Raw genomic sequence first — 125,437 nt, forward strand, 5'->3', positions numbered from 1 at the left:
AGTTTCCAGAAGTACGGCCCCATTTACAGGTAAGCCTGGCAGAGGGCAGAGGCAGGTATGATGGGAGACACAGGGCTCCAGACAGGCTCAAACGTTCTGCTTGGGGTCTCGGACTTATGTCTACGTTCTTTCATTTCTTCGAGCCTAGGGATGGTGGTAAGAGAAGCATATAGGCCCTCCCAATTTATGGCCCCAAGATATCAGCTTTCTACTTTCACAGTTCCTTGCAGGAAGGGCTGTGAGCAAACGCAACTCCAGTGCCCCCTTCACCTACTGTCCTCCAGACAAAAAGACTAGCTGGCTGTCTCTACCTTCAGGGGAGAGCTAGGTTTAGGTTCCCTGACTACTGGCTAAGCTCTCACCCCACTTCAGGGCCAACCTCAGCTCCAGGCCCTTTGTGACTCCACACAAGTTGGTTTCCTAAGCATCTTCTAGGAGCAATGACCTTGTGGTCCGTGGCTTCTGAAATCTCAGGGTCTGTGGCCTATCCTCGCTCAACAGTACTTGTGGTCAGAAGTCTGTAGGCTACTTGTGGGCTTTTTTCTTCTTCTGTTTTTGGAGCTACTTCAAGAGATGGGAGGTGCCACAGTCGTCAGGGAGCATGGAGGGCGATACATTTCTTCCTAAACGACAAGATCCTTAGCTCTGCTGTCAAGCTGCCCCAGTCAGCGCCTTATTCCATCAGCCGCTCTCACAGTCACTTTCATCTGAGTGTTGTGCTGTGTCCCTCGTAGTTGGCGTTTTCGCCCCCACCGTATCCCCACTTTCTGGAAAGAGAAGGGGCTTACCAAGGTTGTAGAGCACTGGAAATCCCGTTTGTGCAATGCCTTGCTTCACAGTCAGGGTGATGCTAGTTTATAGACTGGAAGGTGGCAAGCGCTCAAAGGGAGGGACTTGAAGCACCGCCCTCATGGTCCCCTCACCCCCCCGCCCCCCGTACCATGCTCCTGCAGTCTTTGGAGAACGGTTGAGAAAATCAGGGACGCATGAGTGAATCATTGAAATCCCATCCGTCCTTAACCTGTATGGTCCTTTAGTACCACGAAGACTGACTACTGTGTGTGTCATGTGGAGTTGCTTCCCCAATGCATTCAATAGTTTTCCTCTTCTCTTTGTTTTCCTTTTGGGGTTTGTTTGTTTGTTTGTTTGTTTGTTTTTCAGACAGGGTTTCTCTGTGTAGCTTTGGAGCCTGTTAGACCAGGTCGGCCTCAAATTCACTGAGATCCACCTGCCTCTTCCTCCTGAGTGCTGAGATTAAAGCCACCACTGCCCGGCTCCTTTTAGCTCTTTAAGACAATTTAAACTAGCAGTAGAGTAGTCCATAGTGTGTGGACAGCTATGTTTTGAGGACAGACTTTAAGTGAGCGTTGAGCCTCAGCACCCTTAGATACAATGTTCTGATGAGTGTCTGTCTTTCAGGTAACCTGTTGATGTCAGATCATTGTCCTGGGCTCAAGTCTCAAGAGTGAGACTGATGATCCTGACAGCATTTCAAGGCCTTTTAGGATGTAGCAAATATGGGATTGGATAGTGGAAGCTGGAAAAACGCTGAAGGGGTGTTTTTTTTTTTTTTTTTTTTTTTTTGGTTTTTCAAGACAGGGTTTCTCTGTAGCTTTGGAGCCTGTCCTGGAACTAGTTCTTGTAGACCAGGCTGGTCTCGAACTCACAGAGATCCGCCTGCCTCTGCCTCCTGAGTGCTGGGATTAAAGGCGTGCGCCACCGCCGCCCGGCTGAAGGGGTGTTTTCTAGAGGCCATGAACAAGCTGAGGAAGGCCATGGCTTGTGAATCTGGGCCTGGGCTTAGAGTCTGTGGTAAAAGCCATGCTTTCCAGGAGGGGGATGAAGGAGAGGGAGGGAGAGATTAGGAGAGAAGGAACACACACACACACACACACACCACACACACACCACACACACACACACACCACACACACACCACACACACACACACACACCACACACACCACACACACACACACACCACACACACACACACACACACACCACACACACACACACCACACACACACACACACACACACACCACACACACACCACACACCACCACACACACACACCACACACACACCACACACACCACACACACACCACACACACACACACACCACACACCACACACACCACACACACACCACACACACACACCACACACAACACCACACACACACACACACACACACCACACACACACACCCACACACACCACACCACACACACACACACACACACACACACACACACACACACCACACACACACACACACACACACCACACACCACACACACACCACACACACCACACACACACACCACACACACACCACACACACACACACACACACACACACACACACACACCACACCCACACACACACCACACACACACACACACACACCACACACCACACACACACCACACACACCACACACACCACACACACACCACACACACACACCACACACACACCACACACACCACACACACACCACACACACACCACACACACACACCACACACACCACACACCACACACACACACACACACACCACACACACACCACACACACACACCACACACACACACACACACCACACACACCACACACACACCACACACACACACACACACACACACACCACACACCACACACACACACACACCACACACACACACACACCACACACGGGAGGAGACTTGAAGTAGGGTGATGAAATGATCAAGAGGGAAGGAGCCAGAGATGGAAGGACAGAGATAGAGAGATAAAGGGGGGAGAGGGAGGAGAGGGAGGACAGGAGAAGAGAGGGGGGATGGTGGGGGGAGGAGTAGGGAGGGAGAGAGACTTACACACACAAGTGTATTGCCTCAGAGCTCTGGGAGTTAGACCCTGTGTAACATCAAGGTGCATCCAGAAGACTGGCTTCTTCTGGGATTACTCTCCTCAGCCGTTAGGCCAGTCTTCTCATCTAGACACCGAGTCTCTCTTTTTCATGTTTCTCTTAGAAGGACACCTGGTCATGCGTACAGCTGTGTGTTCCTGGGCACTGACTGCAAAGCACTCTGTGGGCACTGTCACCTGTCAGCTTCATCCATACTTGGGACTTGATTTTCTTTTTTCTTCTGCAGTTTCGAACAAACTTTAGAGTCAAACACAACACATATACCTATGACCACTCTGACTCCTCCCGAGGGACCACTTCATGGACACTATCCTGCCTAAAACAGCATACCCCAGGACCAGCCCAGCCCGTCCCAAACCTTCCATTTGTAACCATGTCTACAGACTAAACAAAGCTTTAGCTTGGATATTTAATTAGGTGTAAATGTGTGTAGGTGGGAGATGGGTGTGCACAAGTGCAGTTGCTCTCAGAGGCCAGGAGGGGGTGTTGGGTCCCCTGGAATTATCCAACATGGGTGCTGTGGACCCAGCAAGAATGGTATAGGCTTGGAGCTGGAGCAATGGCTCAGAGGTTAAGAGCAATGGCTACTCTTCCAGATCTCCTGAGTTCAATTCCTTGCAACCACATGGTGGCTCACAACCATCTATAATGAGATCTGGTGATCTCTTCTGGCCTGCAGGCAGAACACTGCATATGTAATGAATAAATCTTTTAAAAAAGAGTGGTATAGGCTCCTAATTCCTGAGTCATCGCCTCAGCCCTGAAGTATTACGTGAGGGGCCGTGTCTACACTGAATTACAGTTCTACAGGGGCCCACTGGCCTGGAACATGGGAGATGCAGGGCATTCACTCTAGGGTGACATGGGAGTGTGCCATGGCTCCAAGTCCAGCAGGACAAGAAGACTCAGCATGGGTAGATATGGTTACAAATGGAAGGTTTGGGATGGGCTGGGTTGGTCCTGGGTTATGCTGTGTGAGGCAGGATAGGGTTCATGAAGTGGTCATAGGTATATGTGTAACGTTTGGCTCTTCAGCAGTTCCATGAGACTGAAGAAGGCACATCTGTCTCTGTTTCATAGAGGAAACCGAGACTGTGTGTAGAGGCCTGGCGGACCCAGTTCCAACATCAGTCTCTCTTATTTTTTCCAGGGAGAAGCTTGGCAACGTGGAATCTGTTTATATTCTGGACCCTGAAGATGCAGAGCTGCTGTTTTTACGCGAGGGTCCCTACCCAGAACGATACGTTGTGCGCCCCTGGCTTGCCTATCACCAGTATTACCAGAGGCCCATTGGGATCCTGTTTAAGTGAGTTCTGAGTGAACCCTGTGTGCATGGAGGGTGTTGGAGGGGGAGAGAGTGGGTCTTCTCATCTTCCTGCTCCTTAAGGCGAATGATGGTGATGATGATGGTGATGATGGTGGTGATGATGGTGATGGTGATGGTGGTGATGATGGTGGTGATGATGGTGACGATGATGGTGATGATGGTGACGATGATGGTGATGATGGTGATGGTGATGATGATGGTGATGGTGGTGATGATGGTGATGATGGTGGTGATGATGGTGACGATGATGGTGATGATGGTGGTGACGATGATGGTGACGATGATGGTGATGATGGTGGTGATGATGGTGGTGATGATGGTGATGATGATGGTGATGATGATGGTGATGATGGTGGTGATGATGATGGTGACGATGATGATGGTGACGATGGTGATGGTGGTGATGATGATGGTGATGATGGTGGTGATGATGGTGATGATGGTGGTGATGATGGTGATGATGATGGTGATGATGGTGGTGATGATGATGGTGGTGATGATGGTGATGATGATGGTGATGATGATGATGGTGATGATGGTGGTGATGATGGTGATGATGATGGTGATGATGATGGTGATGATGGTGGTGATGATGGTGGTGATGATGATGGTGATGATGATGGTGATGATGGTGATGATGGTGGTGATGATGATGATGGTGATGATGATGGTGATGATGGTGGTGATGATGATGGTGATGGTGGTGATGATGATGGTGATGATGGTGGTGATGGTGGTGAAGATGATGGTGATGATGATGGTGATGGTGGTGATGGTGGTGATGATGATGGTGATGATGGTGATGGTGATGATGATGGTGATGGTGATGGTGGTGATGATGATGGTGATGATGATGGTGATGGTGGTGATGATAGGGAATTGTGCTGCTGACTTATGGGGAAATGTCAGGCTGAGGTTCTTCATGAATGGCGAAGGACTTTGCCGAGTTCTCACTAATTGCTTTAAACATGAAGTGCCTCTTTATCAAACACCTGCTGAGTATCAGGCCTTGTGCCAGGTGTTAGCAGCACAGTGGCAAATAAAGTGGGGTCCTGACAGCCTGCAGGAGCTGTGAGAAGTAGCAAATCCATCACTGAAATGTAGACACTGTTTTCTACCAAACTGCTTAATGAAAAATGTATTTATATATTGCTGAGGTTGAGCCTCGGCTCTGGTTCAGGTCCTGAGGCAGTGAAGGGGCATTGGCACAAGGAAAACATCTGACCGCCAAGTGGATTGAACTCAAATGGCCCTGAATAGCTCAAGCTATATTTATTTATACTTAACAGAGTTTTTCTTACCAGGCTTACATGAACAGCTTTATTATTGGCTCCTATTTTTGACTTTAAGAAATACATCATACTTTAAGGAATACATTGTAGTCATTATGAAAGCCTCCATTGTTCCCCCTTATGCTTCCCCAAATACACTTTTCCACCCTCTACATAACCATATTCCAGACAGAAAGTTCAGCATTTTTGCAGGCCTAACTAAATATGGAGCCAGACACATCCTGCACTCACAGCGCTTAAGTCAGCTGGCAGCTACTTGTGGTTACAAAGTTAAAAAGTAATAGACACGGGTACAGTGCTTTAAGAACAACAATATTCAAACCCGAACAATTCTTTCATGTCTGCAAGATATGCTTTGATACAGTCCCCCTTTCTACAAGAGGGTTCCATGTCTCAATCTCTGTAAGAGGCAGACTTTGATAAAGCTCCCTTTTCCCATCTCACTATACCATACTTCTTCCACCAATATAAGCTCCTGTGTATGGTAAAGATGAATCCATCCTTCCCAAAGTTTGCATTGTATTTTTTCCTCTTGGAGCATACTAGAGCCTACCAATGACTCTATAGTTGGTGTCCAGGTAACTTACTCTCAACAGTCAGCACTGTGTGTATTCCTGAGACTTTTTCCCTATTCTGTGTGTACATACCTTCCTCTTCTCTCCAGAACTGTGAGACATGGTTAATGTCCCAAGTGTTGTTTTCTCATGTGTACCCAACTATCTCCATTGGGTCAGAAAAGTTCCTAGGATTAGGAATTCCAGATAAGAGACTTGAGAAATGTTAGCCCCCTGCCTAATCTTAGAGGGAAATATTTGAGAAAGAGTAGAATTTCCAGGGAAAATTACAGCTGTTGCATGAGGCTGACAAAGTAAAACTGAAAACCACCCAGAGAATCAGTAATATAATGAGAGAGAAAAGAGTCTGTAAGTTGCATGAATTTTGCAAATTCCTATGCTGTCCTGTGGACTAGTGAGAGGTAATTTCCATGTGTGCCTTGCCCCAAGGAAACCCACTGGACAGTCATGTGTTGATCTGAGACTAGGCTGCACATATCCTAACCATATATATATATGCATATAACACACACACACACACATACACACACACACACACACACACAATTTCCTCTATATAGCCTAGAACTTCCTAAAAGTTGCTATGTATACCAGGTTGGCCTCAACTTACAGACATCAACCTGCCTCTGCCTCCCTTAAAGATGTAAGACAAGTACCACCACACCAATCATCACTGAAAAATTTAAATGTGACTTGATCAAGGGCTGGCAAGGCCTTGGAGAAGCTGGAGCTCTCTGGAGTAGCTGCTTCTCTCGGCAGCTGTGGTGGGAGCAGAAACCAGGCCTCTGTGTGGACAGTGCTTGGATCTTATCTCCTGAGACTGACTATTCCCAGGGACACGATGACTGTGATCCATGCAGTGTTTCTAACTTTAGGAACATATGCCACAGAGTAGACATGGACTAGAATGCTTCTTCTGCGAGAAAACATTAGAAAGCACAGGAAGCCTCCTAGCTGGTTGAGAGGATGGTGGCTGAGAGAATGGCAGCGTGTACCAGTCACCATGTGTGGACTTGGGTCCACAACCGAACCCTCCCGAAACGTAAAACTGAGGACAGGAGGAGGCAAGTGCCCCCAAGTCTGACAGGTGTTTTAAAAATCTGGAAATAATTGTATACTTTTAAAAGTATCTTTTAGGAGTATATTTAGATTCAGTAAAACCATACACAAAAAGGGGGCAGGGACTCAGGCTGGGAGCTCTCTAAATGGTGAAGACATCCATGGGAGGACAAGGTAGGCTGGGGCCATGAGTTTACAACATTCTTTGCCCCAGACTCTAAACTTCTCTTTTAAAAGGTCTTATTTTTATTTTTTTAAATTCATGTATGTGTGTGTTTGTCTGTGTGAGTGCATGCCATGTGTATACAGGTGCCCCTGAAGGCTAGAAGAGGACACTGGGTCCTCTGGAGTTATTGTACATGGTTGTGAGTTGCCCTACAGGAGTGCTGGGAATTGAACAAGATCAAGAGCCGTAAGCCATCTTGGCAGCTCACAATAATATTCTTAGACAAACCAACTCCCAAATTAGAGAAAGAGCTTTGCATAGGTTGATTTTTATGTGTGTCATGAATTGAATTTTTAAATAAAAATTATATTTATGTGTGTACATACATGTGTATGTGTGTGGACACATGCACTCCATTGCACATGTGTGGTAGTCTAAGAATATGTTGTGGGAGTCATGTCTCTTATTACACCATGTGGATCCCAGGACTTGAGCGCAGATCTTCAGGCTTAGTGCTAAATACCTTTACCTGCGCAGATCCTAATATCAAGGTTTTCATAAATGATTCTGAATAGCTGGGGTTCCCAACGTAGTGAATTCTCAGAGACTTTGGGGAGGAAAAGGTCAGTTGGCTTCACCTGTGTGGGAATGAGAAAGACGAACGAGAAGGGTCTTTTTTTTTTTTTTTTTTTTTTTTTTTTTTTTTTTTTTTTTTTTTTTTTGGTTTTTCGAGACAGGGTTTCTCTATGGCTTTAGAGCCTGTCCTGGAACTAGCTCTTGTAGACCAGGCTGGTCTCGAACTCACAGAGATCCGCCTGCCTCTGCCTCCCGAGTGCTGGGATTAAAGGCGTGCGCCACCGCCGCCCGGCTGAGAAGGGTCTTTAATGGCAAAGCTGTTCAAGGATCAGAAGGCAGAGGAATGCATGGAAGTTGGGCTTAGAGGGGGCCAACTCAAAGGAGATAAGTGTTTCCAGTTCTTGGTGGTAGTGGGTGGTGGGTGATGGGTGGTGGCAGCAACTGTCAGTGTGGAAGGCAGTCAGGCTTTTGTTCTCCGTTGACAGCTCTCTTCCATTCTCCTCTTGGCCAGGGAGGGCGGGGAGGGAGCAGGAGACAACAGTGAATGTTGGGGAGGAGGGGAGACAGTGATGGTGCAGGCTCTGAAAACTAGAGAGCCCATCCTGTGCCTCTGCCAGGCTTGGGCTCTGTGACCATGAGGTGGACATGTATTTTCCCAGGAAGTCAGAAGCTTGGAAGAAAGATCGAATTGTCCTAAACCAGGAGGTGATGTCCCGTGACGCCATCAAGAACTTCGTGCCCCTGATAGAAGGTGTAGCTCATGACTTCATCAAGGTCTTGCACAAGCGCATCAAGGAGCAGAACTCTGGAAAATTTTCAGGGGACATCAGTGGTGACATGTTCCGCTTTTCCTTTGAGTGTAAGGGTCTTACACTTGGCTGGAGGGAGTTGGGGCCAGGGAGCCAGCTTGCAGTTGTATGGATTGGCTTCTTGAATAGCTCTACGGTCTGTTACCCAGGAGGTAGCCAGGTTCCTCTCGTCTGACATTCCTGTTGTGGGGGTCCCCCAAACATAGATCTTCCATGCCACCATCCTCCAAAAGCCAGAGCTTGGCCTGGTCCTTCATGCTGCTAGTCTCCTCCTTCTAGAAATAGACCTCTGAAGTTGAGCAGGACGGAGGAGGCCTTCATGGTTGATCTGAGCTGGCTGTGGAAAGACACCTAGAAGTTATTCGGACTGGGTAAGGTAGTCAGGCAGCTTAGACCAGGGAACAGTGCATGCACGTGGCTTAGTGGAGGTCATGTGAGGCCTGTAGGAGATTTGGGGTACCCTGGGCATGGAATGAAGTTGGCATTCAAATTCTTCATGTGGTAGGTGAGAAAATTTGAAGGTGGTTGTGCTCTTTTAGCTCTAACTAGATTGAGTCCTGGGTAACTCAGACTGATACCCCAAGTCTCTCAGCTCATGTGGGACATAGTGAATTAAGTCAATTACAAGGGGAAATCCCTCTTGGACAGTTTAGTCCTGGCTCAGTTCATCCTTTGGGGTTCAGGTCTCAGTTTCTTCGTTGGAGAAGTAAGGATGAGGGAGAGCTCCTGCGTTTAGTGAGCGTGGGTGGAGCTAATTCTGGGAGCTGAGGTTCTCATATAGCCAGGTTGGAAGGGGGTCTTCAGCCTCAGCCTCCCACTGCAGCCATCACCAATGTTGTCTTTGGGGAGCGCCTGGGAATGTTGGAGGAGATCGTGGACCCTGAATCCCAGCGGTTCATCAATGCTGTCTACCAGATGTTCCACACTAGTGTCCCCATGCTCATCCTGCCTCCAGAACTCTTTCGATTCTTCAGAACTAAGATCTGGAAGGACCATGCAGCTGCCTGGGATGTGATTTTTGATAAAGGTGAGGACTCCTCTGGCAATAATCAGGAAGTGGGGTCACCAAACAGAGAGTGCATCTAGCTGAATCCCTGGCCTCAGGTTGCCTCTTTGTTTCAAGATTAGTCAATGGGTGCTAATTTACCATTGAGGAAACCTCTGGTGAGCAGGGATGAGTGTCAGGGCTGAAGGGAGGTGGTTATTTTTTTTTCCTGGAGAAGGGGGAGTAAAGATGTCCATGGTGTTTCTTAACAGGTCTCATGACTAGGGGCTGGAGACATGGCTCAGCAGTTAAGGACACTTACTGGTCTTAGGACTCATATTAGGAGGCTCACAACTTCCTGTAACTCCAGCTCCAGGGGATTTGATGGACTTTTCTGTCCTCCACAGGCGCCTACACTCACACACACACACACACACACACGCGCGCACACACACGATAAATACACATGTACACTTCATTTAAAAATATAAGCCCTTAAAAACTCCCTTTTCAAAAAGTTTCTCGTTATCTATAGAGTTGAGGGCTGGTGTCTGGGCCATAGTTGTCTGAGTGACAGAAGGCTTGCGGGGGAGAGCTAGGGCCTGTTGAGAGGGGAAGGTGATGGATAAAATGGCCTGGGGTGTGGGGAAATCAAATGTCACCTTGGCCATCAGTCCCTACATCAGCTTGGGCAATCAACCAACTCTGCCCAGTCAGTAAAGTGCTTGCTTGCAAGTGTGAAGACCTGAGTTCAATTTCCAGGACTCATAGTAATTCATAGTAATGCTTGCTTGTACCACAGCTCCCAGTGCTGGGAGACTGAGACATGTGGCTTCCTGGGGTTCATTGGTCAGTTACCCTAGACACTTGGTGAGTTCCAGGCCAATGAGAGACCCCACCTCAAAGAAACAAGGTGGATGGTCCTTGAGGGTCCCTCTAAATACATGTGTGAGCCTGCACGCATGGGCTCTCTCCTCTCCTCTCCTCTCTCTCTCTCTCTCTCTCTCTCTCTCTCTCTCTCTCTCTCTCTCTCTCTCTCTCTCTCTCTCTCACACACACACACACACACACACAGTGGGGAAGATCAAGAATTAAATGACAAGGGCTGGAAAACTGGCTTGTTTGTTAAGACAAGCTGCTGCCCTCCCAGAGGACTCTGGTTCAATTCCTAATCTACATGGTAGCCTATAACTGTGTGTGACTCCAGTCCCAGGGATCCAGCACCCTCTTCTGGCCTTCATGGACATGGCACACGCATGGTTCACAGACATCTGTGCAGGCTAAACATTAATACACATGAAGTGAAAAAAATTAAAGGAAGGAATTAAATGACAAAACAGATATGAAGGAAATGGAGGCTTAGTAAAATGGCTGCCCACTGGTAGGGGTTCCGGACTATCAAGCCCCTGGCACCCTCCCACCCTCCCACCTACAGGGAGCTTCACTCTGTTTCTCCTCCGACTCCACAGCTGATGAATACACCCAGAACTTCTACTGGGACTTACGGCACAAGCAAGACTTCAGCCAGTACCCTGGTGTCTTCTATAGCCTCCTGAGTGGTAACAAGATGCCCTTCAAGAACATCCAGGCCAACATTACGGAGATGCTGGCAGGAGGAGTGGACACGGTGAGTGCTGTGGGGCCTGGCATGGGCCTCCTTGGTGCCCACATGCTCCCTTCCCCACCAGCTGCCTTGTCAGAAGCACTGCTGTTAATACGAGGGGCTGGGCACACTTGCATGATATGCTTTTCTCTCTTGGTGCCAGGCCCTAAATGGTAGTCTTTTAGAAGGGCAATATCAAAGTCCTGTCATGAACCTGTTTGGGGAGGCTGCTTGTTTGTTCCCGACTATCCAGACCTGAAATAATCACTCAGAAACCATATTATTTACAATATTGTTTGGCCAATAGATTAAGCATATTTATGGCTAATTCTTATATCTTAAATTTACCCATCTCCATTAATCTGTGAATCACCATGTGGCTGTGGCTTACTGGGTGAAGTTCTGTCCAGTGTCTGTCTCCGGCAGGGCTACAGGGCTTCTCCCTGACTCTGCCTACTTTCTCCCAGCATTCAGTTTAGTTTTCCCACCTAGCTCTATTCTGCTAAGCCACTGGCCAAAACAGATTTATTCATTAACCAATAAATCAACACATAGACAGAAGGACCTCCCACACCAGGAACCAAACACTCTTCACCACCCAGAGGGCAGGATCTGAGACTGACTCATCCGTGAGAAAGAAGGAATAACAAGTTCAGTTCCTGCATAGAACTTTGGTTGTTTTTGAGATGGGTGTTTCTGTAGCCCAGGGTGGCTTTGAACACACTAGGTAGACAAGGTTGACCTTGAACTCTTGATCCTTCTGCCCCCACTCCCTGAATTTGGAGATTACAGGACTGCTATTACCATATTCAATTTGTTAAAAAATTATTTTTTACATGTATGAGTGTTTTGCCTGCATATATATCTGCACCAAGTGAGTGCCTGGTGCCTGGGGAGGATAGAAGGTGGTGTCAGATCCCTTGGAACTGGCATTACAGTTGTAAGCCACTATAGGGTTGCCAAACATTGAATCCTCTTAGCTGCGGAGCCATCTCTCTTGCCCCACGTTTGATTTTATGCAGCGCTGAGACCAAACCCAAGGCTTCTCGCATGGTAGGCAAGCATTCTGCCAGCTGAGCTGCATTTCCAGACCCTTTATGGGTTTTGTTGTTGCTGTTTCAGATAAATTCTCACTGTAGAGTAAGTGGGCCTGGAATTCACTCTATAGGTCAGGCTGACCCTGAACTCACATCGGTTCTTCTGCTTTGGGCTCCCAAGTGCTGGAATTAGTGTTCTCAGCCCTGACTCAGGAGACTGTTAGTCTTGGGAGCTTAAGCCATATTAACAGCACAGTGTAGACAAGTGGCTTTGACAACGGACACATTTATACACATAAAGCTATAAGCCATATCAAGGTGCAGGCAGCACTGGTTCATTCCAAGGCTTGACAGTGACCATCTCCCTCGTGTCTACATGTGGGCATCCCTCGTGACTTCTGTCTTGACTTCTTCCTCTTCTTAGGACATCAGTGCCAGGCTAGAGCCCACACTCACGTCTCCCCTTTACCCCATAGTCTCCTTAGAGGGCATATCCAAATGCAGTCACTTATGAGATATTAATAGTTTACATGAAGACGTGTATTTGTGGCTGGAGGAAGGGTGATAACATGACTGCCATATGTCATAGGGCTAGATGGCAGAGGCATGCACAGCTACTGACCACTAGGAGAGTCAAAGGATAATTGTTTGTGGGGGTGGCATTCAGTGTTGATCATGAGATTCCTTGCAAGGAGGCAGTTTTGATTCCAACTGTAATTGGGGTGGGGGCAGCCCCATCGTGAAGTGATCTGCTTGCAAAGTTCCATTCTTGACATATCCACATCATCTAAATTATTCTTATTTTGGTGTCTTCAGCCTCAAAGAGAAGAGATAGCACAGGCCAACAAAGACCAATCGACCCTGTGTACCAGCTTTACAGATGTTCTTTGAGTGATCAGATGATGTTTTTAGAACAGAGTTGAGCAAGAATCTGACTCAGAGTTGAAGGTTGCAAAAAGACAGTGATGTGGATGGAGACAGCGGGGGCCAGATTCTGGGTGGATTCTCCACCCTGCGCCCTTGAAAGATACCAACCTTTTATCCTGTGTCCTGTTGCCCAACAGACACCAAGGCCCTGTGACACTGTGAGGTCTATCATGGTCATCTTTTTTTTTTAGGTAACCAGTGGTACAGAGAGGTCCAATAACTTGGCTGAGGCACACAGTTAGCAGAGTAGAATGAGCTACCTTGGTTGCCAACTGTCCTGGGTGTCTACCCTGTGGCTGGCCTTGGAGGCTCTGAGATAAACACACGTGTGGTCAGTGTTTTCAAGGAGTCTGTTTGCTTTCCGGGTAGATAAGGAATTCTAGGAACGGCCTTGAGGAAGACTCCTCAGTGTCTACAGTGTCTGTAGCTAGTGCACTGGCCTTGTATTGGAGAGGTCACAGAAGAGATGCTAGGGTGGCACCAGGCACATGTCCATGGAGCCTCCACACTTCATCTGCAGGCTCTGAGGAGCCAGGACTTAAAGCCAAGAAGTAACTTGACATTGTTTCCACTTTTGTCTCTGCTGGGAAGATAGAGGTGTGCATATTTAAACCTCTTGGATAGAAATATGATCCTTGACAATGTGTCTACAATCCATGTCCTCTGCCCCAGGAGGGAGTGTGGTCCAGGCTGCGGCCTCTGTCTGCTTAGTCTGCTGACCTGGGTGAGTCTGAGACTGTGGGGCTTGAGCAGGGTCACTGATGCCTCCAGCGGAAGACCAACAGCTGCAGCCTCTGCTTCTTGTTGAGGTCACATTGTGAATCCCAGTACGTCTTCTGTACCAACTGCAGCAAAGATGGAGAACAGATCTGTGGTCTGGCTTCAGGATGGTTAAGTCTTGTTTTCTGTTGCTGGGGTGAATGCTGAGACTCAGTTGTCTCTCAGTGATACCAAAGGAATGACAGTCATTTCAGTGGATAAATTTCTTTTGTTTTGTTTTATTTCATTTTGCTTTTTGAGACAGGGTTTCTCTGTGTAGCCCCGGCTGTCCTGGAACTCACTCTGTAGACCAGGTTGACCTTGAACTCAGAGATCTGCCTGCTCTGCCTCTCAAGTGTTGGGATTAAAGGCCTGTGCCACTATGCCCTTGACATGGGTAGACAAACCTTGCGGAAATATAAATGTGGTTTCTGGAAGCCTCTGGAGCCCTCTGGAAGAGGACATTGGCTGTGTAGCTGACATTCTGTTGGTTAGGAGATGAAAGAGAGCTGGGTTCACACAGGATCAAGGCAGAGGCAAATCCTGCTCTGAATATCCATCCCTTGGCATTAACTATTTTTTTCCTTTTAATTAATTAATTAATTAATTTACTATGTGTACAATGATCTGTCTGCATGTATGCCTGTCCGCCAGAAGAGGGCACCAGATGTCATAGATGTTTGTGAGCCACCATGTGGTTGCTGGGAATTGAACTAAGGACCTCTGGAAGAGCAGTAGCTAGTGCTCTTAATCTCCGAGCCATTTCTCCAGCCCCGGCATTAACTATTTTTGAGACAGTGTATCAGGTAGCCCAGGCTGGCCTTGAACTTGTGTAACTGAGGATGACATCCTGCCTCCCAAATATACCAACGCACCCAGTTTATATGGTGCTGGGGACTGAACTCCAGACCTTGTGCATGTTAGGCAAGCACTCCATCACAAGCTCCCTACCTGGACACCAAGAAAACCTTAAACGCTGGCCTTTCAAAGATTTTGTAACTGGTCTTGGATATGGGGGGTTGAGAATAGAAGACAGGGAAGTTCTTTAAGGTAGGTTATAGACGCTGTGTCACCTTGAAGTGACAGGCCTTCCTGGCTTTTGCAATCTGTGTATTTCTACCAGACATCCATGACCCTGCTGTGGAACCTTTATGAGATGGCACACAACTTGAAAGTACAGGAGATGCTGCGGGCAGAGGTTCTGGCTGCCCGGCGCCAGGCCCAGGGAGATATGGTCAAGATGGTGCAGTTGGTCCCACTTCTAAAAGCCAGCATCAAGGAGACCCTGAGGCAAGTCTAGCATACCCATGCCTCCCCATCCCCAAGCTCCTGGGGAAGGGTTCCAGGGATGGGCTAGTGGGGGAGAGTAGAAATAGGAAGGGAGAAGTGTGGAAGGGGTGAATAGGACTGGGGAGTGAGAACCAGAACCAGGTCCTGCCTTAACTTCTCCCTGTAGTCGGGGGGCTGAAATGCTAGGTTGGTGTGGGAGTCAGGGTAAGGAATACATCCCTGTTCCAGGATCTGAGGCCATCTATCTCTGAGGGTCCTCTTTCTGCAGGCTCCACCCCATCTCTGTGACCTTGCAGAGGTACCTTGTGAATGACATTGTACTTCGTAATTACAAGATTCCTGCCAAGGTAGGACTCAGGGGCTCTGCTAGTCACATGGAGGAGAGGAGGGAGCAGGTTTCAATTCTAGGTAGATGGTGGTGATGGGGGCTTCTCTCTGGGGCATCTCTCTTCTTCTTCCTGATGCTGGGGCATTGGTGGGGCACTCAGATGCGGCAATCTCAGTTTTTGTGAACAGTAGTGGCAGTGGGAATGGTGGGTAATGAATTCTGGAGTTCAGGGCTACAAGGCTAACCTGGCTGGTATTTCTGGTTTGAGGTATGGCAAGGGTTGAGAACAGCATAGGAAAACCCAATAGATTATTCCTTAGCTTTGTCTTCAGCCTTCATCAAGGTTCATAGAGGGGTAGGAGTCTTGTTTGAAGCTACACAGAGGGCAGAAGGCTCTGCCCTGTCTTGTCTTGGGTAGCTAGGAAGCTAAGCTTGGAAGTAGGGTCCCAGGGAAGCTGGGGTTAGGGTTGTACTCAGAATGATGGGGAGCTGGAACCACTCAGACTTTGTTACCTTGCTCTTAGACATTGGTGCAGGTGGCTCTCTATGCCATGGGCCGAGAACCCAGCTACTTCTCCAACCCAGACAAGTTTGACCCAACTCGCTGGCTGGAAAAAAGCAAAAATAACACCCACTTCCGGTACTTGGGCTTTGGCTGGGGTATTCGACAGTGTCTGGGCCGGCGGATTGCAGAGCTGGAGATGACCATCCTCCTCATCAACGTGAGTGGGGCTCTGGGACATGGCAGCACCCTGGGATTCCCATGGCCCCTGCGAAGTCATCAACATTCCTCCTTCCATCTCAGAATCCAGGGAGTGCAGCCTCAGGGCTCACCAATCTACCCCAACTCCCAGCTGCCTCCTCATTTGGACTAACCTACTTCTTCCCTATCCATTGACGTCCCCTGAGCATCTGTCTGTCCACACCTAGGAGGTGAAGTGGGAGACATTGCTCAACAGATTAGTTAAGGTCAAAGGTAAAGTCATGGAACAGAGCAAGCAGGACCCATTTAGACATGGCAAAAGTGAATAATTTGTGGTGTGTTCTTTAGCTCATACTCAACATAACAACCTTGCGCCTACAGATGCCAAGTGGGTATGACCTAGGGGAGACAAATCCTCCTTTCCATTCCTCAAGCCTAACTCCTTTTCTTCAGGTGCTGGAGAACTTCAGAATTGAAGTTCAAAGTCTCTCTGATGTGGGGACCAAGTTCAGCCTTATCCTGTTGCCTGAGAAGCCCATCCTCTTCAACTTCCAGCCTCTCAAGAAGGACCTGGGCACCACCATGACCAGACAGGGTGGCACTGTCTGAACAGAAGGCTGGAGTCACATGGGGCGATGGCCCCATGGGGGCCTTTGGGCAGGTGTCTCTGTCTGCAGAAACACCTGCTCCTTTTGGACGGTTCTGAGCTCTCAGGGGCCACCTGCCTAGGTTAGCTGGGTCCTCCTCTCCTTTAGCCACTCTCCTCCTTTACTTACCCAGAAAGTTAATAAACAGATGAACTCTGCAGAGTGTTTTGTTCCTAGAAGATCTCTAAGACATTCATTACCCCCGTGGAGATGAACCCTGATCCCTGGTCAACAGTGGGATGAGCGGTGTTTAGGAAGTTGGGAAGCTGTTGTGCAGCCCAACTGTGACACCCTCCCCCCACCATCAGTTCAGGAGTTAGCAGAATCGACTCTAAGATTGGATCTAAATGAGATCTGTCAGGAGAGGCTAGTACCATCAGGCCAGCAGTTATCAGCGGACCCAGGGAGCTCTGCTGTGGGGACTGGGCGGCCAGGGAGATGAGTAACCCCTATCCTCCTGTGTGGAACCGCATATGGTGAAACATCACGTCACTAAGAGGCTCAAGTGAGGTGACGGGGCCCGACGACAGAAGGCCAACAGGCTCCCTACCCTCTGCTGCCCATCCTGAGGGCATGCTCCAGGTCTGTTTTCTTGCTCCAGGAGGGTTATTCTAAGAGCCCAGGATGGAGTCTAGCTCAGAATTTGGTTTATATGACATCTGTCTCTGTCCAGATTTCTCAAGACCTTCTGGTTTTATATCGTGCCATGAGCAGGTGCCAGATTCTTGCTAGCCCTTGGCTACCTGAATCTAAGTCCTGTAGATAGGTGTGGAGGCCAGGCCAGCTCAGAACAGCAGTCAAGCTGGCTTGGTCCTTTCTAGCAAGGCTGAAGGTTCTGGGTCCACTCGAGCTCTTTTCTTCTCCCTAGTCCATGATCCTCCTCCCATGTCTCTCTCTGTCTTTCATGCTGCCTCTCTCTCCTCTCATCAGTGACTCAGAAATTTCAGTGCTGAAAAGGACCTCCTTGCCAAGACAGACACTCTGCGTGGGATAGGTGAAGAATGTGGAGGTCATAGAGATTTCCAGTCGCCTAGAGTCATCCAGAATGCTCATGGCCAGAACCCAAGCTAGCTGGGACCCCAGTCTTCATGACTTCCTGCTTCTGACTATATTTGTACACCATATCATCAACTCTGCCAGGCATGACGGGATATCCGAGTGGTGCTTCAGTCTTTCTGGTCCCAGGACACTCCGAAGTCCGAAGCCTGAGTGAAAGGGTACCAGAAACGAAAAGGTACTGGGGATTGATGGGAAACAGGGCCTGTCTCTTGTCTTGCACAGAGCTTGGCTTCAGGCACCTTATTTCTGGTCTCCATGGTCTCCTCAGCACCCTCCACAGATCATCATAGTGTTGGCTTTTTGGGTCAGGCAATAGGTACAAGGCACCCTCAGAGAGCCCAGGACCCAAGCTGGATGTGAAAAGAGCCACTGATCCACTGCCGGCTGTCACGCTCCAGGAAAGAGACAAACGTTTATTGAGTTCTAGCATTTACTAAACACATCTTTGGGGTGGGGATGACTCCCCAGCACATGGGGAAGGAGGTCAGCTCCAGGCTCAGGTCTTCTGGGAGTAAGAGGTCTCAATCTTGGAGTTTGAGGGTCTGTTGAACTTCATGTCTGAGTTGGGCAGTGAGGGTTCCAGTTTGGAGGACTGTTGGGGATCCTTGGCCACTCCAGCATTCTGGGACATACAATATAGGTCAGATAAGTATATGCCCATTCCCAAGGTACACTGCCTAGGGGCATCTTGCCTGGCAAGTCATGCTTCCTTCTGAGTATCCAAACCCAGCAGGCTGTGGCATTTTATCACTGCGGGTGATGCCTAATTCCTCTGGGTCCCTAGGACTACATGAGGTTGCAGAGGTAATGCTATGCTCTGGACGGCCTCAGGTTCTGTCTAGGGATGGTAGAGCCTTGGCTGCAAAGTACTGATAGATTGAATGTAGGAGAATTAGGACCTTTTGCTGTAGGGTATGAAGTCTCCAGGGCTGGGCTTGGGGTGGGGGTGGGGACACTGATGTGGTTGATCTACTTGTTCCTGGGAAGAAGGGAATGTGAATCTATCCCCAGTATTGATGTCATCTAAGAAGGAAGCTAAACAGAAATATATTGCACTAGAAATTGTGTAGGAAGAGGTACAAGGTATTCTGCCCATGTGTGATGCCAGAGTAGAGCCAGAACACTCTAGAAATGCCTGTGTAGGCCATTTCTCATCTCATTTCACACTGGGGATAGGCCCAGTGTGGATGCCGCTCAGAGTATGGACTCCATGCGGACTGCTGAGCTATCCCCTCCTTGAGGTTTAGGACAACTAATGGGGAAGGGGACATGTTGGCAGGCATTTCTGTCTCTTCAGATGAGTGGGGGAATGGAGGTCACTTGATTATCCAGTTTGTTAATGGTAGGACCTTAGCTCTAGACTTCTGATACTTGCCTTAAGATCTATCCCCCAAGTTTTTCTCAGGGCCTCGTGATTGGGGGTTGGGAACTTCTGTGTCAGGGTGACTCACAGGCTGGTCTATGATGATGGAGTTCGACGGGTGTCCAAAACCATGTTGTTGCTCCTGAAGCCGTATGGCCAAGTTTTGCTTCTCTCGTGCCCAGTGGCGAGCTGAGTCCTCAAGCTGCAGACATGGAGAGGGGAATTTGGAAAGACAGCAGTTAGCACAGCTCCTCCCCAAAAGCTAGGACAGAGTCTGGGCTTGTCCTCTGGGAAAAGGCAAAGCCCTGGCAGTAGCAGAGGTAAGGAGTCAAAGAGGCAACCTAAGACACAGACAGATCTCAGCAGTCCGCATGGAGTCCATACTCTGAGCGGCATCCACACTGGGCCTTCACTCTGGTCACTGAACTAAGGCTGACCTGGTTACATAATGGGCCCTAATATGGAGTCGTACATTGGGTCTTGACCCTACTTGTATACTAAGCATTGCTCCTGACCAGAGGCTGCACTGTGAGCCGCTCCAGGCTGATCAACTCCAGCATCTCACCTACCTGGTTTTCCAGGGACAAGATCCGACTCTGAGCTTGTTCTAGCTTGGCCAGTAGGTTAAACTTGTCTGAAGTACCACCAAGGAGATCCTGTGGGATCAGATGCTCACGTGAGGCCCCAGATGGGAGCTGAGGCCATGACTGAGGAAGCCCCAGGTGCTGCAGGAGAACCCAGCCAGGTGTGGGTTTCAAATTCAGTGGTAGACACAGGGCCTCAGTCCTGGGCCAGGGCCTCTTCCTTAGGATCTGCATAGGGCTTGGTGGGCATTGTTCCCTATGCTGTTTCCCCACTCAGATTAGGGACTCTGACATCACATAGATTCCAGGCTGGTCTTGAACTCACTATGTAATGAGAATAACCTTGACTTCTTGTCCTCCTGCCTCCGTCTCCTGAGTGCTGGGATTACAGGCGTGTGTAGGTTTATGCAGTGCTGGGGATTGAACACAGGGCTTCATATATGCTAGACAAGTACTCTACCCACTGAGCTATACCACCGGCTCACACCTAATATCTTGACACATGAACTCCCTTTAACACCAGGAGGCAGTTGAGCTGGGAGTCTTTGTAGAAGAAGGTTCAGCAAAACAAAGGATGCCTATCTTTCATGTTTTACCTGTCTGCCTGTGCGTTGGGACATTCCAAACAGAATGCACTTCCTGGATGAACACAAACACTCACCTGTGCCCTCTTGCCACCATAGCTTCAAACATTGACTCTGGGTTTGTGTACAAAGGGGTACTTGAAGTAGTCCCCGGAGCACCCACCTGTGTTGGCAGGGTCTCTGTGCACTTGGAGTGGCCTGGGCCATTTGTGTCTTGTAGCCTCTCTGCCAAGTCTCCACCTGCTCCCAACTCCCTGGGATCCACCTGGGATGGGGAAAAGGGCTCTCCAAGGCTGCACCAATCCCAGACGGTTCTGAGAGGCCCATGGTGGGAGGAGGGTGTCCAAGTGGGAGCAAGCCAGGTGGTAGGTGGAGTCAGGGTTCAGGGGTCAAGGGTGAGCTAGGGCCTTGCTCTCTCCCAGGGCGCTAGATGAGGGCAAAGCATTCATCTTAGGAACATGAGCGCAATGAGTGCAAGGCGTGAGTATGAGTTTCCGATGCCACTGGGTGCTGGGAAGCCCAGATTCTGGGCTGGATCTTTAACCTGGCTCATGCTGGGGGTGATTGTGGGGTACATACTGACCAGTGCCCGCAGGCTCCTGCCAGGCTTGTGTTGGCAGCTCTTACCGGCAGGGCCTGCTGCTGCAGGATGATGGGGACTGACTGCTGGCGGTTCCTTTCCAACTCTGCCCGCAGCCTTGTGTTTTCGGCCAGCAGTATGGAGTAAAGATCGACAGCCGCGTTCTCTCCCGTGGGGCCCAGGTGAATGCCAGAGGTGGTGAACACGGGGAAGGCTGTGAACATAGTCACACGTGCTTGTGATATGGGCTTTCTTGCCTCTCTGTTCCCATTTGCCCCAGCATTTTGCTCCATTCTGCTCCCAAGCTAGCAATGGCTCCCACTCGCCGGTGGAGTCAGGTCCATGTCTCTCGGACCGTGTAGAATCTTAGTCCGTTGCTTTCCCTGTGTTCTTCCCTGCTCATTTGTCCTTGTATTTGTCTCTGGTCCTTCGACCTGGTTGTTGGCCTCCATAGACGCTAGCCCACATTCCAGGTGACTCAAGGAGCCCTGAGATGTTCATTGTTTTCTAAAGACTTTCAGACCCCCGGTGCCTAGCCATCAGTGAAGACTGAACCCCAGAGGCAGGCATACAGAGATACTTTGGGGAGTCTCTCCAGGTGGCCAGGGAGATGAATGACCTGATATGGTGTCATTTTATTCTTTCCTGTTTATCAGAGCTATCTTTTATTGACAGTTGTGGATAGCTGTGGTTTCCACCGATGGGGAAAATAAACTGATTCCACAAGAGTGGTTCTGTCTTTTGTTTTGTGGAGGAAGAATAGAGAAGATGCCTGGGGGGAGGGCAGGGAGGAAGCAGAGGACTTGGACACTGTGGCCTAGGAGGCCCTCCATCTGGGGAAGTCTTTCTCTGTTCCTGTGGTTCATGCAGCCTCAACCCTAGAGGTCTGGTTTCTGTCTACTTGGCTCACACCAGTATCATTGTGTCCTAAGGCATCTCCTGACAGAAGAAGGGATCTGATCACCATGGGAGCTCTCTGTACCTGAGAGAGGAGAAGACTAACACTATCCCAGGTGTCTCTCTCCTGCTCACAGACACAGCAGAGCACTGCCCCCTCTCTGAAAGTTCTTGTGAAGCTGGGGGGCTCCAGGGCAGGACAACAAGTTGGAAAGTCATTTACTCCGGGATCTACCTTGGGGAGCAGGCTCACCCACGTTGGGCTTCCCCTGCGGCCTGCTCGGCTGTGCTGGCTCCTTCCTCTCACGGAGCCTTTCTTCCAGTACCTGCTCCATCTTCTCAATCACCTGGTGACAGAGACCAAAGCTTGGCTGGCCAGAGAGCTCCACAACCTCTAGGCTGCAGCACCTCCTGGGCAGCCCCAGCACCTGCCTTCTCCTGGTGCCGCACGGTGTCCTCCAGGGCCTTCATCTTCTGCAGCTTGTCCTGGTACCGCTTCAGTTGTGCTGCCTGAGGCTGCTGGGCCTGGTACAGAAGCAGTAACTCCTTCTCTCGATCATTCTTCTGCAGGATGGAGGCGAATGGGTTCCTGGGAGTTATCCCGGCCACAGGGGTGCACGTGGGATCCTGCTGCACCCTGCGTAGCCGGCCAGGTTCCCTCCCCACCATGTGCTTTCTTTCTGCTCTGGAACATCTCCCAGGACTTTGCTCAGTGGTGGCACTGTTCCCCTGGCCACCAAGCCTTGGCTCACCCGAATCAGCTCGTTCTGCAGGTATTGCACCCTGTCTCGCAGCCTCTTTATGTCCAGTTCGCTCAGCAGTAGCCTCTGCTTCATGGACACCGCTGGGGTGGAAAGAAGCTGGCTTGAGAGCAGATGGAGGCAGGGGTACCCAGCCCTGGCTTGACTCAGGATTGTACTTTCTGTTCCTCCCCGCTAGGATGCTATAGCTGGGCAGACTGTGCAAGTGTGTCTACAGGGAGGGGCAGGGGACTTGTGTGACACACATCTGGAGAAAGCTCCCCATCACCCTGGCAAAGAGCCGCGTGAGCCCCAGACTAAGCTCAGCCCAGCGTCTGGGCCCCAGTAGGTATCCAAAGGCTCACCCAGATTCTCCTCTTCAGCCCTGCTCTGTTCTTCTTCTAAGTTCTGCTGGGTCAGGTGACTCCTCAGCGTGCGGTTCTCCTCCTCCAGGATGTTGGTTTGCTTCCTCAGTGCCAGGATGTCCTCTGCCATCTTCTGCATGGCCCGCCGGTAGTTGTTCATCTCCTACGATCCCAGAATCCTCCGTTGAACCCTTACTCCATGCCCAACCCCCCAGGACTACATCTGCACCCACAGTGAGCCACCCTCAACTCAATGAGCCTTAGCAATTGCCCAGAAGAGGGGTTGGGCATGGTCCCCATATCTCCTGGCAGCATTAGGACAGCCACACTAATGTGCCTCCTCAGGGACCACAATGATTCATATGACCCCAGGGGTTGCTAGGGTTCAGGAATCAGGTGAGGAAGCCTGCAGACAACAGCCTCAAAGCACGGAGCCACGTTTCCGTGTTCTGAGTAAATATACAGCTTCACCTTCTCTTTCCTTCATACCCTCTTCTAACCCAACTCCTTCTTAGACTGCCCACTGAAGCCACTTGGGGGCTGACCTACCATCAGCTTCCCAAACAGCCCAGCATCTAAGAAGAGACACCAAGCAGACCCTAGAGACTCAGGTAAGATCTCAAGGTCAAGGTCAGGATCCTGATACAAAATGAGGGAGATGCAGGAGATGGGGGCAGGAAGCTGACTTATGTCTGGAAGGGCAATAATCATAGAGTTGGTGTTCACTGGGCTCCCCTACACCCCAAGCCTCCTGCTAAGGGCTTTAGGTGCTTTTCTGCATTCAACCCCTAGCAAGCCTATGGGATAGGTATTATTGTCACCCCCACTTTACAGAGGAGGAAACTGAAGCCCCAAAGAAGCGAGCAACCTACCAATGATGAGAGCAATAGATAGTAAAGTCAGGATATGAAATTCAAGCCTACTGGTGCTGATGCTTGAGTCTGGATGTTTATTTTTATTTTTTAGAAAACAAAAGTCTGCTCATATATGTACAGGACAACTGAGATGGATTTTCGTGCACTGTGTGTGTGTGTGTGTGCGTGTGCGAGCGTGTGTGTGCGTGCGTGCATGTGTTGATATATGTGTGTGTTCAGTCTTGGATGTCAACCTCAAGAACGAGATCTATTCCTTGAAATAGGGCAACTTCTCATTGGCCTGGAGCTCACCAATTAGGCTAGACTGGTTTGTCAGTGAGTTCTAAGGGTCCTCCTGTCTCTACTTCCCTCTTGCTGCGATGATAAACACTCAGTCACCATGCCTGACATTTACATGGGTGCTGGGCATCAAACTCAAGATCCTGCACTTGCAAGGCAAGCACTTTACCCACTGAGCCATATCTCGAGATCTGTATTTTGCTTGTCAATTAGATTCTGTACCGTTGTTACAAGCTTCAAGTACACAGTATCTTACGATAAATATTATTTAAAGAGAGGAGAGAGAGAGAATGAGCCAAGACACAAGCCAGAAAGGTCCTGGAAGAGGAGGTCTCAGAGCAGGACGTGGGGGTGAAGAGGGAGGAGGCAAGTGTGCTATCTGAGTTGTCTGTGGACTTCCAGGCTGTGGGAAGCCTTGCTCCTTGCTCCTGTGGGTGGGCCTCACAGACCTAGCCTGACTCCCTGGTCTCCTGCTGCCTGGTGTGTGTGTGTGTGTGTGTGTGTGTGTGTGTGTGTGTGTGTATGATCCAGCTACATTCCCAGTTATACTCTCCCACCTGCTGCCTGGGGTAGGGGTGGGGGATCCAGCTATATCCAAGCTACGGTCTCCCACCTGCTTCATGGTGAGGCACAGCTTCTAGGGGAGGGGTCCCCAGTCAGCAGGATCTCATCAGACACCGCTTGTCGTCTGCCACTGCTGTCTAGCCTTCTTGGCTATAGTCTCTCTGATGGTGCCACTGCTGGCTCTATCTTCCTTGCATCTGTTGTGGCTTCCCCAGATCTGGGCCCATCTGGCGTCCTCAGTCAGGGTGCTTACTGGGACCCTGGACCTGGGACCACGTGCGCGCACGCGCGTGTGTGCGTGCGTGCACACACACACACATATGCACACTCATGCACATACTTACTTTGGAGTCAGGGACATGTGTGGAGTTTGGGACCTCCTGGCGGCCCAGGAGTAGCAAGGATGGGCTTTGCAGGTGTGTGTGTGTGGGGCACTATACTCAGTCTGTCTCTTCTGCTTCAGTGGCTGTTCCACTCCACAAATCCTTCCCCTTTTCTTCTTCCTACCATAGGCCTGCTGGCTCCCCCTCTGCTGAGTGGTTTATGGCACATCCCAAGACTGACTGGGTCTAGGGCCCAGGGCTTGACTGGAGGAAGTCTCTGATATTTCAAAAGAGGGGATCATCTCCTGTCCTAACTAACTACTTCAACCTCTTCTCATGCTGCTCTGATTACAGCAGCCCCAGGGCGGTTACTGGTTTCTAAGGTTATCGCCTCAACACATACACATTCCTAGGTCTATGTTCAAGGATGCTCCATTCAGCAGTTTGTAGTCTTATACTACGGCTTCTCTCGTGTCTCGTTGCATAGAGTGTCCTAGAATTAGTTGTCCTGGTTCAGAGAGAAGGCTATACTCTATTGTGAAATGAAGGGATCGTGTGGGGAATTAACACAAACTTAACTGGGATGGGATGGGAACATGTACACATAAGGAGTTCTGGGGGAAAGGTTGCAGCCCCTCGGCCCATCTTACAGGATCTGGGCAGCCCACTTCTCATTCAGGGGATTATCGTTTTTAAGATCTCACTGTTCCCCAACTCTGCAGTTCTGGGATGTGGGGGAAGTAAGTATTGTTCTTTTATTTTTACCCTCCCCCATCGATGAAGGAAACAGAGATTATAGCAACAAAGGAAAGGACAGAGGGAGAGGTTGGCTTCTGGCGAGGTGGCCCCTGCCTCAGCCATCAGGCCCTTCTAGAGGAGGGTCAGTGGGTCCTGGGGACTCCATCCCTTGAAGCCTCATCTTCCTCCCAGACTCTTAGCCTAGCCCTGCCTGATCCCTGGGAGTGAGGCCTCCATAGGAAGACAGTATGGCCTCCTGGCTCAGCCTCTCTACTCCAACCAGGGCTCTGTTTCTGTGGGGATCTCAGCTGCCCCGATTTGCATGGCCAAGTGGGGACCTTGGCAGCACAGCTGGGCTGGCAGACCACAAGGTTCAAGTTAGCAGCCCTGACCTCCGGCCACAGCCTGCAGCCGGGTTATCCTCAGGGCCATATTCTACATCACATTCCGGTCTTGAAAACACACAGGACACCCTGTTCCAGATTCTCTTTATGATCTGGCTCTCTAGTTACCTCCTGGGGGAGGGACAGGCGTGGCCTCAGGGGCCCTGACTCCAATGCCACTGTGCCTGACCCTGAGGACCCTTTGCACCCTCCTCACCGACTGGCCCCCTTCCACCCGACCCTCAGAGCCTGCCAGAGTGAGGAATGTCAGAGTGCCAGGTTTTAGTTTCCCCGCTGACCAGGAGTATTTGTGGTCTTTACCACATCCATAGCACCCTGTGGGCTCAGAAAGTGGGGTGCCCAACCTTAGGCTTCAGTGCCCTTATCTGTGGATACAAAATCAGCCCCCAAGAACAACTGTGATATGAGAGCTAATAGGAAGGTTAGCCCTGGCCCTGGCACTGGCACTAGGGTGCCTGGAGACGGTAACTCAAGGGAACCACTTTAAGGTGTTTCAAAACACTCCAGAATGGCCTTGGTCACTGGGCCCAGAAATTCTTCTTATATGATGAGACCCAGTTTACTGGACGAAGGTTCATTTCCACTGAGGAGGAGGGTGGGGACTCTCTGAGCCCAAGAGATATACTTAGACTATGGCCAGAGCTTACGCTAAAGTCTGAAGCACATCACCCAATGGGGACCCAGCACATATCTGGCTGCCACCAATTATGTAGTCAGAGGGACCTTGTATCATCACTATAAAGGTGGGGAAACTGAGGCTGGAAGTAGTGTGCTCCAGAGACTGTCACAAAGCCTGCGCCTGAAGCATCACAACAACCCCCTTGGTGGTCAAGCCTTGCTGAGTGCCACTGTACACAGTTCTGGGTCACATAGAGCCTGGAGCAGAGTTAGGCTAGACTGTCCCTTCCCACAGTGGTCCACCTCTACACCGAGGGGGTAGCAGATGCTTCCTTGTCTGTGGAAGAAGGGGCCTCCAGAAGGCCTATTCCCAGCTTAGTAAGCAAACCTGGAGAGCTTCCTGGAGGCAGTGATGACCCAAACCTCTCTTAGGATGAGAGTGGTACCCAGAGGGAGGAGCTTCCAAGCCCAGGAGAAGTTGTGGGGAGAGATGGGGGAAGGGGACAGCTGCAGAGCAAGCTGGAGAAATGGACGCTCCTGGCCTCTGCTGCAGGAAACGGAAGGGCCTACCATGCAGGGGTGTAATAAGGGCTCGCAGCTGCCAACTACTAGGGACAGAAGGGTATAGGGGTCCAGAGTAGTGCTAGGTAAGAGGCAAGATAAAAGCGGAGGAAGGGAGACATGGGAAGGCAGGCCTCTGAGATGTGCACCTGGGAAAGGGAGCGGATGTTCAGAATTGAGGAACGGAACGGAGAGAAAGGATACAAAGGGTCCTCAAGATGGCGGGGGAAGAAAGTAGGGGGTAATCGCCAGAGAGGAAGACAAGCGGGAAAAGCCGGCGGCCAAGCCAAGACCATAGGACTCACTGAAGAACGCTTGGGCTGTGGACAGTAGTATGAGGCTGAGCAGGGATCTGGGCTCACCAGGCCTGCTTAAGCTCTGGCCCCAACCCCCAGGGCTCTTGCTGGTGGGCTCAAAATGCTGGCATGTGGTTTACCTTTGCTGCCACCAGGGGGCAGCCGCCTCCCGCCAATGCTCTGCTTTCAGTCTGTCCCAAAAAGAGAGCAAGGCTTCCGAGAAGCCCCACGGCTTGGGTGGCAGAGTATTAGAGTATTTCACCACCTAGCCCCACCAGCACGCATGCCCCTTCTCCAGATGATCCAGCTGTCCTCCCGAGACATGCCCTGGTTAGGATGGGTGCCCTCTGCTGAGAATCATCCTTGGAAACCAGAGAGGTCAGTGACTTGCCTGAAGTCACACAGCAATTCTTGAACCTCAGCTGGGTCCTTTATTGGCTCTAGGAAAGATTATGGGCCTGAGGCATGGGGGTAGGGCTTGGAACAAGACCTATAGTGAAGCTAGCTCAACTTCTCCCACAGCTGAAGACACCTGACGCTGATGCTCGTGCACACGAAGGAAAGGAAGGGGTGTGGGTGAGGAAGCCTGACCCTTCTCCCACACATACCCAAATCTTTGCAGAGAGAGACAATTCTTCTACCTAATTAACTATTCTATGAACACTCGACACAGGTGGAAACCTAAAGGTCCCAGGTGACTTCATGGATAGAAACTCTCCCTTAACCCTTAACCCTGAACTCAATCTAAGCCTAAATGTAGGGCTTTGGATGCCAGGTTCTTGCCTAGTTTCCCCTGGTTGTAACCAGTCTGAAGGGGAATCCATTCTGCTCTCCTTGCTGAGGAAGAAGCTGGGCCAGAAGAGGATGGCCTGGCTGTCTTTTGCTTCATTCTTTTTTTTTTCCTTTATTTTTTGTTTTTTTTTTTTTGTTGTTGTTTTTTTTTGTTTTGTTTTTCGAGACAGGGTTTCTCTGCAGCTTTTTTTATTTTTTTTTATTTATTTTTATTTTATTTTATTTTATTTTTTTTTTGGTTTTTCAAGACAGGGTTTCTCTGCAGCTTTTTTAGAGCCTGTCCTGGACCTAGCTCTTGTAGACCAGGCTGGCCTCGAACTCACAGAGATCCGCCTGCCTCTGCCTCCCGAGTGCTGGGATTAAAGGCGTGCGCCACCACCGCCCGGCTTTTGCTTCATTCTTAAGGGGCACAGGTGCAACTGGACGTTTATGAAGGGAGTGTTCTGTGGAACTCAAGGAGCAAGGCCTGGCTGGAGAGGACCTGAGTGCTATCCTGCCCCAGCTCCTCTCCAGCTAATCGCTGCGGCTCTGGACTCCCTGTCACTTAATCTGTTCCTCTCCGCATCTGTTCCTCACAGCTAGCTCTTCCTCCCCCAGGCTCCTCCTCCCCCAGGCTCCTCCTCCTCCAGGCTCCTCCTCCCCAGGCTGCTCCTCCTCCAGGCTCCTCCTCCCCCAGGCTCCTCCTCCTCCAGGCTCCTCCTTCTCCAGGCTCCTTCTCCTCCAGGCTCCTCCTCCCCCAGGCTCCTCCTCCTAGATCCAGGCTCTCCCTCCTGTTCTCCATTCTCTATAGCTGGGTCCTCTCAGCCTTCCTCCCTGGTGGAGCAACAAGACAGCTAACATGCTTTGCTCCTCTTCTCTCTCTCCTCCCCTCCCCTCTTTCAAAGCCCATTGTTTTCTCAGAAAGAAGCCCAGCTAACCAGGGGAAGAAGGAGCCATGATAACAGCCTCTAAGTCATTCTCGCTGAGGGCCCATTGAGGCTTTGCCTGTTCTGACCAGCAGCCACTCCTGACCCATAACCAGTGTGGATAGTCAGTGTGGATAACCAATGCGGATAACCAGTGTGGATAACCAGCGCGGATAACCAGCGTGGATAACCAGCATGGATAACCAGCGTGGCACGGCTGGCTACCAGGGACCACTCACCCCACAGCTACCAGAGGCCTGAGAGACTTCCCTGCCTTCCTGCCTCTCTCAGGACGCCATTGCTCTGTCACCCCCTGTCATTTTTGATGCATAGTGCTCCTGTGGGTCCCTAAGGATACCAGAGACCTTTCTTGCTAACTTTGTATTTTCAGTACTTTAAAAAGGAATGAACCCCAGCTTTTTTGTTTTGTTTTTTAATAAAATGGCCCCTTCAGCTTGCACAACTGATGCTGGCCTTGCCCATTTCCTGAGAACACGAACTGGGAGTCCACTCCAAGGAACCCGTATGGAGACAGATGGCCTGAGATTTACTGAAAGAAGCTAGCAATGTCCCAAGTTCAGTGTGGCTAGGCAGCTCCTGTACCCACAGGAACATCTAATACCACTGGAGTCCTGGTGCCTCTGTCCTTGGTCCATTCAGAAAAACAAAACAAAAACTCCTTTCTTACACACTATGGGCAGGACAATTACCATAGAACCAACTGGCACTGCCTAACCTTACCACCACCAGGGGGCAGGCAAGGGACCTTGAACGTCCCATTGCCTGGGTGGGGACACTGAAGCCCAGAACAGTAGGAGGTTGGCAGAATGTAATCCAGGACTCAGAGGGCAGCACAGGGGAGGGCTGGGGCAGGGACCAGCTTTGCAGAGGGACTTTGGCTGGAGGTGACAAAAACCTGGTGGAGGAATAGCCTCACCTGGAGTGTCCCCACCTTCCCAAGCCTGACCTCAGCTCTGTAAGGGTGGGCCCCTTCAGCTTGCACAACTGATGCTGGCCTTGCCCATTTCCTGAGAGAGCTGCCAGTAGCAGCGTGACTCTGAAAGTACAACTAAGAAGCAAGAGGCAAGAGAGGGGTCTCTGGCCAGGACCATGAAGGCGCCAGGGCTAGCGTGGGCTTGGGGCTTGGAGGTGGCAGATTTCCTGGAAGTCACATCCAACCTCCTGTTCTTGCCCAGCCTTTAAGGTTCTACTCTGGCCCCTTCCTCCGGGAAGCTCCTGGGCAACAGCGGGGTCAGAGCCTGGCCTCTGTGGCAGAAGTGGAAGTGGAGTGGATGATATGGGATTGGGGCTGTGAGACTGACCGGAGGCCAGCACAGCTGCAAAGGCTGTGACGTCATAGCACTAAGGTGGCCCTGGCCCAAAAGCTGGAGCAGGCCTGGCTTGCCCAGCCCCACCCCCCACTAGCCAGGGTGGGCTGTGTCCTGGGTAGCAGCCCCAGGAACTCCGTTAAAGCACAGAGAGAAGATGGGAGCAGATGGAAACCACAGCAGGTTCTAGAATAGAGGAACTCCATTCTGCTCATCTGAAATCCTGTGCCCCAAATAATTTCCCCTGACTGACAGCTGGACCCCTGTACCAAACAAGCCCATGCAAAGTGCTATTGCAAACAGCCTCCGCTGCTCTGTAAATGTGCCTTCCCGGGGATGGGGACACAGTGGCTTCTTTATTCAACCCAAGGTTACGGCAAAGAAACAAAAGACGCACATCTTCCCTGTCCTGTTATTTTTCTTCCCAAGCAGCAGAGAAAGCTTTTGTGCTTGCCTCTGAAGCTCTGAGGAGCTACAGGGCCTTGGCCTGCGTCTGACCCCAGCCCCTGTCTAATTAGCCCCCCCCCCCCCCCAGGAGTTGGGCTCCTAATTGGACCAGGTCAGGACCATGGGGCTGGGGTTGGAATGGGCACTGAAGTATGTGGGGCTTTCTGAAATATGCCATCTAACTTCCCGCTCCCTATCCTCTTGTCCCCAGGCCTCCCCAACCTTATCCATCATTCAAGGCTCCACTCTGGGTCCTCTTCTCCAGGAAGACCCTGGCCACCTGAAAGCCAGTGTCAGTGGCTCAGAGTCCTGCCTCTGCTGATAGCAACTTGAATCTGACCTGGCCCTTGTCCCCAGGCCAGGGAAGTCTAGGGCTCAGGGTGCTGCTGGAGGCTGCAGATGGGACAGAGCTCTCCCCAGGGTGACTCTGATCATGCCACAAGGAGTCCTTCCCTGTTGGTCACCCCCTTTTCCTCTGCTTTCAGAGAGAGGCTGCCTCTGACTGTGTTCACAGAGTGGGGCCAGAACCTGGCTTCCTCTCTGTCTTTCCCTGTTGCTGTCCCCCTGACTGCTAGAAACCCCTGTGCCTCTGTGGTCCTTCATCTGCACACTACAGAGTGCTGCCTTCTGGCCTGGAGCTCTGGGGCTTTTATCACAGGCTTTGGTAACTGGTTAGAGTGGGAATGGTCATCAGCCGAACCCTGCCTTCGGCTAGTCAGCATCCTTTAGATGCCTCTTTTCACGTCTTCACCTTTCCCCAAAGCTCACTCCTGAGTCTGGCAGCACAGACTGAGGTCTGGGGCTAGACCTCCAAGATACCCTAGCTAGGGTTCAAACTAACTGGAGACAATGGCCACTAGAAGGGATTTCTCTATCAAAGCCCCGTTTTCCTCCCTCTCTGGGTTCTGAATGTGGGCTCTAGTGGCCTGGGTTGGGACTGGGGATCCCATTTGTAGGTTTCTGAGACTAGGACTATCTAGAAGTGGTGGCCTGGCCCTCCCCCACCTTACCTCCTACTCACACAGGCTCTGGGAATGCCTCTGCTGGTTGCCTGGCAACACACCCCTACACACCTGCACCCTGGAGAAGTGGACCCATCTCCATGAACTAGAGGGGATGGGGCAGACTTACAGAGCGGCTTTCAACTAGGCCCAGGGCAACCTTGGGGGCCAGAGGGGCGGGGTCCCCTGGCTCCCCCATCCGTGTTGATAGCAGTTCTGTTCCCCAGGATAGGTCCTCAGGGACTGTTGCTACAACAAGTGTCTGCTTGGTGACTGGGCCCAGCCCTGAAGCTAGCGGGAGGCAAACCGTGGGGCCTCTTTCTTTTGTTCTTGGGTGGGGGACACTTGGACGGGGTGATAGAATCAGGCTAGGCTCACTCCTTGTTCAGGGAATCATAAGGAAATAACAGGTCTGGGGAGAGCCATGGGGGTCCTTGGGGACCTTAGGCTTCTGATGCCATTACTTAGAGATCTTCCCACACCCTGGCCTCCAGCTGTTTTCCAGTCTGACTGTCCCCGTTCTGTCTCCACTTTGTCCCCTTCTCATGCCTCACCCTTTGTCTCCCTGAATCTCCCTGTGCCAGCCCCCAGTAGCCTAAGCAGGGCTCACCCCCCCCACACCCCACCCATGGCCCCAGCGTCCTCCAGCTCTGCTTTCCCGATGGTTTGCACAAATTCCTTTCCCTTTAGTTCAGCGCAGACATGGGTGGATGTTTTTGAAAGGAACTCTCTGGGAAGCAAAGGAAAACAAACCCAAACACCCCAGCCCATCACCTAGAAACGCACGGTCACAGATACAGGGCTATCCACTGCAGCCGTCTGAGCCTGGTTACAGATCTTTCCCTGGGGCAAGAGCCTGACCACACAGCCCCCTCTCCCAGGGCATGGGATAAGGTGGTGGTGGTGGTGGTGGTGGTGGTGGTGGTGGTGGTACTTGTTAGTCTGTCTATTCCAGATGTGTGTGGTTTAAAGATTTTTATTCTAGGACCCCCATCAGGAACCAACAGGATGTCTTGGTAGGAATGGAGAATGGAGACTTTATAAAGATATAGTACTAGTTTAATGAATGAATAGATGACTGTAGGGTTCTCTAGAACCTCAGGAGTGGCACAGAATAGTCTCCAAGACACCTCTACCTCAATATCTCTATTCTCAGGGGCCTCTGGCCTCTGTCAGTATTGCTGGCATATACTGGGATGGGGAAGACTCACTTCTTCTGGTTTGCTGGCTACTTTTTTTTGCTTATTTTTCTTAGTGCAATGGGGATAGGCAGGGATGTTGGACAATCCACCCCACTCTGTAGTCAAGCCGGCCTGGTGAGGCGGGAAGACTGTGGGCCCTGCCACTAATTCGCTCGGACAGGTCATTCAACTCCTCTGGGCCTCAGGTCTCTTCTGAGATGGAACACGGCATCCCTCAAATGGGGCTGTCAGGAAACTACATGCAGGCATGGAGCTCTGAGTACACTCCATGGCACATAGATGTGGCTCCGGAAATAGTGCTTCTCTTCTGTGTGACTCATGGTGACTCTAGAGGGCCCAATACTTTCCAAAGGGGAAGTGAATATGTGACTTGGTGTGTAGTCACGTGCCTCCCTGACAGTAAAGCACCCAACAGGCACTAAATACAGGTTCAAAACCACCCCAACCTTCCCCTTGGCTTCTCCTCGTGGCTGCTACCTCCTGCTATGCACCTCTCCCTCCCACAGATCCAGGGCCAAAAGCTCAGGAGGAGGGCGGGCACTGTGCCACTGATGGCTGCCCCGTCTCCAGCCAGCCTTCAGCTGCTGTCCCCGAGGGGCCCTGGACCCCCTTGTTTGCTGTACTGCCAATCGATCGAATGCCCTGCCATCCTCAGGCGTGCCATGAATTTTTCATCAAAAGCCTGTAGACTTTGGGAAACACACAATTAGAAGCACCATCAATAATGTACCACGTGGAGGCGTCCACAGGGTGCAGCCAGACCCCAGACGTGACTGTCTTCCAGCCTGCTCTAACAGGAGACGGGGGGGGGGGGGCTGACTGCACCCTCAGGGACCCAACTCTGGATACAGAACAAGTGCAGCTGTTGTGAGAGAGAAGGCAGCCACACCCTTGGCTTGCGTCAGCTTCTTAGGGCCCAGGCCAGCCACTAGTCTGATTTGGGGTGTTTTGTTAGTAAAATGAACATTGATGAGTGCCCGGAGCTCATTCCTTTCCCCATATAGCACAGTAAAATGCCAGGCGGTTAGATGACATCTTTGGGTGGGCTGCTTTTGTTTTTGTTTTTGTGGACCTAGTGAGTGGCTTGCCAGGATCCCAGGAAGAAGGGCAGGTGCTAGGTGAGGTTGAAGAAGCAAAGGCAGAGAGACTAGAGACGCTGATGGTGCTTCTCACAGACAGTCCAGAACTCTAAGAACTCCAAGGTCAGAAGGCTGTGGTGTAGGAAGGACGTAGCAATACACACCTGTAATCCTAGCATTTGGGAGAGGTAGACAAGCAGAGGGAAAGATGGAGGCTATCCGGACTATACATTACAGAGTTCCAGGCTAGCCTGAAATACCAAGTGGGATCCTGTCTTGAAGAAAGAAAAAAATCCATGCTGAGGGCAGAAGCACAGTCTGTTCAGAAAGAACAGTTCAGTGATGCTACCTCGTCTCAGTTCTCTGGGCAACATGCTGGAGTCACCAGCTCATGGCCTGTGCTGTCCCATCCACCCAGAGCTGTCCAACTCTAGGCCCCTGGGTGACCCTTGCTCAGCAGAGTTGGATGTGGCTTCTTTGACCCTTCCTAGTCCTGTGACTCAAGTGTCCCTGTTCTCAGAGCAGGGACCTGTCAAATCCATGCTGTGGGGGGCTTGGGAGGCAGGCAGAGCAGGAAGCAGGCTGGAAATCCTGTCTCTTGGCTCCCGGGACAGCTGTGCTCTGGGGTCACTGGGCGTGAGAAGGGGGCTTCCTCTGCAGGGCTAGGGTCCAGCCTGCTGCGGTCAGGTGTGGGGACAGGGTTACAAGGACCTCAGGCTGAGTTTGACTCACCAGGTTGAGAAGCTGGGTGGGGAGGGAGGAAGTGGGGGCAGGAAACCATGCCTTTGTCTTTGGTGATCCTAGACTGACCTTCCTTGAGAGTCGTGGTTGCAGGAGGAGGGTGGCTTGTCTCCACTTTGCAGCCCATCTGAGGGGGAGGCAGGCCCAGCAGCTCTCAATAAGGCCGCATGAAAAGCACAGATGGTGCCAACAAGTGCAAATTAATTGAGCAAAGCCTGTGCACACAGGCACTGCGAACAGGCGGCTGACAGGAGGGGAGGGGCTGCTGGGGGACAGGGCAGGGAGCAGGGAGAAGCCTTAACGAGCACTTATCGATGTCTCGGTGGATCCACAGCCCAGAGCACAGCTATTGACAAAGCCTGTCTATAAATCTCCTAGCCATGTCTCCAGAAGCCTTAATTACGGGGCCTCATTACCTTTCACACCTCTCGGCTCATGGGGGCCAGCGTGGACAGGGGTGGCTGACAACACACTGGCTGACCCATGACAGCCTTGCTGAGCCTTTCCATGAAAGGTGCCCAGCTGAGCTGCCTGGAACAGTTTGGGGCTATGTATCCAGCGGAGCAGGCAGGATTCAGCCTCCTAGGCTAAAGGCAGAGATTTTGGAGCCCGAGAACTCTTAAACTCCTGATCCAGTCTGTCCAGTTACTGTTGACTCCAGCGAGTCTCTCACCTCTCGGTGCTACAGTTTGCTCCTGTACCAATGAAGAGAGGGTTGTAAGGAGATTAAGGGGCAAGGTCTGTGCCTAGCACACATAGTATGAATGTAAGGCTATCTGGCCGCAGCAGGCCCTGGGGCTCTTCTGTTGCACATAACATTTCAGTACCATGCAAGGCCGTCCAAATCTGAATAGATAAAGCACAGACCTTGTCCTTCCTGGCTAACATGAGTGACTACTGCAGCTTCACAGGCGACAGTTTGAGCCTCACTCATTTACTCCTGCCTTCTAGGTGTGAATTGGCAAGAGGTTAATTATATTCACGGAACCATCTGACCCTTCATCAGCGTCAGCAACTGCAATTAGAGTCCTGATCTTTCCCACCACACTCGGAGAGCCCTGAAGCTGCCCGGGAGCTCCCTACATTAGTCAGCTGACCTGGAGAAAGGCAGCTGTGCTCCTGTGGGGATGGAGAGCCACCCATTTGCTCCTTCGCACTTCTCTTCAGGAGAGCACGCCTCCAGGCTTTAATTGGAGGCTATTTTCTTTTTTTATCCCCCTAGCCACACTTGAACTGTGTGGTTGTTGTTTCCTATTCATTGCCTCCAGAGAGGCATCTGGCCAGAAGAAAAGCCTGGGTCAGGGGCTGTGGAAGGGAGGGATCCTGGTATCTGCGTGCTCTCTGCCTGGGGGAAGAAGCCCTTTGAGCCTGGTGGTATATGTGTGGATTGGTGGTTGAGTTGAGGTGACGGGGTGTGGGGGGATCAGCTGTCATGGTCACCTGGCAGTATAGTGGACGAAAGTGAGACAGGGCTCTTCTGAGCATCTGCTAGCCTGTCTTGGGAGGGTCCATTGAAAGGAGGCACCTTCTGCCTGGAAGCCAGGAAGAGTAGATTCAGACCAGGCGTGTCTGCCCTGTGGCCCCAGGACTATGCTTTCCAGAATAGCCATGCATGTGGCCCAATACCAAATCATAAACTTACTCAAAACTCATATATATGTATATAATATATGTATAGAGCATACATAGATCACATGTGTGATATGCGTGTATAAACTGATTCTACCTGAGTAGGAATTTTGCAGATGATGGTATCTGTCACAGTGCTAGAAGGTTGGATACGCTTGCTCCATCGGGTTTCTCAGAGAGGTGGTCCTTGAGGTACTGCCCAAAATGTCCTGCCTGGGGATGGGACATGTCCCACTCACCTCCCAGGCTGTCCCGTCCTCTGTCTGGACTGTCTTTTGAGGGCTATGCATCTACCACCCATTTGTCTTCCTGTAGCTTCCCTTTCCTGCCTCCCACCCAGGCCCCAGGTGTCTCAGCCCCATTCCACTGAAAGCCTCCATTTCACCCACGCAACCCACAGCCTCACATAGTGTTTTAGTTTTTGGCGTCCTTGGCAATGCTTCTAGGAATCTTGTGTCCACCTTGGCCTGTTGAGGTTCCAGCCCAGGACAAGGGTCCTTTTGGCGTTCCTCCTCACCTGGCCTGTCACCCTGACTCTTCTGACCACTCCTCCCCGCATGTCTCCTGCTCCTTGTCCCTGAGAGTCTTCCTGCAGCACCCTTTCCAGTGTTACCCCTGCTGAGGTGTGAAGGTTAATTTGAGTGTCAACTTGACAGGTTGTAGTCACCCAGGAGACACACCTCTGGCTTGACTGTGACAGGACGTAGTCACCCAGGAGACACACCTCTGGCTTGACTGTGAGGCAATTTCTAGACTGGGTTAACTGAGACAGAGAGAATCGCCCTGCTGACATCACCATCCCGTGAGCTGGGGTCCTAGGTAAGCAAAAAGGATAAGGGGGCTGAGCAGCAGCATGCACCTCTCTGCTTCCTCACTTGGGGTGTCATGTGACTCACTGCTTCCGCCTCCTGCTGCCATAAACGTACCCTCAAACTACGACCCAGGATAAAACCTTCCTTTGTAAAGTTGCTTTTGTTGGGCATTTGATCACAGCAATGAGCAAAGTAACTAAGGCATCAGGTTCTGTCTTCTTTCCAGGCAGTGGAACCCAGGGCCCTTGTGTATGTAGCTGACATGAGGGGAAGGGCTTCCTTATGCGTCTTAGTTAGGTATCCACTGCCGTGATAAAGCATCATGACCAAGAGCAACTTGGGGAGAAAAGGGTTTATTTCAGCTTCTATCATCCAGGGAGAACAGTGCAGGAGATCAAGGCAGAAACAGAGGCAGAAGCCATGAAGGAGTGCTGCTTATGGCTTGCTCAACCTTCTTTCTTATACAATTCAGACGTCCTGCCCAGTGATCACTGCTCTCTCTGGAATGGGTCCTCCCACATCAATCATTAATCAAAGCAATCTCCTAATCTTGCCTACAGCTCAATCTCATGGTGGTAGTTTCTCAATGAAGTGTTCCTCTTTCCAGCTATGTCTCGATTTTTATCAAATTGACACACATGGGGTAGCTTGCTTTGCCTAGGCGTACCCTCCTTGGGGTATCTGACCATCTCAGCTCCAGATCAGTTCTAGAGTGTCAAGCCTTCTAGGTGTCAAGCTTGTCCTGCCTCTGTGCCACCTTCTTCCTTTCCAGCGGCAGGTTCCCCTAAGTCAGACGATCAAAGAGTGGAGAGAGTAGGGATGAATAGATTTCCCAAGGAAGCAGCAGACAACTAAGGGTCCTGGAGAGTGAGGGACGAAGCCTGCTCTTCCAGATCCCTTCCTCAACTGTCCCCCGCACCCAGTACCAGGGACTTTTCATAGTTCATAAAGCCCTTTCCAGGCACCCAAGGCTCACAGAGTCAACCTGTAAAGTATTCTCTGTATCGAACAGTTAAAAAGACAGAGATTGCTCTGAGATCCGGCTGGAGGCCAAGCAGACAGCAGACACCCCGGGTCAGCAATCTTCTGGCAGTGTTTGTGGGATGCAGGGAGCTGTTAGATATGAGTAGCATATTCTGGGTTCTGGTGAGGTCTTAGGCCCAGACTTCAGAGCCGTAGGGACTTCCACTGGGCAGAGCTGAGGGCAGCAGAACGAAGGGAGGTGGCAGGCAGATTAGGACGTCTCTGCTTTGAACAGGCTGTGTCTCAAACAGGAGGAGGCCCGATGAGAAGAGGGCTCATCTGGACTCAGTTCCCAGGTTTCCAGAGTGTCCCCCCACTCACAAGAGGAGAGACAAAGGGGACGTTTTCATCTTCAGCCTCACAGTCCACCACCAGTAGAGATCAAGAGGGGGTCTCCACCAAGCCTGATGCGGAAGTTGAGATGCCTCCAGTCCCCCTAAAACAACCACTTGAGGTCTCTGAGCTACTATTCGGTGCAGTCCCCGAAGCCCACTATGCTGTAATTGATTTGCATATCTGAGAGCAAAAATCATTCTGCGGCTGGCTTCGCACCACGAGGCTGGAGCCCCCTTTTGTCTGTTTGAGTAAGAGCTGGCTAAGGGCGGAAGGATAATTAGTCCCCTGTGGGCAGCGCCCCCCCCCCTCCGAGGATGTAAAGATGCAGCCTGTATAGCCCACGCTCACACTCCCGCAGCCTGCTGACTACGGGATGTCTGCATTGGCAGGAGCTGATAAATGGGCATTTTATCTGATTAAATTGGGAGTGAACTGGCTGTTCTCTATTATCTATCTGTAGGCTTGATTGGATATTTAGCACTGTGTGTGTGTGTGTGTGTGTGTGTGTGTGTGTGTGCGCGCGCGCACGCGCCCATGTACAATTTTCTTGTCTGTATTAAGAGAAAATTGGATTGTACTGAACAGCATTTAATCTGAGTACACAGGAGTATACCCTAATAAAGTCACAGGGCTGGAAAGAGGGACAGTAGACAGTTGGGTCCTTAACCCTGGATGGACAACAGGGCTTCTGCACGGGGCCCTCTGTGCTCCAAGGCAGCCCTCCTTTTCAGTCCTGATCCGGCCGTCCTCATGACACAGCCCTTGATATCCAGTGAGGGGTTAGGAGGACCACCGGATGTGTCTACCTAGAACCTATGTCCCTTTAGCCCCGAGAATTCCCTCCTGCTTCTGATCTGATGCTCCGTAAGGTGGCAGTGCATCCTTATACACACAAAAGAGGTTGTAGGCTGAAGCAAAATGGGGTGAGAAGAGGGGGGAGGTGAGGGAGATGCCAGTCTGGGGGCTGTGTCTGCCCCACCACCATGCTAGCAGCTAGGGTCTGTGCTGGGGAATCCGAGAATCGTTTGAGGGCTTTGCAACTGGTGTGGGGGCCTCTCTGCCTTCACATGATCCGACCTGAGAGGTAAGAGGAGCACGCAGCTGTCTGTCTGTTTTCTAGGAAACTGAGGCAGCTCTCTATCCCAGATGGACTGGAGGAGGGATGTGTGTGTCAGGATCCAGATTTCTGTGTCTGAGTCACTAGGCCTGGTTGGATCTGTCTGCTATAGGATCAGGCTCTGAGGTGAGAGCCCCAGACCTGAGTTTGTCAAGCCCGTTGGTGGGCCTACTAGGTGACAAGATGGGGGTGGGTACCTACTTGTACAACGAGTCGAAATAAAAGTGAAATGAGTTATGACTAGAAGTCTGGGGGCTGAAATTCAGTCTGAATTAACACACATGCTTGGGATCGTACACTTATTATTACAAGTAGGATGAAGGCAGGCATCTTGCAGAAAGGGACTGGTCCCAGGTGCCCAGATCAGCAAATCTCCCCGAGCTGTCCCTGGGTCTGGCGCATGTCCCTCTTTAAGAAATGCTGACTCAGCCTTAGGAACTAATGACCTCATCTTCTCTACCTTGCTTACTGTGGACACCGCACCCTTGCGTGTCCACCACCAGTTAATCAGGGGCAGGATGCACCATGGATTGGAGTTTCAGGCCGTGCTGAGAGCAAAGCTAGAGTCTGATCTGCTTGTTCCAGCTTCATTAAGCATGATGGAGGGGATTATCAAACCCAGGGCCCTAGCCATACATCGGAGCCCAGCCTGATCCAGAGAGGGGAAGGCCAGCAGGTGACTGTTGGGCACAAATCTCCCTATGTCACCCAGAGTTCCCTCTGAGGGTAATCTCTCCTGCCTCTGGAGGCTCTTGCTGTGCGTGGTCTCTCTTCAGCATCTCTCAGACAGATCTTTCAGATACTCGGGCCAGGTCCTGAGTTGGCCAAGGCACACCCCAACAGCCCTTCAGTTCTCTGCCCTAACCTGGAAGACTTCCTCTCTCCTTCCTAGAGAAGTCTGTGTTCTCCCCATTTCACGGATAGATAAACAGAGGTCTAGAAGGGATGGGATGCACTTGGAGGGCCCTATGGGGCCTTTTAGTGAGATCTTGGCCAGGCTCAGGAAAGATGTGAATGTGGTGCCCATGTGTATGCAGGTACACACACACACACACACACACACACACACACACACACACACACACATTTCTGCTCAGGAGGGCGGCAGGTTCCTCTCTCAGGAACAAACTGACCATCTCTCTGCCACCACTGAAGCCAGACTGATCACCATTCACACCTGGCTTCTGCTCTCACTCTCTGTTGTCCCAGTGACATCTGCCCCCACCCTGAGGCATATGAAGTGATCCCTGCCTGACAAAGCTGGTGGGGTTAAGGCCAGATTCAGTCCTGGGAGAAGACTGTGTCCTGGTCCCTGTCATCTCCTCCTCCCATTTCCTGTGTTCACTCTGCTCACCTGGGGCCTCTGAGCACCAACATCCTAGAATGGTCTCACCTTTATGTGACTACTTGAGGACGGGCTTCAGAGAGGCCTGGTGAGCTGTGCTATCTCCCTTTGCTCCCCTCAACCTAAAAGACTCCCTGAACATCCGCACCATCAGCAAGCCTCCTGAGTAAGGGACAGCTCCTCAGCGTTCCCGGCGCCCTGCAGCCAGCTCCCCAGTCCTCTCACAGATATCTGTCAGAAGGTAAGTAGGAATGACGTCAGAGAGGTGGAGTGACGTTTCAAAGTCACACAGCTCTTGACAGCAACCTGCTAGAACTGCCCAAATTGGTGGTGGGTTCCTTGCAGTGAGGTCACAAGACTTGGCACAAAGAAGATGCTAGAAAAGCTGGCTGAATGAATGAATGCACACGCTAGACCTTGGAGAGGTGAGAAAGCAACCAGGGTGCATGAAGGAGAGGCGCTCTTGAGGTTTTCAGTCCCAGGATGCATCAAGCCCCATCGTGGTCCTTGAGACCCCCTCCTCCTGCACTGGGCTCAAGCCATCTTTGCCTCTTGGCCCCTGAGGGTCCTCCTTTCTCCCAGCTTTTCCAGGCTGACTCACTTTTCTGGGCCCCTGCAGGCTCTCCCTGATCAATCACTGCAGAGATGTCTCCAGGCCACCCCCAGTGTCCTTAGGTCCAAGCGAGGGTATACATGGCAGTTCTGTGTATATCCTGAACAGCCATCCCTGGGCTTAGGAGTGAACCATGAAGCTATTTGGTATTTGGCCTTCTGGAAGTGTGTGACTTCACCCACTGCTTGATACAGTTGCTGTAGGGCAGGGGATGCTGGGTCCTTGGGTATCTTGATGTCAGTTTAGTGGTGCGGGTGTGGCTTTCACCTTAAGTCAAGGCCTCCTGTCTCTCTGGTTAGTTGGGTCAAGGCCCTCCAGTGGGCAGTAGCTTTGAAAGCTGGACACCACCGGTTTCCTCTCAGCTCTAGGAATGGAGGTTGGGAGGGAGTGGGAGCGGGGGAGGGGAGCTGGCCAGCAGGGGGCCTTGCTCAGCCTCCTTGCTCCCAGCATACACCCACCAAGAGACAATAAATCGACAAACACTTAATCTCTCTGCAAATTGAAACGCAGCCGTAAATATCTGGTGCATCCCAGTAGCTGAGTTATGAGTCTCGTTTATTAATCTCTTTAGTCTCAGGTGATGGATGGAGAATGGGAATGGCCCGCCTGAGATGCAATGGGGGCGGGGGAGATGAGGAACTGTAAGCAGGGGTCTGGGGACAGGCTTTCTGGAGATAGGGTTATAGCAAAGGCCTGGAGATTCATGTCGGTGCTTTTCATCCTAAATGCTTCTATAGCCTGGACAATGGGGCTGTTTCCGTTGCCCTCCTGTCCACGCTGCTGTTAGTCTTCCCCTCAGCCTCAAGAGGGAGCAAGGAGACAACATTCTTTCCCTTTAACAATGAGGAGGAGGGATCAGAGAGGTGGAAGTCTTTCTCTAACCTCACACAGCTCTGGAGGTAGATTTGAGACAACCTGTTAGAGCTGTGGGTGTCAGGCGGAGCTGAGTCTGCAGGAGAGACAACAGACCCTTGTGCGGGATGACAGTTTCGCTCCTCCCTTACCAGTCTCTCTTTCCTCCCTTTCCCCTCCTCTCTGCCTCTCCCACTTCTCCCCAACCTCCCACTCTCTGTGCCTGCCACTCCGTCCTCCTCCCTCTTTCTTTTTTCCCCTTTCCCTCCATCTCTCCAGTGTGTGTGTGTGTGTGTGTGTGTGTGTGTGTGTGTGTGTGCGCGCCTGCAGTGTGAACTGGGGAGGAAGCAAAGGGAGGCACAGGAAAGAGAAGGAGCTGCTGAGGGCTCAGACAGCTGGGGACTTTTGCATGTTCTCTGCATTTATTTTTAGAACCCCTTCCTCTTGGCGCAGCACACAAGGCTCCCTGGTTAGGAGGAGCAGAAGCACAGGGCCCTGAGATGACCTCCAGCCTGGAGGAGCAGGGCCCTGAGACGACCTCCAGCCTGGAGGAGCGAGGACTGGAGGGGCCTTTGTAAGTGCATGGTGGACAGGCATCTAGAGGTCAGGAGCAGAGAGCTGGGTGCTGTATGGGTTGGCAAGGAGCAGAATGGCCAGATAGAGGCAGAGAAATTGGGGACAGCAGACACTGAGGTATAAGGGGAGGGAGCAGCAGCTACGTGGAGAAGATGGCTGGTAGCTTGGCCACTGTGATCTGAAGAGCACCCAGTCAGGCGTCTATTCTGACGCTGAGGTAAGCCCGGGTGGCTCACGCTCTTGGTTGCCTCGGTTTCTGTACCTCTCCTCTGTTTTTTGCCTCTATGGTTCTACAGGAGCTGGGTCCCCAGGCAGGGGTGGTGGTAGTAACAATGGAAGATGTCGTCTCAGGGCCTGAGGATCTTCCTCTTGACCTCTGTGATACCTCTGTGGTACCTACCCAGCCCACGGTAACCTGGGCTGAGGCTCTCTCTCAATGGAGGTTTTTCTACTTCTTATCTCTGTGAAAAGAGTCTAGAAGAACACTGGGTCTCCCTCCCCCTGGTGACAACTACCGGTGGCCACAGAGGTCTCCTGCTTAGGGTGCATCACCTGCCACCAGGTGGTGCTGAAGGAGCCAAAGTCAGCTTTGAGCATCCTCTCACCTGGGTGGGGTCTGGGGAAGGATGGAGGCTCCAACTACAGTGCCCAGTCTCGAGGAACTAGGGCACATCTTCTCCAATGTCTCCTGCTGACAGAGGCAGGAACTGGGGCCCAGAGAGGAGGGTTGAGTTCAAGGTTACTTCAAGGAGCAATGAGAGTGAGTGCAGAGCCTAGCATGGAGCTAGGCCAGGCAACGTTGTGCCCTGTGGCCATGGGATATTGAAGAAGGCAGAAGATATGAGGGGCTCAGAATGAGGCAGGCTTGGAGAAGGGAAGTTCCCGTGGCGTGGAGATGGCCAGGCTAGATTTGCCCAGACTAAATAGGGAGATTGGTTGCCCTTTGCCCATGCAAAAGAGGAACAAAGGCTTCAGTTCCCAGGGATCTTTGCCACATCACCAACCTCCCTTTTCAAGGCCTTACCGGTCTCCTTTGCCCAAGGAAGCAGCTCTCCCATGTTACAGACAGACAATCAGGACACAGGGACATGAAGTGACAGAACGGGGCAGGCACAGCAGAGACTCCTCCGCACCAGCCTAGGAAGGAGGCCTTGGCCTGGAGAGTCTGACCTCCTGGGCTCAGCTGTGTGCCTCAGGTGAAGCCCCCACAGCCTTTCTCTCCATGTGCACATGGGCCCCTCTCAGGGGGAGTCACCCTGCCACCCCTAAGAGCAGTTTAAACAGGACGAGGACAGCTAGTGACTTAAAGAGACCTTGGGGTCAAGGACGGAGCCTTGCAGGACTCATAGACTCAGGGAAGGAAAAGAAAAGCTTGGGTTTGGGGGTGGGGTAGGGAATAGGGGGTGGGAGGAGGGAAGGGAAAGGCTTTCAAAGAGAGGATGAGAGAAATGAGTTATTCCAGCATGGGGAGCTTAGAAAAGTCCACTGAATCTTTTAACAACCCTGTCAATTATTCATTTTCTAGTATGCGGGGGGGGGGCCCCTGGTTGGCCTCAGAGCTGCTGTGAGCAGGGCAGAGGGAGGGAGGGGAGTGGAAAGAAAGAGAGGGGGAGGGAAAGAGAGGGCTGATATCAGAAAGAAATGGTAATATACAAAGACAATGACATGCGTGTGCATACGGGAATGGATGTGTATGTGTGTGTGTGTGTGTTTGTGTTTGTGTATGTGTGTGTGTACATGTGGGGGCGGGAGAATGTGAGTAAGTGAACAATGGTGGGGTGGAGGGCAACAGAACAAACCCTGCTTGAACCTCTGGGTGGAAAAGACACGGAATACATTGTCTAAAGCCTGGTCCTCCTTCAGGAAGCCTTCCTAGGTCCTCTCTCCTTCTCCCCCCACCCCGCTTTTAGGAAGGTCATTTGTTTGGATCATGTCCCCCTGCTTGTCCATCCTCACATGTTCATTCTTGTCTTCTCTGTGTGGTTGACAGTCTGTGGCTATTTTTATCTGAAGGGGATCTCCATTTCTCAGGCCTCTGTTCCCTCTCTTACTCCCATGACCTCACTGGGTGTAGGACTGGGCACTCATTAGGTTGGGTCATCCTAGGCTTCTGATGAGTTGGAGATATCTCATGGGTCTCTGTGAGTGGAATCGGCCACTCTGAAGACTAAACAGAACTCAGTTTACCCCCTGTGGCGGTGGCATCAGGAGACACCAGCTAGCTTGAGTGAGGTGGTTCAGATGTCAGGGATAAGGACAAGATGCTGGCAAAGTGGGTCTTGGGAAAACTGTCTCTTTCAGAATGGCTCGGGAGCTGAACATTTCCAAAGAAACGTATGTTACGGGCTGCTCATAAGGACGCAATTGCTTCCCTTAGCTCTGCCGTGGGTCCTACCCTTGATCTCCGTGGTCCCATCCAGCACTGAGCTTTTTACTGCCCTGAAAAAAAAAAGTGGTCCCCGGAATGACTGCATTAGAGCTAGGTGTCTGGGGATGGATGGGAAGAAATGGTAGGAGTCCTGGCTGGGGTCTGTGTACTGTGAGGGGCAGGGGGGCATTGTACAAAAGGCCACAGATCAATCCCTTCTACCTGCTCCTCTGTCCCCAAGAAACCCCTTTCCAGAGACTATTCAGTTCTCAGTGCTCACCAGTAGACTCAGGAGGGAGCCAGAGATAAGACGGATTTAAGGCTCTCGGGACTGCACGGCGACACTAGACAGAGAATGAGGCGCCATGGAAGTCAGGTGATGCAGAGAGGCTCAGCCAAGGCCACAGAAGAGAGCAGAGGGGGCCGCTCATTCATCCTTGGGTCCCCTCACAACAACTACAGGGTCACAAGGCACCCTACCTCACCTACAGGCTCTGCTGATGACACTGCCTGATACAAGTCCCGAGTCACATACCTCATGACTGTCACTGCTGCTCAGGTTCCTCGGGGCTCCTCAGGTATCTGCTGCTATGGATCTGTGCCTTGAAGCGCAGGTGCTGTGCCTTTGCTCTGTCCCACAATCATGCCTGCCTGCCCTACAGTGCTGGATGACATCATCTTACATCAGGGTCTATTGCTATGCAGCAACAGTCCTGGGCCCCATGGCTGTCTTCTGTGGCTTGTCACTCTGCCTCTTGGTTACATGAGTTCATCCATTGCTATGTAATTTTCTTTGGTTGCCATGGAACAGTGACCCATGGCTGCACAGCTGCTTGTGATTGGCATGGAACTGTAGCCCGTTGCTACCCCACCACATTCTGTTACTTGCAACTGGGTTCTCTTGGCCGTGGGAAGGTGTATGGCTGGGCCCCGCCCTCATCTTTCTGAGCTCTGGCCTGTAGGTTTGTAGGAGAGCAGCTGGGGTAACATGATGGCAAGGGGGTTGGGGAGAGAGCAGGGGCGGGGAGAGAGTCCTTGTGCTGTGATGGCGTGCTAAATCAGGCTCAGGAAGACAAAAGCTGAAACCAAGAGTCCTGAAGGAGGGTTCAAGGTTAACATGGGTCTGGAGTAGACTGGATGGGCAGGAAAGAGGGCCAGGGCTACGGGCTTTTATAGGGCATAGAAGGTGGGTTAGCAAACCACAGGCTTCTGCAGCCACCCGGAATTCTCTGGATGCTATATAGCATGGGTGATAAGGTCAGGGGGCCTTGGGCAGGTATCACATTACTTCTGGACCAGGTCATAGCCACTACTGGTAAAATGAAAACAGGTCACCAGTGGTGGTTATTCTTGGTCAGAAAGAATTTGTCCTAATGGCTGACCTTAACTTCTCAGGCTGCAGTCTAATTCTTCTCTTTTGGCTGAATCCTTAAGAAAAAGTCAAGAGGACCTGGCCTGCCCATCCATGTTATACCATCCTTCCTGACATTTAAAGTCAGATCCTCAAATGTCCACTCATCAGAACCATCCTACCCTGAAAGGCTCTTCCCAAGTGATTTTTTCCTCCTCCTCTCCCTTCCATTATCTCCCTCCATCAATTTCATAGGTGCAATGAGCCTTGCTTTCCACCCCTTTTTATGTCTCCCACCACAGACAAAGGCACAGCATTAAGTTATGTGTGTTTCCCATTGCGCATGAACCAGGTTCTCAGACTTGCTGCCCACAGCTCAGGCCTTACCAGAGAGTCCCTGCCATTCCCAGCTGTGGGATGGAACTTGGCACTGCTCACTGCTTGCTCACACTACTTCTCGGATGTTCAGGTAGGGTCTACTCTCAGAGGTGGTGTGACTCAGGGTGAACTCTGCCCTCTGGGTAGGGCTGAGGCTTGGTTGGCTCACGGCAAGGCAGTGGGGTGAGGGCAGAATCTCACCAAAGTTCTCTGGTGGTAACCAGGGAGGGCCACCTTCACCTTCTCCTTCTCCCCCCTTCCCATCTGCCCTTTCCTAGAGTGGCCCTTTCACTTTTTCTCACTGCCCTGGCTTTTGAAAACCAACCTTCTTCCCTACACCACTTTGGATGAGGTTGTGCAGGTTGACAAGAACTGGCTTACCCGTGCTGTCTCGAATCTCCCAGGCCAAGACCTGTACCTTTACTTTCAATGCAACTGATGGCTGGACTGGAGGTGGCTCCTGATCCCTGCTTCTCCACAGGGCAAAGGTGGCATGTGTGCACTAGAAATGCCTCTGAGAGCTGTTGCTTGCACAGGAAGGCTCTGCTCTTGGGGAGGGTGCTCTATGTGGGGACCTCCTCTTGGGTCAGCAGGCAGCTGCCTTTCCTACTGTCTGATGGGATGTTTCAGAAAGGTGCCAAGTGCTAAGGGTAGATGAAGAGATTGTCAGTAGAGAAGAGCAAGTCTTCAGGAGGAGACCTGAGGATTAGATTGGTGGCTTTGCCTAAGTCCTTTCCTTGGGTATTCTGGGGTAGCATGTGCTCATGGGATCCACTGTGGAGGGCCATAGAAAGCCACACATGGAATCTCTCATGGTCATTGACTGGGGTGGTGATATCTCCACTGGGGACTTCAGCGGGATTATCCTTTGAGTGTGCGCTCTCTCCCCCCTCTCTCTGTGTGTGTGTGTCTCTGTCTGTTTCTGTCTCTCTCTCCTCTCTCTCTCTCTCTCTCTCTCCCTCTCTCTCTCTCTCTCCCTCTCTCTCCCTCTCTCTCTCTCCCTCTCTCTCCTCTCTCTCTCTCTCTTTCACTCTCTCTCTTTCAAGACAGGGTTTCTCTGTAGCTTTGGAACCTGTCCTGGAACTAGCTCTTGTAGAACAGTCTGGCCTCAAACTCACAGAGATTCACCTGTTTCTGCCTCCCGAGTGCTGGGATTAAAGGCGTGCATCACCACCCAGCTTGAGTGTGTACTCTTTTGTTGTTTGTACAAAGAGGTTGAGACTCAAAAGTGACCCATCCTGAGGCCAGGTCCCAAGATCAGGACACAGACCGTACCTGAACATAGTATAGTGCCTCCTTTATAAGGTACCGTTAGTCTCTTGGGGGCTTCCCACGGCCTGAGGGGCATACCCTGAGTTGAACATGACTGAGCAGGCATTATAAGAATTTCTCATAAATCCCATAAGAGCCCACCTAAAAGGTGAAGAAACCGCAGAAGGGAGTCTCATCTTCCTCCCACTGGCTCGTGTTTGAGGAGGTGTGCAAGGGGGTGGACCACTTGCTGCCTAGGAAGTGATCTCAGGGGTGGATCTTGAGCCTCCTTTCCCATCACACCATCATGGCACATGTCCTCCATGTCCTAGGGATAGGCACTCACCATCTCGTGCAATGTCTGAGGCTCTTCTGCTTCCTGAGAGGAGTCTGCGGAGCTCTTGGACCAGGACTCACGGATGGCACCCAGATTCTCATCTAGGATCTTCAGGTTCAGGGTGGGCAGACCCTTGCTGTTGCTTAGTGTCAAGAAGTTTTCTGGCCTCTAAAAAAAAGATGGAGAGAGACTTTGAGCCGGCCCTTCCATGGTGCCTGCTACACTCCAAGCTTCCTGGCTTGGCTCAGCAGGCCCTGCACACCCATCCTCTGGATACTCCCCGCCACCTGCCCCTTGTTTCCTGGGTCCCAGCTGTAGTGTCCTGCAGTTCCTCCACAGGCCAAGTGATTCCCTGCCTCAAGACCTTTGCATCTGATCTACCCAGGGATCCTGATACAACTGCCCCCTTACCATCATTTGAGTCCTGCCCTTGTGTAATCTTTTTGGAGAAGCCCTGCCCTTTGATACAGAGACCACACCCCCACTCCAAAGTAACCCCATCACTCATAGCATACCATTTCACCGTGTTCACAGCAATTACTCTGTGGAAACACCTTTGAAACAGTGGGTTTGCTTATGGACTCTCTCTGCCTTCTCCCAGTATTTACACCAAGACTGCAGTTCATGTAAGCAAGGGCACTAGTCCCCCCAACGTCTTGTTTACTGCATGGGCTCCACAAGTACACCACCGATGGCCTCCGTGCCACTATGGTGAGAACTTCTAAAATGCCCCTCTCTTTTCACCCCGTTTCCAGCTCACCTCTCTCATCACTCAGCTCGATCACCCCCTTAGAAAGTCTCTCTGTGCACCTTGGTGAACCCTTCTTCATGGCTCTCTCTCATCTCCCTCCTCCTCCCTCGGGAAGAAGCCCTCTGTCTCTGTCCTTTCTTGATCAAAGGTTTTCTGAGTTCTTCCAGCCCAGCTTGGCTACTTGTACTTTCACATGGCTCTGTGGCTCTAGGCTAGTTTGCTATTTTTGTTTTTCCTAACAAAACTTTATGTTCCCTGGACTTAGGGGTATGTGTCGGCGGGGGTTTTTGTGGGGGTCGTCATTTTAAAACTTGTTTGGGGGCTGGTGAAATGGCTGCACAGGTAAAGGTGCTTGCTGCCAAGCCTGACGATGTGTTTGATCCCTGGGGCTCAGGCAGTGGAAGGAGAGATCCATCTCCTGCGTGTTGTCCCTTGACCTCCACAGAGGTGCCGTGGTACATGTTGGCATGTACACGCACAGACACAAAATAGAATTGAAAACTTATTTGAAACCCACTGTTAGTTCTCCCACCTGCCTTTTGTTTAAAGCATCACACAGTCTCAATGCAGACGTATTTATTCACTGGGTGGTGTTTTGCTAGACACAAACGGAGCCCTGGGCACAAACAGGAAGAACGTGCATGGGGCGCCGGATGCCTCAGTGTCTGTATTTAAACAACTGGAGCGAGGAGGGCGTGGGTGTACCTCATTAAGTGGACGCTGCCTGAAAACTGACACACCTGGACCACATAAATTGAGATGAAGATGCTATACTCGAACACTGAGGTGTTTGCGATGATTTCTTTATGTGCCATACAATTATAATACAGAAATACATTATAACATGGGCTTTTACAGGCTTATGCCAGCAGGGTTAGGGGTCGCTCACACATATATGGAATCACCTGGGACATTCTAGGCTCCAATTCCTTCTCTTTTGAATGGGTATAAGATAGGCATTTCCTAAGAGAAACATCTGTAAATGTTCTTGGCATGGAAGAGGGATGCATTTGGTGACCTGAGGCTGACTTCAGCTGGCCATTTTTATCTGCGAACACCAGCCCAGCTTCCTGCCTCATCTTCTCCTGTTTGAAGAGGGGGCAGGATTCACTTAGTTGTTTCCCAAATGACATGGAGTCTTCTATGCCCTGGAAGTGCCCAGTGCAGCATCCGACTCACACAGTTTAGGGTTTTCTAAGTGAGACTTTGGGTAAGGAAAAGTACCACATCTGTCTCCTATTCAGAAATTTTGAACACTTGGGGATGGGAAGCACTGCCTGCTCTTTCAGAGAATCTAGGTTCTATTCCAAATTTCCAGGACCCATGATCTGTTGCCCTTGTCAAGCTTCTGTGGACACTAGGCATGCATGTGGTATATAGGAATATTGCAGGCAAAGTACTCATACACATAACTATATTTTTAAAATGCTGAACATCAGACTGACTACAGAGGGAGAACTATGTATTGCTTACTGGGTAACATGATGGGTGGGTGGTAGAAAAATAGGAACAACCAGCCTAGCCAGGGCAAAAACCACCTCCCTAGTGACCAGGTGGGTCCAAGCTCGGGTGAGATGCTGATTCAGGACCTGTAATGACATTTCTCCTCATTTCCAGGCAGAAAGCCAATCTCAATGCCCTGGATTTCATAGACTGCCATCTAATCCAGTTAGAGGAGGAAGTAGGAGTAATGAAATCAAAAGAGGTCTCCAGAGGTGGCCCAGTCATTACAGAAAGCAGGGACAATTGCCGAGGAAGTCCCCTCCCCCACTGCCTGTCTCCCTGCTGTCCATCCTGTATGGTCCCAGGACCAGCTAGGTCAACTCAATGATGTGGAACTGATGTTTTTGTGTCAGCTACACACCCACCAGATATTTTTAGGTAGATTCTGATACTATGTATAAATTCCTTTAATTTCATAAATTCCTTTAACTTTATAAAAAAAGATAGATAAAAAATGAGACTTTCAGTTTAGAACAGTGAATTCATCCCACCAGTCTCTGCTAGGCAGGGGAGTAACTTGAGGGGGAGGGAAAGCAGGCAGAGTAGGAGGGGGCAGGAGAGAGAAAGCCTTGCGCATGAATTGCCTATTCAGGCCTTGCTTAGCTTTGCTAACCCCATTCTCTTCTGTATGTTCACCCCACAAGCTTGTTTATTTGCTTTTCTATTTGGCAGGCCTGCTGGGGCAGCATGGGGCTGACAAGTGGCCCCTCAGTCTGTAGCTCCATGGTGGTAGCAGATCCTGCTTCATTAGGACTGTAATTGGAGACTGACTTTGAAAGCTCAAAGAGATGCGTGGCCATGCACCAGCTCAGACTCAGCGCCCAGCCCAGCCCCTGTGCTGTGCCAGCTGCCGCACACTGTGTGAGAAACATGGTGGGAGATGTCCAGCAGGCACTCTAACCAGCAGAGTGGGGTCTGTCGAGACAGCCTGGGCCAATGGCATTCCAAGCTGGTAGCATTTTAGGTCACCTGTCTCCCCGCCCTACCCTCAATACTTCTGCTGCCCTCCTCCGTACTCAGTCCCCTTCATCCCTGGTCATGCAAAATGTAACAGCTCCTGCTTGCCCTGGCAATTACAAAGCAACCCGGCTGCAGCTGCTGTCCCTGGTGCTGAAAGTGCCCGCCTTCCGGCCAGCCTGCCTCTCACCCCGCCTTGAGCTTTCTTGGTGGGGAACACAGGCTCTTAATTCAATTAGCCGGCCCTGAACCCTCCCCAGGGAGCCTGGAGCGGAAACTGACAAATTCTGTTTAACAAAGACATTTGTCCCTCGCCCCGCCAGGCTGAGGGCTCTGCTCTCCTGTATCCCGCTCATTAGGTATCTAACAAAGTGCGTCCCAAGAAATCTGCTTCCAATCGCTAGTAATTCAGGAGGCCTGATACAATTTTCTCCCTGATAAGGGTGGCTCGCCCGCTGGCGAGCACCATAATGAGCCCTGTGCAGTGGCTCCCTGATCAGTCACTGCTTTGTCATTTCCTGTGGGCTGCAGTTGTAGGTTCTTATCTTTCCAGCTGTAGGCGAGGCTCAGACGGCAGGCTCAGACGGCAGGCCCTTCAAGAGGGCTTGCCTCCCATGCATATGGCCAGCCTCATTTGCGGCATCCGGAGGGCTGCTGCAGCTGTGACAGGTTTGAGCCTCTGAGTTGCTCTCCCAGCCCAAAAGGGCCCACGTGTTAATAATATTCAATGGATCCATGGTATATCTCTCAGAAAATGGCGTCAACCCCAGGCCCCCCAAAGCAGGGGTTAGGGTGGGGGTGGTAAAGATTTTATTTTTTTAATTCTGTTGGGGTGTTAGGATTAAATACAGCCCCACCTGTGGTTTAGTGGATGGACTATGGGCTCATTCACTCTTCATTCATGGAAAAATGATTCCAGAAATCATTTTTCCCTACCTTCATCAGCCCCTGTTCACATCTGGACAGAACCACACACTGCTGCTGCTCAAGGGTTCTCTGAAGTATACTCAAGCCTTGCCTCTGGGTGACACTTCCCCTGGCCTTGTATTTTCAGTGTAGCACCTCACACTGGATGCACAGGTGGTGATAATCTGTTGGAGTGCTTTATCGTTGGGTGCAGGTCAGGGCCCAAATAAACAGGACCCCAATAAAATTATATATGCATGATCTTGGCTGGGCCAAGGATCCATCTGGCTTGGCTGGAGGACTAGGCTAGAGTGAGTGGCCTGGTCTTGAGTTGGGGAGAATCTGTAGGCCAGCTCTCACTTTCTTAGAAGTTTTTCTAGAAGCATCTACTCTATTTCTTTCTCTCATGTCTTTGACCAACAAATTATGCATCGATCTTGTAAAAAAAAAAAAAACAGCAAGAGGATGTTCCAAACCTCCAGGCTCCTCAGCCTGCCCAGCATCCTGACTTAGGACACTATTTCTTGAGAGGCATCTCAGGCTCATGTTCTCAAGGCAACAATGGTCTAGAGGCTTGTGAGAAATTTGAGATGAGCTGAGTCAGGCCTCCTGAATTACTTGCACCAGACGCAGCCTGAATTACTTGGTCTCAGACCCAGAAGCAGGTCTTTATATATCCATTTCTTCCATAGCCCCAGCTCTAGTCAGGGAAATTCTACAAATTTAACTCTGGAGAGAGAGATAATCACCTTTTTAAAATTTTTCCTTCTCAGAAAATTTTCTGTGAGAGCTGAGAGATGACTCAGGAGGTAAAGGTCTTTGCCATCAAGTCTGACAACCCGCTATAGAACTGACTCCTGCAAGTTGTCCTCTGACCTCCATATGCACGCTATGAAGCACAATTGCACACACACACACACACACACACACACACACACACACCACACACACGCACGGCGGAAATTGCTGTGAAAACAAAGGTGGAGCTGGTGATGTTTATCTTGAGCACTTGACAAGGCTTTCTGACGTCTGTATGAACAGAAAGCTGGTGGAGCCACTGTCATCAGGGGCAGGAGCTGAGTGATGGATTAGTGGGGCTCTGATATTTCCCTAGCCTGATGCCCTGCCCCCATCTCTGAACTCAGTATGCTTGTCAGCAGCTCTGGTACACAGTGCTGAGAGCCCCTTCCTGAGGGCTTGCAGGACCCTGTTCTGGGCCTCAGCACAGGCCCCAGCTCTCTCCTCAGCACCTGTATGTAGCACCTGTATGTTACAATTTTCTTTACAGATGAGGAAATGAAAGCTCCGAGGAGAGCCAGGTCTGAGGATGTGTCCTGTATGTCACAGGTTGAGCATCCTGACTATAATTATGGGTGACCTGGACCCTGAGGTAGCACACAGGGCAGGGGGACTCTCAGTGTGTTATAAAATCAGCATCTAGAGTGACCTTAAGCCTAGAAAATGGGCTGAGATGAAGGTGAGATACTATAAGCATATTGTAGCTTGTCTAACTTTGAAAGAGCGGAAGTACCAGGCAAGGGTGGGCTGTCCTCCGTACTTCAGTGACCCTCGCTGCCTTGGAAGGATTCAAATGAGCAGACTCTGGCTGCACGAAAGGGGAAACATGCATTTAGAAAAGGAGTGATGGTCTTGTGCCACCTAGTCCTGCCAACGGCGTTCCACTGTCTTGGAGGACATTTTAAGAGAAGAATGGTCAAGAGTAGATAAACAGGAGTATGGGAACCGGAAGTGAAACGTGTGACCAGTCCATAAAGAGGGAGGGTTGGCTCAGGCTGGGGAGGTTGTGGTAGAAGCATACTGTAACCCCAGCCCTCAGAAAGCTGAAGCAGTAGGATAAATTTGAGGCCAGCCTGGGATACACACTGAGACACTGTTTCAAAAATAAAAAAGCAACAACCAAATTTGCAGGTGCTGGGAGGCCTGACATGAACATGAGCTCCCTGGAGATGGGCTGGGGATGGAAACGACAGGCCAGTGGGAGGGAACACAGAGGGGAAGGAGTAGGCTTACAAGGAGCTACAGACCCTAGAGAAGGCTCCTGTCAGGAAGTGAGGGAGCTCCTGTCATGAGAAGCAAGCCAGAAGAGTCTATAATGCCGTGTGTGTGTGTGTATGTGTGTGTGTGTGTGTGTGTTGGAAGAAGTACTAGACTCCCTCCTCTCTGAGGCAGGCTGTATGGGAAGAGTGACATGGGAGATGATATTGTCCTCAGAGTATGCAGCACCCATGAAGGCAACTCAAGAGAGAGGAAAAGAAGGTGGGAAGCTTGGAAGAAGGGTGACAATCCCTGCCCCACACCTTGTACCTTGGCCCTTGGAAAACTGAGCCTTTTTTTAACTACCCACACCTGTCCGTTGTCTCTTCACCTTGGATAGAAAGCCCCTCTGGATTGGACCTGAGCCAGTGAGGGAAGGGTAATGTGAGAGAGAGGGATGGGACAGAGCTTTCTGTATCCTGCCACCTGGCCTGAAGGAGTGAGGGACAGAGAGCATAGGGGACCTCAGGGAAGACAGCCAGAGATATTGTGAAATGCTGGAAGGGGAAGTGTCTCTTTTCTGGGCCCATCCTCCTGCTATGATGATGTTTTCAGAGCTGGACTCTTTGAGGGTGGGAATAGGATCTTCCCAAGGACAGGCTAGCAGACAGAGCCATGCCACTCTGGATATCGGCTGTCCAGGCAAATGAGTTTGGTGGGGAAATGGAGGCAGTTTTGGTCAAGATTTCTCTAAGGACCAACTCAAAGCAATCACATGGTGTTTCCGAAGAATTCATTCAAAACCTGTCTGATTGTATTTTCCTCTGCCCTGTCTCTCTAGGCACCTGGCTGACTTTGCCCTTGGCTGGTAGCCAGAGAGGGCTTTGTAATGAAGGCTCCAGGGTGGTCCCTTTTCATGATCTCAAGTGTTGCTCTACCACACTTCCAGGGAGAGAGAAAGGGAGTGGCGGGTCAAAGGGACTGTGTCTGCCACCTGTCTCTAAGAGCAGGGCCTCAAATGCACCTCCTTGTAAGAGATTCCCCGTATCCAAGGAGCTCCAAGTCTTCCTGTGTCCTTAAATGTTGCAGGCTAAGGAGGGGTGGCCACACACAAGTAGCCTGATCTCTGCCTGCCTGGTGTCCCTCAACTCTGGTCAGCCACTGAATCTTGAATCCTAACCCTGAGAGAGGGAAATGTCCCTAAGACCAAAGTGCTCATGTGGCCCCGTCCTGTCTCATTTAAAGGGAGGTGCGTTTCCTGGCAGAGGCAAGAATGGGCCCACTCAACCCCTACTGTGTGCACGCCAGGGTCAGGTGAGGGAGATCTGCTCATCTTGGGCTGCACTTCAAAGAGGCTGCCTGCAAGCTGGAGGGCTCCCAGGATGTGGTGGAATTATTAAAAGAAGGCAGGCTGCCTTGCTTGGAGAAGCAAATTCTCTTGTGGGGGTGAGGAACAACACATCCATCTCTTCAAAGAGAAAAGGTTGAGATCAAAGCGGGAAAGCAGGAGGCCACAGGTTGATTCCTGCCTGTCTGTGGAGTGGCCCTGGGCTCATGAATTCTTAGTATCTACACCCTCCAAAGTCCACTTTACTGAATTCACGGAAGAGAGAACCAGGCGCATGTATTGTACTTCACACACCTGCATGTTTTGTTCAGGCGGTCTCCTACACATGCAACGCCGGCTTCAGACAGATCCCCAGAGGTAGCAAGCAGCCACAGAGTAGCAATACATCAGGGTAACCACAACCCCACACCCCCGCCACTGACAATCCCTTCCGAAGCATAATATTCCAACCCAGAACTAACGCTTGCCAGTCACTGAGCTGGCAGGCTGTGGTAGCTGATCAATCTGCCAGCATGCCTGCTGACTGATGGTGCCATCCATGCGGAAGGTTTGCTGGGGTGTGCTGCAGTCACAGAGGGCGAAGCTGGGAGCATGGTGCAAGGGGAGACCCCAGGAGAGGCAGGGGATCTCAGTCTGAGTCTCTCAGTCAGCTGCTGTGTCATGTAGGGCTGTTGCTAAGGGGAGTGAGCTTGCTTTCATGGCAAAGCAAGGGAAGAGGATAGGATAAACACCTACAGTGGTGGTTGTGGCCGAAGATGTTCCTGTCCAGATTTGTTGAGAGAAACCTCTGCTGCCTCCTTTTGGAGATCCTGCCACACTCCTGTCCCTGATCTCTGAGAGTGGCTGGTACAGAAACCATGGGTATGGCAGACTGAGCTTGGTAAGTGACCAAGGAGCTAGAACAACTTGTGTTGAACCTTTAGCCCTCAGGCTTAGAGCCTTTCCTCTCTATGCCCATCCTGGCCACATGCAAGGAGTTACCCAAGGATAGACTTGTCAGTTGTGCTGGTCAGGTGTCCCAAAACACCTACCACCTCGAGCTCTTCTGTGCAACTGGAATGGACACAGGACTTGGCACTTTGGAGCTTTTAGGCTGTGCTGGGAGGAATTACCGGGTGGTCTTTGTTCTGAGTCTGCCATCTCTGGCCCATAGACTGCACATGGTGGAGCATAGCATGGACCACAAAGCTGAAGTCTGCTCCAAGGTGGAGCATCAAGATGGAAGGATCCTGGTCTCTCACAGTAGCTAAGCTCCAACTTTACTCAGATTGGGATGCCAAATAGCCTTTCCAGGGACTCTGGATTTTATCATCTCAAGGAACATTAGGCTGTATATCGCTAACTCATGAACCTATGTGTCCATTTTATTCTCCATCCTCTGATGTCTATAAAGGGAAAGATTTTTCTCTTGGTCTTGTTTATTGTACTCTCTCTTAACCCCAGTCCATAAGGGTTGATGCATACTGTTAGCAGGTATGTGAGAATAATGACACACTTTATGGTGAAGGGGATGGGGATCTAGGGAGAGGACCCCTTAGATCTCCCTGAAGTATCACCTGACCCGCTCACCAGTTCTCAACACTCTTCATTTGACCCTTGGTGGGAAGATAACAAAAGAATAGTGTGTATACTGGGTGAGGGTCATGTCCAAAATTAGTTGAGAATTAATGTACCTTGAGGTACACGGGTTTTATAACCCCAGGGCATGCCCCCACTGCAATCCACAAGGTCACATGGTGAAATTTTTGAGCTGCCCAGTGTCTGGCATGTAGGAAATTCTCCTTAGATCTGTATAGCATGACAGATGTCATATACTCCTTATATCTGTACAGCACAGAGATGGCTGTCATTGCCGCAAGGACCTCATGACGAGTCCACTCACACCAGCATCACCACAGCCACTTCCCTAACTTGGTCTTCAGCATTGCAGAGTCAAGATGAGTCACTTACTGGCCAGCTCTCAGCTGGCATCACCATGGAACAGCTGAGCTACAGAGAGACTGTGTGTGTCCGTCATTTCACCTCTGTGTGTACATATGCATTAAATGCAGGCACCACTGAAGAGGTGTGTGCACATGCAAATCTGTGCATGTGTGACTGTCGCTGTGTAAACACATGTGTGACTGCATGAACGTGTAGACATGTGTAGTACTTCTGTGAACAAATTCTTGGCTGCTGGGTCTGCATTTCTGCCAGTACTATTTTTTTTTTTCTGGTACACACCTAATCTTGGTCTCTTTTCTTTTCCTTTCTTCTTAGAAATCCATTACTAAAAGGTTTCTCCCCCGCCTCTAGGGGAAGGGGGCTAAGGAAAGGGAAAGCTAAAATCACAAGGCCCAGATCAAAACCCTCAGCAGCTAAATGAATTCGGCAGCGTTTTCCCGCATGACTTGGAGGGATAATTTAGTGAGGCCGCCAGCTGGAAGGAAAGGGATTAATTCTGCACTTAGCACAGCTCCAGTGAATAATTCATCACTGGAGACCTTTGTGCCCAGCCTCTGGGCAACAGGGAACAAGTCCTACCCACCTGCCTGTTGCCTGCCTGTCCCCATCATTCTCCTAGCCAGGGCTACCTAGCTCTTTTTTCTTCTTCTCTGGTTGCAGAGTGCATGTGTCCTGGGGCAAGACAGGAGGCAGAGGGAGATGGCGAGAGACTGGTAGTGGCTATTGACAGATCCTAGACCCTGAGAAGGCCTGGGATACTCTGGGAAAGATGTATTTTTCCTTTCCCCGCTTCTCCTTTCCTAGGATTGAAACATTTTTAATTGAAATTTTTAGTTATTATACATGGCACACGTGTTATTATTAGTGATTACGCTTGAGCATGTGTGTGTGTGTGTGTGTGTGTGTGTGTGTACATACACATAAATGTCAGAGCGCAATTTTGTGTAATCAGCTCTCTCCTTCCACATTTACATGAGTTCCAGGAATCCAGTTCAAGCTGTCAGACTTGAGCCATCTCAGCAGTCCAGAGTCTTTTGCTTTCGGCGACCTCTGTGGGTTTTCTCACTCTTGCATTTGGTTTAGTGGTGAGTACAGGTGTGGGTGCCGTGAGCAGGGATTATTAAAGGGATCTGGAGAGGATGATGGTGACCACCACACTGGGGCTTTTGTGCCATCATCTTCCCAGCCTCCTCATGCCACATAGCATGGAATCCCCACGTTCTTCATGGGTAAGGACAGAAGGCTCCGAACTACCCCACAGCTGTCAGATTTTTTTCTGTCCTGAGAAGCTAGCAAGAGTAGATTTGCCCTTAATCAGATCTTGAACATTTCCTGGGTTCGTGGTAAGGTTGCCCACACCCTAGTACCAGAGGGGAAAGTGGAGAGGTTACAGTGCACCCACTTTCACTAGCAGGTGCACTGGAGCCATGGCCTGTGTCAGAGCGAGAGTCAGCCACTAAGTGGGACTGTCTAGAGGAGGCGTGGCCTCCCCCAGGCAGGGCTTGCCCTAGTAACCTTCTACGTGGATCAACTCTGCTGTGGCCAGCAGTATCCCAAAATGGGTCCCTAAGCCCCCACACCTTAATATTTAGAATTGCCAAATAGAGAGCCATCGCTTTCATGATTGTGTTGGGCTGTCTGACACAGCGGCCCCTAAGACAAGATGATGATCCCATTTTTTTTTTTAAAGCACAAAGTCTTCTCTGGCTGCTGACAGTAGAGAAAGTCAGAATTTCAAAGTGTGCTGGGGACTGGCTGTGCCTGCTGGCATCACAGTACAGGGACCCTGGTAAGAAGGCGTGTGGGCGGTCTCCAGAAGCTGAGAGCTCCCTGGCTAGCAGCCAGCAAGGAATCAGGGCCACCAGTCTTACACTGCAAAGAATTAGATCCTGCCTGCACCCCTAAAAGAACCCCTGTCATCCCCACGGAACGTTGACTCCCAGTTAAGCTGGTGCGGGTTAGGTTAGGTTGGGGCAGAGAGTGTAACCCTTTGTTTGTGCCTTTTCCTAATTGGAGCATTCTGCCTGGTTTCCTGGGGCCTCAAACCCCCTCAGAACTCCCTAGCTAAACCTGCAGGTTCTTTGTTCTTCCTGACCCCAAGCCCTGAGGGTCAGCCCCTGTGAAGGACATTGTCACTCACTTGGTGGTTCTGGGGGCCACGTCTCACCTTTCTTCCTTACCTCAGAGGAAAGAAGCTGGAAGGAGAGATTCACTGTGGGGGCCTCTCCATTGATGGTTTTCAGGTGGGTGTCCTGGGGAGGAAAAGGGGCATTGAGTCTACATGGCCAGCACAGGCAAGGCCTCTGCTCCACCTCTTGTTCTGGCTTCCCCGGGAAGAGTGTGGGAGGGAGGGATGCCTGAACTGGCCTTCTGCCTCTGTTCCAGCACCGCCTCCACACGGCCCTTCTCACTCCATCCGACACCTGACTGGCACCTCCACACTCATCTTCTGGCAGAGCAGAAGTTCCTGCTTGCTGTTATGTCAGAAGTATTTAGGGAAATGTATTTAGGCACAGAAATAGACAATGGTGCTGGGTATGGAGGCTCCTGCCTGTAGTCCCAGCACTTGGTGAGTGGAGGCAAGGGGATTAAGAGCTCAAAGTTACCATTGGCTACATAGCAAGTTTGACCCAGTTTGGGATACCTGAGACCCTGTTTATAAATATACAGTAATGATAAAATTATTTTTTCCAATGGGGATTGAACCTTTTCTCTTGCAAGCTTGCATGCTAGGCAAGTGTTCTTTCACTAAAGCTACATTCCAAGCCTTTAAAATTTTTTTTTTTACCTTTTATTTTGAGATCAGGTCCCCCACACTGGTCTCAAAATCATTCTGTAGCCCAGACAAACCTCAAAGTTTCCATCCTCCTCAGTTTCCTGCCTCAGTTTCTGGAGTAGCCAGAATTTGTAAGCTCTGCCAGCCTAGACATTATTGGAATCTATTCTAAGTGCTTTATGTATTTCCTGGCTAAATCCTGTAAAAACCCTGTGAACAAGCACGGTTCTATGTGTGTGTGCATATGCTATGCATGTGCATATGTGTGTGTGTGCATGAGTATGTACGTGTATGTGTATGTATGTGTGTATGTGTGTGCATGTGTGTGCGTGTGTGTGTGTGTGTGTGTGTGTGTGTGTGTGTGTTATAGGCAAGGAAACTGAGGCACAGATAGTATTTTCCCCACAGAAAGGAATACGGTCACCTGTAAAGCTGGCAAGTGGTGAAGCTGGAATCTGAGCTCCATCGGTCTACCCCCCAGAGCCTGAGTGTAGCCCTCTGTGTATTGTGTTGATGAGTGAATAGAGATGAGAAATGAGGCCTAGAGAGGTTGTCATCTGTTCCAGGTCCTACAGGAAGATGGGGTAAGGAAAGCCTTGGGCCCAGCTCTGGGAAAGCCTGAGCTCTTGCTGTTAGCCCCTGAGGCCCCAGGTTTGCTTTTTAGGGGCTCACCCTGGCTTGTCTCTCAAGCTCCACAGCTAAGACCAGTCTTCCGTGTTCCTCACACCTGCAGGCTTTCCTGGTGGGCACCCTGATAGAGGCTGTTAAGAAGTCATATTCAACTGGGTGCCTTCAATCCCAGCACTCAGGAGGCAGAGGTGGGCAGATCTGAGTTTGAGGCCAGCCTGGCCTACAGAGCAAGTTCCAGGATGGCCAGGGCTACACAGAGAAAGCCTGTCGTGATTCCCTTCCTCTCAAAAGACACCATTATTCCTTCTATAGGTGTGGCCATGGAGCAGGAGTGGGCGGTATCATGTGGACGACGAACCAATGGTAGGGACTTACAGTGATGGGGAGCCGTTCCACACACAGCCCTTTCAAGCTTTTTCCTGTCAACATCTTGTGGTACAGACGAGACTTTAGTGGTAGCACGGAGACACCCAGGGGCTGTTTGAGGGTCCATGGTTCACAGCTTTCCACTGTGGGAGGAAGGACCAACTGAGGCTCCTGTCAACCACTTCCTGTTCCTGCTGCCCAGATTCCTAGATGGGTTTTTAGACAGGCTCCATCCTTGGCATTGGACATGCAACTCTCTAGGTTCCCACTGCCCCTGGTTCCCTGCCTCCCATTTTCCCTTATACACACACTGCCGGATTCAGAGATTTATCAATTCAGAGCGACTCTAAGCAGATAGGTATACTCATCCTGTCTCTGTCCTCTAGTGCATGAGTGCGTGAGTGCGTGTGTGTGTGTGTGTGTGTGTGTGTGTGTGTGTGTGTGTGTGTGCGTGTGTGTGTGTTCCTCTGCCATTCTCCAGTACACCCTCTTCTCACTGATAGATACTATGGTGTCCAGGCAGGGATAGGCCCACAATTCCTGGCCTGTGCTCCATAGCAGCCCTATGGACGTGGATTTAGACTAAACCTTCTTCTAGTCTTTGCCTGTACTGGGGGTTTCTGGTTCCTGCAGGTCCTTAGGCAGTCCTTACAAGAGGCAGAGGCAGGTTATCCAAATGTCCCTTAATAAGATTCTCCTGATGAATTCTGCCCTGATGGGATACTGGGCACTTACTTGAAGCAGAAGGGTAATACTCCAGCACCAGCGCTGTGTCCTCTGAGAAATTGGTGGCTCCATCTCGGCCTTGGAAGAGGAAGGACTGGTTCCATATGGGCTGCTCTGGGGGTCCCCCGGGCCTGGACAGCTGGAAGAATGTGAGAGCAGCCATGGGGTCATACCTTCTTCTAGGTTTGGTTGCACATGTATCCGTTTGTTCCAGTTATAAAAAGGTAAAAAATGATAAATAAAAGGAAGGGGGAACTCCTATATTCTTACATTAAGACAACCACTCAAACTGGGCAGTAGTGGCACGTCTTTAATCCCAGCACTTGGGAGGCAGAGGCAGGCAGATCTCTGAGTTCGAGGCCAGGCTGGTCTACAGGGCAACACAGAGAAACCCTGTTATCAGAAAAAAAAAGATGGTCACTCAATACCATCGTGTTCCCATTTTTTCTGCACATTTTTTTTGTCTAATTACTACTCTGCCCTTTTCCATTCACACTCAAAACAGAAGCATACCCAGAGTCTTAAGAAACTCCCATTACTCATGACTTTAGTAACTTCAAGATATCCTATGTTTGGTGGCACAGACCTATAATCCCAGCACTTGAGAGGTAGAGGTAGGCAGGAAAATTGGGAGTTCAAGGACAACTTGGGCTATATAAAGAGTTAGAGGACACCTTAGCTATGTAGCAAATTTGAGGCCAGCCTAGGTTACATATGACCCTCTTAAAAATCAAAACAGAGTTCACCTTCCCAAGAAGATGCGATATCATGTCCATTTGTAAAGTTTTTAATGTGTGTGTGCATGTGTGTGTGTGCTCACCACAACACATATGCAGAGGTCAAAGAACAACTTGCTTGAACCAACTTTCTTCTTCCACCATGTGGTAGATTTTGGGTAATCAAACTCATATTGTCAGGCATGGAAGCAAATACCTTAACACTCTGAGCCACTTCGTTTTCCCATTTTCTGATACTTTTTTCCTCTGACAACACTGTACTGAGTGTTCCTTGCCACACACCTCTGCATCCCAGATTATTTTCCCAGTCCAAATACCTAAAGTACTGCTCAGTGAAAATATTTTCAAGCTCTAAAGTGCTTGCTAGATGTGTGTAGTGTTTCCCCAGTGCTGTACCAACATCCACATCCCCTGTCTATTCCACACAAGTTTCCCAGACTCGTTCAGAAGACCACACAGGTCCTCAGACTCTAGAACGTGGGGCACACACATGGGCATGGCTTGGAAGATGAAATGTGGCAGCGCTGACTAATACCCAAATGAGGGAGACTCTGGGTGGTCCCAAAACCTCAAAGGAAGCAGGGCCAGAAGAGGCCTTGAAGGGGGATGTGACATGGTGAAAGAAGAGGGGAGGGGCTTCCAGTGGGAGGGTGACACAAAGCCACAAAGTGTGGAGGAAGCATACAGCTTAGGACACGTGAAGGACCCTGGAAGGGGGTGAGGGGACTCATGGAAAATCCCAGAACCCACATAAATGGTGGGAAAATAGCTGCATGGTCTCAGCATGGGCTGCCTTGCTACTGCCCTGCCTGGGGCCACCAGCCACAGTGGCGGGGATCAGCAATCTCAGGAAGAGGTCAGCAGAAACACTCCGGGGGTTACTGACGTTAGAGGAATACCAGTGCAGGTCTACTCCTCCTGACTGGGCAGGGCTCGCACGTCTGCTATGCTTGTAGGCTTGCTCTGGTCCTCAGGAGTCTGGCCCAAGGCTTGTCTGAATCTTTCCCTGTCCCCAAGGAGATGGTTTGTGGTCAGCACAGGGACAGATGAACACTAGAATGGTGGCTGGAGTCATGAGCACATCCCTAAGACGTCGTGGTGGAAGCCCAGGGAGGGTCAGTAGTCTAGGCCCCAGAAGCCAGATCTGAGTTCTGTGAAGCTTGGTATTGGTCTCTTAGGATTGACCCCCACGCTATGACCCTCCCACATCCTGGGTATCGGATGGGAGTGTCCACATTGCCTGGGCCAGCTGCCAGGCCCCAAGGCCCCCTGGGAGGAGGGACTGTGACTTGGTTTCCTGCTGCCTCATTTGTTGCCCCTATCCTGGGAAAGGGCTATTTAATGGATGCTAGCTGTCTGCTGTGGGACTTATTAACAGATCTAAATGGAGTCTACATGACAAGAGGTGGTAAGTGGCTGCCTGCCCAATGAGGGACAGCCCTTTCCTTGAAAGGGTCCCAGGGTAAGTCCCCTAGGAGAAAGCCCTTCATACCTGGAATACTGGAGGGCGGATAATACATATTCTCTCTTTCTCCTCTCTCTCCCTCTCTCTTCCTCTCCCTCTCTCATACACAAGTGAGTGTGTGTAAGACCCACAGTTAAATAAAAATCCATTATCAGCCCTGTGAAGAGGCAAGTGCTAGTGGCTGATCTGAATGCTGTGCAGGGGTGAAGGGGTGGGGTGGGGATAGGGTAGACATGGCCTGAAGATGCTAATGGGAAAGGCTATGGTGGGCTTTGGAATTAAGGAATATCATTAACCCTCAGCTGTGATCTTCAGAAAAGCCATTAACCCTCTGCCACTGAGGCAGACCTGCCTTCCCTGGGGACAGAGCCTTCATTCCAGGGGCCCTTGGCCCTTCTCCTCCTATTTTCCCTGGACTCACCCGGGCTCTCACCCTCATCCACTGCTGTCTGCTCTGCCCAGGAACAGTGGAGATGCTGAGAGGAAGAGCTGGTGCTGCCTGGGGCTCCCAGCAAGCTAGGACCCTCTGGGCCCAGAGACCACTTTAAACTTATTGTTTGGATCACAGCAGGTCCATTTCCCTCTCTGGGACTTAGATGGGTATTTTTTGTTTGTTTGTTTGTTTTTGGTTTTGGTTTTGTTTTGGTCAAATAAAAATGACTTGTGCTTCACACTTCGAAAGCTGTTTGCAAGGCTGAAGGAAACAATGAACGTTTTTCTAGTAGGCGGAAGTTCAGTTTGACTTAACTTAGCAAATATTGCCCAGGACACCTTGACAGACACTTGTAGGGTGTTGCAGGGACTATGGGAGAGCTAGAGGCAGACTCTGTCCCTTCCTAGAGCTTATCTTCTGAGAGTATAGAGTGTATCTATGATGTGAATAAAATACTCACCCATTCCTGCCACTGTGCAGCAGCCCAATCAAGTTCTTGTGGTAGCAGTTAGGATATGTGAGGAGAAAGCCACACTGCTTAAGAATCTGGGGCAAGGAAAGCTGAGAGTTGAGGTCAAGGTTGAAGGTGAGAGAGGACTGAGACAGAGAACGGCGGGTGAGTCTTCCCCGAGGCTGGGTGAGAATTGGAGCGATGAGCTCCTGTATCTGGACAAACAGTACATAGGTAATCGGAGCTTGGTGTGTGTGTGAGAGGGCTGAAGGGGCCCAGGGAAGCCTGTGGTTCAGGGCAGGGCATCCCTTTCCTGCTTCTGGAATGGGAAGGCTGAGACAATGATCCAGTCAAGAAAAGCAGCCAGTACTAGAGTGAACCCAGGGTGATGGGAAAGACTCTAAGCTTGGGAAGACTGGGAGACTGGGGCAGGGTGAGATGACAGGCACAGATGGTTCTTCTCCTCCGTTTGTTTCACTCTTGGGTGTTCTGCCCCGATGCTGCAGGTTGTGAGAGCTACAGGAGCAAGCAGATGGGTCCAGCTCACAAGCCTGTGTCCAACCAGATATGTCTGATCTATCACTCGATTGGCCAGAGCCCATGTTTTGCCATCCTTGCCAGGCTAGGGGAGGAACGGAACAGACTGGGGGTGACCTGGTACGTTCTGTGGCACAGACTGGGGGTGACCTGGTACGTTCTGTGGCACAGACTGGGGGTGACCTGGTACGTTCTGTGGCACAGACTGGGGGTGACCTGGTACATTCTGTGGAACAGACTGGGGGTGATCTGGTACGTTCTGTTTTCCTTGCCTCACAGTCAGAAGCTAGAGCCCTCTTATCCGGGTGGCTCCTTTCTTCACAGCTGCTGACTTAGGTTATCAGCAAGTCAGAACCACACCCTCCTTAAGAAATAGCTCAAGGAAGTGCTTATGACCCAACTCTGACCAACGAGACCAGAAGGAAGGTTGGTTGGGAACTTAGTAGGCGGAGTTAGTTACTAGTTTCTCATAAAAACCTAGCTCTTTACTAGCCTTTGATCATATCTGGGCCAGAAACAGAAGCAGTTAGTCGTCCAAATGATCATTGCTAGGTGTCAGAGATCATGTCCTTAAGGGCTACCACGGTGTGTTATCTGATGCCGAGACTGTGATATATGACAGTAGAGAGTTGGGGGTTCCGGGGGGCTCATCACAGGCGTCAGGTACAATGATAAGGCTGGACTTAGGGGAGTTATATCATAAACTGTGAAACTCTGAAGGATACAGAAGGGATTCCGGGCCTGGGTTAGCTCTTTTAGTCTAACCGCCTAGTCAGGTAGGAGTCAATAGGTCTGGAGGAACCATACCGTTTGTTGAAGGTCACACACTAGCAAGCTACAGAGCTAGACTCCAACCTAGGTCTGCTGGGTCTAGCAACCACTCCCCAGGGGATTGTGGGAAACTCACAACACTCCAAGATGTCAAGGAAGACCAAACTTGGAAATTACCTGGTTCAGTCCCCACTCTGTCAACTGTAAAGACGATGAAGCTCAGAAGGGACAGGTAGGGGACTCTCTAGGCTCAGAATTCCTGACGGGATCCCTTTTACTTCCTAGCCTGTCTCTCTTGTTTTCCCTGTTGGCCCCTGGGCCTCTCTGCACAGGCTCCACGTAGCTTTAAACCTCATCCAGTTGCCACCATACTGGGTAACCTTTAGCAAGTGTCTTGTTGTTGCTGGGCTCTGGCCTTGAGTCCCACACATGGGAAAAGCACTGGAGAACTCTGTCGTGAGGAGTGCCTCACCCTTTTATGTGTAGTAGGCAGTGGAGACAGCCAGTGGTCAGGCCTGGAGAGGCTCACTCATTAAGGCAGGCAGTACCTCCTGCCCCTTGGGACAGCTGCCGATTGGTTCATAATTTTCTGTGCGAATGCAGAGCCATGTGTGAGGTGACTCTGGGGAAATCAGGCCAAGGAATGGTTTGATTTTGAAGCTGTCCCCATGATCCCCCCCCCTTTATCCCACCCTTCCCTGCCTACCATCACTCCTGCCTGTGTCTGAACCTTCTTTAAATGTCTGCCGTTACATGAAAGCTAGGGCTCCAACAGAGCGTCTCGTTCTAATTTTAGTGGACAAATGACAGGAGGCACTTCCAAGATCCCCCTGTCTTCCTCCATCATGTACAGCAAGCTCCGAGTAGCATGCAGTCTATAGGAGGTCAATCTGGCCATTTCCTGGGCCCAGCCATGACCTGTGTACCCCTTCTCTAACACATTTAAGCAAACACCTTCCTGCCCATTCCCAGCACGCACTACATCTTGGGTTATCTATATACTATACAATATAGGTGTTTCACTGCCCTGGACCAGCCCTTTCATAACAAAACAGCAAGACCAATGGGCTGGTGAAATGACTCAGTGCTAAAGAGACTTTCTGTTAAGGCTAGCCACCTGAGTTTGATCTCTGGAACCTATATAAAGCCAGTTCCACAAAGCTGTCCTCTGACCTCTCTACGTGTGTGCTGTGGTATGGTTGCCCCCTCATTATCAATACATCGATAATGAATTGAAAAGGAAAAAAAAAAAAACCTAGAAAGTGATGGCTGAGTTTTGGAGTAGTGACACGTGCCTGCTTGACTAGGGCTGGGAGGGTAAAGCAGGCAGACCGAGAGTATATACGGAGACCCTGTCTCCAAAACAAGGTGAAGGGTCATGACTTGCCTCCCCTAACCGTCCAGACATCAGCATTCCATTTCTCTCCTTAAAAAGGTATTATGGAGGCTGAGAAAATGACCAGTTCTGTGAAGACCTTGCTAAAGATCTGAGTTCTGTCCTCAGCACACATATGAAAAAGCCAGGCAAGGTAGTGAGCTCCTGGAATCCCCGCACGGAGAGGCAGAGGCAGGCGGGTCCCTGGGATTTGCTGGCCAATCAGTCTAGCTGAGTCAGTGAGCTCCAGATTCAGTGAGACAGTCTTAAAAAATGAGGGGAAGAAGGGCTCTCAAGAGAGTTCAGTGGGTAAAGGAGCTGGCTGCCAAGACGGATAACCTGAGTTCCATCCTTGGGACCCATATGGTGGAAGGAGAGAACAGGGTCCTGCATGTTGAACCCTTGACTTCCATACTTGTTCTGTGGCATGTGAACACACAACACACCCCAAATTTAAAAAATACGAAAACAATCAAGTGAAAACACTGCATGTTGACCTCTGTCACACACACACACACACATATGCACACACACATGCACACATGTGCACACACAAACATGCTTGTTCACACATCATCCTAAGTGTTTCTCACCCACAAACCAGTAGCCCCCTGCTCTCTCATCTCCCCAACCCTTGATAACACTGTTGTGCTTTTTGTCCCTATGACTGTTGATTTGAGGTGCCCCATGACAGGTGGAATCCATACTATTTCTTCTTTGTGTCTCTTCTTTTCTGCCTTCCATAGCTCTGGCAGTCCCCGTTGGCTTGTTACTAGATTAGACATGATCTGAGTGAATGTTTAGTATTTCCAGGAGTCCCGAGGGCAGGTTCTGTGCAGCACACAGGAGCGGATCCTGGGCAGCAATGAGATGCAGTGAATGCTTCTCAGCAGTCAGCTGAGCTGCCGCCTGATGTCACGATGAAGGAATGTGTCGGTTACTAGTGTACTCCAGCGAGAGGCCGTGGGTGGGAAGGAGCCATACCTGAGGATACCCGTTCTGGCTGACCCGAGGCACATCAAAGTTCATTGGTGATGAAATAGGGAAGGAAATCTGGGTGAGGGGCAGCCCCATAGAGGCAGGATCCCGTCTGGCCTGGTTGGCCCTGGAGAGGCAAGGAGACAGGAGTTGGTGCTCTCTGACCTGTGGCCAGCCTGGCAGCTGGGACTCACACCTGGACTAGGTTAAGGTGAAGGGGTGAGTGCAGTGGCCACCTTCTTTAAGCCTTGTAACAAACAAACTGGTGATCTCTGGCCCAAGCCTTGGGAAGGCTTATCTTGGTTTGGAGATGACAACGGTAGCTCTCAGGCTCCCTCAGCAGTGACTTGAGATAACCTTGGCTATATCAGAGCCAGTCAGCGTTACCATCTTTAAAGGGGGTCTTACCTTTCCCACCTCATCTTTGAAAGTTTTTATCAGAATTGCTCCTGACTTGTGGGAATCCTGGCTTATGCTTATTGGGTGAAGAGCCTGTGGGGGGAAAGTGCATACGGGCTTGCAGTTTGGGTGCAGTGGGATATTATCACTGCAGCGGGACAATAGTGGTTATTCCTCCAGTAAGAAAGTGGGGCTTTTAGGGTCTAAACACTCAGAGCTGTAGGTAGTCAGGAAGTCAGCTTGGACAGTAGTGACAGGCAAAGGCTGACTCCAGGAGGGGTGATGGCTCAGAGCACATGACGCCTGAAGAACGTTCCTCTCTTTGGGCTTCAGTGGTCAAACTATCTGGATCTGTTCCTGAAAGTGTGACTCTAAAGGAGATCTTGGAACAGTGGAGAGCACAGACTCCTCCAGGAGGCCGAGAGGGGACCCTCCCAGCAGGACAAATGTTCCAAGATGGCTTTATGTCATCTACTGAGGACCATCAGCAACAGGATCCTGAATGAAGCCTTGAGCCTGACAGGGAAAGGGGACCATGGTGTGGTAAGCTTAGGATGGCAGGCTTGTTTGTTGGGGTGGGAGGGGCAGAGGTGCCCTTGGGCAGGAAAAGGGGCCTCTCTTGGGCTCCTTAATACCAGCTCCTTTCCTGTTCTTTAGACCCTATACCCTCAAAAATCTCAGGAGAGATCCCCACTTTCCCCTTCTAGAGCTTGGGTCTTCTGGAAGAGAAAGGCAAAGTCTGCTATGGGAAGCTCACTAGAGCCTCAAGTCAAGGTGTGTGGGGAGCTTAGAGGGAACTTAGGTGAGGGGAAGTTTTCCCCATCCCAGCCCTCTGCCCTCTCCTCCCTCCTAACCTGTACCCACTTACTTAAACTCAGTATAGCTGGGAACCACCCGAGCAATCAGCACCATAGGGCTGGGGTTGTTGACCAGGGGCTCATTGACTCCCTGAACCAAGACCTGGAGAAGAGAGGAGGAAACAGGTGAAGCCTTGTGACTTGTGTCCCCCACCACTAGCCACAGCCAGCTCCCATCCTTAGAGCCTTTTGGCTCTCAGCTGAGCCTCCCAGTGAGCCTCTGATGTCCGCGCAGAGCCGTCATGCCCTGTCGCTCACAAGAACTCTGACAGGTATGCGGGCCGAAGGGGATGGTGCAGGTGTGTCTGGAGGGGATGGATAATTTACACCTGCTGTGTGCTGACTCTGGCCAGGGGTGAATGAGACAGTGGTACCCGGACACCTGCTCCCGGTCGTCTGGTGAGGAGCTGAAGCAATTTCTTTTCCCACCGTGTCTCCTGGTCTACCATCAGTAACAGACGGGTGTTCCTGTGGCTGTAACTGTGACATATTCGGGAAGAAGGTCTGTACTGCAACAGGGGAGTGGGTGGATGGGTTGCTGGGGGGCAGGGTAGCTCAGACTCTACTAGACAAGGCAGAGATTAAGGCAGGAGTGGGGCAGCTCGACAGTCCTGGAGGTGTGGCCCCTTCCTGGATGACACTTGGGGACAGCAAAGCCATCTTGACTTTACTTTTTCTTGTTCCACACGTTGGAGTAATTGGCTGTCCTAGAAAGGGGCCAGACAGAAGAAAGGGGCCAGACAGAAGAAAGGGAAGAGATGCCTGCTGACTCCCCTGGGGCAGCTGTGGGAGAAGCAGAGATGTCCTGCAGGATCTCTGGGCTCTTATATCAGACTTGTTTGGGTCTCAGTGTCCCCAGATGTCACATGGGACTAGAGATCAGTTATTGCCCTACCAGGCTCATGGCGCTCCATGGCAAGGGGTCAGATCAGATCTGCTGGGGTAGGAGAAGGTTAGAGTCAGAGTCCTGTGGGTCGCACATAGACATCTGCGGATGGGAATCTGTGGCTTAGGGAAAGGCTCAGGGCCCAGGAGCCTGGACCATGCCTGCCTCAAGCATCTATCATTCCTCCCGAAGCTGTCGCTGGGCTGATTATGAGAGATTATGGTGTGGCTCGTGCTCAGTCTGCCCAGTGGCTGAGGGTGACTGAGGGTGTATAAATAGCTGTTGGGAGGATGAGTGGGTGTAAGAGGCTGTGAATGCTCAAGCAGTAGACCAGCCAAGTTCAGGAAGGGCCAGGGAGATGGCAGGCTTTGTCTGGCAGTCGTAAGCCCTAGGTCATGGGTCCTTACCCCAACAGGAGAGAACAGACCTGAACACAGCCAGGGATTGGACCAGGGTAAGGAAGATGGGCTTTTCCTTGCTCCTAGGAGTGCAAAATCCAAGGGAGCCTATTGTAGCTCCCTGAAATACACAGGCACACGAGAAACACAGCTGTCACTTGGCCCCTTTTTTCTTCCATCCAAGAGCAGTACAGGAAGGAGAGACCAGGGTACTTTTGTCCCAATCAGGGATCGTCCTCACAAATTCTGGCTACTTTGTTGTTTATGTTTTCACTATTTTTTTTAAAAAAATATTCTTATTGTGGGTGGGAGGTGTGCTTGTGCATGGTGCATGCATGCATATGTGTGTGAGTGTGTGTGTGTGTGTGTGTGTATGTGTGTAGGCCACAGGACAACCTTACAGAATCAGTTCTCTGTGTGTATTTCAGGGACTGAACTTAGGTCATCGGGTTTGCACACGAACACTTTACGCACTAAGCCCTCTCGCTGGCCCCACTGTGGCTAATTTGGAAAGGTCTCATCGCTTTTGTCCTTGTTGATTTCTTCCCTAGACACCTCTGATCCATACTCTAAGGCCAGTCCGAGGCAATCAAGGGCTCCACCTGTCCCCACAGTCCCCCCAGTGCTGGTACCTCCAGAGCAGTATGATCACAGCCAATGTAGCGGGGTAGGAAGCTGCCCTTCCGAACCATGGTGGCATATAGGCGGGTCTTCACAGTGGCTTCGTCAACTTTCTCAGGCTGCGTGGGGTGAAGACAGGATGGAGACAGAAGATACATAGGAAGGAGCATGTCTAAGGGGCAGAACCTGGTCATAAATCCAGCCCTGTGCGGACACTTGCTGATCATTGTACCACTGGGACTCCAGCTGTAATTAAAGCTCATGGTCCCTGGGAGCCCTTCCAAGAAGATCAGCCAATAAATCTCCCCTTTTCCGTTTGAATATTTCATTGCCCTCGCAGACGCTACTGCTGCCTGCTCTCTGGGTGAAAATGTGGTAAGGACGCCTGCCGTGTAGGTGGACAGAGGGCTGGGGGGCTAGGAGCTGGCAGAAGACAGATCCAGGGCTACCTCCAGGATCTCTTGGGGAGGAGGTTTGCTTTCCTGCCTGCCCTGGTTCCCCTTCTGTAGTCCTGGAAGCCAGGGTAGATAAAGATCTCTGGCATCATAGTGGAAGGGTTGCTTGGCAGGAAGTGAGTGCCAAGGCCTGGGGGAAGGAGAAGGGATGGGAACTACCCATGCTGAGTTCTTCCCATGTGCTGGCACTCACCCATTACCACACCAGAGCCTGTCCAGAGGTGCCATGTCTTGCCTTCGCTATGGAGTAATGGAGGTCTGGGGTAAAGTGGCCTCCTACGTGTATACAGCTAGGAAGTGGCAGACCTGGGAAGGAACCCAGACGATCTTATCTCATATTGTCCTCTCCTTTGAAAGGAAACGTTCTGGAGCGTGTTGGAGGAGAGCAAGGTGATGCTTCTACCCCTTTGTGGTCCAGGACCAGGCACTCAGTAGGTGCTTAATAAATGCTTGATCAATGAGAGTGGATCTTTCCCTTCACCAATCAGCACTAAGGAGTCTAGTCCAAGGTTGAGAGGCTGGAATTTATACTCCAGGTTGGTATTCAGTTGTCCCCCTGACGGTTCATTCTAGAGAATGTTTTGCCTACCAAATTTATACTCCACATCTCTGGCTTGGGAGGAGCATGACCTGGGCCCACCCTCAACTCTACTCTCAGAGAACATTTTGGGAACATCAAAGCACTTCCCATCAGATCTCCCCTACCCAGGCAGAGGTTAGGCTGAGCCCGGGGCTTGCTTAGGCTTACCTTTACAAACTCAAAGTGGTACGGGTGGAAGACACGTAGGTATTTAATGGGTATTGTATAGGACACCAGCTCCTCTTTCTTGTTGCTGTCCATCACCTTGAGGATGACATCTGGAGAGAGTGGAGGGTGGGGAAAGAGCTTTCCCAGTGACGGGAGACAGTCAGAGGCAAGGGACATTGTGGAGACACACAGATGTTGGAACGCATGGAGGAATGCAGGCCTTTCCTCGGGTCGCTCTTTTCATAGAATTAAAGGCGCCCTTCTGGAGCTAGGAGAGAGGCTCAGAAAACTCAGGAAAACCATGAAATGGGAATGCTCAGAAAATTACAAAATTCACAATCCCCCCACCCCCAGATGATAACAGCAGTCAACAATTACTGGTAAAAGAGGACTTTCTGGTGGAGCTGCCGGCAAGCTGTGCCAGGAATCTACACACACACACACACACACACACACACACACACACACACTGCCTGTATGCCACCATGTCCCACCATGGTGATAATGGACTAAACCTGTGAACTGTAAGCTGCCACCCCAATTAAATGTTTTCCCCTATAAAAGCTGTTGTGGTCATGTTGTATCTTTACAGCAATAGAAACCCCAACTAAGACAGAATACAGGTACTAGGGTATTACAGTGAGAGACCTGACAATGGTTTTATTTAAAAGAATATAGACCTTGTGACTGGATCAGAAAAGCAGTTGAATGTTTTAAGTGTTGCTTAATGGGCCATCCTAGTAGGACCATGGAAGACAGTGGTGCTGAGTGTGAGTGGATGAACTGTTGGGGCCTGGCTCAAGATGTCTCAGAGGAGAATAATAACAGTAATATGTAGCCAGAGATTGATCTTATGATATTTTGGTGAAGAATGTGATGCTTTTCGCCCTTGTCCAAAGAGTCTGCCTGAAGCTAAAGTGAAGAGTTTTAGATGAATTCCATTGGCAGAGGAAATCTCAAAACAGCCTAGCATAGACTCTGTTGTCTGGTTATTAGTGGTAACTCTAATGAAGATTTATAATGAAAAGGAACAAGCTGAGCAAATGAAAATTCAAAATGTACAGATTGAAAAAAGGGGCACCAGGAAGTAGAATGGAGCTAAATCCTGTGTTCAAGGAGATAAATCACATTAAGAAATGGAATAAAGGGAGTGGTGACCTCAGGGCAAGATCCCAGCCAGTTTAGCTTCCAACTTGTGAAAAGGGATTTAAAAAAAAATGCTTAGAAATGAGTATTGTGGTTCACACCTTTAATCCCAGCACTCAGAAGGCAGGGGCTGGCCCATCTCAGAGTATGAGGCCAGCCTGTCCTGAACTTTGGACATTAAAACATTGTTGAGACTGTGGTAGACTATGGGGACTTTCGAAGTTGGACTAAATGCATTTTGCATCATGATATTGTTACAAGCTAATAGGGATCAGTGAGTAGAACTTGGTAGTTTGAATGTAATTACCCCCAATAAGATCATAGGGAGTGGCCTATTAGAAGGTGTGACTTTGCTGGAGTAGGTATGGCCTTGTTGGAGGAAGTGTGTCACTGTGGAGGCAGGTTGTGAGGTCTCATATATGTTCAAGCCATGCCCAGTGTCTCAGTTCACTTCCTGTTGCCTTTGGATCAAGATGTAGAATTCTCAGTCCCTTCTCCAGCACCATATCTGCCTGCATGCTACCATGTCTCACCATGGTGATAATGGACTAAACTTCTAAAACTACAAGGAAACCACCCCAGTTAAATGTTTTCCTCTTTAAGAGTTTCCATGGTCACAGTATCTCTTCACAGCAATAGAAACTCTAAGTCATGGAGTTACAGACAGATGTGAACTGCCGTGTGCCTGCTGGGAACTGAGTCTAGGTCCTCTGCAATAGCAACAAGTGCTTTTAAACACTAAGCCATTTTTCCCAGTCTCTGCTCCAAAGAAATTAGAATGAAGATCTGCACACCATTTAGTAAACATTTCCCAGAGACAACATTGTCTCCTAAAATCAGGACAAACTTTAAGGAGAAAGCCAGCATCCTGGAAATGATCATGGTACCCACTCATGAGCACCTGCTGTGTTCCAGGCACAATGCTAAAAATTACCCAGCTAGAATTCCTATGAATTCTTATAACAAGTATCATCACCTTTCTCTCTGAAATATGAGCAGTGACATTTAAAGGGGACATGGAACTGGATCAATATCCCACAGCTGGGAAATGGTGGCAAGGAGGCTGGATTCAGAGACTTGATTCATTTCTCCCATTTCTGGAAATCTGTGATTTTTTTTTTTAGATGAAGAAAGCGATGGGGAATGAGGAAAGAGGAGAAGGATAAAGGGATGGGGGAGAGAAGATGGAGCTGGAAGGAGAATCTAAAGAAATACAGAGAAAAACGGGCAAGAAAATTGAAAGAATTTGTTTGAGGGGTGCCCTTCCCCAGAGGACGTTTGAGCATCATGAACAGCTGCTGCCCCAGGCCTGTGCACCCCTCCTACCTGCAGTGGGGTGACCAGAGGGTAGGAAGCTATTCTTTCTCAGTCTTCCTTACAGATACCCTGAATGCACAGAGAGGGGAAGCCACTTGCCAAGAGTGGGCTGCATGGGATCCATACCCAGAAAAAAAAGAGGCACTGGGAGGCTTGCAACTGACTAGAAGAAAGCGTAGTACCTCCAGAAATGGAAGTCAGCAGGTCTGGGTTCTTTTACTAAGGTGCTAATTTGCTTTCTGGCCTCTAGGAAGTCATTTATCCCCTCTGGGCTTCTGTATAACATTAATACTTTAAATAACCAAACAGAAAAGAAAGAAATCTTATCCAATTCCTAAGATTTCTGAGGAAGGACTTATGAATGAGGACCGCCTATCCCTCACCCCGGCTCTCACCAGTTTACCCTTGTTAACCATCTGCAGCTCTCCACACAATCACCCATCCCTGAACAGATTTGAGGAGATTCTGCAGGGGGAGCCCTTCACTCCCAGCCAAGGTCTGACAACACTAGCCAAGGAAGCTGTAAACACATACCCACTCCCCATGGACTCTGAGTCCCCCAAACCAATTGGAATTTATGAGACCCTACATCTACCTATATTGGGACACCCTGTTTTTGTAGGAAACTGGGTCTGAGCTGTAACTGGGGGGATGGACAACCATTTCTTCCATGATCATGTCTTCTTGTTTCAAACAGGCTTCACCAGCTTCCTGTTTGGGCACTGAGCCCTTCTGCTTCCCACCATTCCTTTTGTGTGGCCAACAAGCCATTTTGGTTACCCGCCCACTTTGGCCTTGATCCAGGGTCTAAAACTCTCCTTTGCTTTTCATTAACACGTCCTCGAGCCGCCTCCCCCACCCAATCCTCTTGCCTCTTGGCCTGGCCCCCAATTCCCTACCTCCACTGTAGATATCACCACAGCAACCAGTTCCAACTGGGTTCCAACAAGCGACTTCAGTCTGCAAAGAGGTGCCTGCCAATATTGTCTGATTCGTGTGGCCTCCTCACCCTCCTGCCCCTCCTGTCTTTCCTGCAATTAGTCCTGCTTCTTTCTGGCTACACAAAAGACTCAAGACCACTGACCTTGTCACGTCCTCTCTCATTTCATTCCAGCTGTGCATGGCAGAAGGCAGGGGCCACCTACCATCCCTACTAGCTTCTTTACACACACACACACACACACACACACACACACAGAGAGAGAGAGAGAGAGAGAGAGAGAGACAGAGAGAGAGAGACAGAGAGACAAAGAGACAGAGAGAGACAGAGAGAGACAGAGACAGAGCGAGGAGAGAGAGAAAGGAGAGAGAGGAGAGAGAGCGAGCTCATGGGGTAGGGAGACGACAGCACAGACAGCAGTATTATGTAGTGGCACGAGCCAGCACACAGGCCCTTGCAAAGTGTGAATATACAAGCACACATGTATATCTGTGAAATCCCAGGGTTGTTTTTGCTTCTGTTCCATACCTTCTCAAACCATCCTACCGTTCCACTTCCCCCTTTACAGAAAGGAAACTATTCCCCTGCCTGCCTGCCACTAGCTTCTCCTCGTGGGTGGGAGTCCACTGCATTACCTCTTTCCCTCCCATGGTCTCATGATAGTCAACTCTTGGTTCTGGGAGGTGAACAAGAACAGTAAAGCCTGCTGTCTCTTCTAGAGCCATCTGCAAGAAGTAAGGCTGCTGATCTGACTAGCTGAGTCCAGGGACGTGGCAAGGGACCTCTGCTCTGTGCCGTTAGTGCTCCCAGGCTTCCTAGTGCCAGTGCTCCCAGGCTGCCCATTCCTAGTGCTCCAAGGCTGCCCAGTGCTAATGCTCCCAGGTTGCCCAGAGCCTGTGTGCCCAGGCTGCCCAGTGCCAGTGCTCCCAGGCTACCCAGCACCAGTGCTCCCAGATTGCTCAGTACCAGTGCTCCCAGGCTACCCAGCGTCAGTGCTCCCAGATTGCCCAGTACCAGTGCTCCCAGATTGCCCAGCACCAGTGCTCCCAGATTGCACAGCACCAGTGCTCCCAGGTTGCCAAGCACCATTGTGCCCAGGCTGCCTGGCACCAGTGCTCCCAAGCTGCCCAGTGCCAGTGCTCCCAATCAGTTCTGGCATCAGCAGTCAGTACTTCGCTATGCCCAGCCTAACCTCTCACTTGAGGGTAGACATTAGATGGTCTCACAGTGAGAAACAACAGGGCACACTTGTGAGCGTCTGGTCTAGGACCAAGGGAAGACTAGCCGGGGATAAAGATCCATTCTAGCTAGAGGTGTTAATCAAACAAACCCAAAGTCAGCTAAAGCCTGGTGCTCCAGTGACATAAAAAGCCTGGTCTGTCAGTGCTTACCCAGAACTTGTGTTGTTTAAATCCCCTAAGCCTAGTGTTCTCTTAAGTAACATAGCTCCTCTTAGGAGGTGGGGAGTCTAGTGATGGATGTGTGGGGACATGCTACAAGACTATAAAGTGGCGTTTCCATGGGACATGGCAGTAATAACAACCATGAAAATAATAACAACCGCCATAAAAAACGATAAGCTCACATTGTCTGGAAAATTCATTTATGTGGAACAACTCATTTTTCCAGCAGGCTGGGGGTGATGAGGCGTGATGGGATTATGATTGTCTTTTTCAAATGCTTTTATCGGAGCCCAGGGAGGTGCTCAGGTGATCTCCAGCTGTGTTGGGAGGAGCCCGCTTTTGCCTTCCATGAAGGGTAGAGCTGTGTTCACTGCCCCTCCCACACACCAGACCCCAGCCCCAAGCCCCCAGCCTCACCTTCTTTTCCTGCATCCTCTGCTTGGATCTCCACTTTCACTGTGTCCCCCCAGATGGGTGTTCTGGTGGGTTCTGAGGCCACAGAGGTCACTGCTTTGGGGCTGTGAGTGGTGGCTTCCTCTGATGTGGTGTTTCTGGAGAGGAGGGGTGGTTGAGTTAGCAGCCTTCCTGCCTGCTGTGACCCCTTCCTGGGCTCCACTGGGCAGAGGGTAGACAGAAAGTGGGCAGCTCTCCCTATGTAGACACTCATGCCATCCTGGGCTCAATGCATGCCAGGCTTCTCCCCTCAGCTGTTCTGTTTGGTGACCACCCCATCTTGCTGACCACTATGGAGGCCTTTACTTTAAGGTTCAGGAGCCGAAAGTTCAAAGTGAAAGCAGGGCAGATGTCATACCTATCTGATTTCCTTCCCCTTGCCAAAAAGGGATCCTGGCAGGTGCATCTATGCTGGGACCCCATCTGGACCCTCTTCTCTGGAGGTCTGTTCCATGGGAGGTTGCTTCTGGATAACAGTTGGCCCTGTGCCACCCCCCTAAGCTGCTCGTTCCTGGCTTTCATTTCTCTAAGTGTGTGGCCCAGAGTCCCAGGCTGGCCCAGATGCCTCAGCTCTGAGCCCTCTCAGTGTGGTATACTATTTCCCTTCCCACTGTGTTCAGAACCCTGGGGTGGACCCTGGCTGCTGGGCACAGGGCAGAAGAGGAAGCTTCCTGGCCCTTGAGCTCTCAGGCTCTCAGGGGCAGGCTTGAGGGTGAGGCAGGAGTCAGGGTTCTCTGCAGCTCAGTGTAGCCTATAGGTGCAGGAGATGGGTGTCCTGAGATCCAGGGCCATTAAACGGCTCAAGGAAAGAGTTAATATCCTTGTGTTGTATCAGGCTGTAAATGGTGCTACTGCAGGGACTGCCGCAATCAGGGATGAGCAGTCCCTGACCCAGCCTGTCTGAGGGGAGCTATACCACACACCCAGCAGAGGAGGTCTGGTGCATCCCTCTCTGTCATCCCTTTGCCCTGTCTCTGTGATCATGGCTGACTGAGGGGTGCCACATGAGCTCTTCCTGCCATTCTGCACTTCCGTCCTCTCTCTTGATAGCTGCACCTGCAAAGCCAGAGACTAGAGCACTCCCAGGCTTTGCCACCAGCCCGCCACACTGATGTAAATGCAGAGACACCTCGGCCTCCCGCATTGGGACTCTGTACCCCTGACAGGCAGAGGAAGGCAGCACAGCGGTTGTGGAAATGTGGGTGCACTGAGGACACGCAGGAAGGCAGGCAGGCCCTCCTACAAGCCACATGTCACACACCTGCTCCCACACTGGTTCATCTCTGGGGGCCTCTTAGAGATTTTCAAGTGACTCCACGTGTATAGAAAATACAAAACCAAGGGCGTGAGAATGGCAGCGACAGGTCTGAGATCGGAACCTGTGACCTGTCCCTTGACAGCCCGTCTTCCCCCTCCTGCTCCTGTCCTCTCCTCCTCCATCCAAGCTCAGGGGATTTTGCAGGAACAAGTCAGATGTTAAAACATGGGGGAAGTTAGTCAGAGCTTTCCCTTAGGACCACAAAGAGTTAAGTCTCCTCAGCCTAACTAAGAGGTGGTCAGGGTAGATGAGTGAGATGAAGGGAAGAGGGAAGGGAGGCCCAGGGGAAAAGGGGGGCGGAGGAGGAAGCTTTTAGCAGGTGGGGGAGTCTGTCAGGGTAATGGCTTTTCCTGGCACAACTGACTGACTCCTTTGGGCCTTGAGGAGAATCTAGAACTGGAGCTGGGGGTGGGGAGAGTGCTGTGATTCCTTCCAGAATGGACCAGTTGACTCCCGACTCCCAGTACAACCTCAGGACCCCAGGCCCTCTCTAAGACCCACGTCCCTGTCAGCTGTCTACAAGGCTAGGATTCCTGTCTCGCTATCTCCACTATCTCCGAAGGCCTGTCCTTGCTAAACAGCCCAGCGGTTGCAGTTGGGGGCTAGAGGAACCAGGGCCTCTTTTCTCACTGCTCAGACCTAGTTCAGTCTCAGCAGGAAGAGACTGGGGTCTGGTGTAGAAGAGGGATGCACCCTGTGTTCCAAACTCCTCACCAGGGTACAAGAGGAGCATGTCTGACAAACTCCAGGCCTGAAGTTCCCAACCCAGCATGGTGTGAGGGGCCAAACTCAGGCACAGCTGTGAGTGGGAGGGAATGAGAAGCTTCTTGCTTTTTGGTTTTTCCTTCAAGGTCATGACTAAGGGAAAATGCAGTGCCTGCTTCCCGCGGGCTACTGCTGGGGGATGGAGATGTGGAAAATCAGCAGACATGGATGGAGGCTGAGGGAGCTCTTAGTGGGATGAGTAGGGTCAAAGCCATGTGCCCAGAAACACTGGGAAGGAAGCGTTCAAGCAGGCACTGGGAAGGATGAATGAAGGACAAGGTCTTTAGCTGGCATGGCAGAAAAAAGGTCCTGCTAGCCTTCAGAGTGGTCCACTCTGACTCCATTGGTGGCTTTCCTGGAGAACCTCCAGGGAGGTGAGAAGATGGGTTCACACTAGGTGTCCTTGAGGTCAAAGCCAGGTGTGTGGCTGGGTGGGCCCGACTATCTTGAGAAGATCAGGAAACCACCGCACCCTACCCTGCCACCCACCAGCCTTCTTCAAGTCAGGCCCTGAGCCAAGGATACCTGATTCCTTATCTTCTAGGAGGCAAGTGGCAGCCAGATTCCCAGGCCTCAAGTCTACCTTCCTCCTGGAGGGCACTTGGCAGCCTGAAGCCCTCTCCTGCAGGTCAGTCTTCCACAAGAGAGCTAGCAGCTACTGAGCTAGACTCTACAGTGAGGGTCAATGGTTACATCCCTGTCTCTGAGGTTATCTACCACAGATAGCAAGGGAAGGTGTCTGGAGGAGGCAGGGATCACAGAGATATCTCCAGAAAGAGGACCCTTTCCATGGGGGAAGGCTTGCAGACTTGGAGGAACTGGCTCACAGCAATTCACAGGTGGGGCAGGTTTGGTCAGTCAGGCTTCTGGGCCTCCTGAGTGAGTCCTTTCTGGAGTTTTCTTTATTCCAGGCCCACCACATAAAGGAAGGGAAAGAGTTGATTCCTGTGGACAAGCAGCTGTGCCCCGGAAGTCATTAAAGAGGAGAGGGGCTGACCTGAGGCGGGTAGAATCCCATTCAAAGCCCCTCTCATCCCTCTCTCATTTCAGACCCAGCCCAACAGTCAAACCCCCATCTCAATAATCCCTCCTCTGGCTCCAGTGCTGTTCAAGTTCTTATAGGCTCTAGGCTAAGCAGAGTCCATCACGTGGGTCATAAATGGAACTGTTATTGTATGCAAAGTGAAGGGCTCTCACCCCAAGTTTCATTGATTAATTACAGACTAATGAGCCACCACTAATTGCTGATGGTATTACAAGGCACTTGGTGGGCCTCATGCTGCTTAGTCTTTGTCAACTTGACGTACACTTCGACATACTTGGGAAGAGGGATCTCAATTGAGGAATCTCCTGCATCAGACTGCTCTATGGAACACTTTCTTGATTGCTAACTGAGGTAGGAGGGTCCCGCCCACTGTGGGCGGTGTCATCCTTGGGCGGGAGGGCCTAGACTACAGCAGAAATTGTAGCTGAGCAAGTAAGAGAGGGCAAGCCAGTAAAAAACATTCTTCCTTGGGTTTCTGCCTCAGCACCGGTCTTGCCAAAGCACAGTTCCTGCTTTGGCTTCCCTCCTGATGGACTGCAACCTGTAAGCTGAAATAAACCCTTTCTTTCCCAAGCTACCTTTGCTCATGATGTTTAAGGCAACATGGAAGCAAACTAGGAGAGTCTTCCTCCCCAGGAGAGCTGACTCTGAAGCCAGGAGGTATAAGCTAAGGTCAGGGATTCCCTACTAACCAACAACTCTGCCATCTATAGGAAATGCCTTAGCTTTGGAAACAGAAAGAAAATCTGGTTAAGCCAAAATTCTTTCAAGTTAAGCCTGGGTGTGGTGGTGCATCCCCATGGTTCCTCACTTGGGAGAAGATTACCTTAAGTTTGAGGCCAGCCTGGTCTACATAGCAAGTTCTAGGCCACTCAGGGCTCTACATTAAGACCCCTGTCTTAAAAAGCCAAAAAACCAAGATGAGACTTGGACTCTCCTCCTCATTCCTGTCCACTTCAGCTGTTCTCAGAGGAACTGTTCATGGTGGTGGGGACGCCATCCCTTCTCGGAACTCAGTCCGCTGGGTGGATCTTCCCATATGGTTCAAGAGGGAACTGTGATCCTCAGAACACAATGTCTGGGGAAAACTTAGAGTCAACCTTGTATACTGGGCATTGCCACACTGTGTCCTGGAAAGGAGATTTCCCTGTTTCCCAAAGATAGTCTCTGAGGCTGGGGACAGCACTGGGCCAAAGACCTGCAAGCCTCAGGGGCATCTATCCTGGGTCTTTATTGGTGAGGCTCTCAGAAGTCACCTTCTTAGGTTAGGGAGTCACCAAAATCCTGTGTGGGCAAATGACAGTTCCCGTGACAAGCTGTGGGTCCGAGTGAGACAACTTTAGAAGGTCTCGTGTCTTGAGAGATTCTCAACAGATCAGTCATTGACAATCCTCTCTTCTAGCACCCCTGTAATCCTCAGAACACAATGTCTGGGGAAAACAGAGTCAACCTTGTATACTGGGCATTGCCACACTGTGTCCTGGAAAGGGGATTTCCCTGTTTCCCAAAGATAGTAAGCCTCTGTAAGCAGGGAACCCAGGCCAGACAGTGGGGTGAACTTCCCAGCCTCAGAGTTCTTCCTGAATGTTCAGATTTATTATTCCTAGGTTCTGAGGTCTGGGGTATCTCCTTGCCCGAATGCTGGGGACTGGAAGACTGTGGACAGAGGACAAAGGAGTGGGGCAAGTGTCGCCTTACCAACTCCTTCCTCCCATGTACACTCCTGACTTCAGGAGTAGGGACCTGACTGGCCATGTCAGGTGCTCATATCTAATTTCCCAGTCTTGGCCAGTGGGTCCCAACTTAGCGTGAATGAGGACAAGGGATGGTGGTGGAAAGGCCCATGGAGGCAGCTCCTTTCCTGAAGCTGTGGTGGGCACCCTTGGCTCAGAGGCTGGAACCCCGCCTGTACTGCATCGGCTCCTAGCTCTGCCCTGGAAGCAGAAGGCAAGCTCAGATTCCAAGGGCTGTCCCAGTGGACTAGCCTTAAAGATGGCAGAAGTAAAGCCTGGCTATAGGATCTCTTCAGGGGTCCAGCCCAGATCCTAGCCAGTTACCACAGGGCTTCATAGCTGGGTCTTGGCTCTATTTTTACTGGGCACGCCAACCATCCTCCGAGTTCCCAGCCACAGTTCTGAGCTAGTTTTTGGATCAAAATTCTCCAACACCTTCACAGCACCCAGCTGTCCTCGGGGTCTCAAAATGCTTGGGAAGACGGGGTCACATCTGCCTGCCCCTCACCCTCTTAGCCCCCTTCCTGTGGGAACAGGGGAGGAATTCTACCCTTTATCCTCTCCAGAGATAAACCCACAGCTTTCTGAGGATGCTGCTGGTGCCTCTGAAGTCCAGGGAGGTGGACTGGGGTTCCGGTGCAGAGCTCTACGTCTGAATCCTGGTCCTGCCTCCACTGCCGTGGATCCAGACTTGTTTCTTCAACATTTCCTCCACTAGCAGTGCCCTGTACTTAACGGCACCAGATAGGGTGAAGTGGCTCTGGCCATTCACAGGGCTGAGGAGAGGGCTGGACCCAAGGCTTCTGGGGCTTTCAGAGTGCAGTGTGAGGGTGCCTGGGTCGGAAGAGGCTCTGAGGAGAGAAGGGGTGCATAGAACAGGCCGCAGTGGAACCTGAAGCAGTATTTACAGGTGTGGAGACTAGCAGTAGCTGGAGACAGGGAAGGGAAACTGGCCATCCTGGAAATGAGAAAAAGGGAGGCCTCAAGAAAAGACAATGCCCGCTCACACAAGGGACAGTGCCAGGGGAAGTCACTCTCCTGGGAGGAGACCACCAACCCACAAAGCTGGATGTGGCATTAAGTCTGAGATGAGTGCAGGGGGCAGGGATCTAAAGGGACCGCTGTAGATTGTAGTTGACCAAGTTTGGCCTGCACTGCAAACTCTGAGTTTCACACAGAAATCTAGATTTCAACACAGTGGAGGCAAAGCCCCAGTTTCCTCAAAGCATAAATCAGTAGGCGGTTGTTTGGGTGGGTGGGGGGGTTCTCTGAGGGAGCTAGGGCCCTTGGCTTTGCCAGGCTCTGCTACACCCTATGACATCACACACCAATGCCCTCAGGATTATGTCAACCGTCTGGCCCTGAAGGGGTGGACTTTGGAATTGTTAGTGAAGCCCCTTCTGAGGGAAGCTGTGTGGCTGGGTGGAGAGTCACACACAGGGAGGAGGCAAGGGCAGGTGGAGCTCTTAACAAAGTTAAGAGTGAAGTCCAAACTCCCAGCTGCCCATGGTGTCTGGGGAGGGAGTAGCCCGGTAGGTGCTCTGCACATTCTCAGTAAGAAGCGCTGGGGCCTAGGCATCCCTGCCCAATGGACTCCAGAAAGAGCTCTCCCTGCCCTGCTCCTCGCCCTCTCCCCAAGCATGCTTGCTTCTGTTGGGCAGCATTGCCCTCCAGGCTGATTCTCAGGAGTCTGGTGCCCTGGAGAAAGTCCTACTGTCAGGGGCTGAATGAATGTTCAATTCAGGAGACCTCAGGGGCCTTGTGCTGGGCTGGTGGGGGAACATCTGGAAAGAATGCTCCTAACTACAGTCTGGCTGGAGTGGGGGCGTCCCAGGCCAGCCCTACTTTATCCACTACCACCAGCTGTGTTTACAGCCCTGGGACATAGGGAGGTTCTTACAGAACAAAAATTTGGAGGCTGTGAGCCTCGGAAGTGAAACCATATGGAGCAGGTGTGGGCAGGAAATTGAGTAAGCTACAGGGCTGGGGCCTTACAGAATGATGGAGTCCCAGAGCCCACCCAGGATCTACTTCCCCAGCCTTGTCTCTCTCCCAAGGGGACTCCTTCTGGGAGACAAGGAGCCTTGATCTCTTCTAGAGTCAGAGGTCAGATGGGAACTGGTACCTTTGTCTGCTCTACTCCACGGCCCGACTGTCTCCTCAGCCCAGCCCCTCACTCCAGGGCCCCGTGGTTAGGAATGTATACGGAACTGGATTGTTGGTGTGCTTAAAACAGGACAAAATTACACATGAGGTCTGCTTTCTTCCTGGAACTGTCCCTCAAGTATGGTCCCTATTAGTGTTAATTTTGCTAAGTTCAACTCTAGAGTAGCTGAGGCAGAGGTCACCTATGAGTCATCCTGGACTTCTAACTTCTCTGCTCAGATTCTTGCCCTCTGTGACCTATTGGCCAGTGCAGGGTGATTAGGTCCAGAGCACAGGCTGGGTCTTCAGGTTGGTCTCTGCATCTCTTTGGAAGACTGTTGGGGCCTTGATGCCAACATTCCTCTTTCAAGAGAGGAAACTACTGCATAAAAGATCAGTTCAGCCAGGAAATAGAAAGGATTTTGGATTTTGGAATCCTGGGTCTTCTCTTGGGGACCCATTCACTGTGAGACCACAAAGATCCTAGAAATGCCCTGAGCTATAAGATGAGGTCTGAAACCTACACACACTCTGGGGCACATTCACCTTAAACATGTAGTCCTTATCTCTCCCCTTACTGGGACCTCTACTGCCTACTTCCAATGTCCTTTCCAAGTAGTCACAAGGGACGGGACCATCTGTGACCAAGATCAGGCTCAGTGTGGACCAGGGTCAAGGCTCATGCCTGACTTTGACTGACTAACCCTGACCTGTTTCTCACCCTCAGCTCAGCTCAGTGAAGCCAGGCCTGGACCTCCCAGGCTGACTTTGCCCCACTCATTAGCTCAGGGCAGCAGGCAGCCAAGGCAGCAGCTGCCAGCACTGGCAGTCCTTTCCCAGACCTTGGCTAGGAGTCAGAATTCACAGGCCATCTCCTGGTGCTCCCCATCCGGCCCACTGGGGTACCCCCACCTGTCAGGACCATTGCCTTCCCAGTCCCTGCTGGACTGTGACTGACATGTCTCTCTGTGCCAGGCTGGTAGATAGGTACTGGACACTGGACAAGTTAGGGGAGACCTGGGGACTGGCACTGGTCCAGCAAACCTGGGTGTGGAGCCTGCCTTGTGCAATACAGCGAGGGCTCGAAAGAGCAGACAGTTTCCCAGGCAAGAGAGGAAGCCAGCCTACCAGGCCTGTACCAACATGGAGGCCAGCATTCACATCCTGGTCCACAGAAAGACTGAGACTTTGAAGACCAGGGACTAAAAGGCAGGGGCAGTGGGCCAGACTCTCGGTCTTCCTGACCCCAGTTTGATTTCTTTCTACTACCCTGTACCTTTTGTATGGTGGGTTTCATGTGCCCGGCATGAGTGCTGGCTGAGGAGTGTTTTGCACTGGACCTGCCAGCATCGCCCATTGCCTGGTTCTACCATCCTCAAGACTCTTCAGATGCTCCCACATGAGGCATTCAGGCACGAAGAGGTGAAGTAACTTTCCCAGAGTCACACAGCAAGTGAGAACAGTGTCACATACAGACACATACATACATACATACATGCATGCATGCATGCATGCATACACACATACATACATGCATGCATGCATGCATGCATACACACATACAGCAATTACTAGCTTCCAGCTTCCTTTATCACATGGGTTTTGTAATGGGGAAAGAACAGTGAGCAAGCGAGACCTGGTGGTTGCTCTTAGAATTGGTAAGACCTGATGGACAGAAAGTAACTAATCATAGGAAGGCAAAGCTGTATCACGGTGGAAGTCTATAGTACTGTGGAGGTAGGCAATGGGAGAAGCTAGCCTGGGAGATCAGGGGTCTCTTTTTGGAGGAGGTTAGGTTGGAAGAGGAGTGCAAAGGCTTGGGGTGTGAGGAGACAGGGTAAGGACTGGAGAATGCCTATTATGGCTGGGGCAAAGATAGAAAAGTGGAGTCCTGCTGCTGGGAACCTGAAAGAGCCAACTAGTGAAGACTCAGCCATACTGGGCCTGGAGTTCTCTTCATCCTGGGCACAGTAAGGAGCCATGGGGTCACTGGTACTCTGATGCCACAGCAAAAAAGGGAAACCTCCCTTAGAAGGAACTTGGCAAATGAGCAAGATTAGATATACCTAGAACAGGTGAGAAAGCATAGTGGCCTGTTGGGTGGTGGAGAGACATGACCAAATTCAAGAGATAAAGGGAGGGGGCTTTGGTGCTCTAAGACATAGGTAGATTGGATGGGCCAGGATGGGATTCCTGATGCCAGGACAGGCACGAGATGGCATGGAGAATATCAGCGATGTGCAGCCTTGGAGGAAACAAGGTTGGCTAACACGTAATGCTGTGTAGGAGACAGGTGGAGCAAGGCCACAGAGGAAGTGTGGGCAGGGTATCTTGGAAGCCAAGAGAAGAAAGGGCTCGAAGGACAGTGAGTGGTCACCAGGGACTAGTGTGTAGTGGCATTTCATTTGTATTTCAATAAAGTTTGTCTGAAGATCAGAGAGTAAAACAGCCTCACTGGTCAGCCTTGCAGACCAGGCAGTGGTAACACACACCTTTAATCCCAGTAGCCACACTAGTTGCCATAGAAACCAGGTGGTACATCCCTTTAATCCCAGGGGTGCACACCTTTAATCCCAGAACTAGAGATGATTATAAGACAGGAGGAGACAGCTCTCAGACACAGTCTCATTCTGAGATTCCTGGAGGCAGGATCTCTATTTCTGACTGAGGTCGAGGTAAGAGTCAGTGGCTGTCTGTTTTGCTTTGTAGATATTCAGGTTGAACCCCAATATTAATAATGTATCACTACTGTTACTGGGGGACGCACAGATGAGATATCCCTTGGATGTAGTTTAGGTACTGTGCCCGCAAGGAACTAAAGAGAGAATTGTTGCCATGGGGTAGGATTAGAAGGTGGCTTGAATAGAGACTTGCAGAACCAAAGAATAAGCCACTGAACCTGATTGGCTAGATAGCTGTGGTAACTGGACTGGCTGGGGCGAATGACTACAGAGGGGTGAAGTGGCCTGAACCCTTGGCAGCTCCCACTAGTGAAGCAGATGAGTGAGTAGTTTGGGGCTCCGTGTTCCAACCAGTACCTCAACTATAAATCTGCCTACTAGAAAAGCAATAAAACCAAAGAAGACAGGAGAAGTCTCAAATAAGGACCCCAGAATCTCCACCCTGACCTGAGGTGGGCCAACGTGGACAGGCAGAACTCAGTAAGTCAAGCTGGACTACTAGACTCAGGACATTGGAAAGCAGAGTAAAAATTCTTGGAGTAAGAAGTTATATATAGAGTAAATATATATATATATATATATATATATATATATATATATATATATATATTCTGACCTAATTGGGGTATAATTGGAAAGTAAAAATAACATGTATTAGAAATGTATAGTAGGATTTGACATACTTACCTACTATGAACGATACCATGCAATAAAGCTAACATACCCACCCCTTCACAGTTATCCTTTTGTGTGTATTTGGTGGGAGTGCCAAAAACTCACCACATTAAAAGTCTACAACACTATATTAACTACAGTTGCCGTACTGTAGAGTAGATTCCCAAATGTATTCACCTTGAGGCAGATGTTTGGACTCTCTGACTGACATCTCCCTATTTTCTCCATCCCTAGATCCTGGCACTATCCTTCTACTCTCTGTTTTGTGAATTCAACAAGATTCCACATTAAAAGAAATAGTGTGGTATTTGTCTTTGGTGCCTGGCTTCTTTAACTTAACCTTATGTCTTCTGTGTTAGAGGAAGTTACACATGACATGTGTATGTATGTGCTTATGTGTGTGTGTGTGTGTGTGTGTGTGTGTGTGTGTGTGTGCATATAATTTCCCCATTCATTGATGGGCAGATGTTTAGGTTTATTCCATCTCTTCATGTGATGATGCTGTATTACAGGGATGCAGACATTGCTTCACGATACTGACTTCATTTCCTTTGGATATGTATACGGAGGTGGGATTGATCTATACTAATCCTATTTTTAATGTCTGAGGAGCATCCACGGTGTTTTCCACTGTATGAACCTGCATTTCTAGCCATAGTGTAGAGCGATTTCCTCCCTTCCACATTCTGACCAATATTTGCAATTTTATTGCATTTAATTAATGAAACAATTAATTTTGTTTATTTGAGTGTTCATGGGGTGGAGTGGCACACGGGTCATGGTGTCTGTGTGGTCAGAGAATAACTTGTGGGAATCAGTTCTCTCTTATATGTGGGTTCCAGGGTTGAACTCAAATTGTCACACTTGGTGACAAACACTTTTACCTTCTGAGTCATCTCAAGTGGCTACCTGTCTTTCTGATAAAAACCCACTCAATGGGTGTGGGTGGGATGGCCTTCAGGTCCCGACTTGGACATCTGAGATGGTAAGCGGTGCTGAGCACCTTTTCCTGTCGCCTGTCACCCAGTTAGATGCACGTATTTAAGAGAGACTCATGCAGCATGGGCTAGTTTTGAATTCACTGCAAGCCAAGGATGATTGACGGCCTTAAACTTCTGATCTTCCCCAGTGGCCAAGTGCTGACAAGCTAGGTTTGGCTGGGGATCAAACCCAGGGTGTAGTATATGTTAGGCAAGCACTCTACCTTGGAGCTATACTTCTAGGCTCCTCTGCCTGTTATTGCTTTGGTTTTCATTGTTGTTTTGAGATAGGGCCTTACTTTGTGTCCCTGGCTGTTCTGGAGCTCACTTTGTAGACCAGGCTGTCCTGAACTCCCTGAGATCTACTGGCCTCTGCCTCTTTGTATCTGGGATCAAAGGTGTGTGCTGCCTTAGCAGGTCCTTTTTCAAAATCCAGTTGGTTTTCTGGTACTAGAGGGTGTTGCTCTCCATACGCTCTGGGCTTCGGCTCCTCATTAGATGTGTGGTGTGCACGTGTTTTAGCCCATTCTGCTTCTTCAAGTCAGTGGAGGTTTTCCTTTGCTGCACGGAGCTTTCCAGCTTCTTGTCACCCACTTGTTTATTTTGCTTTCATTGCTTATACTTTTGATGTCAAATTCAAAAAAAAAACATTGCCAAGACCAATGTAAGGATCCTAGGGGGAACTGTTTACTTGTAGATCTTAACAGTTTCAGATTTTACATTCAAATGTTTATAATTAAAAAAACACACACATTGAAATATCCATATGAGAAAAGACTTTAGTGGACTTTCTTATTGCATACTTTGTTGTTCTATATTGTAATCATTTCTGGGAAGACATCAAACTCTTCCTGGGGTCTAGGGCCCAACTCTAGAGCCTTGGGAGTTCTTGTTCCTCCTTCTGGGAGTCCTACCTGGGGCTGGGGGTTAGCACTGAAAGCCAGCTCTAGGTCCTGGCAGCTGGGCCTTCATTCCCAGAAGCCCTCCCTTCTTCTTTTCATTTGCATCTCATTAGCACCACTCGGAGCTGCTGGCAGCTTAGCCTGGAGCTCTGGGACCAGGCTGTAGCCTGGCACAGGCCCTGCTCCCATCATGAAAAAGGAAGCAGGGATGCACGCCTCCCACTTTTTATACTGCATGCTGTGCTGGTGGGTCAGAGGAACCAGGATGTGCTCAGTGCTTCACACTCCTATCCAGGCTCACGTCCCCTAGACTCCCCTCCCTACATGTTCCTATGGCAACAGGGTGATGGGGCAGGGGTCTTTGAGCAATACAGCCATCCAGCTACGCTCCCCTCCACAGCCCAGGCTGGATTGGTGACAAGCAGGGCCTCAATCTCCTGAGATGATCAGTGATAATTGGTTTATGGAAATAGCTGAGAAGCTGAGGGACATTTCCCAATAGAAACCAACCTCCCGCCAAGCAGCTTTCTGCCACCTGTCCCTTCCCGGGTTAAGAAATGGAGTTGGGGGAAGGGAGGGCAGGAAGCTGGGCTGGGGCTAGTGGGGTTTTTCTGGGCCAACCAGGCAGGAGCTTCTTCACCTGTTGTTCTTCAGCACAGCCTCTGTACCTCGTGGGAGAAGGGGTGGGATAAGGGCTGCTTGTCATCTTAGCCAAGTTTTGCATCCTACGTCCATTAGTCTGTGACCCTGTTGGGTGCACAGCTGGAAAAATGGAGAATAAGACCTGAGATCTGCAAGAAGCCTCAGTTCTAGGGACAGACTAGAAACACACGTGTGTTGCCGTTGCTAGGGGATCTACCCTGGTAGATCTGACTGCCTGGAGGAGGAGGCGGGAGGAATGCTTTGAAGGTGAAGATTCAGTGTTGTGTGCAGGAGGGCGGGGACAGGCATTCTCCAAAGGAACTGAGCAGTGGGAGGGAGTGCCTGGTGCAGGCAGGGGTGCAGGCAGGGAGGTGTCAGGTAGAACTATGGGAGATTGCAGAAGCCAGAAAGCCCCCATTCTAGCACAGTACTCATGTCCCTCCAGAGGGAAAGCTGGCTGGCTATGGTGTTGCCTCATATGCGCTTTGAGGAGAAATGAGGCTCCTGAGGTGGGCAGCAGACATGGCATGGCAGGCCCTGGCCACCAGGCTAAACAAGGATGGAGAGGGAGAGAGAAAGAGAGAGAGAGAGAGAGAGAGAGAGAGAGAGAGAGAGAGAGAGAGAGAGAGAGAGAAATGTATTAAAGGACGAGAAGTCCCATGACAGAAGTGAGAAGCAAGGGCCCACAGAGGCGCCTGCAAGCAGCATAACCTCTTGGGACCCCCAAAAGCCAAGAGAGGCAGACCCCAAGTCTTTCTGTGGTAGGAGAATAAGGAAGAACTTCAGAAAGCTGCATAAAGATTGAGGCCACCAAAGAGCCCTTTGGTAAAGAAACACTGGAAGCCATCCCCTACCCAGGACTCCAGGAAAAAGCCTGTTCTATACATGATGGGATACAAATGACCAGTAGAAGGTAACGAGTCCATGCTGAGTTTTTCCAAGATTGCCTTTCCAGCTCACTAGCACATTCCCATTCGTAGGAGTGCTGTTTCTATTGTAAGTACCCCTGTTCTTTTTTCCTTTTCCTTAAGACAAACTTCAGATGTCCTGGAACTCAGATCTGTGCTTATAGCGGTTCCCCTGACCATCCACATCCCACACTGAGCCCAGGATAGGCGCTGCAGACAAGGGCCTTGCCCTGGGGAAGTCAGGCCCTGCTCAGTCCTGGCAGCAATTACCACACAGCAGGGAACAGGACAGGCTTCTTATTTGTACAGCCTTAGTATGATGCCTCTGGGGACCACAGTCCCTTCAGGAGTTCAGCTTCCAAATATCCATCAGACGATTTCTGTTTCCAGACCCAACCCCACCTCTAACCCTGCTTCTCCAGCCACTTACACCATCACATACGGCCTTGGATCAGAGCCGTCATTGCTGGCAGGAAGGTCAGTAGCTCCATGCAGAGTGACCACAACAGTCTCCTTATTACAGGGAGCCAGGTAGCTGGTGTCAGGATCTGGGTCTGGAGAGGTATCCAGGGGCTCCACTGGCTCTCCAGGAACCTGTAGGGAGAGCCAGGACTAAGCAAACTCATCTGACGGAAAGCTCCCTACCATCACCCACAACCTCTACCAAGCATTGGAAGCTTTTGACATTATAATTTTGGCTAAGGAACCATGCATTTAATTACAAAACAAACAAAACATCAGGAAAAAAATTTATAAAAACTGCCGATGGTGGTACGTATGTATAATCCCAGCCCTCAAGAGGTAGAGGCAGGAGGACCAAAAGGATCAGAAGTTCAAGGGCATCTTTAGCTACTCCAGTTTGAGGCTAGCCTGGGCTACACGAGACCTTGTTGCCAAACAACAAGTATGTCAGTTGGTTCACCGTTTGCTGTGTCAGCCCGATGACCCGAGGCAGAGTCCAGAAACCCCTGGTGGGAAGAGAAAACAGACTCGACAATGGTTTCCTTCTGATCTCCACATGCACCTGATGCCACACACACACATGCGCGTGCGCGCGCGCACACACACACACACACTAACAGTAGATAAAATACAAATAATAAGATTGAAAAACACAAGTTTTAGGTTTTAAGTAAGTATGCTATGATTTTGTGTTGAGCTGTGTTCACCAAGAGTCCTGGCTGCAAGAGGCTGGATATAGCCTGTAGTCTGTAGGCAGGATAGGTCTGACTGTCTATTCCTTCCAGTACCTTCTCCCCTCTGTAGCATTACCCTGCTTCCTGAATCACAGAACAGTAGCCCATGAAGCCATTTTTCTTCCTACCTCTGTCTCATACACTATCCTTTGGGGTCTCTCTTGCTTTTTCCCTAGCCCTTGGTATGCCCCTGTTGCAGGCACAGTCTCCCCTTAAGCTTCTGTGGGTACCTCTGTCTGTAACTCCTCAACGCTACCTGCTCCTCAGGTCCTAGCATCTCATATACATCCTATGGGACAATGAGGGCTGATGTCAGACAGGAACCACCACTCTGCTCCACCCTCCTGCCTCCTAGCACCGGAAAAGGAAACAGCATGGCTTAGCCCTGGGTACATTTGTGAAGGCTGATTAACTCGATTCTCGGGGCCATGGTACTGCATGGGTGAACCCAGCAGGAGCCACAACTCCCTTATTCATCCCCAGTCGGCCCCCGCCCCACCCCCAGCCTTTGTCCTGGTATTCCCTTTGCCTGGGCGGCTCTTTCCAGAAGACTCCAACCCCGCATCCCCTGCCACGTCCCTCTCTTGCTGCAGGCTGCAGTCCCTGCCTAACAAGTTGTCTCATTAGGAGGTGAGAACAGGGCTTCCCAGCCTTAGACACGCCAGTTCTGCAGACTCCTCCTCTGCCTATGACTAAGGACTGAACTCCCTCCCTCCCCCACAACAGGACCCAGCAGGGCCTGTCACCATCTGCAGAGGTGTTGATGAGAGTTGCCCATCCCACTGCATGGTAAGGGAGGGTGGAAGGGGAGGTATCCGCCCCCCTTGCGTTGTAAGGTTAAGTTTAAGGGAGGGGAGCCCTGCTAGGTGGAGCATTCACAGACCACGGCCTCCCCTAAGTCAGAGGACTTCCTTCTAGCACACTGTTCTCACTGTGTGCCTTGCCACAACCTGTAGTCACCCATATGCTTTCCTGTATTCTGTGACAGCAGCTGGCAAGCCAAGAGACCTGGGTCATAGCACCTTTGTCCCTTCTGAGATGCTCCCTCTTGGAGCCAGTTTCCCTGCGCACCAGTGGGAATGTCTAGAATGATTTGGGATTTGACTTTTCTAGGGCTTGGTATGTCTAAGGGTTCCATGAAGTTAGGCTAGGAGAGCTTTGTACTGCCAAATGAACATCCTTGCTGCTATGAGGACACAAGCCTACCATGGGCACCCTGGGGCCACAGAAGTGATGGCCCCTCCACATGACAATTATCTAAGGGTTTCCATGAATCCTTGGCAGCCCGGGAGGCCAGTAGGCCTCTGCCAGGTCCAGGGATCTGAGTATCTTCTTTCCCCATCTCCTCCATGGGGCCCTCTCAGGGGAGCCTTCCCCAAAACAGTGGTTGCAGAAGCACTACTTGTGTTTCACGTGTGTGCTTCACATGTGTGCTTCATGTATGTGCTTGAGGCCATCTGCTAGGCAGGCACCTCCTGGTGAGGCCTGAAGGCATGTAGCCCATGAACATGCTGGGCCTCAGGCCTGAGAGGCTGGGCCCAAGGTATGGCCTGTAGGGGGCAGACATGTGATGAGCCTGGGCTGCCAATCTTCCCTTTGCTTCTTTCCTACCCATGGTGTCCTGTCCTTGCGTCAGGACCAATGTGCTCTGTCTGTCTCTGCCCTGGTTACACTGAAGAACTGGTGGAGAAATATAGTCTCATATATATATATATATATATATATATATATATATATATATATAATATAGGTTATATACATGGTTATATGGTAAGGAGGAATTGTGGGTTAAGATACTGACCCTGGGCAGAGAAACTTTCTCCATGAGAGCAGAACTCTATGCTCATCACAGCCTCTCGGGCCCCATTCTCGCTCACCCATGCAATGCTGTTAAGATACAGAAATCAGCAGACTATTGTCTCACAGACAACGGGCTGGTGATAGGCACAAAGTCTGCCAGTTTTCAGACAGAGTTCCCTTGGCCACCCCTTAGGGCTCGCTCGGGCCCTGGGCAGGTTTGCGAACCCCGACGTCTTGTCCATCCTTGCAAATGAACTTGTCCTCCACAAACCAACAATAGCCAGCATATGCCCCTGAGAATCCCAGAAGGCTCATTGCTTGGGACACTATTGGAGGTCTGAGGAGGGAGTGGGTTTTGAGGGGGCGGTGGGACCAGCAGCTGACAAATCAGGCTTCAGGCGGCCCTGCCAGGGAGAGGGATGAGACAAGACTCACTCCATCCTGTCTGCTCTTCCAGAAATCTGGGAAGACATGGAATACTAAGAAGCCCCTATCTCTCTCCCAGAAGGGTCCATATCTGAAAGCACCCCAGCTGAAGAGGCTGTCCCTCAAGAGCGATGCTGAATTGAGAGGGTCTTGAGACTCTGGTACGCCATTTGGGCAAATTATTAAGCTCTGTTGGATGTTGGGCTTAAAAAATGGTCTCTCAGGCCAGTGGGATGGCTCAGCAGGCAGAAACTCTCGCAGGATAAGCCTGACAATGTGAGTCAGATCCCTGTGACCCATATACAAAGTCAGATGAGGTGTCATGCATCTGTAATCTTAGCACTGCTGGAACAAGATGGAGACAAGAAAACTGTCCAGAAACTCACAGGTCACTACCCTGCCATATTTGATGGGCAGAAACGACAGGAGAGCTCTTGCTTTAGAACATGGTAGGAGAACATCAGTTTCTAAAAGTTATCCTCTGAACTCTGCACACACGCACACACACACACACACACACACACACACACACACACACACAACCACCCACTCACCACCACCACCAGCAGCAGCAGCAGCAGCAGCAGCAGCAGTAATAAGAAAACCAGAACTTCACACTCCTTTTAGCTTTGATGACCGACATTGCCTATGCACTGGGATAGCTGGTAAGGCCCCTTTCTACTAAGGAAAAGGACTCAGGATATGAGACTTCTCCCCTCTTTTCATGCTTCTTCATACAGGCTCCTTTTCTGGGTTACTATGTCTGCCCCTAGGGCTTGCAGCCTCAGGATTGACTGCTGACAGGAAGAAGTCACAGTGTCTGACGCAGAAGCGCCTTTTCGCACTATGACCCAGGGCTGCGGAGGAACTCAGTGGGAGAGCACATACTGAAAATGTCCAAGGCCCCAGGCTGGATCCTCAAAAAAATATGTAAAAAATCAGAAACCATAAGAAAGATAATTGATGGGTTTGACTACATTTTTTTTTAAAAATTCAGGCTGGGAGAGAGCTTGCAGGTATAGAGCCTGCCTGGCATGCACGAGACCCTTGCATTCAATCTTCAGCACTGGGAGGGAGGCCTTACAGTACTGATTATAACCAGGCTTGGTGGCTCATGCCTGGGATCCTATCTGTTCCTTAGGAAGCAGAGGAAGGAGGATCACCACAAATCTGAAGGCTTCCCTGGTATGCACGTTGAGTTCTGGGTCAGCTAGGACCACATAGTGAGACCCTGCATCAGAAAGCAAAGAAAAAGAAAAAAGAAAAAAAGATAGGGAGAAAGCTGCATAAATAAAACAATATTTGTAATGAACAAAGAGCATTGAAATTTAGAAATATTACTCCAGTTTAAAAAAAAAGTGATGAGCTGAGCAATGGCAAAAGAAGCAAAATGAGGGAGATGGCTTGGCATGGCTCGGGGGGTAAAGGGTTCGCTAGCACAACTTCATTGAGCACCCGCTACACGCCAGGCACTATTCTGAGCACTAGATATATGGTGACAATCAACAAAACCTGAAAACAAACACAAGGAGCAGAATTCAGATCCCAGCACCCACTTAAAAGCTGGGCACATGGCAGCCTGACTCTGTGATCCCAGCACTGATAGGGTTGGGGTGGGGCTACAGAAAGGCATCCTAGTTCTCCAGAGCTCATTGGCCAGCCAGTTTAGCCAATCGGTGAGCTCCAGGTTGAGAGACCCTGACTCAAAATACAAGGAGCGGTTCAGGGCTCTGGTCCCATCCCCATGGGCTCTTGCTGTTCTTCCGCAAGTCTTCATCGAGCGCTTCTCTGCCCTATGCACTATCTGAGTGCTGGGGATACATCAGTGACCAAAACAGACTGCTCCCCACTGCCCCCCCAATCCCTTCTTAGAAGAAGGTCCAGATCTGTGTTCAAGGTAAAGGCAAGGATGAGGCGAGAGAAGAGAGAGAGCCATACAACTAAGGATTGTATGGTGACCAATGGGCAACATTAGCAGGCTCGCAGGCAAGAACATACCAAGACAGCAACCACCTTTGGGAACACTGCGTGTCATCTCTGAGAGCCTCAGAGAACAGAATATCTTTACTGCAGTGACTGAAGCCCAGAGAAGGAGCACCTTTGTCACCATCAGAGAACAAGGACACGCTCACACAGCTGTGACAGCCGCTGGCCCAGCCTCACCTTTGTCTTTTGCCGTCCCATCCTCTTGGGGGCAGGAGCGTTCACTTAACGGTCTTGGGGGTTAGCATCAGCACCGGGGCTTGGCAGGTGATCAGTTGTTGGCCCTGCCAGACAGCTGACCCAGGTGCGTTGAGTCTCTGTCGGTCAGCGTGGTCCCATGGGTGCCATACACTGACTTTGGGGTCTGGACTGGGTAAGGGAAATATGAGTGGGTGTATGCAATCTGGATCTCTCTCAGAAGTGAGAGATTTTGTGGGTGGAGGTGCTTGGGGGTATTTGGGGCATGGCCAGCTAAGCAGGAAGTTAGGGAATTGATTCCTGGCCCCCTCAGGAGGGTGAAGTGGGGTGATCCTTGCTCTGCCCAGTCCTGGGAAAGTACAGAGTTTCCCATTCAGTCTGATCACCTAGGCAACACTGTATGACATCACAGGGCAGAATCAGTCACACAGATGCAGTGCAGCAGGGTGGAGGCAGAAGGTGTCCTCTCCTTCCTCAGAGCTACCTGGTGTCCCACTCCCAGCTTTCCTGTTCCTGACGCCTGTTACTGGGCCCCTGCACTGTGTGCTCAGTCCCTAGTAGTTCCTATCACAGCCTAGAGACCCAATCACTGTTCTCAGAGAAGCGGCAATAAAGAGAATAAAAAATAATTCTCTTGAATCAGTAGCCTTCTAGCCTCTGGGTAGAGTCCTTCTGCCTGGCAATAAACACAGGTTGGGGAGATGGCTCAGTTGGTAAAGTGCTTGCCTTGTAAGCATGAGGACCTGAGTTCAGATCCCTTAGCACCCATATAAAAATCAGAGCATGGCTGCGTGCATCTGGAATCAGCACTGGGAGACAGTAGGTGGATCCTGAACTCGCTGGCCATCCCAGCCAGTGAGTGAGGCCCAGATGCAATGCGAGAACCCACCTCTGGCTGAGACTGGGTTTCAGCACCCATTTGCACCCCGGATCTTTTCTTCTTTTTCCACTCTGCTCTGTACCTCAGTAGGTGATCCTCAGCCATGACCACACTGGGTTTCCCTGAGGTGCCTGCAGGGATCTGGGGAACTTCATCCAGGCATCCAAGGGCACCCAGGCTGCTGTCCCAGGAAGCTGCCCTTTGGGCTGAGTTCATGTTCCTAACTCTTGTACTTCAAGCTTGGGGTCACAAGGTTGCTTGGTATGACAACCCCCCTCTAGTTCCTCTTAAACCTGAGGCAGCTGCTACGTGAGCCATTCCTGTAGGCCTGTGCTCCCCCTGACATCCTGCAACCACCCCCGCCATCCTCTCCTTGCTGGCACCTTTGTACACCCAGCATTTAACAGACACATACTGAGTGGCGGCTCTTGCCAGCTTCTTTATGTGACTGCCTCAGTTAAGCCTCACAGTATGACCCTTGGAAACAACCTTTGTCATTCTCTTCTGTCAAATGAGGAGCGGGTGCTCTGAGGAAAGCGACGGGCTGGAATTTGAATCCATTTCTGCTGGTTGGGAAGTCTGAGCGTGGTCAGCAAGCCTGGCAGCCTCTCCCCTCCATTTGGGAGAAGGAGTTTGCATTTTCCTTAATTTTCTTTCAAAATCAGGATAACATGGACAGGGTTAAGACCAGACACGAATGTCTGTGGGTTGTTTTTGTTGTTACTGTTGTGTGCTGGGGATTGACCCTAGGTTATGGTAGGCAAGGCCTCTGTTACTGACTGCCCCTCAGCGCTGCCCTGACCTTTTAAATAAGACAAACAGATGGCTCAGTGACTGTACCGCTAGGTGGTGGCATCACAAAGGAGCAAGCTGGCATGTCTTGGAGGCTCACCTAACTAGTGGCATGGAATCTGAAGGAGGCCACTGCTACCCAACGCTAACAGATCCCTTGTCCCTGCCTCCAGCTGGTAGGCTCAGGACATCGAGCTGTGGCCAGTACTACTAATGTGGCCCTGGTCCAGTTATGGCCAAGTCCTGTGGATGCAGGTTACGTGACAGGACCTATTGGCCATGCTGGCCACAGTTAGCAGTGGAGGGTCAAGGAGTCTACTTCTGTCTCCTGTCAATCTCTCAGTATGCAAAGTACGTAAATGGTAACTGGGCTGAACTGGTGTGTTCATGTCTTGGTCCAGGCCATCTCTGTGACAGTTTCTATGACTGTTTTGTGGTCCCTTGTTCTAGTGGCCGCTAAACCCCAGGACAATTAGACCAAACACTAGCAAGTAAGCAGGAGAGATGTTAGCCACAAAATACCTTGGAATCTGTGGGGCCTACCTTTAACCCTGGTTTTCTGTAGTCACTTTGACCTTAGCAACCCCAGTGTCCTCATCAGCTAAGTAGCTGTGCTGGCTGACTCCACGCGGAGGGACAGAGCGTGTTAAACAAGACAATGGGGGCCAGGAGGAATGGGGGGTTCCCTCTCATGTCTACCAGTTTATGTGATGGAGAGCACCCGTGGCCCTGGCTTTGTCTCCAGCAGATACAGGCTGACCTCAAAGAGAGTGGTATTCACGTTGGGGGCTTCCATCTGCTTAGCAGGCACATTGATTGATTGCCCTATTGGAAGATTCTTCTCAGTGTTGAGTAACCAGAGCTCCCATCTAAGGCAGCCCAGGTCCCATTGCCAACTCATAAATCACTTTGCTAAAGATGCAGCGTGGCTTTGAACATTTTTCTTTAAGAGAATCGATAACTCGTTAACAAGCGATTGAATAAAGGGTAAGCGAGGAAGCTACCCACTATTGCCTTCTATTAGGAAGGGGCAGAGGTGACAGGTGCCCGGCCAAGGTGGAGGCCTCTGATCAGCGGTAGGCGTTTGTGGGTCGGCCAGTCTTCAGCATGTTTCTGTGTCTGTTCAGCCTCACCTTTTCCACCAGTCTGGCCTGTACACCCTGAGAATAATGTCCTCCTCTTCTCCATCCAGCCCTATCTCATACCTATTCTCCAGCCACCCCTGAGCAGGCAATGGGCTCTTTAGCCTTGGGGAATATATATATATATATATATATATATATATATATATATACACACACACACATATACGCTGCTCTGTCTGTCTGGTAGTCCTTCAACAGCTGAAGTTGCAGACAGTTATCCACCACCAAACTTTCCCTGAAACCTGACCCCACTCCCTTTCCTACATAATTGCATCAGACCCGCAACCCATAAACATGCCCTGCAGAGCTCATGACCCACTATCTACTTCCTTAGGACAGGGTTTGTCTCTCTTGAGGGCAGGGACCATGCCAGGGGAAACTACATTTTGTGGGACAGCACAGCACAAAGTTTGTATCAGGTAGGTGCTTGGTGAATGAGGAATGACGTCAGCATTGAAGACTTTTCTCCCCTCTTCTGCATTAGCCTGGGAGAGTGATGTCTTTTTCTCTAGTGTGGTACCCTTTCGTGCCTCTCTCCCCACAGGAGTGGATATGTAGCATCTGTGAATCTCAGAAGAATGACTACCATATAGTGAATACCTAGAAGGTCAGAGAATAGTTCTATGCACTTTGTATAGATTAATCCTCTCTATAGTTCCTATTCATTTACTGTCGTTTTGAGACAAATCTTTGCTATGTAGCCCTGGCTGGCCTAGAACTCCCTATATAGTCCAGGCTGGCCTTGAACTTGAAGTGCTTCTATTGCCTTTGCTCTCTGAGTGCTGGGATTACAGGTGTGTGCTGCCATGCCTAGTTCTGTAGTTCTCATTTTAAAGACAAGGGAATTAGGGCTTGGAATGTAGTTCAATTGTTCGCTTAGCATATACAATGTTGTCCCCAGTACCACATAAAACTGGGCATGGTGGCACATGACTGTAATCCCAGCACTTAAGAGGTAGAGCCAAGGAGGATAAGAAGTTCAAAGTCATCCTTGGCTATATGGCATGCTTAAGCCTAGGCTGAGTTACATGTTAAGAGGAGGAGGAGGAAAAGGAAGGGGAGGAGGGAAAGAAAAAGGAGGAAGAGGAGGAGGGGGTTGAGAATATTGAAGCCATGCTGAAGAATTTGTGTTTATCCCCCCTTACTGAAGTGCTGAATATAAGTACTGAAATATAGGTGACCTGGAAATAGTGGGGCGTTAAAGCCGAGAGTACCCACCTCAGGACAATTTTAAGGCTGGCACTGCAGTCAGGATAAAAACAGAAGGTCTGAGGAGCTCCAGTTATAGGGAGTTGCTTAGTCAGGCAGCCTGGGCCTGGAATGGCTCTCTCTCTCAGACCTCCAGCTCAGCACTGGCTACTCCTGCCCACGTTGCCTGCTGCCTGCACTAGAGAGCAGAGCCTTTGGCCCTAATCTCATTTGAAGCCATGAAATCACATTTGCAGTGTATTAATGCAGCATGGAGCTGGCCCAGCTGTCTTGTCTCCTGGCAGAGAGAGGAGCCTAGAAAGCCATCTCTCTGGGAGGGAAGTCTCTTCAGGAACACCAGGAGACAGAAAGCAATTATGTTCTAAGAGGAAGATTAAAATAATATCCGCTCTCGCCATGCTCACCCAAGAGTCTTAGCACCATTCTGCCTGCAATGACTTGCAGCAGGCTTTCTGATGGGGGGAGGGGGGACGCCATGACTAGGCCCTCATTGTCCCCAGCTTACCACCTCCCCAGTAGTCTCCAAGTCCCCCAGAGAAACCACTGTCTCCCAAGCCCCACATCTTTGCCCCGCTGTCCTCTGCCTAGGCTATAGCCTGCAGCCTCGTCTCAGGATCCTAGCTTCCTGAGCTCTTGCTGTGTGCTTCACAGCCCGTCTGCACTACTGCCAGGGTGTCTTTCCCCAGTCCTTATGGCCCGGGAATGGAGCTGCACAGGTGAAGCCCCACAGCTGAAGGCCGGCAGAACTAGAACTTTCATTACCTCCTTTCCTGCTTTACTGACCTGACTCAGAGCAGCCTGCCTCCATATGTATGAGTTCTATGTGCACTGATTCAATTAACCTTGGATTAAAAATACATCAAATGTATATTATTTAATTATTTTATTTTATTTTATTTTAAAGATTTATTTATTATGTATACAACATTCTACCTCCATGTATGCCCGCATGCCAGAGGAGGGCGCTAGATCTCAGTACAGATGGTTGTGAACCACCGTGTGGTTGCTGGGAATTGAACTCAGGACCTCAGGAAGAGCAGCCAGTGCTCTTAACCTCTGAGCCATCTCTCCAGCCCCAACTAAATATATTTTAAAATATATTAAATACCTTTGTAAAAAAAAGAGTTTCTAGGGTTGGTATACTTGGTATGCCTGAGGACTGGTTTTGATCTCTGGCTCCTTGAGAACAATACAAAAAAGCTGCATCTGAATTGGATGTATAAATGTTTTGAGTCTCCAAATGACACAGTACAACTCTCTACATTTTACCTGCATTGCGTTAGGTACTATAGGAAATTTAGAGATGAATTAAAGTGTAGAGGAAAAACCAAGTGCAGCTTGGTGTTTGCCTAGAACCTATACAATCTTTCTATCATCATCGTTATTATTATTATTATTATTATTATTATTACTATTACTATTAAGAGTTAGATCTTACTAGACATCCCAGACTGGCCTCAACCTTGTGATCCTCCTATCTCCGCCTCCTAATGGTTTGGGTTACAGGAGTATGCAGTTGCACTTGGGCATCTACAGATTTGGGTTTTTGAGGGGTCCTTGGAACCAATTCTCAGGACACCAAGGGCAACAGTATCATCTTCTCTTATGTTTCTTTAGCCTTCCCAGAGGGAGCTAGTTTGTGTCCCCTCCTGTACCAGATAGCTTTGTAATCTCACTATGCTGCTCTTGTCTTCCTGAGAGTTCTGAGAGGCCAGACCTGGCTCAGAATCAGGGATCAACAAAGCCTTCCTCCTGTAGGTGGCAGCCTTCATGGCAGAATCCAGGGGACCTTCCAAATTGTCTATATTTTTTTGAGGAGTTTAGGGACTCCTGTCTCCTCCAAGAAGCCCTCACGTACTTCAGGGAAGCCAGCATGTCACTTGATCGTCACAATCATGTTGCGAGGGAGGCATTGTGGCCCTTCTACAGATGAGGAACAGTCAGGAACTGGTGTGACTCGCTAGGAACAGTAGGAGGCAGTGAATCGGCAAGTCTGACTCTAAAGTCTGGCAGTGGCACTTTGTTGGTGTAAACACACCAACATTCTTCAGCAGCATATTGGAGGGCTTACTCACGTGCTGGGAATTTTTATGCACGTTTCTACTAAGTCTCATTGAGCCAGTTCTAGTGAGCCCCAAGGTTGGTCCTGAACTCTGCACACTGACAACCCAAACTTCACTCCAGCCTTGCTCTCAAACCACTCAGTGCCCCTCACTGTGGGGGTCAGCTGAACTCTGGGTAACCTGTTTTAGCTGCTTTTGGTATATTGTATAGTATTATATCATATACCATATCATATTCATATGATGCCATCAGGAAGCAAACTACTTCCTCATGATCCTGTCCCAGGGGCCAAGAAAGTGAAGCACTTAGGGACCCCTTCTAAAGGACTAAGGAAGAGCTTGCAAATTGTGAGTCTGCCTGGGCAGGGGTATAGCTGGTCATCCCCTCACCCCTACCCTTGTGCTGACTGCTAGAGCAGAAAGTCTGGAACACGCTGTGGAGAGTAGGATTCCAACTTGGCATTTGCTACTGACTCTGCAGAACCTTGCCTCTTCCAGGGCTCAGCTCCCCTTTACAGAAAGTGAATGCTTTCAAGGCCACCCTGCCCACTTTCTAAGACCAAGGTGATGCTCTAACGCAGTGGTTCTCAGCCTGTGGGCCGCACCCCCTTGGATTGAATACTTTGACAGGGGTCGCATATCAGATATCCTGTATGTCAGATATCCACATTATGATTCATAATAGTAGCAAAATTATAGTTATGAAGTAGCAACAAAATAATTTTATGGTTGGGGTCACCTACTACATGAAGAACAGCATGAGGAAGGTTGAGAACCATTGCTCTAATAGGCTTGGTGGATCCCAGTGAAGTATGAGTTCTGCCTTTGTCAGTTTGTTTCGGAGTAGCCTCCAAGACAGAAATCCCAGAGCCCATGGAGATGCCGCCTCCTCTTCATCCCCTTAGCATCTCTGTAGTTCTCTGTTTCCTGATTTCTCCCTACCAGCTAATCCCCTGCCCAGCTCCATATCCTGCCTCTTTTTCTGAGCATTCAATTAGAAGCCTCTCTCTTCTGCCTCATCTGTCCTTGAGGCAAGGCTCAACCATCTCCCTGATATCTGTAAGGAGAGCTTTCCACCGTGCAAGCCACACACCCTCCTCATCAACAGGTACCACAGTACCCATTGTTCGGTGAGGATTACCAGGCCCAAGGAAGTCAGTGGTCCTCCTTTTGAGTTATAACTTAGTCTGCTCCTTGGGAGAAGGAAAGAATGAATTGATGGATGGGTGAATGGGTGGGTGGATGGATGGATAGATGGATGGATGGAGAGATGGATGGATGGATGGAGAGATGGATGGGTGGATGAATGGATGGATAGATGGGTGAATGGATGGATGGGTGGGTGGGTGGGTGGGTGAATGAATACCTCCTTATGTCAAATGAGGTTGGACCACAGTAACCCAAGGCAGGCTGTAGAAGCCAAATGGAGGAGGAGCACCCATATGCATGCGCCACTTATCCTGGAAAAGGATTTTCTCTGATGGCCTGGGCCTCTACTGACCCCTGAGACTTTGCAAACACCTACCCAGGCTGAGGGTGGCAGTGCTGACCCCCTGCCCTGGGAGGCCAACCCTCACTGAGTCCAATGGCAACCAGGCTATGAGCTTTCCTTGTTGCCTGCCCCCATCTCTGTCAGAGTCGTATTAAATGCCAGTTTCACACAGCGCTTTAATCTCACCTCATACATCACACATACCATGCCCCTAAGTCTCTTAGTCACTGGGGGAGGGATTGTGTTTGGGGGATTTGTACAGAGATGAGGCCAGGAGGTGTAGGTCTAGGTGTGAAGGCATGTGTGTGTGCTTTCCATGTGTGTGCTTCTTGTAAACTTGTCTCTGTAAGAGATGAGGTGTGTTTCTGCATACATGTAAACACTACGTGCATGTATGCGTGTTCCTGTGAGCCTAAACATCTGTGAAGCTGACTGGGGGAGATGAGAGGCGGGCCCATACTTCCCTAGAGTCGGGGCTGGGCTGCCTAAGAGGAGTTCAGAAGCAGGTACCCCTTTCCTCTCTATCTCCCCCAAATCCCCCCCCTCTCTCTGGCATCCAGGAGGTGTGAGTCAGCACCAGTCCTTGCTGGTGGGAGAGGGGAGAGGCAGCGAGGAGGCGGGCCAGCAGGGCCATCTGCTCTGCTCTGTTCCCTTACAACAATCTGCTAAGGGAGCTAGTTCCCAGACTAGCACCCAGACTGGCCCTCCCCACCCTGTAGTCTTGTATCTGACCCAGGAATTGTGAGACTCACAAGTCCATAGCGCCCCTCTTTGGGGAGACTGTCCTGGCTAGAAGGAGTTACCTTGCTTTCTAGGTGTGGAAATGGAAAGCCTGTACTATCTGCCTTGTTCAGCTCAGATTTCCCCGCGAGCTCCTTACTGGAACAGCAAGTTTTCAAAACGCCTCTACGGGGCGTACTGGATTGTATGCTACTTCAGCATCACCTACAGCTTCCCAGCAACAGCAGACATAGGAGTTGTTCGCACCCATTTCACAGGTGGGAAAGTAGAGGCTGAGAAAGTCCTGTAACTTGTACAAGGTCAAGATGCTGCTAGATAAACCAGGTCATACTGACCCATGTGCTTGCCTGTCATTGAAAATTGACTGCTCTGTCCACTCTCCAGATAGATAGGGGCCTCCATGACAGGACTCCAGGCCTACAGAGACAGCTTGATGATCAGTCAGGGTGGAGGCAGAGGCACAGGCTTGTGTGGGGACATAAATACGGGGACCCCGACAATTGATGTGTCTTTGAGTCTCATCTGGGATAACCACTCTGGGTGGGACCCCTGGATCCTCCCTAGAGGATTCTTTGAATAGGAAGCATTTCATTGCAGGTGGCCAATAGGCCAACAGGCCATTATGAGACTAGTCAGACACTGGCTCCTCCCCGTGTGTGTGTGTGTGTGTGTGTGTTGGTGGAGGGATTGGAGGTGCTTTCTGCCCCATCCTCCCCCAGGGCCAGGACTGGCTACTCTGCTCCTCTGCCAGCTGCAGCTCACTACCATAGTGACAGGCTACACCCCTCCCTGTGTGGGTGACAGCACTCTCTGAGCACGCCTTGACAGTGTCTTTGTTCCTCGGAAATAAAAGAAAATCGAGCTACAAAGGGAAACCTCAGGTAGCTTTTAGCAGGTCTCAGCTGCCTGGGGCAGAGTGTTTAAGCTGGAGGCACTTGTCACTGGAGCTGGAGGGGAGAGTCTCAGACCCGCCCAGTCAGTCCCAACCTGTAAGACGGGTGGGAGGGTGGAAGTCCCGTGATCATGTTACTTAAGAAAAAAAGCTCTTCGAATAATGGCAGAGGAGAAAAAAAAATCAATGAAAATTGATAGAGAATGTAAAACAGGGTTCTGCTGTGTGTGTGTGTGTGTGTGTGTGAGAGAGAGAGAGAGAGAGAGAGAGAGAGAGAGAGAGAGAGAGAGAGAGAGAGAGAGAGAGAGAGAGAGAGAGAGAGGGGAAGAGAGAAAATGAGGAGGGAGAGAAAGGGGGAGGAGGAGAGAGAGAGAGAGAGAGAGAGAGAGAAGCATTTGTCAGGACCAAAACTGACCTGCTTGGGGCTCCAGGCCCAGGATGGTGGGGGCTGGGAGTCAATCCCTGGCACGTGCCTGCAGAAGGACGCTGGTGGTTGGGGGTTGGGGGGGGAAGGGGTGGCAGCTGAGTCTCTAACTCGAGTTAAGAGAGAGATTAATATATTCAATCTGCTCCAGGGTAATTGAGGGAACAATTGGAGTGTTTTTCTAAAGCCCATAAAACTGCCTCATTTGCAAGGGAGAGCTGCCTTGCTGCAGCCCGCAGATTTGATGGAGGCAGAAGAAGCAGAGAAGGGCCGACTTTGGGATCCCAGTCCAGGGCAGCCGCACCAGCCAGGCAAGGGACTGGCAGTCCAGTTCTAACCTGCTCTCTCCTGCTGGACCTCCTCTCGCTCTTTTTGTAGTCTCAGCATTGTTTTCCCAACCTGTGAAATGGGCCACAGCCCTCCTCTCTACCAGGAGCGTGGCAGGTGGAAGCTTTCAAAGACCAGAAAAGTGGCCTGGCACTGAGCTGAGGGACAGGACAGGGGCGCGAACAAGGAGGTGCCCAGGTCTCCCTCCCCACCCTTCCAGGCCAGCCCCCTGAGAGTGAACGGGCAGTAAAGAGTGGAGTTAATGAAATCCACATCGCGTGCCTCTCCCGCTTGAATCACTCCAGTCTCCAGGGCAATGGGAAAAGCACATGCAATAGCCAGCAATAAAAGGCATAATGAATTTAAAAGCACCTCGGAGAGGGAGAGCGAAGACTGGCAGGGCTCTGGCCTGAAGCTGGAGGGTTCCTGGGGTAGCAAAAGTGTTGGCCTGCAGCTCTAAGCCAGAATCAGGACTAGGAACGAGCAGGCTGAATGGGAGGGGGGGGGCGAGGAGAGGGAGGGAACAAAGGGAAAGGAACACCGAGGTGTGGGGACAGAGGGTAGAGGTAAGGTTAGGCAAGCCACTCCACTGGCTGCTTGGTTCTCCTCCACTTCTCCTTAACAAAAGCCCCCAGCTTGTTAGTGCTGGAGCCACGGTCAGAGTCCACAGGCTTACAGCCAGGTGTTTAGCATTTGGTGATTGCTTTATTAGTTTTCTTCTTTCTTCCTTTCTCTGTTCCTCCGGGGCAAAAAAAAAAAATAGTAATAATAAAATAAAAAGGTGTTTTAAATGGAAGAAATAAAAAAAAATTGAAAGCGTCTTTTAAAAGACTCCAGGGAAACAGAATCATTTCCACGGAACAAAACTGCGATTGTCTGGGAGCCGCAACTGCGGTGAGGGCCCCACCACACCCTCCTCCCTCTTCCTCGGGAACCACAGGGCCTTGCAGAAGGAAATTGAGGTTTTCAATGGCAGGCGTCCCCAAGGTGGCCCCCAGAGCTACTAGCAAAGAATTAAACTCATGTTTCCAGAAACTCCATCCCTGGGAATCCCCAGCTCTAAGTTTCCCTCTTCAACAGCCCTGCCTGTGGGAAGATGTCCCTGAACTTTCAAGGATGCCTTTGAGGGAAGGGAAGTCCCTTTCCTTTTCTACCCTCTGAGAGGCATAATTTTGGGAAGTTGGTTGGAGCTCAGACTTGCCTGCACTCTCTACCCTTCCCCCTCCCAGAGTCCCCAGTGCCTAGCACTGTGTAGGCCACCTACCTCCTTTCTGATCACTGCCCCAGTGATAGTACCAGATGCAGTACTAGGTGTGGGCAGGCATCTAAGGAAGCCCCTGTGTCCTGGGGAAGGGTGACAGCCAGTGGCTGCAGGGAACCTGAGGTAGCTTCTGCCTGTGTGCTCCTAGGGTCCTTCTTTGTGAGTTAGGACAGCCCCCGAGGGACCCCCATCCTGAGTCTCTGACTGTCCCTGTTAGAAATACTCATGGGAACAGCTCCTGCTAACCGCCCCCACCTCCGGGAAAATATTAGCTCAGAGCAACTGTATTTGGTGCAGTCTGTTAGAACCAAGCACTGGTGCACCATGGCCAGGGTGCAAAAGGATTCAGTCTCAGTCAGCAGACATTCACACTGAGCCCTGGTCTTGTTCACACACTGAGTCCTGCCTATCACTGCAACCCAGTCAGATGTCAGCCTGCCCTTCGTCCCATTGTTCTATTGCCCCCACCCCATGACCTTCATCTGTGGTGTCTTGGGAAAAATGGCACACACTATGTAAAGAAAAAAAAACCACACACTTATAAAAGTAGAGTTCTAAATTAGATTGTTGAGACACCTGGTCCCAACAGGGCTGAGAATAGTTTGGAAGGAATGACATCCTTGCTGGGAAAACTTCCTGGAGGAAATGGTTTTGAACTGAAGCTTCTGTTTCTGGAGCCCAGAAATCTGTTACTGGACCTGAACTGAATTTTGCTGAAGTTGCTCTGGAACCCCCAAATGAAATTCTCTGTTGTCCCTTTTATTTCTCCTACTCACTGCCTGTGTCTCTCCAGTTCCCTGGACTGTTAACCAGAAAGCCAAGGGAAGCCTCCCTCTCCCTGGTAAAGTCCCCCTTCCTTAAGAAATCCTCTTATCTGGTGTCCTTGCCCCTATTCACAAGGCAGAGAGGCAGCACGACCATAAGGATCCTTTTGGTTCTAGCCCACCGGTCCAAAGAAATACTAAGCCCCTCCGGCCACCAAGTGCCAACAGGGACAGGAGCCTGCGTTCCGTAGGCTGAGCTGCTGGACCGAGTCTAACTACAAGCGTGTACCGTTCATGGGGAACCCTCCATTGTCTGTGGGCTCGGGCACTGTCATCAGGGCTGTGATTGCTGACCCCCCACCCCCACCTAAGGGGAGCGATTTTCCTCTCCCTTGAAAGCTATTTTCTTGTCTTGGTAGAAGCAGACATCTGACACTTTAAGAGGGAGTGTGGCGCAGAGATGATGGCTTTAAATAACAGAAATTAGAGCTGCCAAGGTCGAGGCAGCCATCTCGCTAGCCCCTCCCCCCAGTAGTCCCAACCTCTTTCACCCCCATTTCATAGCATAGCCTGAATGCCCTGTCCAAGCGGCTCAGGCTGTCCAGGACAAAGAGCAGGGACAGCTTGTTCCAGGGTTCTGAGCCTCCTCCCTAGATAATAGCGGTAGACAGAGGGGCAGAGCCCCAGGCCCTGGACACAGGAAGCTTTCAGACTCACCTCGGCTACCCATCTCATTTCTCAATGGAACAGAATGGAGCTTAGCATAGACGGGGTCGGGAAGGTCTGTTAATTGATTCAGAAATGAATGGACAGAAATTAGAGTGGGCCACGTTAGTAGGCCAGGAGGCCTGGGTAAGAGCAGCTGTTCCTGGGTCCCTGTCACATGCTTCCTGCTTATTTTACCTAAACTCCCCTCTTTACATACCCCCCACCTGTGCCCCCCTTTTTGCCTTCAGAATTGAATGCCCACCTCTGCTCTCTGAGTTTCAGTTCCTCCCACATCTTCCCCCATTGGGCTTCTCTACGACCAACACAGTCTACCATCTGGGCCTACTCAGTGCCAGCCTAGATTGTGTATGAGAGATGGGGGCAAGACAGAGAAAGAGATACACATAGAGGCAGAGACAGACAGACACACAGACAGAGGGAGAGAGAGCAGGAGGACTATGCCTTTGGAGTATCTTCAGTTAGTCCCTCTGCTGCCAGCTGAGCCATCCCCTTCTCTTTGCTAGCTTATCCTGGAACCTTCTCCCCTAAGCCTCAAATTGCCACCCCTACACCTCTCCCACCTGTGTGGATCCAACACAGCCAAATATGGGATGGAGGAGTAAATAGATACATGAGGAGAAGGAACAGACTCCTCCCAAACGACACATCTGAGAACGCCTTTCCTGACCCTACACTTCCTCTTCAGGTGTTCCTGCCAGCCTTGAGCACCACGGGCAACACCCATATTGTAGCCAAACGTCTTGTAGCTAGTGACACTCTGTGCTTAGGGGCTGACCTAGCCTTGGATTCCACATGCTACTGCATTCTGAGATTCCCAATAAATGTTGAAATTTAGTGGAATCCAGAATCGTAGGTGTGCTTTCTCCACCTGTAAAATGAACCGCTGCTTGCTCTGTGAATTCTTAACTGGGCATGATGTCTGGATGCAGAATATGACCAGAGTGGGAGGCCTTCCACAAAAGGGCTAGCACCCCTCGCCTGAGCCTGATGCCACCAGAGTCCTGGTTCCCAGCTGGTCACTATTGGAGCTGGATGAGCCTTGTCACTCACGATCTCCCTGGAAGTCTGCTGAGGATGTAGGAGATTGAGGTCAGGGACTGTATGGCTATAGACAGCTGTGTCCTGAGCAGGCACCCAGGTGTACCCACCTGTAGTTCTGGATGTAGAGACATCAGTTCTGGCTGGCTGGGCTCCACGAGGCAGCTTGAGACAGAGGACCTAGGGGCTCGGTGTGCGTGGAAGGCGACACTGTAGGTCAGGCCTCCACAGTGGCGGGCTGTGGGGTCCTCACTAGCTCGGAGAAGAGCCAGATTGCCACAGTAGCGATACAGGTCCTCATGCTCCTGGGCTGCGAGGTTCATTCGGGGCTCATCTGGTCGAGGGTAGATGGGGAAGATAGCCTCACCCACCCTCCGGGCAACCTGTCCTGAGGGTCCATCCAGCCTCAGCGCCTCTACACGCAGATGTGCGTCATTCTGCCCATCATTCTTGCAGAATCCTGGGTGGAGAACATGAGGTTGGATATGGTCTCTGAGGTCTTTGTCCTTCTGCCAGGGAGGAAGAAGGACATCCAGGGCCCTGGAGCAAATTTTGAGCCCAACCCAAGTGTGCTTGGCTAAGATTTCTCTTGTAGGCAACCCCTCTCAGGCTTCATCCAAGGCTCCTTCCCTTTACCCATGCCTCGTGTAAGCCCACCAGGGTGAGGAAGGAAAGGCGTACACCTATGGGAATCATTCTGGGTTCTGACACCACTCTGGACCAGGAAAGAGTTTGACCAGTGCCTGATTTCTAGCCAACCATAGTTTTCTACTTCCATCAGGAAGCCTACCTGGGTAGCTCTCATTCTAAGCCTGGATCTTCTAAATCACATAGCTATTTTTGACTTAAGATTTTTGCCTCTTTGCACCCAGTCTGGAAGGCCCCAGAAGGCAAGACCAGGGTCTCCTATCCATCCAGGTCTGTCCATTCTCCATTCCTATAACCAGCGGGTACTTAGGGGACTCCTAGCATTATTCCATATAATGCTCACTGCTTACGACTGGCTCTAAACATGCATTGGGCTTGCTTCTTTCGAATCCATACATCCCCTTTAGTTCTTCTTCACCCCTGCTCCCTGTGAGAACAGTGTCAGCACCCCCATGTTACACTGAAGGAAGCAGGGACTTTTACAGGGCCAGCATTTGTCCAAGGTCACACAGTCACATAGGCAGAGCTTGGACATCTTTCTAGAACTCTGCCCATGGCTCTCCCAGTTCCCTTGGAGTTCCCAGGGCTCTGACAGGGTCTAGGACAGAAGTCCCAAGGACCCGCCTTCCCCCCAACCCCAACTTCTCTTTGTACCTTTGGGCAAAGTAAAGACAAATTTGTTCCTGGTGAAGGTGAGGCTCTGCTCAGGGTCCTGCTGCTCAATGACCTCAGTGGCAGCAGAGCAGGCTAGGACGGGGTCCCCATCATTGACCCGCAACTGCACTCCAGCCCCGGAGCCTGCCTGCAGTGGATTCTCAGCTGACAGCCTCAGGGCATATCTGCCCTCCTCATTAAATCCCACACTCAAGACCTCAAACTCTAGGTCCAGTGTCATCTCTTCTGCCTTTAGCCTTGGGCTCAGCAGGGATGCAGGCAGATGGCGATCAGAACCTCTGAAGGCCATGGCTTCTCCAGGCCGAGCTCTATCCTCTCCTGCTCACAGTTCTATCCCTGTCTGAAAGCAGACAGACTGGGCATTTGGGGCCACACCTCACCCTTCTCTGTTTGTTTGAGAAGGATCCAGGCAACAAGCCAGGAAACCGAGTCTGAACTGGGGAACAAAAGCAGCAATTCATTCTTTCTATTTAGTGTTTGATCTTCCAGCAAATATTTATTGAGAGCCTACTGTATATGAGGTGCTGTTTTCGGCATTTTGAACATAGCAGTGAACCAAACACACATTCCTGAGCCCCCTCCCCCCGAAACCTGTCTTCTAGTGAAGGCTAGTAGAGAGTATAGAGAAGATAAAGATAAACATGAATTATGGAAACAAATGACCAGGGCTAGTAAGCTAGCTCAGCCAGTTAATTACTTGCTGTACATGCATGAGAACCTAGGTTTGATTCCCAGAACCCATGTAAGCTGGGAATGGAGGCGCATGTTTATCATCTCAGCACTGGGAAGTTCTAGTTAGGTAGATTCCTGAAGCTGGCCTGTCACTCTGGAAGAATCAGTGAGCTCCTGTCTCAAAAAAATAAAAGGTTCCTGAGGAATATTGCCCAAGGTTTATGGCTGGCTTCTACATGTGTGCCTGTATGTACATGTGTGCTCATAAACATATATACACTCTTACACCTATACACACAGTATATGTACAAACGTACACCTGCATGCACACATGCACGCATGCACACACACACACACACACACTCACACACAAAACCTCAAGTTCTTAAGTATACAAAGAGATGATATATTCTATGCAGTCTATAAAACATAAGGGGAATGGGGGTACATGGTATTCAGAACTCTCTTTTCTCAGGAGTCCTCAGTGGACTGGGAGAGGCCTCCAGGGCAGGGAAATGTGTCTAATCAGCATGTGTTTCTGCAGCCAGCTTACTTAATCAAGACACACGGCTTCACTTTACAGAGAGAACTCAGTCTCTCACACCAAGGTTGTCAATCAGGAATCTCTGCTTCCTGGTCCTGGGTTTAATTGCAGCCAGAGGACCCTAGACACTCCTTAATTAAAAACTAAGTTTACTGCCACCGCCACTATCTTACAACTGTCACCATGACCATTACCCTCACCACCACCATCATCAGCACCACCACCATCAGCACCACCACCAGCCAGCAGCAGCACCACCACCACAGCACCACAACCATCAGCACCACCACCACAACCATCAGCATCACAACCATCAGCACACAAACATCACCCACCACAACCATCACCACCATCATCACCACCACCACCACCATCAGCAGCAGCACCACCACCATCATCAGCACCACCACCATCAGCACCACCACCAGCACAACCATCACTATCAACAAAACCATTATCACCACTACAATCACCACCACAGTCATTATATTATTACTGGTTTAATGTTGAATAATTATATAATTATCAAATATTGTTGGATCTTCATTATCCAATAATATCTGTATCACTACCATTAGCGATACTTTCTATTGAGCATTTTCTGGGCATTAGACATCCTTGTGGATCTATAAGGCGACACAACTATTTTCCCTTTTCTAGATGGAGAATATGAGACTGAGAGAATGTTCAGACACTTGTCCCAGATCAAATGGCCAGTGAGAATTGAGGTCTGGACCCAAGGAGTGCAGTCTAGCTACATATGTGATGCCTTCTCCTGGGGAAATTCAGTCGCCTGAAGCTACAGAAGGACAGTTTTGAGTCTGTGGAGCACGTTTATGATTAGCACGGTTTACATTCACAGCAGTTCACCTGTGGTTAGCCATGTCAGCTGACGTCATTTCCGTGAAGGGAAAGACACTGTTCTGAAGACGTCTGCTGGCAAGTGCAGCTAAGGGTCCCAGCATCTGTGGGCTTCCTTTACAACTGTCAAATTCAGAGACACCAAGGAGAGGTCCAGTGACCTAGCGTGTAGGGCGACAATTCAGTAGATCCCTTCTCTCGGATGTTGTGTCCCTTCTGTGATGGGCAGCAGCAGGGTAGGTGAGCCATCCTGTAGCTCTAATGGTTGGGAACTCTGTCAGTCACACAGGGAAAAGGGCACAGAATGGCTGTTTTGGGGAGATGGTGGGTGGCAGAGGCTGCCTGAGACTCCTCATGCCGCCAGTTATGGACTGGAGGCTGAACTTGTCTCTGCCAGGCCTGTCCTGAAATGAAATGGTTTGGTACAAACAGCTCTCTTCTCTCACATGTCTGAAGTCACTCCCAGCGTCGTCAAAGATGAGAGGGCATCTTGCCTGCCCCAAGACTCTGTGACCTCAGCACACTGCACCCCTGTCCCCTGCTCCGGCAGACAGGGCTTGTGTGCAGAATTGTGTCTTCCTAGTCGGTTCTCCCAGTCCCTTCAGCATTGCCATCCTCCCTGCTGCCCCCCTCCATCTGTTCACACAGCCTCTGCGGTGGCTTGTTGGCTTCAGCACGCATTTAGGACCCTCCACTGTCTGGCATCCCGTCCAAGTATCCCCTTCCCACTCTGCCTCCAGGGTAGACCCACTCGTGTGTGTGTGTGTGTGTGTGTGTGTGTACACACGGGGTGCGCATGTACTTCAAACAAACAAACAGAAACGAGGTTGACAGGATGGCTCAGTGGGCAGAGGCACTGGCTGCCAAAATGACAGTTTGAGTTTGATCCCCCTGAGACCGACGTGATGGAAGAGAACCAACCTCCCAAAAGACTGTCCCCTGACTTCCACACGAGTTCTGTGGAACAAACGTTCACTCACACACACATAAATATGACAGACACTAAGCAGAAGAAAATAAAAATTTTTAAAGTAAATAACAATAAAAGTCATGACGGATCTGGGATGTTAAGCTCAGTTACGAGGATTCTTTCCTTGCCTGGCACCACACTCAAAGCCTTAGGTTTGATTTCAGCATCACATAAAGATGAGTGTAATACAAGAGTTGGAGGCAGCCAGGCGGTCTAGGTACACACCTTAATCCTAGCACTCAGGAGGCAGAGGCGAGTGAATCTGAGTTCCAGGTCAACTTGGTCTACACAGTGAGTTCCAGGACACCCACGGCTGTAACAGAGAAATCCTGTCTCACGGGGTGGGGGAAGTTAGAGGCAGGAAGATCAGAAGTTCAAGGTCATTCTTGACGACACATCATGTTTGAGGTCAGCCTGGGCTGGCATAAAGTCAAAAAGCAACAACGAAACATCCACGATTTTTAAAATTACATAGACAGATATAAACAGACAGACAATGTTTTTTAAAGTATATTTCAGGAGTATGTTGCTGTGTTATCAAACTCTAGAACTCATTATCTCATAAAACAGAAACTGTCCCCCATTAAACAGCACCTCCCTCCCCTAGCCTTCATTCCCTGGCAACCTTGCCTTCTGCTCCTGGGTCTGGATGCCCATTGGCCAGGCCCACTCCAGGTGCTCCTATGAACGAAGCCTCACAACGCTGTCCTTTCAGACTGGCGCTCTTCCCTGAGCAGGATAGCATCCTGGGGAAGTCTCAGGTTGCACCAGGCCAGGTCCATCCTGCACCTGCGCACTGCCCCTCCCTTGCCTTTGCTGGTGTTCTTCTGCCCACACTGCCCAGGTCCTTCTGAAGCAAGAGAGCTCCTCCTACTGCCTGAGGAAACTTTCCCTTCAGCCCCTCCAGCGGTGCTGTCCTTGGTTACCCCGTACCCTTTCCTGATCTGTTGCAACCCATGACCTACCCATCCTCTACTGATGTTTCTTTAGGGAACATGCAATGGTTTGTGTGCCCAGGTTAGTAATAAGGACCCGGGAGGCGATTAAGGCATCATGGAGCGAATGAATGAGTGGATTAATTGATAAAGACAACTTAGCCAGGCTGGAGAGATGGCTAAGCTGCTTAGAGCACTGGCTGCACTTCTAGAGGACCCAGACTTGATTCCCAGCACCCACATGGTGGCTCATAATCCTCTATGACTCCAGTCCCAGAAAATCCAAAACCCTTTTCTGGCCTTTGTGGGCTCTGCATACACTTGATGCACAGACATACATGCAGGCAATACACTCATACACATTAAATATGATAGCGAGAAATTAAACACACTCAGCTTCTATTTGTGGCTATTTCATCTGGATTCCATCTGTGAGAGGTGAAGGAACTTTACTCACCTTGAGGAGCATTGTTGTGCCCAGGAGGGCAGAAAGCCGTGACTATGTACTACATGGCAGGACAGGGGGCAAGACCTCCTGATGCTTCAAGTTTTCAGGAGAGTTCTGGTCTCTGATCTTCAGAGATGGTCGTAGCATCTTAGCATGTCAGGACTGGACGGCATCCACATTTTACACTTGGGGAAACTGAGTCTAACCATGCACAGAAAGATGGGGCTGGATTCCCATCTTTAATGGTTTTCAAAAGGCTCAAACCTTAGGAAAGGTTGTGCTGGGTGGTAGGGCCTGTAACCTTTGAGCATGGAGGAAGGTGTAGGGAACCAATTGAAGGCTGACTGCCAAGATACCTTCTGCAGTCCCACCATGAAAGCCTTAATGGGGCCCTGGACTCCCCTTTCTTCTGCAAAAGAATGGCCACTTAGAGTCTGCTGGGGTCTGGAAGAGCCTGGGCCTGTAATTAGCCACCCTGGAGCGCCTCTTCCTGTTTCCCACAATGACTCTTTTCAGCCTGCCTGCCAGTGTCCCCAGGGCTCCTGAGGGCTCTTAGGCCCCCATTGCTAGGCATCTACCTCCCACTCCTTTTCCACCCACCCACTTCTGGCCTCAGCAAAGAGCCAAGTTCTCACCAAGAGCAGGGACATCTGAGAGTTCCCTGGAAGCTGCTGGGACCTGTGGCTGAGACACACATCCCCTTCCAGCAGAGAAAACAGGCCAGCGAGAACAGGTGGGTGGGGAGGATAGACTCAGATCTCCTGATGCCCAGTCTGTGGGATCCATAGGTCGCCCCAAACCCCCATAGGCCTGCATCCTGCATTCTCCCAGCTCCTCCAAAACCTCCCTCCTTTTCAAGCCCACCCTGTTCCCTTCAGGTCTGAGTGTCACAAGCTCACAAGGTGACAAGATGGCAAAGCAAAGCATAGCAACCAGTCTGTCTCTACATCACAGACTGAGAGACTAAGGGCCAGGTCAGGAGGGTTTGAACTTACAATCACTCAGTTGATAGGTGACAGAAACACAATTATTATAGGAGCATGGTCCCTTACCTTCATGGAGGGCCTGGCTCGCTGGAAACTGTCTCCTGTGTACTACTTGTAAGCCTGTCCCCCTCAGACCCCTCAGGCCTCTGAGGCCCCACACTCAACACTGAGCGAGCCAGGGGTGCCCTAGTCACTTCTGCAATCTTCTGGCCCTGGCCTTGGCAGCGTAGGAGCTGTGGGAGTGTGTGGAGGCTGCAAGGGAGGTTCTGGGGTTTGCCCCTGCAAACCTCTTCATCAGCTTTGCCTCTGAGGGCTAAAGTTCCTGGGGTTGCAGGTGGGGGAGGGCAGTCTCACTAGCAGAGTCAGCAGCACTGGCCTTTGGGAGTCTGACTGCTGACTCCTGGGTGGCCCAGCAGGCTCCCAGGACCCAGTGGTAGCTAGTTGTTCATAACTGTAGACTGGAGGTCTGTAAACTCTAGACCTCCAGGAACTCCTGACAGACAGAGCAGGTAAGCAGCAGAACTGAACAGGAACTGGAATGGGTAGCAGGGGAGCTGGCCTGGTCAGAGGCCAGATGGAAGCAAGTGGGGGCTAAGAGAGACCCTATCTTAAACCTTTGGGAGGAGAAAGCAAATTTCATAGGGAGGGGAGGAGGAACGGTGTGTGTGTGTGTGTGTGTGTGTGTGTGTGTGTGTGTGTGTGTGTGTGTGTGTGATAGAGTTAGACACAGAATGAGACATATCAACAGGAGAGGCATGATAGGCTGGGACTTGGTAAAGTGCTTGCCTTGCAAATGGGAGAACTGGAGTTTGATCCCTAGAATCCACATGAAAATTCTGGGTATTGTGGCATGCATTTGCAATCCCAGAACTGGGGAGACGGAGATGAGAGAATCCCTGCAAACCTAGTTAATAGGTGAGCTTCAGGCCAATAATAGACAAAGGAGGTAGGCAGCATCCTGAGGATGAAATCTGAAGTTGCATACATCTATATACGCATGAACACACACACACACACACACACACACACACACAGAGAGAGAGAGAGAGAGAGAGAGAGAGAGAGAGAAAGAGAGAGAGAGAGAGAGACAGACAGACAGACAGACAGAGACAGAGAGACAGAGACAGAGAGGTATACACACATATGCACATACACAGAGGTACAGAGAGAGAGAGAGAGAGAGAGAGAGAGAGTTATACACACATAGAAGACAGAGGTACACACAGAGTATACACACAGATAGAGGTACACACAGAGAAAGAGAGGTACACACATAGAGGTAAACACACAGAGATGCATACATGCATATACATATAAAATAGGAAAAAAAGGAAAGACAAAAGCATATTCTAAATCAGGCATAATGGCTCATACCTGTAATCCTAGCACTCAGGGGACAGAGTCAGGAGGATTACTACAAGTTCAAGGCCAGCCTGAGCAACCAGTTATTATAGCTAAAGTAAGGGAGGGAGGGCTTAGAAGTAAGTTTTGGGACAAAGAAGGAGACCACCACTCCAACTGAAATATCTGGACAAAGAGATATCACCTTTTGATCAAGAGGGTGAGCTCAGAAGAGCAAACACACTGAGACCGGAAATACATTTGTTTTTTTCTTTAATCAGCTGATGACTGTGTTTCTTCCCCCTTGACTGGGGTCTGAACTCACAGACTTAATTCGATTGGCTAGTTTGGAAAGAGTTGGCACCATGGAAATGATGGAATGGGAGAGGAATCACTGCTCCGGGCCATCAAATTCCTGGAACACTGCTGTGGGCCTTTGTGTAAACAAGGGTTTTACTGGATCGTGTGTATGGGGGTTAAAACATTTGCATAAAAGTCTTATAAGGTGAGGCATATAAAAAGATCTGAATTTTTGGTCATCAGTACAAGTTTTGCAATATTTGATAGAAGAGACTTATATTTGGCATTTCTTACAGACGGAAGAAAGAAGTAAAGTAGGGAGAGACAGAAAGATGGAGACAATTCTAATGTTCAGGATGGAGGGATGGACAGGGACAGACAGACAGGCAGGATAACAAGATGGAAAGCAAGTTTACCCCTGGAGATGGACAGACATGCAATGGACAATAGGCAGACAAGGTGTTGGGAACGATGGCCAGGTTCGCCACTTGGATTAGTGAGCTATAGGGGTCTTCACTTATCCCAGAGTGGGTCTCCTAATTCCAGAGTGCTACAAGTCCATGCAGGAAGGGAGACTCTGAGGCTAGAGCAGGGTTCTGTGAGCGGAATGGAGGTGGAGCAAGTATTGGGTAGGGATTTCTGACCTAATTTTTTCCTCAGTTACTGACCCTGCCACTTCACAAGATCTCCGTAGTTAACTCTCTTTTGGCTGTGATAGACCATGGAATCAAAGGATAGACTATTCACCTTATAGTCTAGCCTCAGCTCAGGCTCCATCTTTGCAGCTAACTTATTGATCTGCTCTACTTAATTCACAACCTCTGCCTTAGTCCCAGGAGGCTTCTTGAGATCTAGCCTTCCAGACCCCATTTTAGCCTTCTGGAAAGGAAGAGGTAAAGAAAACGCCCCTCTTTTAAAAGCTTATCCTAAGCATAATACTCAATGCTTTTTCCATTTCTCTGACGAATGCTCACTCTTAGGGGTGCATCTAGCTGCAAGGGAGCCCGGGGGATGAAACACTGGATGAAAATGGAGTCTACTCAGTGTGGCTCCAGGCTGCCTTCCAGCTTCTTCCCCACATCAGGCTTCAGCACATCCTCACAGTTTCCTTTCCCTTGTAAAAGATTACAGGTATGATGAAAGTCTGAAGCATTCATTCCCAACCAGTAAAACCCCTTCTGTTAGGTTTTGCCCCTCGCCTGTGTGCTGAGGATGAACCAGACAGAAAGAGAAGGAACTAGAAAAGGACCTCTACAGCCATCTGCTTCCCAGGCACCATTTAGGACACATGACACCAATATGTGGACATCCTCTGGCACTCAACCTGGCAAGTCTGATGACCTGTAGCTCTCTTTACAAATGGCTTACTGGGTGGTCAGTGGAAGACAGCCAGTGGCTCTCTGTCAGGACTAGCCTGAAGATGCCTTTGTTTGTTGTCTCTCCTGGGTTAAAGAGGAAACCCCTACATGCATCCTAAAAGAGACTTGCATAAGCCAAAAGGCAAAGGAGAAGGAAATGGGGGTGTAACTGTTCCCTTAGTGAGACCTGTCCTTCTACACCTCAGCTGCACCCCTCCATGCTGGTCACAAACTCACTGCTGAACCTTCTGTCTTTCAGATCCCTAAATCCCTAAATTCAGAATCCATTGTCTCTCCACTCTTCCCCCCACCCCCCTTGCTAAGATTGGGCTGTCAGGTCCTGTTGGTCAGGGGGCTCTCCCTTGACTCCAATAAATAGTCCTCGAGGTTTCTTCTGTATCTTTTTTTTTTAAATTCCTTTATCTGGGAGATCAAGAACCTGAAAAAGGATGCCTGTGGCACATGACAACAGTGTGACCATTCTATTCTGAATGGGTTGCTGTGTGCCTGCCAGGTTCAGTTTTTATGCCCTCACCCAAACACACATGCATCCTCTTGTCCAAAGAATAAAACAGGGTGGTGATTTCTGTATTGCTTTGCCACCGACAGGATGGTCACTGCCACTGGGCAAGGTGTCTTGGAATCTGCCGTATCGGGAAGTGCCTCCTTTAGCACAGCAAAGAGTTCATCGCTGCAGACTATCAAAGCTTTTTGATGCATACGGAGCTTATTGCTGTTCATTTTTTTCCTATTGTCAACAGCCTTGAGCTTCTCTGCTTATCCATGAAAGCCGCTTCACAGCGCTTTAAAGGAGGGCAGGCAAGGGCGATTCTTTTGGCATATGGTTTAATCCTGTCTACCTACTAACAGTTCTCATGGGGACCATCAGCACCCAGCAGGTTGACAGCTTCCCAGCAATGGCCTTAGGCTGTTTGGAGTCCCTCTCCACCTCACCCCTGATGTGGACACCTGGGAGGGGGGCACCGTCCACAATCCTACTCTCTTCTCCAGGCCACTGGAAGCTTATGGCCCTCAGGCTGCCCACCCTGATTGACTGCAGCAAATTTCTCTTCCAGAAAGGAAACTACCCTCTCTAGGTCTTCCTCCTGAGAAGCCAGACTCCTTTCTTGTCCTAGGTCTCACCCGCTCTTTCCTTGCTCTGCCTGTCACAGCAAAGGGTGCAGCATCTTTTGAGTGTTCCCCCTCCCCCGTACAGCTGCCTCCCTGCAGGACATCCCTTCGAGGAGGATGAAGGGGGGTGTGGTGAGCAGTGTAGAGGTGCTAGGGATCTGGTGTTGTTCCCGTTGCCTCAGGAGTGTACAGAAATGTGCTATGCTGATGAATGGGACCCAGAGCCTCGCAGCCTCTTTGTGAGGCTTGGAAGAGGAGGGTCTCTGAGGGGGCTCTTTGGCTTCCTCATAGAATGGCTCATACCAGAAATTCCAGCTTCCTCTCTACCCTGTGGTCAGGGCCCTCAGTCCAGCTGGGCAGCAGCAGGGTGCTGATCAGTTATTAAAAGCTGAGCTGGTGGCTGGGCTCAATACAATTCATCAGGCGATGCCCCCTGGGAGTGATGGATGATGACAAATGAGAGGGGTGGCGGTCTCTGAGCTACCCATAGCCACAGCTGGGGAAATTCAGCCATCAAAGCCCCTGGTTCTCCAGTGGGGTGATTCTGAGGGCCAAGGGGATCAAGTTTCCGGCAAATGGGTTAGGGGCGGAGAAACTCCACTACAGGAGACATTCTGTCCTGTGTGGGGCCCCAGCAGCTCAGGGGCACAGAGCTGAGCTGGACAGAAGGTGGGGGAAGGGTTGGCAGACCCCTCTGATCCCAGCACTGCAGGAAGGAGGTCTGAGAGGGGATGAGCAGGAGGAGGGACAGGACTGGGGCTGGGAGGGGGCTGCCTTCTGGGAGATCAAGCAGTGCCACTTAAAGCAGGTGTGGGGACCTGCTCAGGACAACTGCTGTGGCCTCACCACCAGCCGGTCTGCAGGACCTCAGCTCTAGCAGGGCTGGGCCTCAGAGAAGAAGGCTCTAGTTGGTCAGGGGCACTCTGCGGTTGCCCAGATCAATTAGGAGTGGAAGGAGGCCGAAGGGGACATCGAGGGAGCGCTTCAGGTGAAGTGGGAACCAGGCCTTGGAGGCTGGAAGGGGCGGGAGCAGAGAGAGAGCCATTGTCAGGGACCAGACTGCAACTATGGACATGACAGGGGACTGGGAAGCGAGTGGGAGCTTTAAAGAAAATACGAGAAAGTCGCAAAAAGTCACATCAGAGCAGGATCCAAGTTCTGGGACAAGAGAGGGTGGGAAAGCCCTGTCTTGTGGTCAGCAGATCTGCCAGCAGTCAGTGGTCAGCTTAAAGCTCAAGCCTGCTTCTCAAGGCTGTACCATGGCGGTGCCACCCAGGGAGGACATAAGAGGGAAGGAGACTCCAGACTTTACAGCTGTGCAGTCTTCGCGGCATCTGTATCCCTCCACATCTGAAGGTGGGGTAGCCTGAGTAGCTACTGGCCTTCCGTTTATTGTCTCCATGAGAGTAAAAAAGTCGCCTCTACCCTGTGCAGAAGTTGAGCTACCCTGGTCCTCTGGGAGGGGAAGAATGCACCACTTCCCTGGAACAGCCAGCTACCCTCTTCTGCTTCACCTTACCCCAACTCAACACATGGTAGTATAGGTGAGGAGGCTTAGAATTCCAGTGAGGCATCCCATGATGCTCTGACCCTTCTGTTTGGCAGAGGAAGAAAGAGATAAAGAACACCCACGCTAACTTCTCTCAAGCTGGACAGCCAACAGACCTGTTTCCCTGTTCACTGTGTGGCATCAAGATAGTTTGGCTTCTGTGTGTGCTGGGGTTGTTTGATGATGATGATGATGATAATGATGATGATGATGATGATGATGTGTGTGTGTGTGTGTGTGTGTGTGTGTGTGTGTCTGTGTGTGTGTGATGTTGGTA

General features: G+C 50.5%; 2 protein-coding genes across 3 annotated transcripts in view; one reads left to right on the forward strand and one right to left on the reverse strand.

Moving 5' to 3' along the window:
• Window positions 1-17,161, forward strand: part of LOC119809739 (cholesterol side-chain cleavage enzyme, mitochondrial) — a 20,939-nt gene extending 3,778 nt beyond the window's left edge. Inside the window, exons 1-9 of one of the 2 annotated variants that reach the window (XM_038322811.2) lie at window positions 1-29; window positions 4,071-4,226; window positions 8,575-8,774; window positions 9,548-9,751; window positions 11,179-11,336; window positions 15,159-15,325; window positions 15,594-15,672; window positions 16,178-16,375; window positions 16,810-17,161. The exon at window positions 1-29 is cut by the window's left edge and continues 483 nt beyond it. In XM_038322811.2, the coding sequence (XP_038178739.1) occupies window positions 1-29; window positions 4,071-4,226; window positions 8,575-8,774; window positions 9,548-9,751; window positions 11,179-11,336; window positions 15,159-15,325; window positions 15,594-15,672; window positions 16,178-16,375; window positions 16,810-16,965 (1,347 nt within the window). In that variant the 3' untranslated portion in view covers window positions 16,966-17,161. The remainder of the gene's footprint in view (window positions 30-4,070; window positions 4,227-8,574; window positions 8,775-9,547; window positions 9,752-11,178; window positions 11,337-15,158; window positions 15,326-15,593; window positions 15,673-16,177; window positions 16,376-16,809) is intronic. The other variant, XM_038322812.2, reaches the window with a different exon arrangement.
• A 1,397-nt stretch (window positions 17,162-18,558) lies between these two features.
• Window positions 18,559-98,988, reverse strand: Ccdc33 (coiled-coil domain containing 33). The gene is made up of 19 exons (XM_038323773.1): window positions 98,968-98,988; window positions 93,813-93,976; window positions 79,553-79,686; window positions 74,330-74,439; window positions 73,138-73,245; window positions 71,233-71,324; window positions 69,972-70,092; window positions 63,228-63,357; window positions 62,502-62,635; window positions 60,901-60,972; window positions 49,326-49,484; window positions 23,176-23,338; window positions 22,823-22,914; window positions 22,503-22,634; window positions 22,324-22,417; window positions 21,221-21,387; window positions 19,995-20,081; window positions 19,514-19,627; window positions 18,559-18,684 (listed from the first exon to the last, which is right to left on the reverse strand). Exons 1-19 carry the CDS (start codon window positions 98,986-98,988, stop codon window positions 18,559-18,561), a joined length of 2,220 nt encoding a protein of 739 aa, XP_038179701.1.
• Between the last annotated feature and the right edge of the window lie 26,449 nt (window positions 98,989-125,437).

This window comes from Arvicola amphibius, chromosome 3 (genome assembly GCF_903992535.2).
Source record: "Arvicola amphibius chromosome 3, mArvAmp1.2, whole genome shotgun sequence".
In the NCBI taxonomy this organism is placed as follows: Eukaryota; Metazoa; Chordata; class Mammalia; order Rodentia; family Cricetidae; genus Arvicola; species Arvicola amphibius.

Excerpts from the sequence above, each read along its gene's own strand:
- Ccdc33 (XM_038323773.1), bottom strand. The coding sequence starts at position 98,988 with ATGGGACGGCAAAAGACAAAG. Across the intron at positions 74,440-79,552 it reads AGAGGATGCAGGAAAAGAAG|ATGTCATCCTCAAGGTGATG; the intron begins GTGAGGCTGGGG and ends CACTCTCTCCAG. Across the intron at positions 73,246-74,329 it reads ACCACTTTGAGTTTGTAAAG|CCTGAGAAAGTTGACGAAGC; the intron begins GTAAGCCTAAGC and ends CACCCCACGCAG.